The following is a 132,589-nucleotide window of genomic DNA, read 5'->3' as shown; positions in this document are numbered from 1 at the left end:
CATATGTAATGGTGACTGTACCCGTATTCTTTGGTGATTTTAGCATAAAAAAAATAATTATTACCTAGTTATATACAGTTTTTAACTATCACATCTGTTACATTATCAATAAGTACTTTTAAAGTAGTAAAAATATGTATGGCTGTGAAATTTGTTTGCTTAGTACGTATTTTTCGTTGATTAAATCTTGGTAGACAATTATACTAATATATCACTTATTAGCTGATTGTCATAACCTAAACTAATATTTAAATGAGTTACATTATTTCATATAATTACTTACATATTACCTGCAGTCAGCAAAAAAAGAGTAGAAATTCCCGTTTTCTCACGCGTATTATGTACTTTTTAATTACTACTCTTTTTTGACAGGCTCTAGGTAGCCTTTGATTAGTTTTAGCCATTTTAAATATTAAGTAATTATATTGCCATGATATTGTACATAATATATAGGTACCAGCAGAGGCTGGTCCATACAAGCCGATTCCCACCGGCTTGCCTAAAATTGATTACTAGTAAAGTACCTAATGTAAAGGTAGGTTTCTTTTTGCTCAGTGTTGCCTAGCAGAAATTTTCACCAGCCGCCACTGATAGGTACCTACATACATACATCTATTCATAAACATACATAAATACTGATTAATACGTCCGATATTTACGTCATAATACCTTAGAAATGGTTACAATCTGTAAATGTATAATATACGTAGGTACATTTATAAGAATACATTGTATAAAAATCATTTGCACAATAAATAATGTGTAAATAAAATAATAAGTACTGAACTGCACAAGTAGAAATTGTAATGTATGGAAACTTGTTTAGTAAAAAAAAAAATATTTCAACATCAATATAAAATGTAACTTTTGATGTTGACCTGTTTTGGTGAAATTTGTAATCAATTACAGAACAATAAATAAATGTTAACCGTATAAAACAAAGTTTTTTTATTCAAAATCAGGAAACACCAAAAATGATTGTACTTACACCAAGAATAAAATTCTAAAAAGAACCTACACCAACTTGAAAAGTTTGAAACTAGAGACTACCTTGAAGAATAAGTAGTACTTAACAAAACATAAAATAACTGTGACAATTATTTGAATCAGAATCGGTTGCCTAATCTACCGCAAACCATAGTTTACTTTTTAGTGTAAATACTTGTTTTATAGGATTTTCGATAACATTCCATCACTGTTCATATAGGCTACTTGCATCCTAGTCAAATCAGCTTCTTTTTAAGAACTGTCAAAACGAATTCCAACGTCTTGCTAATATGGAATTAATATGAAATCGTATTGAGTGACGTCACGGTCAACTCAGTTACTTTATATATTTCTACCTGACCTGACTTATAGGACAATATTTATTGACACACAAATAAAAATGGTTATAGAATCTCATGAAAATAAATACAGAAATTTTACTATACAAAAAAAAACTTAACTATGAACTTATAAATAAAACTGTAACTAAACTAAAACTGACTGACTTATTAAATAGAAATTGGATTTAAAAATAACTTTTATCCTTGTTGTTCTTATAATTATCTGATGCTTTATTTCGTGCATGGTATAAAATATTTTATTTTAAGTACAGTCAAGTTCTCTATTGTTCTATTATAGGTACTATAATTATGTCTACTGTATTAACATACTTGTAGTGGTTGTAAGTAAGTAATAAATAAAATGTATGTATTGAGATTTATTCGGCTTACAAATTAAATAAAAAAGGAGTGTTAGTAGGTAGAGATTGGATTAAAAAAAAAGTCAGTAACATTGTCTCTTTGTTGATACTAGATTAGATAAGTAACCTAATCCAATGGTCAACAAATCTAAAGCATTGATTGTATAGATATACACTATATATATACAGGAATCAAGTGGTTTGTCACAGTGACCCAATTCTATCTAATATCGTAAACTTGATGCTATTTGTATTTAGCTAATGCACGCACAGTCGCCTACAACGGATCGCACAAAACGGACATTCGGATGAACAATAAAAATGATATAAATAAATAAATAAATAAATATTATAGGACATTCTTACACAGATTGGCTGTGGACCACGGTAAGCTCAAGAAGGCTTGTGTTATGGGTAGAGATGGGTAGGGGTGAGTAAATACTGACCCCCTTATTCATAAACGTTCACTAAAGTTATCAAGCCGATAAAGTTCATTTGTCCCTTTCCGACGTATTGGTGTGATAGAAAGGGACAAACGAACTTTATCGGCTTGATAACTTTAGTGAACGTTTATGAATAAGGGGGTGAGTATTTACCCGTAATTTACTCAAAGCACCGAGTAAATATTCGTATTTACTCATTTGGGTGAGTAGAAATTGTTACCTAAAAATAATTTAAAAAATGAGATTTAAGTACTTAATCGTGTTTATTTTAACTGTGTGGACATTTTTATATGAGATTTATATTATTAGAAGCTTATGGGAGTCTTAGTTTGTCGAAAAAGAGGTAATCATTGTGAGAAAAAAATAGTGATAATGCTTAGTTAGCAGTTTTGTTTTAAAAAAGCATGTATTTACAGTAAAAGTATGAGACTTAAATTAAATTGATGTTCTAGATAACGGCATGACGTTCGGAAGTGATTGTTAATGTGGCACTTACGACCTTTTATTAAGGGTTTTCTAAAGAAAACTCAAAAATGGCTCAGCTGGTGACGTTTAAAGTACTAGTTTTGTGTTTTGTATTATATGGGCAATAATTTGACGCAGGGACCGGCCCGCTATCCCTTATACGGGGTTTTGTATGGGTATTTCGTTAGGCTTAACTTACCCTACCCTTTTGACGCGATACCCTTTCATTTTGCTTTTAAAGCCCTAACGAAAGCGCTTACCTAAAATAGCCCAATACCCTTTCAAAACCCTTATCATCGGCTCAGCCTAACGCCATAAGGGTAAGCCTTATATTGGGTTTTATTTGCTCTCCCTTATAGCATATCGTGCGAGTTTAAATCCTGTACCTCGCTCATAAAACACACATTACTCCGAACGAAATAACATACGATCGTTACCTACGGCGGCACTGTGTGTGATATTTGCGCGTTTCTGTTTGATGGAAACGGCTGTAGATAAAATAAGGTTCAATTTTCAATACCAAATACTTATAGTTATTATGATAGGCTCCTGCTTTGCTCAGGTGTAACACAGGCAAACGCTGCTTTTTAGGGTTCCGTACACAGAATATATAATAGTACAAGTACAGAAGGCTCACTCCTTTGATGTTCACAAAACGCCGCCATTCTAAATTCTTACCTACATTAACAAACGGACCGCACGCGTGCAGACGACATTGAATTCTATTGCGCCGCGCAAAGGTCATCGCCAGTGAATGGGCCGCGAACTTGCGGCCGTCGGCATCTACTTGTAGCGCGGTGAAAGGATCGCGGAGTGAGCCGCCCCTGGTTCCGTAGTCAACTAGGAACCCTTATAGTTTCGCCATGTCTGTCTGTCCGTCCGTCCGTCCGTCCGCGGATAATTTCAGTAACCGTTAGCACTAGAAAGCTGAAATTTGGTCCCAATATGTATATCACTCACGACAACAGAGTGCAAAAATGAAACATGGAAAAAATGTTTTATTAGGGTACCCCCCCTACATGTGAAGTGGGGGCTGATAATATTTTTCATTCCAACCCCAACGTGTGATATATTGTTGGATAGGTATTTAAGAATGAATTAGTTTACTAAGATTGCTTTTTGATAATATTAATATTTTCGGAAATAATCGCTCCTAAAGGAAAAAAAAGTGCGTCCCCCCCCCTCTAACTTTTGAACCACAAGTTTAAAAAATATGAAAAAATCACAAAAGTAGAACTTTGTAAAGACTTTCTAGGAAAATTGTTTTGAACTTGATAGGTTCAGTAGTTTTTGAGAAAAATATCGAAAACTTCGGAACCCTACACTGAGCGTGGCCCGACACGCTCTTGGCCGGTTTTTTTTATCGGACTTGTCTTGATGAGTACCCGAAGTCTAGCTGATGCTGAACCCTGGCTGCACCTAGGGGAACTCGGGTTTAGTGTAATACAGGCAAACGCTGTTTTCGTCATCGGACTTGTCTTGATGAGTACTTGAGTAAGCAGTACCCGAAGTCCAGCTGATGCTGAACCCTGGCTGTACCTAGGGGAACTCGGGTTTAGTGTAACACAGGCAAACGCTGTTTTCGTCATCGGACTTGTCTTGATGAGTACTCGAGTGAGCAGTACCCGAAGTCCAGCTGATGCTGAACCCTGGCTGTCCTAGGGGAACTCGGGTTTAGTGTAACACAGGCAAACGCTGTTTTCGTCATCGGACTTGCCTTGATGAGTACTCGAGTAAGCAGTAGATTAAGTAGATATACATTTTATTTTTAGTTGTGACATTTAGAGTCATTTGCACCTCTAAAGTAATTTTAGACTTTTTTTTTTTTTGTATTTGTACTTTTTATATTAAAATTTAGTGTAGTTCTTGGTTGTAATTCGACATTTAGAGACCTTCTACATCTCTAATTAATTGTATAGAGTTAACTTTAGTTAGAACTTAGAATTAGTATATAATAGTATCAATTGTAATTTCAACTCAATTTTAAATATTTTTTTTAAATACCTATGTACATGTGACGTGTAAAAGTGCCCCTGTGGCCTATTTGCTGAATAAATTATTTTGATTTTTTTTTTTTTTTTTTTGATTTTTTGAGTACCCGAAGTCCAGCTGATGCTGAACCCTGGCTGCATCTAGGGGAACTCCGGTTTAGTGTAACACAGGCAAACGCTGTTTTCGTCATCGGACTTGTCTTGATGAGTACTCGAGTGAGCAGTACCCGAAGTCCAGCTGATGCTGAACCCTGGCTGCACCTATTGGAACTCGGGTTTAGTGTAACACAGGCAAACGCTGTTTTCGTCATCGGACTTGTCTTGATGAGTACTCGAGTGAGCAATACCCAAAGTCCAGCTGATGCTGAACCCTGGCTGCACCTAGGGGAACTCGGGTTTAGTGTAACACAGGCAAACGCTGTTTTCGTCATCGGACTTGTCTTGATGAGTACTCGAGTGAGCAGTACCCAAAGTCCAGCTGATGCTGAACCCTGGCTGCACCTATGGGAACTCGGGTTTAGTGTAACACAGGCAAACGCTGTTTTCGTCATCGGACTTGTCTTGATGAGTACTCGAGTGAGCAGTACCCGAAGTCCAGTTGATGCTGAACCCTGGCTGCACCTAGGGAACTCGGGTTGAGTGTAACACAGGCAAACGCTGTTTTCGTCATCGGACTTGTCTTGATGAGAACTCGAGTGAGCAATACCCAAAGTCCAGCTGATGCTGAACCCTGGCTGCACCTAGGGGAACTCGGGTTTAGTGTAACACAGGCAAACGCTGTTTCCGTCATCGGACTTGTCTTGATGAGTACTCGAGCAAGCAGTACCCGAAGTGTAGCTGATGCTGAACTCTGTTTGCACCTAGGGGAACTCGGGTTTAGTGTAACACAGGCAAACGCTGTTTTCGTCATTGGACTTGTCTTAATGAGTATTTGGGTGACCTGTACCCGAGATAGAGCTGATGCCTGAACTGAAACCTGGCTGTACCTAGGGGAACTCGGGTTTGGTGTAACATAGGCAAACTCTGTTTGCGTCATCGGACTTGTCTTGACGAGGACTTGGGTGCGCAATAGCCAAGACAGCGCTGTAGCTGAGCCCTGGCGGTATCTAGGGCAACTCTGGTTTCGGTGCATTATAATATAGAAATATTTCATGTAATGTCAAGTTAGGCATAAAACATAATATTAACTGAACAAAAATCCTACCAGAAGTAGTTACAACAAATTTATTAATTTGCCATACATAAAACACTTTATTTATGTCTAAAAAATACGTATGTACACTATGTACTATGTATATCCATTTGAATATCAAAATTAAGTACAGTCGATTTCACTAATAGTAACTCAGGGAATAAAGAGAATACTGGAGTTCCAAGCGTCCATAGACTGCGGTAACTATTTACTATCAGACGGGCTGTATGCTTGATTGCCACCAGAAAAGTATTTCTGTTTCAAACGATCTTCATAGAATTCACAACAATCAACAGAAATAGTTTAACAGATTCTATGCTACTACTCAACTCAACCAAGTACCAGTCATAAAGACGAGTCTAAGATATTTTACACGAAATAATACTATGAACAGAAAACAGCGTTTATTTATATTGCACCGAACCTGAGTTCCCCCAGGTACCACAAGGTCTGAGCTACAGCACTGGCTTGGGTACTGCGCACCCAAGTCCTCATAAAGGCAGGGCCTATAACGAAAACCGGGTTTGTCTATGTTGCACCAAACCTAAGTTCCCCTAGGTACAGCCAGAGTTCAATATCAACTTTACCAGTACTCATCAAGACAAGTCCGATGACAAAAACAGCGTTTACCTATGTTGCACGAAACCCGAGTTCCCTTAGGAATAGCCAGGGTTCAGCATCAGCTCTACCTTGGTTACTGCTCACTCAAGTACTCATCAAGACAAGTCCGATGACGAAAACAGCGTTTGCCTATGTTGCACGAAACCCGAGTTCCCCTAGGAATAGCCAGGGTTCAGCATCAGCTCTACCTTGGTTACTGCTCACTCAAGTACTCATCAATACAAATCTGATGAAGAAAACAGCGTTTGCCTATGTTGCACGAAACCCGAGTTCCCTTAGGAATAGCCAGGGTTCAGCATCAGCTCTGGTTACTGCTCACTTAAGTACTCATCAAGACAAGTCCGATGACGAAAACAGCGTTTGCCTATGTTGCACGAAACCTGAGTTCCCTTAGGAATAGCCAGGGTTCAGCATCAGCTCTACCTTGGTTACTGCTCACTCAAGTACTCATCAATACAAGTCCGATGAAGAAAACAGCGCTTGCCTATGTTACTCCAAACCCGCGTTCCCCTGGGAAAAGCCAGGGTTCAGCATCAGCTCTACCTTGGTTACTGGTCACTCAAGTACTCACCAAGACAAGTCCGATGACGAAAACAGCGTTTGCCTATGTTGCACGAAACCCGAGTTCCCTTAGGAATAGCCAGGGTTCAGCATCAGCTCTACCTTGGTTACTGCTCACTCAAGTACTCATCAAGACAAGTCCGATGACGAAAACAGCGTTTGCCTATGTTGCACGAAACCCGAGTTCTCCTAGGAATAGCCAGGGTTCAGCATCAGCTCTACCTTGGTTACTGCTCACTAAAGTACTCATCAATACAAGTCTGATGAAGAAAACAGCGTTTGCCTATGTTGCACGAAACCCGAGTTCCCTTAGGAATAGCCAGGGTTCAGCATCAGCTCTACCTTGGTTACTGCTCACTCAAGTACTCATCAATACAAGTCCGATGAAGAAAACAGCGCTTGCCTATGTTACTCCAAACCCGCGTTCCCCTGGGAAAAGCCAGGGTTCATCATCAGCTCTACCTTGGTTACTGGTCAATCAAGTACTCATCAAGACAAGTCCGATGACGAAAACAGCGTTTGCCTATGTTGCACGAAACCGGAGTTCCCTTAGGAATAGCCAGGGTACAGCATCAGCTGTACCCTGGTTACTGCTCACTAAAGTACTCATCAAAACAAGTCCGATGACGAAAACCACGCTTGCCTATGTTACACCAAACCCGCGTTCCCCTGGGAAAAGCCAGGGTTCAGCATCAGCTCTACCTTGGTTACTGCTCACTCAAGTACTCATCAAGACAAGTCCGATGACGAAAACAGCGTTTGCCTATGTTGCACGAAACCCGAGTTCCCCTAGGAATAGCCAGAGTTCAGCATCAGCTCTACCTTGGTTACTGCTCACTCAAGTACTCATCAAGACAAGTCCGATGACGAAAACAGCGCTTGCCTATGTTACTCCAAACCCGCACTCCCCTAGCTGGGAAAAGCCAGGGTTCAGCATCAGCTCTACCTTGGTTACTGCTCACCCAATTAACTCATCAAGGTGAGTTGGATGACGAAAACGGCTTGTTTTTATGTTGGCAATTAACGTTTTCAATGTGTAATGTTAATGGTTAATTGTATTGATTTTCGGCCAACACTGTATATTTACATGCGTATATACATATTTACATAATTATATTCATACATACATAATTATATTCATACATACATACCTACATACATTCATACATACCTACATACATTCATACGTACGAACATACATACTGATCTATGGGCGACGATGATCATTTACCATCAGGCGATCCATCAGTCCCTTGTCTCCCAGTTCATTAAAAATAATTTCTAGCCGTGTTCTATACTTTTATCCAACGAAAACATGTTTCGTTGCAAAATTAAAAATGGGGCGCATAGTGCGGAATGGCAACAGCGCATTTTCCTTCCTGTTCTTACAATAGCTTAGATTCATAATCCTGTCTCTTTTACGCAAGGCTCGACTACGCTTTAACAAAAGGGAAAGCCTTATAAATAGCGCTTAAAATAAGGGTAACCCTTATTAAAGGATTGCAAGCCGTATCGGATAGCGCTAAGCCAATGCACAGGGCTAGCTTTATTGTTTTGCTTAGTTTTTTGTAAGGGCTAGTCAAATGAATGGGCTTGCAGTTCGAAAGGGAGAGTCTCTCGATTGGGTCGTCCTTACGTTAGGGATTCCCAATGAAAGGCTTGTAGCGCGGAAGGGGTTGTCCGGTCCCTGATTTGACGGTTTCTGGATATTTTGTTGTTCGTTATAGGTATGGTGGGCTATAACAAATTAGAAACTCGGAGGGATCTGTCACTCGCATGCTACGTGGTGAAGATCCTTCGCGGCAGTATTCACAACCCGGGGATCTTACAGCAGATGAATCTGTACGTGCCCAATGGCTACGTGGAGCGGAGGCGGCGGCCGCAGCTGCTGGTGGAACCGATCGGTAGAACCAACCTGCTTCGTAAGGCGCCTCTCAGTCGCACCGTCCGTACACTGAATTTAGTGGCTGATCAGACTGACTTGTTTAGTTGTCCAATGTCCGAATTTGTAAAAGTGTGTTTAAATGTTATATGTTATAATTTTATGTAATCGTTATATAAGGTTTTGTTGATATAATTATGTAAATAACTATGAATAGGCACTATTGTATTAGGGTTACCTGTAAGGATAGTTGCTAAGAATTCGAAAGTTATAAAGGTATAAACATTATTTCGGCCTTAATTATCGTTTTATTCCAAAACTGTTCATATTATTAAAAAACTTTTTTTAGAAACATTCAATTAATTTTTAAAGACCTATCAGATGATGTATAACACACTTGTAATTTCTGAATTTTATTTTTGTGAAAAATAGTTACATGTATGGAGAGCACGTCTTTAAAATAAAATTCATATAAATTTGATTACTTAACTTAGTAGCCGATAACAAAATACACCAATATTTCTAATTTGTATTTCCATTTCAGCACGCGAAATAGTTTATACCCACCAATTTGAGTAAAAACGAGTAAATACGGGTATTTTGAGTAAATACTGAGTATTTACTCGATATTTACTCTTGAGTATTTACTCACTACCCATCTCTAGTTATGGGTACTCAGACAAAATAATATCTGTAGTTTTCATGAGTTTTTAGTAGTAGTAGTAGTTGTAAAACACTTTATTGTACCAGAAAATAATACAACCCAAAAAAGAGCTTATCACTATTACAGAGGAGAACTTATCCCGTTAAGGGATCTCTTCCAGTTAACCTTTGAACAATTGAAGGAGAATGGGAGATGGTAGGCATACAGTACAAAGCGCGCAGAAAACGGATTCTAGGTAATAATAAATTATAACTTACACTAACATGCAATATATACGAATAACCTCAATCCCTTAACCTCTCCTCCAATACCTCAGTTTTCATCAGAGAACTAAAGCTTTTTTAGATCAGCCTTCATCGACGCGACCAACTGACACTGTCGAAGAGATAAAGGCAAGGAATTCCACAATTTGACTGCGTAGGTAATATTTAATAATGACAAGCGCCCGCAGTCGGTTACATACTCGTACAAGAACCAAAAATTACACATTAGGACTTACGCCGTGGCTTGCGTGGGCGACGGTCGCGCGATGGTCGCGCGACGGCGATGCGACGCATACGAAATCAAACCTTATCGATATGGAAGTATGAGACGCGACGGCGACGGTCGCGCGACCGTCGCCCACGCAAGACACGGCGTTAGGACTGGACCGAGTCATCAAACCCTATGCGACGCTGACAGAAAACTCTTCCAACTTGTCCTTTCTCTGTATAATATACTAGCTTTTGCCCGCGGCTTCGCTCGCATTAGAAATAGACCAAAAGTAGCCTATGTCACTCTCCATCTCTTCAACTATCTCCACTTCAAAAATCACGACAATTCGTCGCTCCGTTTTGCCGTGAAGGACGGACAAACAAACAGACATACACACTTTGCCATTTATAATATTAGTATGGATTATTAAATTACATATCCCCAAATTATGTAATTTGATAATCCATACTGTGTTATTAATATGCAAAATTGTCGCGCTTGCTTCGCTCGCGTTTTTTTCCCACTTGGCGAACCTCTTGGACTCTCCATTATCTGCGTGCTTGCACACACACTGTTCATAGCCAATAGTCGGTACTCAAAATATTCTTTACTAGCTTTTGCCCACAGCTTTGAACGCCTTAGAAAGAGACAAAAAGTGGCCTATGTCGCTCTCCATTCCTTCAACTATCTCCACTTAAATAATCACGTCAGTTCGTCGCTCCGTTTGGCCGTGAAAGACGGACAAACAAACGGACACACACACTTTCTGATTCAAATAGGCTGAAAGCGGAGCGCATCGCCAACAAACTGTTTTACAGTTTGGCGAAACTTTAATGATATGCTTGTGTACATTGCAAAGAATATAATACTCACTAGGAGGTACATTGTCTTTATTGTTAAAAAAAAAAAAAAACTTTTAAATCGTCAACAATAATATCAGCTAGAGTGTCAATACCTGCCCAATCCTATAATGTTTAGGTACAAAATGACTAAGTACCTACTTCTGTTTGTTGAGTCATGCAATCGTATGCAGCAAGTGCATGATTAAATAACAACAACGCATTATTGCTCAATTAGCTCGTCAGAGACATGTCAATTGGTATAAACAATAGTTCTTTTGGCTTTGGAATTGTTTTGGATTTATCCATATATCCATACTAATATTATAAATTGGAAAGTGTGTTTGCCCGTCTTTCACGGCAATACGGAGCGACGAATTGACGTGATTTTTTAAGCGGAAATAGTGGAAGGGATGGAGAGTGACATAAGCTACTGTTTGTCTCTTTCTAACGCGGGCGAAGCCGCGGGCAAAAGCTACTTCGTCTATAAACAGAAAGCGAGCTGTATACTTGCGCTAACTGTAGGCCTAGCATATGATTGCCTCGAGAGTATGTCGCCGCGAGATTCAAATCTTCAAGAGAAGAGCGTACACCCATCTTAAAGGCCGGCAACGCACCTCCAACACCTCTGGTGTTTCGGGTGTCCATGGGCGGCGGTTATCGCTTACCATCAGGCGACCTGTCTGCTCGTTTGCCTCCTATCCCATAAAAAAAAAGATAGATGACACGTCTTCTTCTATATTAAATTATACTAATGACATAAGGACGGGTAGTCTATCTCGGGGCGACATACTCTTGCTAAATCATGTGCTAACCCTGCTGAGCCTACACGGCTCGAAGACGCCATTTTGGCTGCAAAACTGAAATTGATTTCAGTTTTAGTAACGGATATTGCGTAGGCGCCGATGACGTCACGCGGCTATCGCCCCGTCATCAGCCAGTCGCGACGACGAATAAATGCGGCTTTACATATCAGCTAGGTGAACCTGTACCATGGGTTTTTAACCTCACCCCCTAACGTAATAATGACGGGGTGTTATAAATCGTGTCTGTCCGTTTGTGTGTGTCTGTCTGTGGCGTCGTAGGTTCCGAAGGGATGAATCGAATTAGTTTTTTTGTTTCAAAGCTGAGTTTACGCTATAGACGCCATAGATGGTCAACCAAATCTTGGCACAAAAAATGGCGGCAAATTTAAAAATATAGGCCTCACCGGCCATTTGTCTTCATAGAACGCGTGCCGTCCCAAACCTTGGCGTTGGCGAAATCATCGACGAGAAGTAACACTTAAAAGTTGATTGAAAATTTAGGGCAAGGGCTAATTTTCATGGAAAATTTGAATTTCGCGCCATTTTTGAGTCCCAAGATTCGATTGACCGTGTATATCTAAATAGTAACTTATTACAAAATGTCAGACACTCAGGGTAGTCGCTCGGAACTAGACGCGACTGGATAGATAGCAGTTGTTTGGAGAGATTAAGCTGCATTTGAAGTTATAAAATCTGAGATTTTTAGGGTTCTGTTTCATGTCGTGGAAACAACTGATGTCATCGGTCCGTCATAGACAATTTTTCCCAAATCTACTGAAATTTACATTAGTGTTACGTAACCCAAAATAAACACAAAATAATACACGTGTTTCATTTATATGTAAGTGTTTTCGGGGTTACAGACAGTCCCACTTTGTCGATATGTAGTTAAGAGATGCTTATATCACTTATATGCTCAATAGCTGTGCTACTTTCTGCTTTCTGGCGAAGATGAAAGCGTGAGAGGGTAGTCTGCCTTTATCAAATTAGATGGTGACAGTATAAAGGATGATGATGTGTTAGAACGGGACGGGTGGATGTGTCAAATTTTATAGAAAGTGTCCAGAGATGATTTCGCTAAAATCGCTGTCAATAGAAATTGTCAACAATGTAAACAAACCATTATATAAAATATCAATATTTTAGCACAATTTTATTATTTTAAAGGTTGAGGATCATAATGTGATATGAATTGATTAAATAACACGGATTTAGCCAGTATCTGATGAGTTAGAATGGAAATTAATAGTTATTTGTTTTACAAGGGGGCAAAGTTGTTGTTTAACCGCACGTGCCAATATTGATACCCGAGCAAGCGAAAGATTCCAATATTGAACCGCGAGCGTAGCGAGTGGTTCAAAAATGGAATCTTGAGCGTTGCGAGGGTTTCACGGCACGAAAGTTAAACAAACTTTGCCACCGAGTGAAACACAAATTTTTTCACCACACCAACACGAACAAAATACTAAGTATAAAACATCAAATAAAATCAAATCCATCAATTTATTCATTATTTATGATTCAAAATCATCATTTGTAGGTAAATTCTACCAGCCTGCTTAAGACATCAAGTTAAAATTTGTATGAAATTACTTTGCACTCTTGTGGATAAAATGCAATTTTGCTATCTGTTTTCGAATAGCAAAGTAAGCCTTTAACAGTTGGTGTGGTGAAAAAACATTTTAACTACAAGGTTTGTTTACATTGTTCACAAGTTCTATTGACGGCAACTTTACGATCAGATTTAAATCAGCAGTTCAACGCATAAAGGAGACTTGCAAATGTAACAAAGATGCATTTGCATGTACATAATTATGTTCTTATGCATATGTATTCCCTATTTTTTGTTAGAGTCTGTTCGGAAAGAGGTTGTGGAATGTATTGAGCCCCATACATTTCTCTTAGGTACTTAACATTCTTTCAGCTTTAAAAAAAAATATTTGTCCATAAACTAAAATATTGAAGTAATGCCGTTGATTTGTCAAAGGGCCAGCTCAAAATAAATTAGATGGAAAAGAAAGTTATGCTTCTTGTTGGAAATAAGAAATCCTTGGAAAATTTTTGAAAAAAATCTGACGGAACCCTCGTCGAAATGACGGTTAAATTTATCTTACCAGTAACCTCGGAGTTCGGAGTCAGATGTACAACCTCGAATCACCCTGCCAACTGTCAAAGTCACAAATAAACCGAAAGATTTTCAGCAGTTCCCCTGAAATTCTCGCAACGTTCAAACGCCTTTCACAACATATTAAAACATGTAAATTTCCATTGTAATAAAGTTTTACAGCTACAATTAGGTATTCAAGTGATATTGCCAAGTAAACAAGCTTTATCTGTGAGTGATAACAGCAACAGCATTCGTGGTCCCGTCTCCCAGAGGAGCGAACGTGTATATTATTTTTGGGTTTTATTTAGTTTTCTAGTGGAAATAGTGAAATTGTGTTGAAAATGCGGCGAGGCGGTGCGAGGCGCGCTCGCGGCGCTCGCGGGTCATGAACGACGTGAAACAGATGTGAACCGTTTGCCTTCCACGACGCACGTGTTTGTGATTTGTGTTTTGTGCGAACTGTACCGTACCATCAGTGACGCGATCCAGTTCTAAAGGTAACTTTACTTTTATAAATAGTTTATGAATGAAGCTCTTTGTTGCGACCGTAGTGAAGTTGGCAATGTGTCGATATGTTTATGTTTTGGCGGCGATAAGTGTAATCTATGTTCAATGAGTCCGTGATTTATACATCTACGAGTGTAATCGTGTTTACGCGGGTTATCCTTCGTTGCAAATGAGTTACAAATTATGAGTGCAATGTAAAATAACAAAGTGTGTTAGGATAATAACATACAAAGTCCTAACCTATAAAGATAAACACTATTTTCTTTGAAATAGCAAAGGTAGGTACAATGCAATAAAAACGGTTCAGACTTATCGTTAAACTGCGTCAGCTTCCAGACACCCAGTCATGTTCTAAATTTAAATTAAAACGTATGTATAAATTGTATAAATATAGGTAAAGTCGGTATTGCGGGATCCGAGCCACGTAAGTGCCATTACGAATGACACACATAATTTGTGGCTTTCCTAATCTAAAGGGGCTTTACGCTCAAGTGTAATAAGGTCCTTTACATACTTTTCTAACTGAAATTCTATAAAATGGGCAACTTGACTGTACTTAGAATAAAATAATGTATACTTACCATGCACGAAAAAAAGCATCAGATATAATTATAAGAAAAACAGGGACAGAAGTCATTTTTAACTCCAATTTATATTTCAATCAGATAGAAATATATTACGTAAATCAGTTGACCGTGACGTCACTCGATTCGTTCAAAATCGTTTTGATAGTTCTTAAAAAGAAGCTGATTTGACTAGGAGGAAAGTAGCCTAATATTGGCTATTATCTGTCGATGACAAGTCTTACCGTGGAGTGGGACTAAGTCAATCTCTGACTTCCGGTACGGGTACCATATTAGCGGTATCGTGTCGTGAATAATTTCTCCTTATTTTGCTCATTAATGTTGTTTAAAGTGCAATACCGATAGCTTATTATGCAGTAAACTAATGTTATAGTGAGAAGCTGATGAAGAATTAATCTCGAAACGCGTTTAGCCCCTTTTTTGTCATCGACGGCCGATAGTCCACGTGCCCTTGTAAAATCTAGCTAACAAGTGCCAACTACCGAACAACGTCGTACTTACCGTACCTAAATCTAAAACAATTAGCTTATATCACCTTGACACTGGCAAAATAGTCCCACCAATGGGACTGAGGCCATTTAAAAAAAAAAAGTCAATCTCTGTAAGAATATCCTATATTACAATATTTATTTATTGCACATGAAGGATATGTACTCTTTAGACATGGAACATCTCATGTAGGTAACTATTCTGTTCTTATCTCGTTGGTATTTACTAGGAAAATTGCACTTGCTATGAAGTTGTTTACTTTTAATTGGTTAACACTATACATATATTAATACTAGCTTTTGCCCGCGGCTTCGCTCGCGTTAAATTCGAAAATTTCAAACGCTCCATACAAACTAGGGAATGCAGAACCGGTACCAGTCCCAGAACCGGGACTGAGATTTCCGGTACTGGGAAAGAACCGGGAAATCCCGGTTCTTCGGTACTTTTCGGTACTGAGGGTTTACTAGTACATTTGTTGTAAAATTATGAATAAAACATAAAATGGAAGTCGTCGATAAGTTTTGCTACCTTAGGTCGACCGTATCCAACAATCTCTCGCTTGATGCAGAGATTGTTGGATACGTATTGGCCAAGCGGTAGGCTACGTTCAAGAGTATGGTGTAACAAACATCTCATTATGTTTTATTATTATTAAGAGCCTGCGATGTCCCACTGCTGGGCAAAGGCTGGCCCCTGCTTTTTCCATTCCTCCCGGTTTTGTGCAGTCCTCGGCCATTCTTTCATAAAGGAGTCCAACTTGTTCCGCCATCGCATACGTGGTCTGCCGGGTCCCCGTTTTGGCCTGGGATGCCACTCTGTGGTAATCGCATTCGGCATTCGGCAGACATGACCGGCCCAGTCCCACTTCAGCTTTGCCGCTTTTCGAACTACGTCGACTATTTTTGTTTTGGAGCGCAGCGTGGTGTCCCATGTCCATGAGTTTTCGCTTAAATGACAGTGGCAAATCGCTTTTCATGACATGTTTTATGGACCAATAGCTTCTCCAGGCGTTTTCAGTCCGTCTTTCGACTTCTTTCTCTTGTCTTGAACTTGGTCTTCGACATGTTCATCTGAAGTTCAACCTCGAGGCTTGCGTCGCTGAGGTCTTGAAGCATTGATCGTAGTTTGGAGGCAGTTGAGGAGAATAGAACAATGTCGTCGGCAAATCGAAGATTAGCCGTCTATTCCCGACGATAAGGCCCCGATCTTACCAACTTGGCATAAGCTTCTGGAAGACTTGTTCAAGTGTGCTGGTAAACAGTTTTGGCGATAACGGATCTCCTTGCTTGACTCCTTTTTGAATTGAAAATGAGGAACCTGAGGACTGTAGTTTTATGGCGGCTGTACTATTTTGATAAATGGTGGTTATGAGCTGAATGTAACTGGGATCTATATCTTGATTGCGTAAAGCTGTGAAAATGGAATTGTGATGAAGACTGTCGAAAGCTTTAGAGTAATCGACAAATGCGATGTTAATGTTGGAAGCTTTCTTCTAAATCAGGCACAGGCTGTGGGTATGTGGGAGATTCGGAGTAAAGGGTTTTGTAGAATTTTTTTGTCTATTGTTAGAATTTTATTCCGGTCGCCTATTAGGACCAAAATTATAGTATACCAGACTGCGTTCTAAGCATACTTTCGAAACCTGGACGACATGTGCAAGAAATCATTACAGACCTCAACTAATTCTAACATTAGCAAAGTTGGTTTGGTTTACCCTCTAAGTATAACCGACGCCGAGGTCCCGATCATAGCCGATGAATACCGAGCGGGACGAGTCTAACGCGTTTGAAACTATTTTCATTAAATTTGTACAGCATCCAACCATCCAACCATCCAACCAGCCATCCATTCAACTGAGGGGGGACTGAAATATTCTCGAGGCTGAGGCGTAGGGTTAGAGCCGGTGTAGCTTTATTTGACGTTCATATGCGCATTGTAATATGCCTACTTGAAAAATAAATATTTCATTTTCATTCAATGGATATTGCGTCGTTTACGTTCAAATTTTTGAAGTGATTAAATGCGTTTTAGTTTGTAATCTTTGTCCATTTTTCAGTACCGAAAAGTACCGAAGAACCGGGATTTTATAACATCAGTACCGGTACCCAAACAGTTCAAAAATCCCGGGATTTTCCGGTACTTTTGGTACCGGGAATTCCCGGGAGCATACCCTAATACAAACGTTCACCCCCACTTTTAGGAATTGGTGGGTTAGAAAGAGACAAAGCGTCCATAGGTGACTGCTTTCCATTAGGCGGGCCGTATAACTGTTTGCCACCGACGTGGTATTAAAAAAAAGACAAAAAGTAGCCTATAATGTCGCTCTCCATCCCTTCAACTATCTCCACTCCATTTGAAAAATCACGTCAATTCGTTGCTCCATTTTGCCGTGAAAGATGGACAAACAAACAGACACACATACTTTTCCATTTATAATGTTAGTATGGATTATATTAATTTGGTTAATAGGTACATGTTACCATCGCGGCTTTTCGTGTATCAGATATTATAGGTAGTAGAAATAATAGTTTAAAAAAAAAAACAAATCTCTCGATGTTTATCTGTCTGTTCGACAAAAGTCCGTATGTATGTATCTTTAAAGCTACGCAACGGATTTTAATGCGGTTTTTTTATTAGATAGTTATTCAATTCAAGTATTCAAGAGGAAGATTTGTATGTATAATAATAATACCCGTGCGGAGCCGGGAAGTTTAGATTGATAGTATAGGACTTTAGGTCATACCTGAGCATTTCTTTTTTTTTACCAATATTTTTTTTTTATTGTTTTAGGGAATTTAGGTCAATTTTACCTACTCAGAATCACGAGTACTTTCAATCTCACTGGGAAACAAAAAGTGTCCCAGAATTTCCATACATTTTTGTTACTTTCCTCTTTTGTTACCCCATACAACATGTAGGGAAAATGGTAATAAAATAAGAAAAAATCGTATGGGAGAATTTTTTTGAAAAAGCTAGTAATTCTGAGTAGAAATAGCATATTTTTTTTTCAAAAATATCACACTTTCTAAAAGTGGCAAAAAAACAAAGAAATGCTCACCTAATAGTTGTAGACCGCGGTATCTTCAAACGCTATAAATTATATTTCTATTTTTTTTTTTATGGGATAGGAGGCAAACGATCAGACAGGTCGCCTGATGGTAAGCGATCACCGCCGCCCATGGACACCCGAAACACCAGAGGTGTTGGAGGTGCGTTGCCGGCCTTTAAGATGGGTGTACGCTCTTAATACAATATTGAATATATATTATCTATGAATTTAATACAATATTGCTCTACACCAGTTCTAAAATAACTATTTGAAAATAAGGGTCTTTAATCATCTTGGCTCGTAGTATTCATTCATTAATAGTCACAAGATCGGCAAAATACAGTATATAATTTGCTTACAATATAGAGAACCTATTTGATAGTAAAGCATATATTATAAATCGAAAGCACCGTCACTCTACGAAATACTAAGTACTCTTAATGTAACTGCTTACATTATTTACCTACCAACAAAGAAATAGTGGCCAAGTATGAACACCATAGACGGGGCAGGCCGGGGCTCGGGCAGACCAAAAAGGAGACCCAAATCCTATGGGTTGTCATGGAAACACACTTGTAATACAAGGCTTGTACCTTTCGAGAAACGGGCCCCTGGACGCATTTTACCCAAATTGGTGGGAAAACGCTGACAGGGTCGAGTGGAAAAAACGAGGGGAGGCCTTTGCCAGTAGTGGAACACTTAAAAGGGTAAAAAAAAAAGAACTTACCTATGGAAGGTTACTAAACCTTTTTAATAAGTCATCGTTTTTCATGAGAAAGTATTTAGTACGTATTTTGCGATTAACCTGTATTCGGATTTGTATTTGAATTATTCGATCTGGATGGATGACTGTCTGTCGCAGCGACATCTGTGAAAAAATAAAACCTGTTTTTACATAAGAGCACTTTAACCAATGGGCTACTTCACCACAGTGACATTGACTCTTGACACTGACAATTCTGTGCCTATTTCTGGGTTGACAATAAGTAATATTGTTACTCAGCGTTAATATCCTTTTCCCCTCACTAGCTCGGAAACACGTGTTTTGTCCTTTAATACCAGTGGGTAAAAACGCATTTTATCCACTAGTGGATAAAGTAACTTTACCTTGAATATAGTCGTTTTGACTGCTTTAAAATTGATAAAAATGAGTGAATCTAGTGATGACGATGTTTTACTACCTGTGGAACTACTGAAAGCAGTGATAAACGCGTTTTTTTGCGTTTTACTTTCCTCGCTATAGTCAGGGGAAAAGTTTTGTGTTACACTCGGGTGCAAATGTATTTTACTTCTCGTGTGTTAAAAAACTCGCAAATTCAGGATTCTATTCTCGAACCACTCGCTTCGCTCGTGGTTCAACTATAGAATCCTTTCACTTGCTCGTTTTTTAATTCCACACTCGGCGTTAAAATACAACTTTGGTGGTGTTTTTTTACGCACTAGTGCGAGAAGTGGTTCATTATATGCACTGAATCATCTGTACTGAAAAACGTCGTACGATACACGTGCGAAAAGGAAATTCGTAACTCGTGTCGATTTAAAACACTCCCTTCGGTCGTGTTTTAATTTATCGCCACTCGTTTCGAACTTCCTTTTTTACGCACTTGTATCGTAATGTACTATTTTGAACAAGCAATGAATGGTTAAGTGTCACTGTCGGGCGACAATTGTCACTGTTGTCAAATAGCCCACAGGGACGTTAGTTGCAGTAATATGGAAGAATGATTGCAAGTCGATGTAAACGATACGTATCTTGGATTCTTGGCTTAAGCACCCAGGAATAGGGATGACGACTACATAAAGAAATGGCATTCTGTTTAGTCCGTCAGTTAGATCGTCCAAAAATACCGAACACATATTTTTCGCTTTTCTAATTAATGAAAAAATACAAAGATAGAGCATCAAAGTTCCGGAGTGGGGGCTTGTGACGTCACTTCTAAGTAAAAATTGTACCTAGGCGTAACGTCACGCAAAACTTCAACGTACCGTACCGTCGTCATTTTTCGTTTACGAGAAAAAAGAAAAAATACGTGTCTAAAATTCTTTGATACCTAATCTAACTGACGGACTAATTAGTTTTTTTTAAGTCTATTACAGAAATGATTAAAAGTAAATGCCTAGTATTTTTAATTGAATCCCTTTAGCTAGGATAATATTAATAGAATGTTGTACGAAGAGTAAACATTATGTCACGTTGTATGTAGTACGTTGTAGTGTACATAAAATGTGTCAAACGATTGATAATAAAGTCAACAATACACTAAAATGTGAACAAATATAAGCACGTGCCAGGGTCACTAACATACGTTATTTTTATCTGTATACTGTATACACCGTGTTTTTATTATTTTCCGTTAGATTCGACACGTAGTTAGGTTCATTATCAGGAACCACACTGTATATCACTTTTAGTTAAATTCGCAAAAAAAAAAACATTTTCCTACATAATAAATGAATTTATTAGTGTGAGAGACCCTTAAGAGTAACATTCAAGTTAGTGTCAAGTGATTGACGGCACATGTAAAAACACATAACATTAGGAATTGGTAAAGACTGTCACACACGTGTTAAGTAATTATCTTTATTTTTTTAATAACTCGATAACCGTAAGAGTTAAGATGCTAGTTTCTTAGAGAAATTAATTCTATTTGATTTGATCTAAAGAACCTTCCCTTAAAGTTAACGGAATCCAATAAAAACAGGGTGTATAATATACAGAAGCAATATGGATGGACTACATTAGTGGCCCATTTCTCAAAGCTACAGGTGGGCATTTTTGCGAGAAGAATCACCAAAAATGTTTTTTAAGTTTGTAAATTTTATGTTTTTCCTACTCAGTATCACGAGCCCTTTCGATCTAGGATAAAAAAAAAACCGGCCAAGTGCGAGTCAGACTCGCCCACCGAGGGTTCCGTACAAACTTTCTTTCAAACTACCTAGTAAAAATATTCTCATATTTTCATATAACTCTAATGATTTGACTAGAAGACAAAAGTATAGGCACTAATGAGTATTATAGTGTATAGCGCCATCTTCCGGTCAATTTGATAACTAATTTGCGCGACCTGGTTTTTCAGGGATAATTCTTTATAATATTAACCGATTTAAACAGTTTTTACTTTATTGGACAGAAGATGGTTTACGTAACATCTCGTATTAATTTGAAGTACGATATACATCCGCAAGGGTGGGTAAATTGGAAGTAAAGATCTGAAAAGTTTTTTGTGAATTAAAAAAAAGTATTCAAAATACAAACACGATTATATTTTTCCTGTAATATATAGCATAAAACCAATGTTTACTAAAATTTTCATAATTTTTCGTTGGTAAACTTCAGAGATAAGGGGGGGGGAACGGTATTTTTTTTTACATTTTCCTTCAAAATTCTTTTTTTTTCCACAACAAAAAAAATATAAAAAATAGCTTATTTACGTTCAATTTGAGCTCTTTCCAACGATACCCCACTTGACCTAGTAACTTGAAATTTACAGTTTGCCCCCCTTTCATTTTGGCCATTTTCTACAATTAAAATTAATATATTTAAAAAAAATATATTTTCTATTTGTAGAGGTTTACAATGTTCACAACTATTCCAAATTTCAAGTTGATAGCATTAGTAGTTCTCGAGATATTTAGGAATGTGACAGACGGACAGACAGACGGACAGAGTCGCACCATAAGGGTTCCTGTTGTACCTTTTTAGTACGGAACCCTAAAAACAAGAGACAAAATGGTTCCAAAATTTTCTATTATTTTGAATACTTTCCAACCGCTTTGTAACCGCTGTACAGTGTTTGGAAAATAGTGGAAACATTGAATTTGGGATGCTTTTTTCCGCCTAGTAGGATCGAAAGGCGAGCCCTGATTCTGAGTAGGAAAAACAATAAATATACCTGTATGACGCATTTCGCCATTTTCGAATCTAACTTGAGCTGCAGGCAAAACCTACATAAATTGTACAAAACAGAGCCAGCGACTAGTCGTGACGACGACTTAGTTATAGTTACCTACAAGTATATTTTTACCGGCACTGTAGTAGGCAATATTTTATTCATAAGATGTTTTATTTTTTATTAAAACGGTTAGCGAGACATTGAAAACAGACAAGATACAAAAAAAAGTAAGACTTATAAAAAAAGGTTTCTTTTATCCTTGAAATGAATGCGTGGAATATATTATCATATACTTAGATTTCTTCTTAAACAATTCCGTAAGACTTCATATCTAAAACGATAGAAGTAATGGAATAATCAAAAATCACTTACAGGTAAAACACGATTAAATATCATTATTTTACCTTTTTTCCGAGACCACGTGCCTGGCCGAAACATTGGAAAAAAGTGACTTTAATTAAATATGTGTACAAAACGCGATAACTTAAAAGTCACAGAACTTAATTTAGATAGAAGAAACAAATTCATATATTTGTATAGGGGCCGAGCGTGTCAAATTTTGTACTGAAGTTGATTCTTGCCTGTAATTTTAAATATGTCTCAGGCTCTTGATTGTTCATAATTTTTGTGTTGTTGCAATTGAATATCATGTAACGAGGCATTTTTTATGTTTTGGTTGACTTCAACTTACAAAAATTTACGCCCGAAAGCTGCAAGCTGCGAGTAAAGACGGACAACTCAGTAGATTTCACTGAGTTCATTTGACACGCTGAGTAGATACGTTTGCTTGATCTATGGTATATATGACATCTGTGTTAAAAGTGTTTAATAATCAGTTAATCACTTAGGTATTACAGTTATTATTAAATTATAAGAGGAATAGTGAACACTGTAAATATTATGTTACTCTAAGGCACGCCACAGACAGTCTTAAAAATTCATAATCTTATAAAAGACTTTGTGCAATCTGTCAGTTCAAACGACAGAATTTTCAGATTGAACTGACAGATTGCATACAAGCCTTTTTTTAAGATTATGAATTTTAAAAGACTATCTGTGGCGTGCCTAATCCATACTATCCATACTATCCATCCATACTAATATTATAAATGCGAAAGTAACTCTGTCTGTCTGTCTGTCTGTCTGTCTGTCTGTTACGCTTTCCCGCTTAAACCACGCAACCGATTTTGATGAAATTTGGAACAGACAATCTTTAGACCCTGAGACAGAACATAGGCTACTTTTTATTTCGAAAAAAAGGGATGAAGGGGTTGAAAAAGAGGTTGAAAGTTTGTATGGGATTTCTTAATTTTAAATGATAAAACCATGAAACTTTATATTTTAGCACTTGATAAGAAATAATTAAACATATATTTAAAGTCACATACAGGTCGAACGCGATTAATTAACATTATTTTTACCTTTAAAATAAACATGGTGGGAAATAAACATTAATTAAAAGCGGGTAGATTATATTTATTTGTCTACCCCGAACATTTATATAAATTAATATCGGGTAGTTTTGTGTTGTTTACATCTCCGGTGACATTTTGCTGGGACGTCAGTCTTCCGCGACCACGGCCAGTGCAACCTGGCCGAAACGTTGGGAAAAAGGTAAAAATAATGTTAATTAATCGCGTTCGACCTGTATGTGACTTTAAATATGTGTACAAAGCGCGAGAACTTAAAGTGTTATATCATTAAACATCTTGATAGGGGATAGGGATAGGGATAGGGATAGCGATAGGGATAGCGATAGGGAAAGCGATAGGAATAGCGATAGGGATAGCGATAGGGATAGCGATAGGGATAGCGATAGCAATAGCGATAGCGATAGCGATAGCGATAGCGATAGCGATAGCGATAGCGATAGCGATAGCGATACGGATACGGATACGGATACGGATACGGATACGGATACGGATAATATGGGTATCGTTAGCGGGATACGGATAATCGGTCGGCGGTCTCTTACAATCAATGTGCTCTAAGACGATCGTTGTTTGCTTGCTTGAAGATTACGTTTGCGATAAGTATAAGCAAAATGTAAAAAATTGTAAGGGATAATAGAAAAAAGTACTTTTTACCCACCGATCATAGTGTCGAAATACGGGCTATGTGGGATGTTTATAAAGGTTTCCCCAGCGTATATAGAATTACCTACGCTGTGGTCGATGTGTAATATTTCTACAATCATTGCAAGCAAAAGTATTATGTGCAATCGAAATAATCGCAGATACCTACAGAGAAACCTACGGTCCCTACGGATCCAAATGAAAATCTTAATGAATACTTTTATCACGCGGGCGAAGCCGCGGGTAAAAGCTAGTTTATTTTATAATTTAAATAAATTCTGGGATTTCAATGGCAGATATGACGACTTAGGCATGTCTGTCATTGTAATCCCAGATTTTATTTGAATTATAAAATAAATTAGGTATTTTTGTTATCTCATAACTTGAAAGAATGTGTGCTAATTGTTCAAAGTAATGCTGATGCTTTAATTTTCTCTCCTGATGACAAACACAAGTAAAACAGTATTATGTCGTAAAACAGTTTACTGATTACTCGTACATGCACTTATTATATCTAAAGCCAAAAGACAACAAGTACACATAGAATTAGCGTTTTAATACCTTTTGGATTTGAGAAATAGACAACAGAGACGCGGAGATCACTCTTTACTGCTGATAACGAATATTATATGTATGTGAGGATATAAGTATTACAAATATTATTATTATGTCGCGTTGCTAACTCGTTTTAATAGGGGCAATTTCTGTTTTAAAAGTCATAATATATTACATGTTTTGCTCCTTTATAGTCTCAATTAGTTGTCTGAATTGGTAAATACTGTAATATTATTTTATTATTATTTCTTTATAGCTACTTAAATTATCTACTAGATAAATACGAGTTTTACACGTACCTGTATATATAATAGTGCCAAATTATACCTACAGTTTGCATGTATATTTATCAAATCATAACCTGACCACACATTAAAATTAAAAAAAAAAAGCCCCGACATAGTGCACCCATTTTCATGAAACATGGCTAAGAACACTCCCGACTAACTCAGCTTTCAAACAAAAAAAAACTAAATCGAAATTGGTTCATCCGTTTGGGAGCTACGATGCCACAGACAGACAAACAGACAGACTGACAGACACGTCAAACTTATAACACTCCGTCGTTTTTGCGTCAGGGGTTAAAAATAAAAATACAGTTCCTCCAATTACCCTAAATTAGTGTTCCATACCATGATCTTGCGGAAACATGATCGAAGTAGACGCCTGTTGCCAAGTAAAATACAATATGGCTGAAGCGATCAGCTGTCAAGTATTCAAACAGCAGCTGTTATAAATTACCTGCCACGATTCTTTTAACTCGTGTACCTGTGTCACATAACAATGGCATTTATGAATGACATTCAAGTCATAAAAACTTAACCCTTTCAAATGCTGGTCAATCTAACAAAATTATACTTTATTACGAAGCTTTAAATACTACTCGTGGTGTAAAAAACGGTTGGGTAGCGCCATGAGGAAAAAAGATACGATGGACTAAAAACTAAACGTGCAATTTAAAACTTTACTTTACAGACATACAGCTGAAAATGTGTTTATTTTAATACTTGACTGTACTAAGTGCATTTAGTATCTTTTAGTTTTATGTGGCCGGGCATGGCTCGGTACTTTTCCATTGAGTGGAGAGGCGAAAGTGATTAAACTACCGGTTTATTTTTAAACGGGAGTTTAACAGGTCTGGTTATTTAGATAAAAACGTGGAAGGTTGCGGTTTTTACTTTTAGGACAGCTGTTTGGTGTAAAGGGTTTTTCTGGGAATGCCATTGTATGTTTACAATATTTATTGTATATTTTACTATTGTTAACATTACGTACGTTAACCAGTGCTACCAGAAAAATATGGCTATTTAGTTGGATGAGTGTAATTGGTAGATGATATCTAGAATCTAGCTTTTATGACTCATTATTTGTTTACACTTTACTTATTTTCAATCTCCAGTTTACAACACTTATGTACAAAACAACAAAAAAACATATAAACACATAAAACAACCTAACCTCATTATAGTTACAATCGGAATGGGCAGATATGCTTCTCGTGTCTTTTATAAAACTGCTGCTTTTGGTAGCTCTACTTATCAGCTGTCACCTTTATTTTACTTGATAATAGTCAATTAAAAATTTTGGAGCAATTGAGTGATATGTTATGTACTATATATTATTTAACACAAATCCATGTGATGTAGGGAATTTGTTTCTATAATAGTACATTACGATACAAGTGCGTAAAAAAGGAAGTTCGAAACGAGTGGCGATAAATTAAAACACGACCGAAGGGAGTGTTTTAAATCGACACGAGTTACGAATTTCCTTTTCGCACGTGTATCGTACGACGTTTTTCAGTACAGATGAGCCTCCGAAGTTTCGACCTGGCATATAATGAACCACTTCTCGCACTAGTGCGTAAAAAAAACACCATCTGTACTGAAAAATATGTTTTCAGACATAACAACAATAAATTGTTTCACAAAAAATTCTCAGGTATAAATGAATAATAAGTCTATATTAATAAAAGGATGTATTAGTAAGTTATGACCTAAGGAGGTAAATATATGGCAATAATTTATAAATTGATTTTGACCTGTTATTCCTAAGTAGGGGATTCCCGTAACACTTTTTATGCTAATTAAAACTGTGATTCTTTAATAAAGTATGCTTACTTAAGGAACTTGTAGCAGTTGTAGCGTTTTCCTTGTCAATATTTCCACCTAGGATATTAAAAAAGTATGTGTGTGTATCTATAGTAACTGAATACTGAAATATGTAGCTATATAAAAAAAATTAAAAAAAAATCAGCAAATAGGCCACAGGCACAGGGGCACTTTTACACGTCATATACAGGGTGGCCCATTTATTTATTTATTTATTCTTTATTGCAGATAAAAAAATAAGTACAAATGGTGGACATAATGCCTTAAGGCATTCTCTACCAGTCAACCACTGGGTTAAAAAGAAACATTTGGTACGTGCAGGCATCGTGACAGAAAACAATAATCAGATATCACTTTCTATTCTACTATTTACAAATTAAAACTATTATCATTAAATACTATAATGAGGGGATGAACTTACACATATACTCTATAAGATATACTTACATAAACAGCTACTTATATACATAATACCTACATGTACCTACAACGAAACGTTAATCACGAGCCAGTGAAGTGCTTACGAACCATGCGTTTGAAAATAAATTTACTTGGAGCTTTTCTAATATTTAGTGGAAGGCCGTTCCACAGGCGTATTGCCTGGACTGTAAAAGAGTTGGTCATGAAACCGGTGCGATGAGGCGGAATGGAAAGCTTGAGGCTGCGGGAGGTACGGAGAACACACCCGGGGCGAGCAGAAACAAACTTGAACTTGGACTTGAGATATTCCGGTGTATTCGGTTCAAAAAGGACAGAGTAAAGGGAAGTTAACAATCTCAATGACCTACGCTCTCGGATCTCCCCATTCAAATCGGTCAGTATGGGAAAGTCTGAAACTGTAAGACATACGAAGACTTGTTCTTAGAATGCATTTTATTCATTTTAGACATTATGTTTCTTAGAGATATTTACTGCTTAAGACCTACACAAACGATATCTGAATAGAAATAGTGTAAGTTTATTTTTTCAAAACAACCGGGTTCGATTCCCCAGCTGGGTACACTTTTTTTTTTAATTGTATGAATGCAGTTTTTATTTTTATCAAAATCGGTGACATGGTTCCTAAGAACAAATCTTCGTATGTCTTACAGTTTCAGACTTTCCCATACTGACCGATTTGAATGGGCCACCCTGTATATGTACATATTTAGAAAAGATTTAAAATTGAGTTGAAATTACAATTGATAATACCAATTCTAAGTTCTAACTTAAGTATTACTCTACTACAGTTAATTAGAGATGTATTTTTAGTTGTTATATATTTTTTAGTTTTGTGTTCATGTCTGTTTAAAAATATTATGATGAACTTCTCTATCTACATGAGTTACATTTTGAACAAAGACATTTTAAGTTAAATTCGAAAATTGCGGAATGCTCCATATAAACTTCTCCTCCCATTTTAGGGAAGTCGGGAGGGGGGGGAGAAAGAGACAAAAAGTAACCTATATCACTCTCCATCCTATCCCTTCAACTATTTCCATTAAAAAAGTGACGTCAATTCGTCGCTCCGTTTTGCCGTGAAAGATGGAGAAAGAAACAGACCACACAAACTTTCCCATTTATAATATTAAGTATTAGTGTGGATTTACTAGATAAGATAAAGATAAAGATAAAAATCATTTATTGTATAAACCATTCTACATATGGCGCCTTAACCTACGTTACAAGAACAACTTCTCTAAACATTTAAGGTACTAGATACTGATTACACCTAAAACCAGTTACACAAAGATAAACGCAAAAATAGATGGTGCATCAGTAGAACAAAAAAATAAATAAACAGGGATTGTGGAAGAAACATTGGCGCCTGTGTAGTGGCAACAAAAGGACGCCACTCAGCATATGCTATGATATGAGTACCACAGCGCTGGTCTTCCGTAGCGCCCCGGGTTGAGGGGTAGCTTTAGAACTATTACCTAGGTAATGGCAAATCTATAATATTGCAGAGCACAAGAACACAGATATTGAGGGGAACAGTTGTAGTTGGAAATATGCATACACAAAGATACTAGTTATCGAAACAGTTAAGGGCAGGTTTATATAAATTTTGAGATACTGACGTGACGGTTAGGGTTTAACTTTTATGTACCATTATTATTATGTATAAAAGACATATTAAAATAATATTTAATTATAATTGAAACTGTATATTTTGGTTTAATGAGGCAATAGAAAATACGTATAATATTATATTAATAAGAATCCACGGAACGCAGCGAGCACGGCATCTGCAGACTAAAAAGATATTTTTTAAATTTTAATTTAAAAGTGAATATAGACGTGGCATTACGAATAGGAGGAGGTATGTTGTTCCAGCATTTCGTAGCAGAGTAACGAAAACTGCCACGAAATGCTGCTGCACTGCCGTACTAGGTATATTGCTGGTCGTTTTGACGTATTGTAAGCTTTTTTTTCAGCCGATGATGATTAATATTGTCCATTGTATGTTAAAATGTCCCAAAAACGACCAGATAAAAGTGATTCTGGTTATAATGTCTAATTTAAATATACCTACTTATTTATGGGCGAGCCCAAACCAGTGTTTTGCAAATAAAATTATATAAAGTTCGTAAAGGTGTGTTTACATGAACGGACTTCGGATTTCAATAGGTATTGAAGAATTAGGCAATAGGGATCACTTTATCTCTAGTGGATTGGCAAAAAGCACTTCAAATCGGATGAACTTTCATTTCACTCACTATTCCAATTTTTACTATTTTCAATTTTATGTATGAAGCTTTCTAGTCTTTATAAAAAAAATACTTAAAAAAATACTTTATATACTGTGTGGTGACGGGTTAAGAATTTCACCACCCCCTTTCTTCCCGTGGGTGTCGTAGAAGGCGACTATGGGATATGGGTTAAATTGTGGCGTAGGCGAGAGGCTGGCAACCTGTCACTGCAATGTCACAGTTTCGTTTTCTTTCAACCCCTTATTTGCCAAGAGTGGCACTGAAGCTTTAGTAGTTTCATGTGCTCTGTCTACCCCTTTGAGGGATGCGGGCGTGATTGTATGTATAAAAAAAATAATGCGTGGAGTCCCTCCGCGCGGAAGAAGTTAAACTTCGTAGCATAACCGTAAAAACTTTCTGTCAAGAGACTGTCACGTTTTTGCGTTTAGTTACTTCCATATTTTGCATTGCCAATTAATTGCTTAAATTATTGAAAAATATACATAAACTCATGAAATACGGACAAGTTCAAGTTTCACTTCAGAAATTAGCATATTTTTGAACCCTGGCATCAGTCTAGTATTTTTTTTTAATTCATGTTTATCGCTGTTAGTTAGAAGTCGCATTAGAAGTTTCACTTCAAAAGGCTATGTATGGAAAAGGGCTCTGTAAACAGTGGGCCAGTGTGTAGCGAGCCTTACCCGGCGTTTCTCGCGAAGCTTGTCAAGCGGGTTCCTCGCCTTAGGTCGTCGAACGTTCAAAGTCGTTCGTCTACACATAGTCGGAGATCCCACGGTGAATTGTGACGTTTGTATACTCATAGTCAGAAAACCCAGTGTTTCCATCATCAGTGTTTAAATCAGTGTTTCATAGTCAGAGATCCCACGATGAAATTGTTTTCACGACCGGTCTGGCCCGGAGGATAGTGATAGTGACCCTGCCTGTTAACGGTCCCGGGTTCGAATCCCGGTAAGGGCATACATTACTTTTGTGTGAAAAGCACAGATATCCTGAGTCATGGATGTTTTTTTACAAGCTTTTATTCAACTTGCCTTGTTAGTATGTTAGTTTGGGTCAAAACGTAGATGATAAATTTGACCCACTTTCCGGTTTCCGATTGAGTTGAAATTTTGCACACATATGTAAATCATGTGACAATGCAATATTATGGTATCATGGAGCTGATCTAATGATGGAGCAGAAAGCTGGTCATAGGACTCTGTTATGAAACGTCGTACGTATCCCCATCGCGTAAGGGGTTTTTCGAAACGTATGGTTTCAATCAGAAGGTATGGAGTGAAAAAGTCGTCTTATCTGCCCAAATCACAATAGTCGGCTCTCTGACTATGATTCACACGAATACTAGCACTAGCACACAACACAATATACCGAACTCAATTCGAAAAACACTTATAAGAAAGCACAGCGATACATCACAGTCCTCATGTTACCATCTGGATATAAATAAAATAAAAATTGTTTATTTCGGACCATTTAAAATCCATAGAAATTGTTAGTATAGACTTAATATTTAGGTTGTAGGTGTTTTTATTTGTTTTATTTTTCATTTATTTACTTTGACAGTATGAATTCTCTATATACTCGATCTTCTTTGGTATGTATGTGTGGAATGTAACATTCTTTGACACTGACAATAGGGATGACGACTACATAAAAAAATGGCATTCTGTTTAGTCAGTCCAAAAATACTGAACACGTATTTTTCGTTTTTTCTAATTAATAAAAAAATGCAAAGATATAGAGCATCAAATTTCCGGAGTGGGGGCTTGTGACGTCACTTCTAAGTAAAAATTGTATCTAGGCGTGACATCACGCGAAACTTCAACGCACTGTACCGGCGTCATTTTTCGTTTACGAGAAAAAAGAAAAAATACGTGTCTAAAATTCTAACTTTGATTATCTAACTGGCGAACTAATTAGTTTTTTTTTGAAATAAAAACTATGGAAACGGATTAAATCGCGTATAATGAATTTAAAATACATCCCGACGTTTCGAACTCTTTACAGCGTTCGTGGTCAACGGGTGACTGAGGAAAAATTAAAATGTGCAAAAGCTACCCACTTACAAGAAATATTAACGAACCATGACCACAAATAATATAGATTTCTAAGGCAGGTTCACACACTATTAATAAAGCTAGTTATACAATATTCAAAAAACCCGTTGACCACGAACGCTGTAAAGAGTTCGAAACGTCGGGATGTATTTTAAATTCATTATACGCGATTTAATCCGTTTCCATAGTTTTATTTCATGAGTAACTATCGCGGTAACCGAAGACAATATTAGTTTTTTTTTATCGTCTCCCCTATTGGTATCGTTGTTACATCTTATAAGCATTCTCCGAACACTGGCGACACAGGTGTCATGTTCAGTATGCATGTTTGGTTTCCACCGTGATGTTTTGAGGGCGAGTTAGTAAACATCGTGCACGGCCAGAATTTGTATGTGCAATGTCTAAAAGCGAGTCGTTGTAATGTTTTGTTGCAACAGTGTTGGATTGTTTTCACTAATTAATACAACCCTCGATATAAGTACATACCTACTAATAATCATATGATTTCCGCCAAGCGAAATATCGAGAGAAATGTTTTTCTTCAGGGTCAGAAGACCGATTTTTAGGGTTCCGTAGTCAACTAGGAACCCTTATAGTTTCGCCATGTCTGTCTGTCCGTCCGTCCGTCCGTCCGTCCGTCCGTCCGTCCGTCCGTCCGTCCGTCCGTCCGTCCGTCCGTCCGTCCGTCCGTCCGCGGATAATCTCAGTAACCGTAAGCACTAGAAAGCTGAAATTTGGTACCAATATGTATATCAATCACGCCAACAAAGTGCAAAAATAAAAAATGGAAAAAAATGTTTTATTAGGGTACCCCCCCTACATGTAAAGTGGGAGCTGATATTTTTTTTCATTCCAACCCCAACGTGTGATATATTGTTGGATAGGTATTTAAAAATGAATACGGGTTTACTAAGATCGTTTTTTGATAATATTAATATTTTCGGAAATAATCGCTCCTAAAGGAAAAAAAGTGCGTCCCCCCTCTAACTTTTGAACCATATGTTTAAAAAATATGAAAAAAATCACAAAAGTAGAACTTTATAAAGACTTTCTAGGAAAATTGTTTTGAACTTGATAGGTTCAGTAGTTTTTGAGAAAAACACGAAAAACTACGGAACCCTACACTGAGCGTGGCCTGACACGCTCTTGGCCGGTTTTGAATGACCATTCGATTTAGGGAATTTCGTTGTATACATCTCCTAGCGGAAAGAGCGTGCTATAATTACGATCCGGAGGTCGCGGGTTCGAACCCCGGCTCGTACCAATGAGTTTTTCAAAACTTATGTGCGAAAGGTCATTTGATATTTACCAGTCGCTTTTCGGTGAAGGAAAACATCGTAAGGAAACCGGATTAATTCAAATAAGGCCTAGTTACCCTTTGGGTTGGAAGGTCAGATGGCAGTCGCTTTCGTAAAACTAGTGCCTACGTCAAATCTTGGGATTAGTTGTCAAAGCGGACCCCAGGCTCCCATGCTCCCAGGCTCTAATGCCGGGATAACGCAAAGAGGATGACTATCTTCAATATTAGCGATTCAAATTCCACTGGGAGAATCGTAAATGGGTGCATGGTCGTCATCACCACTAGAGTTAAAATTACTAGCCGTACTTTTACAAAAGATCCACTTGTTTTTGATACTGTAAGTAGAATCGCTAGTATTGGAGATATTATTGAACGAAATTTACGAAATCGAATGGTCGAAATTTAAAAATCGGCGCGCTGTTTTTAACACCCTACGCAAAAACGACGGGGTGTTAATGTCTGTCTGTTTGTCATTTGTTCAATGTCAAGTTTGGCAGCGTAGCTCCCGAACGGATGAACCGATTTAGATTTAGTTTTTTTTTGAAAGCTGAGTTAGTCGGGAGTGTTCTTAGCCATGTTACATGAAAATCGGTCTACTATGTCGCAGTCGCGGATTTTTTCAAAATTTTATTATTTCGTTTTGTTTCTCCTTTAAGGAGAAAAGAGCTTTAAGCTCTTCTCGTTTTCGAAGAGGTTGAATGCACCCATATTTACCTTTTACTGCACAACTGTTTCATTCTCTTGTATCTTATAAGGTTCATTGTCTGGTATGCGAGGAATTCAAGCTATCCTGTTTTATTTCAGAAAATAAAATAGCAAAAGGTAAGCTGCGAGGATGCGGGTCCTAGACATCGTGTGAATGAACTTGTATTACTTGTCTGCGACTGTAGCGCCACCCTGGCGCCTTTTCATACATTTGTGACAGTATACCACTTGACTAATTTTAAACAAAACACCTAAGATTTTCTTTTTATATTCGGCAACATTATCCTTTCGATACCCATACGTCAAAAATGACAACACTCAATTTTGAATTATCAAATTTATATATCAAAATTAATTAAGGTGTCATATATTTTTAGTTGGCTCCCTGGGGAGCCGGCGGGTCTTGAAAGGTTAATATAAAATGTCCGCCATCTTGGATTCAAGTGGATGAAAATTATGTTTCGTCAAATGAAATCATTTGTTATGGATCCCTATAGTAGAGTCTGTTCGGAAATCGGAAAGTCAAGAGTCGTGGAATGTATTATTGGACGCCATACGACTCTTGACTTTCCGAACAGACTCTATCACTGTGCAAAGCGGCTTGCTTTCTGCATAAAATGCAGTTCTTTTCCGTAAGCTCTATAAGTAATAATAATAATAGAGAAAACTGTGTCGAGAATATTGCTACAAACTTACCACGACTTCACTTATTTTTCTTTTACCTTGCTGAATGAGGTTTGTTGAACTTGGGACGACACGAACTGAGTGTTGCATTCTTGTCTTTCAGACGCTGACCCAAAGCTCTAACGGATTCCTTTCAGCGGCTTTCGATTTTAGACTCCTATTTATTCTCGTTTTCTGGTTCAAAATAAAAACGTTGTAAAATCATGTATCTCAATAATATCGCGGTGTGTTAGTAAATACAAACCGTTATTTGCTCAGGCTGCGTCTTTTGTCTAAGCAAACCTTGAAGGTAAGTGGGCTGTCGAACGATAGCTCAGTGTCAAGAACGCACAGGTGGGTCGCTAGTCGCTAGACGCACAGCAGACATCTTGTCTTTGATAAATTGATAATGGAATTACAGGGAAATGAAAATTGGGGCAACAAAAAGTTGCATTTACTATGCATATTTGTAGCCATACATACTACATACAATCACGTCTGTATCCCATAAAGGAGTAGGCAGAGCACATGAAACTGCTAAAGTTACAGTGCCACTCTTGGCAAATAAGGGGTTGAAAGAAAACGAACCTGTGACATCATTGCAGTGACAGGTTGCCAGCCTCTCGCCTACGCCACAGTTTACCCCATATCCCACAGTCGCCTTCTACGACACCCACGGGAAGAAAGTAGTCATGATGTTACTAATTTGAACCCTTTATCAGCTCAACTGCTTATGGTTCTTTTGTCTAAGCAAACGTTGAAGGTAAGTGGGACGTTGAACGACAGCTGAGTGTCAAGAACGCACAGAATGGGTTTCTAGACGCACAGCAGACATTTTGTCTTGATAACAGAGTTGAAGAAAAGCTCGAAAATCGGGGCAAGGAAAATAGCATTTTCACCACACCAACTGGTAAAGGCACTTTGCTATTCGAAAACGGGTAGCAAAATTGCATTTTATCCACAAGAGTGCAAAGTAATTTGAAACATACGAATTTTAACTTGATGTCCAAACCAGTAGGCCTAGCACATGATGGCCGCGGGAGTATGTCGCCGCGAGATAGATGACACGTCCTTGTCTAATTGTATTAATGACATAAGGACAGGTAGTCTATCTCGCGGCGACATACTCCCGCGGCCATCATGTGCTAGGCCTGCTGGTAGGAATTAACGTATAAATGATGATTTTGAATCATAAATGTTAAATATATTGATAGATTTGATTTTTTTACAGTTAATATTTTCATAGTGTTGGTGTGGTGAAAAATTTTGTATTCCACTCGATGGCAAATTTTGTTTAACCTACGTGGCTTGAAATCCTCGCAACGCTCAAGATTCCACTTTCTGAACCACTCGCTACGCTCGCGGTTAAATATTGGAATCTTTCGCTTGCATGGGTATCAAATTTGGCACGTGCGGTTAAACAACAACTTTGCCCTCTTGTATGTAAAACAAATAAAAGTTTTTTCCCCTCACTACCTCGGAAACACGTGTTTTGTCCTTTAATACCAGCGAGTAAAAACGCATTTTATCCACTAGTGGGTAAAGTAATTTGACCTTGAATAAAGTCAAATTAACTGCTTTAAAATTGATAAAACTAGGTGAATCTAGTAATAAAGATGATTTACCACCTGTGGAACTACTGGAAGCAGTGATAAACGCATTTTTTGCGTTGTAGTTTCCTCGCTATAGTGAGGGGAAAAATTTTGTGTTACACTCGGGTGCAAATGTATTTTACTTCTCGTGTGTTAAAAAACTCGCAAGTTCAGGATTCTATTCTCGAACCACTCGCTTCGCTCGTGGTTCAACTATATAATCCTTTCACTTGCTCGTTTTTCATTTCCGCACTCGGCGTTAAAATACAACTTTGCCCCCTTGTATAACAAATAACTATAGATATAGGAAGGACATGTCGAGCGATCTGTATTGAATACGATTGTTGCAAGTTCTTGAACCCACACATTTGTAGATGGACGCTCTTATTGCGATTGTACCTACATTTAGTCACAGTATAATGAAGAGTACCTACTATCGTACAGTATGGCCACTCCCGCTCCCCGCTGAAAGTGCCGCCCACCCCCTCTCGGTTACCTCACAGTTACCGCCTGTCAAACACGCGAACAGCCGACCCTGTCATATTTCACCCATACAAGCATAGTACGCGTTCACCTACACGCGCTTAGACTGTGTGCTAGAAACGCGCCTCTTTCATATATTTGATCGCAAGTGTCCGAGGTGTCATGTAGTAGAGAGGCTTTTACATTAACTACCCAGTTCGTGAGCCATTGTCGAGTTACTCTAAAGATAACGAGTGAAGGGTTGGGTCGGCACTCCTCGCCTCCTCGCCTCTAAATGGCGTTTGGTCGAGGCTGGTCGTTACATGTGCCAGACACGCGTGGGTGTTTTAAATTTATCACGCATACTGTGATTTATTCAAAATATGCGACATTTTCAACCAAAATTGTACTGTATAAATATTGTACTTAATAGCAGTGGCGGCTGGTGAAAATTTCTGCTAGGCAACACTGAGCAAAACGAAACCTACCTTAACATTAGTACTAGGGAATCGGCTTGTATGGACCAGCCGCTGCTGCTTAATAGAGATCCCGGATTGAGTCCAAGATATCTAATTTTGATATAATAAATATATGTTAACATAACATATTTTCACTTTTTTATACTACGTCGGTGGCAAACAAGCATACGGTCTGCCTGATGGAAAGCGGTCACTGTATCCTATGGACGCCTGCAGCTCAAGAAGTGTCACATGCGCGTTGCCAACCCATTAGAAACTTAACTGTGTAACACAGCAAAAGGAAGTGTATCTAGATCTACACAAGTTCCAAGGAGGGTTCGGGTTGCCGACGACTCAAAGGACAATAGACGGAACAAATTTAGTTCCGTAGGTCCTTCCTTCACCAGCACACCACACCCTCGTTGAATTCTGGCAGCCTTACTTACCGGTAGGAACACAACACTATGAGTAGAGTCTAGTGCTATTTGGCTGCGGTCTTCTGTAAGGCGGAGGTACTTCCCCAGTTGGGCTCTGCTCTAGATTCGAGCGAGATGATATCCGCTGTGCTGTGCCCTACCACACAAGACGGAATATCATTCGCTATGCCCTACCTCCTACAAGTTCATTTACATTTCGTTTCATTATATAATTTACAATCTTAAGCGACACCTTGAAAACAAAGGTGAGCGATTTGTTTAAACAACTGTTTTTCTTAAGAGTCTATATATGTACTTTGTTACATAACATAACACTGAACTATTGCTAACTATCGCTACTATTGATGCTGGCTTTCCTTTACGGAAAGGTCCTTTCATGTGCAAGTACCAATATCTACATAGTTACTCTTGAATGCCTACTCACGTGATTTGTATTTTCGTGAAAGGTGCTCTAAATTGCTTCGATATAAAATTCATCATTTTAATAAGTCATGTAGAAATATATAAAGTAACTGAGTTGACCGTGACGTCATTCAATTCGATTTCATATTAATTCCATATTAGCAAGACGTTGAAAATAAGACTTGAAATTCGTTTTGATAGTTCTTAAAAAGAAGCTGATTTGACTAGGAGGCAAGTAGCCTATTCAGAGGTGTGGAAGCTCGTAGCCCGAGCTACTGGGAGCATGTGAGTGGTTAATATGTAACCTCAAGTGGTTTTAATTGTAGTTCGGAACAGCTGACCGACCCGTCTCGAACCATCGGACCAATTGACTCGCACCGCACAAATATATTGTGCCAATTACAAGCAATTGTACGAGAATAAACTAATGGATATAGCCGCATGGAAATAGCTGGGCGCCATATTGATCGTTTTATAAGTGGAAAGGTTTCCTGGTGGAGAAATGTGATAACTGTTGATCGACTTTTTTGATATAGGTAAAATATAGTGCTATAGGTAGCTTGTTTGAATGATTAGTAACTAAATTGCCAATAATGACATTGCCTACAATACAAGGGCGGAAAAGAGGAACTCCTGAGGATTTAAAACTCCCACGGTCGTGTTTTAATTTATCGTTACTCTTGTATCGTAATGTATTATTACGGTCGCCATCAGAAATATCGGAGTTGCCAAGCTGCTTGAAAATGACTGAACAAGAATTCTGGGGAATTCTCCTTTAAGTATTTTTTCGTGTGTCACTCCAAAGCATCTGATGGCGACTGGTAGTTGAATCGGGCAAATAATGTATAAATCTATGTTAAATAAAACTAGCTGAAACTACCATGATATTGCTACCTTACTAAAAACGTGCTAAAGATTTTACCATATTTGCTAAAATGAACTCATAAAACGATTTTATAGCCATAGGACACGCATTATTTTCTAAATCAGGCGTTATCGCAGGCGTTAACTTTGAAGACGATCAAACACACAGCACTTTTCTAAAATTAACAGGAGATACGCAACACGCAACCAATGTGACATATGAAGTATAATTTCAAACTATACAATGTACTCGTATAGTATACAGTATTTAAGTACAAATGGGAGGTATCCGATGTGGTTTTGGCGCCCAGTTTTTGGTGGAACATGTATATTTAGCAGATTTCCGTCATTGCACTTAATTTTCCTGATGCATTTTGAGTCGTATATTATAATTATAATTGACAGCCATTAACACACGTCGTCTTTGGCCATGGTGTCTCGTGTGGCAATAATTCAATAAGAGACGTAAATAGCCAAGTCTGGAGGCGGGCTGGACAAATTCTTGAAATATGATATCTATGGGCATTTTCAGAATTTGGGTCCCTCCAATTAGCGTAAGCTGTTAACAAAAATTAACTCGTTGTCAGTTTTGTGACGACAACTAAACATAAAATCTGTCTAAAAATTTACTTTTTTCACATTCTGTGGATATCTCTTAAAGTTTCTGTAATTACCACAAAAACAATATTTTATAGAAATATATATTATCATGCTTAATTATCGTCCCAAAACTGACAGTAAGTTAATTTTTGTTAACAACTTACGGTAATGGGGGGGGGGGGGGGTGTCCCAAATTCTGAAAATGCCCCTATAATTATGTATTTCAAGATTACGCACATCTCACGTGAAGGGTTTTCTGTGGTCATGAAGTTAAAATAAAGCCGTTTCATAAAATGTACAATGATAATTTTTAGGCGATATACTTACATAATTCAAAGTGAAAATGAACGTGATGAAACCTTGATTTTCGATGTCTTTGATTAAGGTCGTGAGTTCAAACCTCCGTGGTACTCACTGTACTGACTGTATTGTACTGGTATACAGTATTTTGGAATAATGGGGGGGTCGCTCTGCTTAGAAGCTGAAAGGTTTTTGTCAATGCCGATAAATAATTATTATTGAAGCTCAAGAGTCCTAGTTTAAGCTTTTGAAGTTCGTGTTTAACCCAATTTGTTCAATAGATAGTCCAAATATTACATTTTGTAACGAGAACGCTTAATGCACACGAGAGTAAGTTTTAACTTTTACTCGTCCCTACTACTTTTTTTTTCGAAACCGCTCATACTCGACATTGTATACATCACGGAAGAAATATAACAAACGCAGCGAAAACGCACTCAGTACGAACGGGGCCGTATATTTAGAAAACTCTTTTGTTCTGCCAGACGAGTTGTCATAACAAATCAGTCGGTTCAATCGTAAACACGATTCGCTGATAAACCTCGCGATCTGGATCTTACGGTTGCCATCTTACGTCATATTTTGACGACCGGTCTGGCGCAGTCGGTAGTGACCCTGCCTGCTAAATAGTTCGGGGTTCCAATCCCGGTAAGGGCATTTATTTGTGCGATGAACACAGATATTTGTTCCTGAGTCATGGATGTTTTCTTGTAGGTATTATCTACAGGGTGAAATAATAAAAGGTCCGTTCAAACTTTGCATAATGACTTTTGGAGTCATAATGAACAACTTTTATTATGGGACCAATGCTGAAAACGAGAAAAAAAACCGGCCAAGAGCGTGTCGGGCCACGCTCAGTGTAGGGTTCCGTAGTTTTCCGTATTTTTCTCAAAAACTACTGAACCTATCAAGTTCAAAACAATTTTCCTAGAAATTCCTTATAAAGTTCTACTTTTGTGATTTTTTTCATATTTTTTAAGCATATGGTTCAAAAGTTAGAGGGGGGGGCGCACTTTTTTTTCCTTTAGGAGCGATTATTTCCAAAAATATTAATATTATCAAAAAACGATCTTAGTAAACCCTTATTCATTTTGAAATACCTGTCCAACAATATATCACACGTTGGGGTTGGAATGAAAAAATATATCAGCCCCCACTTTACATGTAGGGGGGGTACCCTAATAAAACATTTTTTTCCATTTTTTATTTTTGCACTTTGTTGGCGTGATTAATATACATATTGGTACCAAATTTCAGCTTTCTAGTGCTAACGGTTACTGAGATTATCCGCGGACGGACGGACGGACGGACGGACGGACGGACGGACAGACAGACATGGCGAAACTATAAGGGTTCCTAGTTGACTACGGAACCCTAAAAATTGGCTGTTTCATAGAATCATGACAGTCGAAATGTATGAAATAACCAAATATCGTCGTCTAGCACCCATTAGTACAAGCTTTGCTTCGTTTGGGGCTAGGTTGATTTGTGTAAGCTGTCCCCCAATATTTATTTATTTTACTGTAAAATTTTGCAGTGGCCTCGCATACAATAGTTATTTGTTATACAAGGAGGCAAAGTTGTATTTTAACGCCGAGTGTGGAATTGAAAAACGAGCAAGTGAAAGGATTCTGTAGTTGAACCACGAGCGAAGCGAGTTGTTCGAGAATAGAATCCTGAACTTGCGAGCTTTTTAACACACGAGAAGTAAAATACATTTGCACCCGAGTGTAACACAAAACTTTTCCCCTCACTATAGCGAGGAAACTACAACGCAAAAAATGCGTTTATCACTGCTTCCAGTAGTTCCACAGGTGGTAAATCATCTTTATTACTAGAATCACCTACTTTTATCAATTTTAAAGAAGTTAATTTTATTTTATTCAAGGTCAAATTACTTTACCCACTAGTGGATAAAATGCGTTTTTACCCGCTGGTATTAAAGGACAAAACACGTGTTTCCGAGCTAGTGAGGGGAAAATTGGTTTACTGTAGGTACCCATTGACTGTCATTAGGCCTTCTTAGTGTGTTGTTTTGTAAGTTAAGATTTGCAACGTATAGGAAATAATAAGTAGGAGAAGCGGTTTATTGATATAGTTATTTGTTATACAAGGGGGCAAAGTTGTATTTTAACGCCGAGTGTGGAATTGAATAACGAGCAAGAGAAAGGATTCTATAGTTGAACCACGAGCGAAGCGAGTGGTTCGAGAATAGAATCCTGAACTTGCGAGTTTTTTAACACACGAGAAGTAAAATACATTTGCACCCGAGTGTAACACAAAACTTTTCCCCTCACTATAGCGAGGAAACTACAACGCAAAAAAATGCGTTTATCACTGCTTCCAGTAGTTCCACAGGTGGTAAATCATCTTAATTACTAGATTCACCTACTTTTATCAATTTTAAAGCAGTTAATTTGACTTTATTCAAGGTCAAATTACTTTACCCACTAGTGGATAAAATGCGTTTTTACCCGCTGGTATTAAAGGACAAAACACGTGTTTCCGAGCTAGTGAGGGGAAAATTGGTTTACTGTAGGTACCCATTGACTGTCATTAGGCCTTCTTAGTGTGTTGTTTTGTAAGTTAAGATTTGCAACGTATAGGAAATAATAAGTAGGAGAAGCGGTTTATTGATAATTAAATTACTAGTAGGCAGTAATTAGATAAGCGGCTAGGAAGTTTACCGAGCGGAATCACCCTGAAGAAACTATTAATTTTTCTATACCAGACTAGGTCAGTTGGGTAATAAAATTTTATATTTTCCGTTCAAGTGTGATTTATATATAAGAAGTGATTTAGTAATATTTTACAGTCTTATTTACAACAGGAGTTATTAAATTAACTGCACATATTCGTATTTTCCTGTTTAGGTTTACTTAAAGAAATATATACTTAAGTACTAAATACCGACCGACGACCGGTCTGGCGCAGTCGGTAGTGACCCTGCCTGCTGCGCCGCGGTCCCGGGTTCGAATCCCGGTAAGGGCATTTATTTGTGTGACGAGCACAGATATTTGTTCCTGAGTCATGGATATTTGCTATGTATATAAGTAGTTATATATTATATATATATCGTTGTCTGAGTACCCACAACACAAGCCTTCTTGAGCTTACCGTGGGCCTCAGTCAATCTGTGTAAGAATGTCCTATAACATTATTTATTTATTTATTATTTATTATTTACCTAGTGATTATTTAATTATCATTCCAAAGTTATGAGTTATGAGTGTTAAAGGTAAATGCAGTAGTTATTTGTCATTTAAGTTTCTATTGAGGATTTTGTTTTTTAATTTTACAAAACTATGAAAATACTTAGGCATAGGTACTTACAAGTAGAAACTTCTGGCAACTCAAATTTTTAATGTACCTCCAATATCATATACTTCGGAAATGTCATATAGAAATTTCGACCCTTGCTTTCGTGGACCGATAGCCGAGTGGTTCTGGCATTCGCCCGGTAAGCGGAGTACGCTGGTTCGATTCCAGCTCGGAGCACTGGAGGCTTTGGTCACTTTTTCTTTGTATATGACATTTATTTAATGTTTAGAACATAATAATAGTGTTACTACTTAAAATAACAAGTTAAAATATTTTCTATGAAAGTAATTTAATTTGTTCTTAGAGTACCTTCAATATGTTAAAAAAAAACAATATGTTACTTTTCGAAGGCCGCAAAATAGATATATGGGTCACTCTTACTTCTCATCAAATAAATTCATGACATGACATACATTTTTGCTGTCTTTGAAGAGTAACATAATATTTCAGATGACTGTACCTATGGCAAATGACGACATAAGTAAGTAAGTAAACTCTTTATTGTACAGTCAACCAATTGGAACCCTAGGCCACTGTAGAACTATAGTCCCGATGATCCCATGACGCCCTCGCTCACGGCACAGAGGGCGAAACGCCGGAGTGGGGTTTAGTGGGTAAACCTCTTTCCCTCCCTCTCGACCAGAGAGGGGGTCGAAGGAGGGAGTCCCCCCCCCCCCTTCAAGGCCTTCCCGCGACTGGGGGGACGGTGCGTAACGCATTCCCCACTCCGAAAAAAAAAAAGGCCACTGTAGAACTATGTCATAGTGACGTTATAAAATCAAGTTGTAGAGTGGCCTAGGGTTCCAATTGTTTACTGGTGTATACAGTGGTATACCACCAGCACCAACATAAAAATATACAAGACATAAAAAACGTCAAGGGTCGCCAATTTATTAATAAGAGTTAGTTTAATCCACTTCCACAAGGGCAAGCTTGGCTCGAACGCCTATAATCATCTCAATGAGAACTTGTCTGCGTTATGGAAACAGTTTTTTATATGTCTAGACGTAATACAGTCGCGCACAGCGGGTTTATCCATACTTGTTATGAATCGCAGCGTTTATACAGCCCTTTTTGACATTTGGAGTGTCTGTGGTCGATTAAAAATGTTTTGTTTTGATCCGTGTGGTAATCTTGTGTCCAGTAAAATAATACAAATACATAAATGTTAAAGAAGCTCTGAAGCCTTTTATTGAATCGAATGGTGAAATACATATGCAACAATACTAATATTATAAATGGGAAAGTGTGTGTCTGTTTGTTTGTCCGTCTTTCACAGCAAAACGGAGCGACGAATCGACGTGATTTTTTAAGTGGAGATAGTTGAAGGGATGGAGTGACATAGGCTACTTTTTAACCCCCGACGCAATAACAAAGGGGTGTTATAAGTTTGACGTGTCTGTCTGTATGTCTGTCTGTCTGTCTGTCTGTTTGTCTGTCTGTCTGTCTGTCTGTCTGTCTGTGTGTGTGTGTCTGTCTGTGGCATCGTAGCTCTCGAACGGATGAACTGATTTTGAATTAGTTTTTTTTGTCTAAAAGCTGAGTTAGTCGGGAGTGTTCTTAGCCAAAGCCATGTTTCATGAAAATCGGTCCACTAGGTCGCGGTCGGGGGTTTTTTCAAAATTTTAATTTTGTTATCCCTTTCTAACGCGAGGAAAGCCGTTGGCAAAAGCTAGTGAAATAATAAAATATTTGAAATCTGTCGGCCTAGCCGAAATGACAATCGTTGACGCTAATCGAAACGCACTCTGGCTCTGTCGCGCCAATACGAAAGAGCGATAGAGATAGCTAGCCACGATAACGATATTATCGTAGGCGTCTGTGCATTTGGCTACGTACCCTGAGTGATGAAGGCACGGAAAATAAAATTAATGACATGTTTTACGACTTTTACGAAACAGGCGAAATGCTTAACCAGCTGGTTAACGGTTTTCAGCATTTTCAGTGACGTTAGGTCGTTACTGAAAATACTTAAAACCGTTCGGTTGATATCACAGCAATTCCCGTCAACTTTGTACAATGCCACGACAGCAAATTTTAATTGATCCTATTTTGTTACCAACATTTAGTAATATAATTCGACTTTCGTAAGATATATACAGGATAATTGTTATAATTAAGAAAATATAGATACTACAGAACCTTAATGACGAAATAAAACTTAATAAAATCTCAATTAATCAACAAAATCTTGGTAACAAAATAGGAATTAATAAAAACAAATTTAACTTTTCCCTTAATTTTTGTACAAAGTTGACGGGAATTGCTGATCAAATGGTTTTTTGCTAAATACAAATGCCTTAACTTATGAATCTAAACATAAATTTTCAATACAGGTGGTGTTTTTTTTACGCACTAGTGCGATATGTGGTTTATATTTATTTTAGTCAGGTCGAAACTTCGAAGGGCCATCTGTACTGAAAAACGTCGTACGATACACGTGCGAAAAGGAAATTCGTAACTCATGTCGATTTAAAACACTCGTTTCGAACATCATTTTTTTCGCACTTGTATCGTAATGTATTATTGATAAGGAGTTTCTCTGTGGTAAACATGCACTGAGGTGGTCACATACGTTCCAGTTACTTGGAGTTTGTCTGATGCGCGGTAGAGGTTTATGCTTAAAGGAAATGAAATGAAATGAAACAGAACAAACACTGTTGTTAGTGACTGTAAGGTACACGATAAGTATGCGTGAACCGTGTTAAGTCTGAGTGGCCATGGATAATCTTAAGAAAAAAGACATGCTGTCGCGCTATACCTATGGATTGGTTACAGGGTTCACTTATAAAACTCTGCTTTTGTTATTTTATTTTGAAATATCTGGACATATATTTGTAATTGCGTACAATAGATATAAGGTACACAGCTGGGGCCCGTTTCTCGAAAGGTATAAGCCTTGTATTACAAGTGTGTTTCCATGACAACCCATATGATTTGACAGTTCGCGCACTTGTAATACAAGGCTTGAACCTTTCGAGAAACGGGCCCCTGGTCGATTACGATTGGGGGGCCATTTTCAACAGATCGAATTTTTTCCATGTTTTTTTTTTAAATTATAAATGGGTTACTCTTGGCCACAGACTAGCCAAAGGCAAAGACGTGGCCTACAATGGAGTGAGCTCGCCCAGAAGATGCCTGCCAGTTTTACGCTAGGTATTAACTTGAGCTCCATAATGTATGCACTGAACACGCGTGCGCAATATTATATGAACAGTGGACACTCTATTTAATAATGTAAAAATTGTAAAACATGGAATAAAATCGAGTAAAAATATAATTTCCAGTGGATAATGAACTCACGACCTTTCCGGTCCGCGCAAGTGCAGTTTAATGAATAAAAAATATTAGTATCGCTTGCAAACTTATCTGCTTGATAAAAAATGGTAGGTATTGAATTGATTGCAGTCAAACGTACTTTCCATTATGATTCATAAGTAATTTATTTAGCGTGTATGTAGAACATGATACCTATATACACTCTTTTCATTTTTATTGAATTCATTATGAAAATTCATTACATCAAATACAATTAATTTCTCTAAGAAAGTAGCGTCTTGACTCTTGCGGTTCTCGCGTTATTAAAAAATTAAGATAATTGCTGAACACGTGTGTCACAGCCTTTACCAATTCCTAATGTTATTTGTTTTGACATGTGCCGTCAATCACTTGACACTAACTTGAATGTTATTCTTAAGGGTTGAAAATGATGAATTTTTTTTTGCGACTTCAACTAAAAGTGATGTACAGGGTGGTTCCTGATAATGAATCTAACGACGTGTCGAATTTAATGGAAAACAAAAAAAAAACACGGTGTATAGGAAGGGGGGGGGGGGGGGGAAAGGGTTTGTGAGGAAAGATAGTAGAGGAGTGGAATGAGAATTTGTATGGGGGGGTCATAATAATTCCCACAGAACCGAAGTTTGGTTTTTTTAGTTCTTTGTGTGTGTCTTTTTGACATACTAAAAATATAGTAAAATATATTTATGCAAAATGCGTTTTTCCGACCGCCAAAAGTTGTATGAAAAATTACTATGGAAAAAAAATCCTAAAATTTAAAAATCGTCTCTGGTATCAACTTATGCGGAATTAGGCGGCAATTTTTTTTATAACGTTGATGTTTAGCAAAAATATAAATATTTTTCACTATTTTGGTAAAATAAAAAATGATAAAAATCATAAATTTGATGAAAGGAAGTAATTAAAACATAAATTTCAGCAATGTAATTTTTTTCATATGTCCCACACCATGGTAAATACGGGTACGATCCGCCTGGTGATTAACAGTTACGGTAGTCTATGACGCCTGCCAATCTAGAGCCTCCACATGCGCGTTGCTGGCCCTTTAGGGTACCTTTCCACTAGAGATGCGCAACGTGATAGTGTTTGATATCCACCATCATGTTCACTGTTCACAAAGCGTAGCGCTAGTAGGAACGGGTTCGACTAAGCTGATTGTGGATATCAGAAGTATCCATAACACATCTCTGGTGGAAAGGCACCCTTAACAGTCCTCAGCTAGCTCGCAGGATAACGCGCGTCCGCGGGAGAAAAATCCTCCTAAGCCTACATCGAAAACAGATGCCTTAATCTCGCTGTCCAAGGCTCTAAGTCACGCGGCCCCGGTAGCCCAAAGAAGCGCTGGCTGTACGTCGTGGGAGCAGACATACAAGAGAACAATCTCACGTCTAAGTATGCTGAAGACCGGGCAAAGTGGAGAAGACTGAGTAGGAAAGCGGACCCTGGCGCTAGGCCGGGAAAACGCTAGGTTGAAGAAGAAGAAGCCGCAGTGTGCGACCATATACGGGTCCAGGGTGTGTGGATGCGCAGATTTATGACTAGAAAAACCGATGATTATTAGGTTTTGGTTTTCTCTCGTGTTCGATATAATGCTTTATCGACAGTTTTTTTATGGGATGCGACAATTTATATACTTATATTGAACCCCACCAAAATACAAGTTCATGGTAAATACGGTTACCCAATAGGAGGATTTTTCTCCCGCGGACGCGCGTTATCCTGCGAGCTAGCTGAGGACTGTTAAGGGTGCCTTTCCACCAGAGATGTGTTATGGATGCTTCTGATATCCACAATCAGCTTAGTCGAACCCGTTCCTACTAGCGCTACGCTTTGTGAACAGTGAACATGATTGGTGGATATCAAACACTATCACGTTGCGCATCTCTAGTGGAAAGGTACCCTAAAGGGCCAGCAACGCGCATGTGGAGGCTCTAGATTGGCAGGCGTCATAGGCTACCGTAACTGCTAATCACCAGGCGGATCGTACCCGTATTTACCATGGTGTGGGACATATGAAAAAAATTACATTGCTGAAATTTATGTTTTAATTACTTCCTTTCATCAAATTTATGATTTTTATAATTTTTTATTTTACCAAAATAGTGAAAAATATTTATATTTTTGCTAAACATCAACGCTATAAAAAAATTTGCCGCCTAATTCCCCATAAGTTGATACCAGAGACGAGTTTTAAATTTTAGGATTTTTTTTCCATAGTAATTTTTCATACAACTTTTGGCGGTCGGAAAAACGCATTTTGCATAAATATATTTTACTATATTTTTAGTATGTCAAAAAGACACACACAAAGAACTAAAAAAACCAAACTTCGGTTCTGTGGTAATTATTATGACCCCCAAGGCTATATCTCCTCTACTAAGAAGAGTCGTCGACTATAAAGGAAACAATAGAGTAGGTAATACGCTCCAAAACGGCAGGAAAGAGTCGTGGAATATATCCTCCTATACATTTTGTATTCTTCTATTTCGCAGTATGCTAGGAGTAAAACGGATTGACAGAATCCGTAACTCTATGCTGCGCTCCAAAACAGGCATTACTGATGTTGGAGTTAAGACTGCCACAAGCTAAAATGGGACTGGGCCGGCCATGTCTGTCGCATGCACCCACAGAGGTGGGCAAAAATTGCCACGGTCTGGGTGCCGCAAGACGGGCGAGGATCTGGCAGACCTAGGCGGAGATGGCGGGATGACCTGGACGCACATCTTAGCGACTGGCCAGAGATTGCTCAAGACCGTGACGGATGGAGATCCATGGGGGAGGCCTTTGCCCAGCAGTGGGACACCATGTAGGCTATTAATAATAAAAAATCTATTTCTGCACTGACTCTAACTACTATTATTATAGGTACTATTACTAACCCTATTTTCTGACTTCCAATAGTAACCTATGACTTTGAACGGCGAAGTTTGATATTCAAATGACGAATGAGTACCATCAGTACCATCACACACTGCCAATAAAAATAAAAATACTTACTTTTTATCATCTCGATCAACTGTTATTTCAGCAGGCCCACTTCGTATCATAAAAAGTAAATGAAATGGCCAATTACTGAGAAGCGCCAAAACAAAATGTTTTTACATGACACTATACACGTGCGGTCTAGGACTCTTGGCAACGGGTGAAGGTCGATTGAAGGTCAAACGAATTTACCTCAGATGACATATTTGTACGATCATGTGGCGAGGGTTATAATTATAATTTGTTGAAGGATCGGATAATATTCACAATTAAATTAAGACAATGATGGTATAGGCTACTTGCCTCCTAGTCAAATCAGCTTCTTTTTAAGAACTGTCAAAACGAATTTGAACGACTTGCTAATAAGGAATTAATATGAAATCGAATTGAGTGACGTCACGGTCAATTCAGTTACTTTATATTATTCTACCTGACTTATTAAATAGAAATTGGATTAAAAACAACTTCTGTGTATGTTTTTCTTATAATTATCTGATGCTTCGTGCATGGTATAAAATATTTTATTTTAAGAACAGGTTAGAATAAGTAATTACTTAATTAGGTAAAAATATCTGACTTGGGGTACTAATATGTATTCTGTGCAGGTAGTCAAAACTTTTATTCTTCAACTCATATTATAGTGGTAGCGGAAAATTGTGTATCGATTAGTATATATTATACATGTATGTACTAGCTTTTGCGCGCGGCTTCGCTCTCGTTAGAAAGAGACAAAAAGTAGCCTATGTCGCTCTCCATCCCTTCAACTATCTCTACCTGAAAAATCACGTCAATTCGTGGCTCCGTTTTGCCATGAAAGACGGAGACGGACAAACAAACAGGCACACACACTTTCCCATTTATAATATCATATTGTATCATACAAAGTTGCAAAACTTATGGAAAGGGACTGTTTGAGACTTTTATAGAATTAATGATTAAACCTAAAAAAACAATGTTATTTGAAAGCTGTACTTCTTTATGCAACTCGCTTTACAATTTGTTTAGATATATGTATATGTAATATAAATTACTAGTGCGACGAAACTGCGCCCTGTAACACCAGCTCAGGACACAGTGTCGTGATTTCCTGAATTTTGTTAATTTATATAATAAACTTTTTTCATTTTGTTTTCATTTTCATTTCTTCATTACAATACCTACTAGTTACGCTGTACCTTGTTTTATCCATCGCTGATTTCACTGAAGTAGGTAGCTTTTTAGGTAGCAAAGTAGTTTTTTTTTTTCAGTCTTTATTGTTTTGAATCAGCCGACGAGAACCGCTGTAAATACTGTTTCATTCATGTCATGATATGTATCTATATGTATATGACTGTAATTATATAAATATGCTATCTGCGTCCTGTTTAGTGCATATTCAGCTTTGTTTGAACCTGGTCACATTGTTTTGTACACAAAAGAATGACATCTGTGTCGCGTGATAAACGGGATCCGGCCAGTGGGATTTGAGGAACCTCGACGACTTTGGTGTCGGTTGAATCGGATTAGGACAGGCGTCGGTAACTGCGCAGCGCTGTGGTGTAAATAGGGGTGGCGCGAGTCATCGGAATGCCAATGTAGCGACCCGGATCAGACAGTACACCACATTGTCTTTGAGTGCCCCATCACCAAATTTAGCGGAGAATTGGCAGATCTTAAGTCCTTGTCGACGACTGCAATCGAGTATCTGCAGTCTGACTTTTTAAACATTTAAAAGTAGAGAAACAGTATATGCCATACGATAAATAAAATAAACGACATAACGCGAGGCCGTCCTTTACGCACTGTTTGTAAGTGCAACAGGGACGCACCGGTGCGATAAAGTTTATCCCACTAGTGTGCTACGCCCGCAGTTCACTGGACCAAACAGAGACGATGAAACGTAAGATGTCGATTTAACCCAAATATGCCGTCTGACAGATTCAGAAATAGACGCCTATGACGTATATAAACGGTGTGCAAACGCGCACAGTCTGTACACAAGCGGGTTGATTCCATGGAACTAATTCACTCGACAACATCAATTACGGCGGATGATCTCATCTTGATTACTTTTTGCAATTGATTTTATAAACGGTTTGCAAGTTCATTGTTATATGCCAATGCCACTATGCAAAAATATTTTATGTCTGAATAAAAACTTTTTACAGAAAAAGATAACCGACTTCAAAAAGGAAGAAATAAAATATTCGAAGTCGGTGCCAAACCAAATAGTAGAAATTCAGTTTTTTGTGATTAATTAAATTTATTTATTGAGATATGATGAAGTTGGAGGGTTGAATGGAGGTTAAGTAAAACTGGTCATTATGGATGATGTGTGTTGTATTGTCAATAATCAATACAGAAGAGAGGAGCAAGTAAAACTATACATACTTTATATAGTAAATTATTGCTTACATGCTATTTTATTCACATACGTGTGTCACATATATGTTGCAGACAGTAACGTTAAGTTACTGTTAAAGTGTTAATTAGGGATATACTACATCTCCCCGTAAAGTTACTCTTCACCCCCACAAAGGAAGAAAAAAAAAATGTGACATACGTGTATGAATTTACATTTTTTTTTTAACTTATTTATTTTAAAATATTATAAACTTATTTTTATTTCAAATACATCTTAGTGTTATTCTTATGAGTTATATATATCTGATCATTTTTTGAAATCTTAACATTAGGTGACATATCTTCTATAACCTCATAAGGTCCATTATAAATAGAATCTAATTTATTGCCTACTTGATTTTTCAAAAGTACCAAGTCTCCTGGTTTATATTGAACAGAATTCATTTTCTTATCATACATTAATTTTCTACTAAATTTACTAGACATTAAATTATTTCTAGCTTCTGATTGAGCTCTTTGTAACCTATACTTAAATTCTTTAGGATAACTATCATAATTATAGAGAGGGTCGACAGAAGAAATTAAATTATTGGGCAAACGGCAGTGTTTGCCGAAAACTAATTCGAATGGCGTATATTGTGTCTCGGTATGCACGGTGGTGTTATATGAGAAACACCAATAACTTAACCAAGTGCTCCAATCGGTGCGGTTGTTACTACATTGAATCCTGAGATATGCACCTAGATTTTTGTGTGTGTTTTCAAGCGCTCCTATGGTTTCATGGTGATAAGCAGTCGAGTGTAGCTTATTAACACCTAATAATTTACAAATATCGCTAAATACACTAGACATAAATTCGGTACCTTGATCCGTTATAATGTCGCTTGGAATGCCATATCTTAAAACGAAATTATTTACAAAAGCTTTACTTACAGATTCAGTGTCTTTTCTTTCTAACGGGTATGCTTCTACGAACTTAGTTCACACTGAATTGTTAATACGTACTTATAGTTATAATTATCTATTTCTAAAGGTCCAAGTATATCTAAAGAAATTCTTTCAAAAGATGAGCTTGGTGTCGAAGTGATCACCATTGGTTCCTTAATGTACTTATTAGTGTGCTTGTTGTATTGACAATGTGCACATTTCTTAACGTACTCGTATACATCGTGGCTCATTCTCGGCCAGAAGTAGTGTTGCTTTATATTATTAAGCATTCTATTAACCCCCGCGTGTCCACTGGTGGGTAATAGATGGAAATCGTTTAAAATAACTCGTATTTCGTCTTTATCGTATACTTTTGTAACACCTCTTGTTACTAAGATCCTAGGAATATTACATTTATAGCTAGCTAAAAATTCATTTACTTTATGTGCATTTCGATAATTCTTTATAATTATAACTTCACTTATGTTTTGCTCCTTGCAAAATTGTTCTAATTCCCTCGCTAACACGCCTACGGTAGATAACGATCGGGATGTTAGATACATGCACGATTTGCTTGGTACGTACCAAAAATTTCCTTTACTACTCATTATTCCATTTCGACATGTCTTGTAGTTAGAGTTTAGTATTAATTCAATATAATTTTTTGGTGCTTTGATGATTTCCACCACTCTAGGTTGATCAAGCCTATCGTGTGCGGGATCATCTGTCACTAAGCTACCTTGATCACACGTTTGTTGTTGTTCTTGCTGCGCGCGTAACTTCCGTGATTGAGCTCTCGTTAGGGATCATCCATAAATTACGTCACACTAAAAATCATGATTTTTGACCCCTCCCCCCCTCCTTGTCACAGCTGGTCACATTTGTTAGACTCCCCCCTCCCTAGTGTGACGTCACATGTTTACATGTAGCAACTATTGAATAAAAACAGCGGTTAGAAATCAATCTTTTTTCCTTTTATGTGCTTGAATTATTCTTTACCACACCAACAGGTAAAAGCTCTCTTGATACTTCAAAAAACGAATGACAAAGTTTAATTTTATCTACAAGAGTGCAAAAGTATTTTCATAGTCATTTTAACTTGATGTCCACGGGTATGGCTAGTAGAATAAAATTATTTTGACTCTTAAATATTAAAAAATGAATCAAGCTAAATTGTTTGATGTTTTGCAGTTAATATTATCCACCTGTTGGTGTGTGTGTGTGACAAATGTATATAACCTACGTGCTTTGAAACCCCTGCAAAACAATTGGTATCTTTTATAACAGGATGCGAAGCCGAAAATAGGTGATAGTCCATTTAGATCATTTTTAGGGTTCCGTAGTCAACTAGGAACCCTTATAGTTTCGCCATGTCTGTCTGTCCGTCCGTCCGTCCGTCCGTCCGTCCGTCCGTCCGTCCGTCCGTCCGTCCGTCCGTCCGTCCGCGGATAATCTCAGTAACCGTAAACACTAGAAAGCTAAAATTTGGTACCAATATGTATATCAATCACGCCAACAAAGTGCAAAAATAAAAAATGGAAAAAAATGTTTTATTAGGGCACCCCCCCTACATGTAAAGTGAGGGCTGATATTTTTTTTCATTCCAACCCCAACGTGTGATATATTGTTGGATAGGTATTTAAAAATAAATAAGGGTTTACTAAGATTGTTTTTTGATAATATTAATATTTTCTGAAATAATCGCTCCTAAAGGAAAAAAAAGTGCGTCCCCCCCCCTCTAACTTTTGAACCATAAGTTTAAAAAATATAAAAAAAATCACAAAAGTAGAACTTTATAAAGACTTTCTAGGAAAATTGTTTTGAACTTGATAGGTTCAGTAGTTTTTGAGAAAAATACGGAAAACTACGGAACCCTACACTGAGCGTGGCCCGACACGCTCTTGGCCGGTTTTTTAGCTATATGGTAGCCTAGACAAATTTTAGTTTATTTATCGACCCGAGTAATCACTCCAATCATTTTTTTATGTTATTCAATTTTTAAATCACTGTAGTTTGTTTTTCTTTAGAGACATATATGTCAAATTTATTTTATGGTATATGATAGACATTTTACAATACGAAATAAAACCAAAACAACTTAATACAGTAACAAGAGCACGCTTATCGATTTAGTCTGAAATTTTGGAGTTTTCACCGAAAAGTTTATAAAAAAACGACGAATCAAATTTTGTTCAAGACATTTATAGCTAAAGAATGTTTTAAATGGCCTACTTTCGGCTTTTCATCCGGTTAACGAACTTCCTGTATTTGTAATTTTGTATATGTCACGAACTTTAGGACCCCTCCCACCCCCATGTCACACATTGTCACACTTCGCCGACCCCCTCCCTCCCCCTTAACGTGTGACGTAATTTATGGATGATCCCTTATGACTGATACAACGTTTGACCTAATATTTTTTAAATCATCACTATTCATCGGTAAACGACTCAATGCGTCTGCAGCTGCATTGTTTCGTCCCGGAATGTATTCAATGTCAAAATTAAATTCCTCCAAATATAATCTATATTTGGTTAATCTGCTCGAAGGATCAGTCATTCCGAAAAGATAAATTAAAGGTTTATGGTCTGTGACAATTTTAAACTTTTTCCCATAGAGATATGGTCTAAAATGTCTTGTCGCCCAAACTATAGCTAGCAATTCCAAATCTATTATTGGGTATCGAGTTTCAGCTGGCTTAAGGTTTCGACTTGCATACGCGACTACTTTGCCATTAGAATTAGACAAAACTGCTCCTAAGCCTATCTTTGAAGCATCTGTATGTAAGGTAAACACATTCTTTTCAGAAAAATCAGGGTAATCTAGAACTTGTGGACCTGTAAGTATTTCTTTCAATTTTATAAAGGCTGTTTCACACTCTGGGGTCCAATTGAAAACTGCATTTTTCTTAGAAAGTTGATTTAATGGATAAGCGATATTCGCGAAATTTTGAATAAACCGTCTGTAATAATTGGCAAATGCTACGAATCTTTTTACCTCATCTGTATTCGTTGGTCTTGGATATTTATTTAATGCTTCTACTTTTGCTGGATCGGGTTCTACTCCATTTGAAGTGATTTTATGGCCTAAATACATTATGTCTTTTCGCAAAAATTCACACTTTAATGGATTTAGCTTAAGATTTGTACTTCTCAATCGTTCTAACACTCGAATAAGGTTATGGTTGTGTGACGTCATGGAGTTTCCTATGACAATGCAATCGTCTAAATATATGAAACATTGTTTATAATTTAATCCGGACATGGCAATAGTCATAAGTCTAGAGAAAACACTAGGGCTTGTTCGCAGTCCCATGGGACATCGTTTCATTTGATACATCTTATCGGTCGTAAACGCTGTATACTTTCTGGATTCTTTGTCTAAAGCTAGTTGGTAATAACCTTGAGAAAGATCAAGTTTTGAAAAATATATACTACCTGCAAGGGAATCTAAAATTTCTGTTATATTGGGTAGTGGGAACTTATCATCCTGTATCTTATTGTTAAGCTGCCTATAATCAACAACTAACCTCCACTTCTTTTCTCCTAACTTATCACATTTTTTGGGAACTAGCAAAACTGGGCTGGACCATTCTGAAGTGGTCTCCTCTATTATATCGTTATCTAGCATATTTTTAATCTGAGTTTGAAGTTCATTACGTAAGGCATGTGGTATTCTGTATGGCTTTACGTATACCGGACTTGAATTTTCTTTTAACTTAATTTTGTGCTGTAGCAAGTTAGTTGTAGTTAGCTTGTCGCCGGGCAGATGAAAAACATCTGCGTATTTTGCGCAAATTTGTTCTATGCTTAATTGTTCCTCTTTATTTAAATAAGTTTCTAAATTTAAAAGATCTAATAGTGTTTTTACTCTGTCAACACTAATTTTCCTTGAATCAAAATTGCAAATATCAAAATGACATAATCTGTGTACATTCAAACTTGATAAATCTAAACTGACTGGCTTATCTGTCGTATTTAATATTCGTACTGGTATTTTACCTTTCTCTGGTCTTGAAATGACACCTGCTACAAAAACGCCTTCTTGCATTTCTTCCGATAGTACTACACAATCATCGGTCAGCTGTGACGCGATGTGAGTCATAATTTCGCAGCGAGGTGGTATGTTTTGAATAAAACTACTTTTAGAATACACGTTCATAGGTATTGAGACAGTTTGACCTTTGTCCTCTAAAAATAATGCATTATGTTTATAACTTATGTCTGCATTGTAACGTAAGAAAAATTTTTCACCTAAAATAGCTTCAGCTGAGCATTGCAAATTCTTAAAAACATGAAACTTTCCTTTGCAAATAAAACCGTTAAAGTCTAAATCTAAATAAATGTATCCATCTGAAATTAAATCTCCACAAACTCCAGTAATAGTAATGCTATCTCCTTGTAATCGTTTAAGGAGATCGGGTTTGTCTTGCAAATATTCATACCTAATAGCACATAGGCCTGCTCCACTGTCGGCCAAAAGTTTTAATTTATGTCCATTACCTACAATACAATTTACCGTACTATAATTATTTTTGTTATAGTTAAATATCGCACTATTCATGTTAGTCACGAAAAAACTGCTTATTTGGTTTTTCGTCCTCATTTGTCGATCGTATGTGTTGAGCACGTGAGTGCGCGGGCGCGGGCCGCGGCGGGGTCGCGCGCGCAGGTCGGCGAACGCTGGATGCGCGGTCAGCAAAAGGCTGTGGCCGCGTAGCTCTATTTGTCGGGAAGTGTTGCGAAATACTTGCATTACGGCTATTATTAGAATAATACCGTGTTCTAAATGTATTTCTGTCTGTATTATAACTTTTACTCCTATCGTAACGATTAGAATAATTATTCCGGTTCCCGTTGTTATGATAATTATTACGAGAACGTCCGTGTCCGTAATGTAGGATCCGATCGTCGCGTGGTGACGAGCTATACTCATCAATGGCTGTCCTAATAGCTTCGGGCAAAGATGTAAATTGCCTAGAAGATATTATTGTGCTTAATTTTGGGTCTGAAAGACCATCTGCAAAGCGCTTGATAGCTGACTTTTCGTTCAGTGGACGCAGTACGTCATAACTACTGTCATTACCGTCGGCCTGAGTAATAGTCAAATTGACAAAAAGATCCTCAATTTCAGCTCCGAAAGCTTCTATTGTTCTCCTACCTTGTCTAGCTCTGTACAGCTGAGCCTGAATCGATTCGGACGATTTTTTAGGAAGCAAAAATGTACGCATATCCGAAACGAGAGATTCTACGCTATTGTATGACGTCTTTAACCTGAGCTTAGCGCTAGACGAAAGTCTTGTTTTTAAAACGAATTCTATCAATGTCTGCTGAGATTCGGTATTAATAATCGTACTGTACATAAGAATACCATCTATTAACTGTTTAATTGTATCCTCTTGCCCTGTCATGACGGGCAACAAGGCGATGGCCGTTTTAACATCAAAACTAGGTTTAGCCATTTTTCCGTCTGTTTGGGAATCCGTATCAAAGAATTGTAACGATAACTTAATCTTCTCGTAAGTTTCTTTGACTTCGCCTATAAGTCTATTACCTAATTCTATTTCTGAAGAACTAAATTCATCCTGCTTTTTCTTTAACTGAGACACAATATCCGCAAAATGGTTATATAATTCATTTGATTCCTCTAATTTCCTTCTACCTATTTCTTTCCGTCGCCTCTCTGGACCTAACTTCGAAATATCTTCTTTTAACTTATTTAGTTTATCGCGTAAAGACTGTAATTCTAATAACATAATAAATTTGTCGCCTCAATTAATCAACATATTACAAAAAAAACTGCTGCAAAAAGGATCCCTATAAATTGCTAAATAACATGACAAAATAATATAACTAACTTACATAGATAGCGGGAATGTACTTCGCTTAGTAGGTCATGTTGAATTGTTGACGCTGCATTCCGCGCTGGCACGGGCGGGCGGTCGGGCTGTCGCGTGACGCTGGCTGGCAACGTGAGTCTTCCATGTGCACGTGACCGATGCTCTGCTACCGAAGATGATGCGGGCCGGGATAACCCTGGACTCCCTCGAGCTGGGCCGGGATAACCCTGGACACCTCTTGCTGGTGGGCCGGGATAACCCTGGACACCTCTTGATTTGCGAGCCGGGAAACCCTGGACAACGCTCTTCTTTCTTCGTAGACTTATATATAGGACATATTTTCTTTCTTCTTTTCCTTCTTTAGTGCGGTTTTCAAAATTGGACGTGTTCTTTCTTCTTATAAATTTTCTTCGACGTCGATCTTCATGAGAGTAATCTTGGATGTGCAGTGCCGGTCTTCATAGTGGTAATCTTGATTCTTCAAACAAATAAATCTTCAGTCTTGAATAGTTTTCTGTCTTCATTTTCAAATGTTGCGCTCCGTGGTGAAATCCGTTTCCTTGGTTCTACTGGTATGGGTCGCCATGAGATATGATGAAGTTGGAGGGTTGAATGGAGGTTAAGTAAAACTGGTCATTATGGATGATGTGTGTTGTATTGTCAATAATCAATACAGAAGAGAGGAGCAAGTAAAACTATACATACTTTATATAGTAAATTATTGCTTACATGCTATTTTATTCACATACGTGTGTCACATATATGTTGCAGACAGTAACGTTAAGTTACTGTTAAAGTGTTAATTAGGGATATACTACATTATTATACATACCTATAAGAAAAATAATTCGCTGAACATTTATTACTAAGTTAAATACTTATACACCGTGTTTCACTTAACACTAAAAACCTGAAAACAGTTTGTTCAGAATCGAGAGTAGAATCGATTGAGCTATATCTTGATGGAGGTAATATTTTTATTTAAATTAGTATTATTAGTTATTTTTTACGTGCCCATTCTATTGTACTCGTAATACAACATTGTGTATATCGCATTGCTAGAGGTTGTTTACCTTTTTCAGTATTTACGGGTATTAATACTGGCTGGTTACTTGGACGATTATTTTTTCCGCTACTAGTTTGACGTTGTTTGTCAGTTTAATCTTAATGTTTATCATAAGTCATAACAAATTGAACTCGTACCTAATTACAACCTTGTCATTTTGAATATTGGGTTTAAATTTGCTTACTGCGATTACCTGTCCAATTTGAAGTTTACTGTGACAAAGCTTTAAAGTGTTTTACAGTGACATCTTAGCTGTCTATTGGTAAACCTTATGTCGTTGCAGTAACGTACGCAAATAAATAGTCTTATGGTTTATGATGGTAGTTAGCAATTATTTTATTGAGTGTAGAGCTAAAAGTCAAGTAGAGGTGTACAGAAAATAAAAAATTCAATTAAAAAAAAGTAACGATCAGATTAAAAGATGAGTTTAAAAAAAATAAAAATCAGTTGGGGTGTCTGAGGTTTTGAGTGATACCGGAAACACGTTGTATAATTACATAGAAACATTCATAACTCAGGATCAGGAAGAAAATATCTGCCCTTACTGGGATTCGAATCCACGACAGCGGCTTAGCAGGCAGGGTCACTATGTGCCAGGCCAGACCGGTCGTCAAAATCTTAAGGAGTCCAGACTCCTTAGATTACCAGATAAAATCAGCCTGTCCTATTCTTCTGCTTTAACAGACCGATATTGTCCGACGGTCTATGGGCCCCTTTTTGCGTTTCATTTCACCAATCGGTTGGTTAAGAATGAATAGCAAAGATATATGACAATAAACTTATTTACTATGATTACTCTGTACTCTGCGTACTTGCGAACTGTCTCACGCTGCTCTTTCCACACGAAATCCATCCTTATACACATTAATCTTTGATTCAAGTCAGATTGTCTCATTGATTGGTGTGCGTCGCACCAGCGGGTCAGTATCAGTAGAAACTGGACTTGATTCAAAGCGGATCTCTATTGGCATTTCCTTCAATTGATTCGGTGAAGGAAACAGTAATTAGGCCATCTATTGACAGGCATTTGATGCACTTGCTTGATGGTAATTGGTCGAATTGATGTTGACCAATGTGCGTCAAGGCGGTTTGTCTTGATGTCATTTTATTAGTTTGACGAGTTGTCGCTCGACTTAGCTGGGGTCATGTACGTAGTTAAATTTTTTGGCATTATGGACTGACAGTGGTGAGGCTAGTTTCCTACTAGTCAAATCAGCTTCTTTTTATGAACTGTCAAAACTAATTGTTAGTATGGATTTATGGAATTACTATGAAATACTGAGGAGTGACGCCAGGGTCAATTCATTTACTTTATATCTTTCTCTTTGACTTATTAAATAGAAATTATGTTTAAAAATAACTACTGTCCATATTTTTCTTCTAATTATGTGGTGCTTTATTTCGTGCACTGTATAAAATATTTTACTTTAAGTATACGAAACTAGCCTATTGATAGCGAATTAGCTTTCGCCAAGTAGCCTTAGGCCGTTTTCACATTATCCGATCCGATATCGCATGTCGGAAATATTTCAATGGAAAAAAATCCAAGATGGCGCCTGTAATGTATGGGATATCGGTTCTACATCCAATATCGGATCAAAAAAGATCATATGCCGCGTCTGTTAATGTGTAATTTCTAGAGAGCGAGAAAGTTAACTGTGAAAAAATTAGTAAAATATTTTTTCCCACTGAAGGAGGTTGAGATTATTCGGCAATATACATAGACTGTCCGCCATTTTCTGTTTGAAATATAGTGGAACAAATAGTCTATCTCGCGAATGAAATACCGTCGCGTCCATCATGTGATTGCCCTAATACTGACGTTGAACAGTTTTTCTAAGAGAAAATTCATCGACACGTCAATCATCGCCTGTGTGCACCTACCTTTACATACAATATGACGAAACGTCGATGTCAAAGGTTGCTGACCACTGACGCGCTTCCTTTGAAGCCGATTGCTAAACGGCTGTATCCTCAGAAGCCATATTATGTCGTCGTACTTGTATTGTATAGTCAACAAAACAGGTGTGAATACAAAGTGCCAAAAATATGAATACACACCTTAATGTACAGGCAGTAAAGTTCTGTATACATACTTTTGGCACTTTATCCACGGCTGTGTTGTTGACTGTAGTACGTGGAAATGTCTCGTAATATGCTTACGTGAACTTCAAAACAAAACAGTTATCGTTTTTAGGGTTCCGTAGTCAACTATTTTAATTTTTTAATTTTCCTTTAGGAGCGATTATTTCCGAAAATATTAATATTGTCAAAAAACGATTTTAGTAAACCCCTATTCATTTTTAAATACCTATCCAACAATATATCACACGTTGGGGTTGAAATGAAAAAAGGGGGGGGGTACCCCAATCAATTTTTTTTTCCACTTTTTATTTTTGCACTTTGTCGGCGTGATTGATATACATATTAGTATCAAAGCTCACCTTTCTAGTGCTAATGGTCGGACAGCACATGGCGAAACTATAAGGGTTCCTAGTTGACTACGGAACCCTAAAAAAAGTGTGTCCCCGACCCTCTAACTTTTGAACCATAAGTTTAAAAAATATGAAAAAATCACAAAAGTAGAACTTTACAAAGACTTTCTAGGAAAATTGTTTTGAACTTACTTGTTTTGAAAAATACGGGAAACTACGGAACCTTATTATATACTGAGCGTGGCCCGACACGCTCTTGGCCGGTTTTTTAACCCCCGACGCAAAAACGAAGGGGTGTTATAAGTTTGACGTGTCTGTCTGTGTGTATGTCTGTCTGTCTGTCTATCTGTCTGTTTGTCTGTCTGTCTGTGTGTGTGTCTGTCTGTGGCATCGTAGCTCTCAAACGGATAAACCGATTTTGATTTAGTTTTTTTGTCTGAAAGCTGAGTTAGTCGGGAGTGTTCTTAGCCATGTTTCATGAAAATCGGTCTACTAGGTCGCGGTCGGGGGTTTTTTCAAAATTTTAATTTTGTGGTTAGGTTATAATTAGGATAAATTTTATACAGGGTGATTTCGTAAGTACTTGCCAAACTTTGCATGGTGGCTTTTGAGGTTATAATGAACCATTTTTTGTATGGGAACAATGCTGAAGTTGGGGAAAAAATTTTGAAAGAGACAAAAAAAATTTCACGGAACTTTTCAGCATTGGGCCCATACTAAAAGTTGTTGATTATAACCACAAAAGTCTACAAAGTTACATCTATATTTTGTTTATTTATTTACTAGGGTTTATTATAAATGTAAGTACAAAGTTTGTTTCACCACATGAACTGCTAAGCTATCTTGATACTTCAAAAACTGATGAAATAGTTTTGCGCAGTAAATGGTGTTTTCCCCTCACTAGCTCGGAAACACGTGTTTTATCCTTTAATGCCGGCGGGTAAAAACGCATTTTATCCACTAGTGGATAAAGTAATTTGACCTCGAATATAGTCCAATTTTCCGCATCGAAATTGATAAAGGTGTGTGAATCTAGTGATGAAGATATATTGAAGATGATTCACCACCTATGGAACTGGAAGCAGTAATAAACGCCTTTTTTGCGTTGTACTTTCCTCGCTATAGTGAGGGGAAAAGTTTTGTGTTACACACGGGTGCAAATCGTCAGTACTTTAAAAAAACTTGTATCTTCGTCTGTCAATGAAAAGAAAATTGTAGTAAGTATGTATGGAATGCATATAGACTTACTGCGTTTTAACTTTGAGAAGCAGCGAGATTTTTTCAAAGTAGAGACGAAATGTATTTTACTTCTCGTGTTTTGAAAAACTCGCCAAGCTCATGATTCTATGCTTAAACCACTCGCTTCGCTCGTGGTTCGACTATAGAATCCTTTCACTTGCTCGTTTTTCAATTCCACGCTCGGCGTTAAAATACAACTTTGCACCCTTGTATAACAAATAACTATTAATAATACGTGGATGGATTTGATAATATGTTATTTTATAGCTAGTATTTCTCTCGTGTTTGTATAGTAAAAGAATGTTTCACTCGGTGGCAAAGTTTATACGATTATTTAGGTACCTACGATGATTTCATTGCATTGACTACTTTCCTTATAAGTATCTGTAACATCATTAGTATATTCATTATCCTTAACATACATTATAGCACTAACGTTTATCTGCCCGAATTGAACCTTTAAGTGAACAGAAAAAGGCCCATTGTCACATAAGTATGTATTATAATCTCATTACAATACGTTTCGCATTGCGGTCAGTAATGTGCACTTTGCGAGCACAATAGACCGCCATTGAATGCAAGTGACGATTGTCTGAAGGGCAAAAGATACGGGAGGGATCAATTCTCCATACAAACGCTCTCGACTATTTCCTCCCTGGTTTTTGAAGATAGAGCAATGATTTTTTCAACACAGATTGTTATTATTTTTATCTGTGTCAGACCGTTTTGATTTTTTTGATATTCTGCTTTTTAAAGACTCTAGAGCCAATCAAAAATTTTCAAAAACGGCTTTTTTCATTGTGGCGCAAAAAAAGGTGTGATACTCAAGATTTGAAAATGAAAATGAAAATGAAATATTTATTTTTCAAGTAGGCATATTACAATGCGCATATGAACGTCAAATAAAGCTACGCCGGCTCTAACCCTACGCCTCAGCCTCGAGAAGATTTCAGATTGGTAACAATTAACCAAAAAAGCTAAACGGTCCGACATAGATTATTTCATTTTTATTCAGATTCTCAAATTTCGTTCCGATTGATTAAGTTTTGAAGGAGGAAAGAGTCGAGAGCGGAACTTCGATTTTAAAGTTTTTTTTTTTAAATATCTTTTCACTGAGTTGTTCTTCATGGACAATTTTTTTCGATAAATCTTTTTCATTTCATATTTATTTATTCCAATCAATCGGCACTGACAGATTAACCTTACGTGCTAATTGGCATTATATATTACTGTGTCTAACATGCATTAATGACTATTAATAAGTTAGGCTACCTAATGATTCTCCGACAATTTTTTAGCCGATTATTGATTCGCCGACAACGATTCGCCGAATGTCATTTAGCCGAATAATCAAACTGTCGCTGTCACTTTTGGTCGAATAACGTTACGTAGAATCTTGGTTCGCATACAGTTCAGTTCGCTTCTGTGCAAATTATCCGAATTATTATTGGACATTTTTCATTTAGCAAAATAATATTTTCGTTTAGGCCACGTTTTGTCGAATAACGTTTCACATTTTATACATTGTTAAAATATTTTCGAATGAATGAATTATCGCTGTTGTAAAAAAAAATACGCACTTAATAGACTTTTTTCTTAAGCAATGTATAATGTGAAATTCTTTTCGTTGCGGTAATAATTTACATACACTGGCAACATTATGTTCTTGAACAGAAAAGTGCTAATTTTCGAATGGGAGAAATAAAAATTTTAAAAGTAAAAATTTGGTGAGTTGAAAACAACAATACATAATTTACTAAAATGAATCCTTAGAATCAGAACATACTTATAATGAAAAATTATACTTATACTTATACTTATACTTATACTCTGACCGTTTACTCCAAATCAACCCACATATGGCCTACACAATAATAAAATTCTGTTTGTTTGTTCCCAAACTCACTTACGTTCTGCGTTGCAGTCATTTTTGGAAATTTCCCAGCCTTTTAGAAAAACTAGATTTAGAAATAAAATTAACAGTGACTTCCATTTTTAATATCGCTTTCGATACCCCACAGTGGTCCCAAGCCTCCCTGCCTATCAGGCTCGGTGGTATTGGCATAAGACAAATCTCCGCGGTTGCTCTTCCGGCATTTATTTCTTCTGGTCATAAAATTGAAAATCTGTTCAAGAAAATTCTTAGAGCTGACTCGGTCGTCCCTTTCTTGCAGGAAGCGATGACGAGCTGGAAAACAGCCTGCCCAAATGCAGACCTCCCCATCATTCGCCATTCGCAGCACCAATGGGACGAGCCGCTCTGTCGGCTGGTACGGGATAATCTCATTGAAACGTCTACCAGCACCACAGAGCGCGCTCGTCTCCTTGCTGCTGCGAGTTGGGAATCCGGCTCCTGGCTGCAAGCCCTACCGTCTAAGAACCTAGGCACCTTGCTGTCAACGAACACCCTTAGATTTTCTTTATGTTTGCGTTTGGGTGTTGCTTGCGTGGCCCCTCACCAATGCCAGTGTGGCACAAGCGTCTCGCGGTTTGGTCTCCATGGCCTATCCTGTTCCAGGAGCGTCGGCCGTCTTTCACGTCACGCGAGCCTGAACGACATTCGGTCCTAGAACCGCCTGGATTGGCTCGCGACGACGGAAAAAGACCGGACGGCATGACCCTCGTGCCTTGGAAGATGGGACGCCCTTTAGTTTGGGATGCCACATGTGTGGATACCCTTGCGGCGTCCCATCTCCCAGGGACTTCAAACAGAGCTGGTGCTGCCGCCAACTCCGCGGAACACCTCAAACGGCGCAAATATGCAGCAATTGATTCCAGTTTCATGTTTGAGCCGTTTGGGGTGGAAACGCTTGGGCCGTGGGGTTCAGGTGCTCACAGCATCTTTAAGGAGCTTGCCAAGCGCCTCGTCGACGCGACAGGAGACAAGAAGGCTGGCACTTACCTAGCGCAACGCATAGGCATTGCCGTTCAACGTGGCAATGCCGCCAGCCTTCTTGGCACCTTGCCACAGGGAACCGATTTAGAGCCGATTTTTTATTTATAAAGTATTTATTATATTATTTTTATAGTTACTTAGGTTAGTATAGTTTTTAAGTTAGTTTTATGTCATCATGGTATTTTTAGCTTTTATTGAAATTGATAATTTATATTTTTACTTATAATGATTAATATAAATAAGTAGTTGAGATAAATGTGAGTTACTCTATAAACGATCTAACAACTACATTTTTGAATCCGTAGAACAGTTTGTACGCAAGTTCCAGCCAACTCACCAAAAAAAAAGACCAAATGATCACTCGACCTATTGTATTTCGACCAATTTTTTGTCGGCCAATTTTTACAATCACTAAATGGTTATTCGACGAAAAGTAAATCGGCGTATCAAATTTCTGCATACCGACTCCGTTTACGAACGAATATTATGCGACATGAGAATCTTCCAATCGTTATTCGGCCAAAAAAGACGTCGGCGAATCGTTGTCGGCGAACCGAAAATCGGCGTATTTTATTTCGGAATATCAATCGGGCACCTACTATTATACATATAGTAGTAACAGGACAGGATGTCACAGTCCGTGGTAATTTGTATTATTTTTTATACTGAATTTGTGTGCTTCCCTACTGATGTGATTATTTGTTTGTTGCAGGTAAAAACTTACTATTTGGCACAAGGAACGAAATCAGACAGACAAACAAAGTTACGATTAGGATTGCATAATATAAGCCGATTTGGTACGTACAACTGCTATCTTATCGGGTTAATCTATCCCAATGTTTGTAATAGAGCCGCGCGTTGTCATGGCATTGACGAGAAACAGTCTCGTCAGTGATTCAATATTAAGGCCCGGTTGCAACATACCCTCTGTCACCGTTAAAGCGTTCGTTAAATTGTATTAGAGGTATATGGGAAGTTCTATAGGCGTCTGCTGCGTGACGATGATGTGTCTGTCAAATGTGGTTGATGCAACTGGCCCTAAGTACACACAATATACTACATCTAGCTCTGCGATTGGGCGTCTTACGCCGTGGCTTGCGTGGGCGACGGTCGCGCGATGGTCGTGCGACGGCGATGCGACGCATACGAATTAGGGCTCTGGATACACGTGATTCACGCCGAACCGTAGCTACGTGATCTTAACACCGGCGGTACTAAGATCACGAATTTCACGAACACGGCAAGGTACGTACCTCGTACGCACGTACGTACGTACTTGCCTTAGCGCCCGGATTCACGTGACACGCCGCGGGCCGTGACACGCCGCCGTCCGAACTACGTTCGTGTGCAGAGCTTCGGGTGGCGGTTCCGTTGGGTACTTATCGTACGTTTTGTAGATTCAACGCGCCCGGGAGAAAACCAAATCATGACTATTATTGAATTATCACTTAATACTGGACGAAAGTTTTTTTTAACATATGAATTAAACTTATATTTATGTTTTGCTTCAATTTTTATACAATACATATAACTAGCGGCCCTCTCCGGCTACGCACGGGGATTATGATAAAAATTGTTATAATAAGTTATCCGTAAAAGATAGACATACGCCATCGCGGACTTTTTAGTAGACCTATTAGAGATACACAATTTTTCAGTACATTATTTTAATACAGCTCAAACGGTTTCGGCAGCGTTTTCGATTAAAGCTCTCAGCCAGCGGGATTTTGTCCAACTCGATTAGAAAATATCGTCATATTTCAACCAATTCAAACAAAACTTTAACAAATTATATACCTAAACTTTCCTCAAGAATTACTCTATTCATAAGTGAAAACCATATGAAAACCCGTTCAGTAGTTTTTGAGTTTATCACGAACACACAGACAGACGCGGCTGGGAAGTTTATTTTATAAGAGAAGATTAAGTGATTTATGGCGTTATTCTGTTTCCGATTTTATTGAAATTAAAACTAGCAAACTGTCCGATGCCTTACACTATATACCTGTATGGTAAATGTCAACCTGTGTTACGTTACGTCCTAATATTGTTTATTTTTTGACATGTGCCGTCAGAATCCTCAAATACTCGACACTAACTTAAAACTGTATGTGGTGACAGTTTAGTATAGTATGGAGTAAATATTGTCCCGGAGGTGTAAGAAGTGTAAGAACCTCTTTTTCACACATGACCGCGTCCACAAAACCTAAAATCCTGTAATAATGGTTAAAAAAATCAAGTACTTAAAATAGTATTTTATACAATCGCGATATAATACAAAGCTTTTCAGTCGAGTACCATGTTTAGGCCACGAAGCTTTGCTGTGGCCTAATAGTACGGTACGAGAGTGAAAAGTTTAATTATATCACTATTGTATACAATACTTTTTCTACGAGTCATCATCTTCATCATCAATGGACGGAAATATCATCATTCTTGCAAGTTTAAATTAATGTTAATAGCGTCGTTCACCGTTGTATCAACATCGAATTACCTAGCAACCAATTGTTTGTAACAACCGTCTCTGATTGGCCGATAACGCGACAAATAAAAAAATGTATTTCAGATGCAGAAAAATTTGCCAGGTATCGCAAATTAGTATATAAATTGTATGATCTTTTATTTTTGAAATTATTACAGTTAACTTAAAGTCAACTATAATGAGATTACATATATTATTATAATTGAGTCGGAACTGCCATAGAGTATCCAACACTGAAAAGTTAGCACTTATAAGTTTAGTCTGTGGTGTCCTAATTGATAGATTACAGTCGACGAGTAGAAAAATAATATTTCGCTTACTTTAAACCAAAAAGCATTGAATCACTACGTTTTACTTTAAACATAATCTAAAACATGTTACATTTTTGCGGATCTTCGTTAGTAATTATTTTACGATATTAATTTATAACGCAAGATGAAAAACAAGAGTTAGTAAACAAGACAAACAGCAGTGTAGGTGAACAAAAGAGCAAGTTTACGATGACTATTATACTCCAGGCAAAAAAATATGCACACACATGTGCGCGGGGCCACGGCTAAGACAAAAAAAAACGACAGCTGCAGTTCTTATCAGTTTCGGTACATTCAATAATACTTTTAGATAGTATATTCCTTTAAAGCACTGTATTGTTTGACGAACGAGCTCAGCTATCTTACTGTGGTGGTATTTTGTAAATAATAAGTGCAGTTCCACCACGTGGTAATAAAGACAGTAAAATTTACGAGCAGCCTTTTGTACGTGAAGCTGAGTGAAGTGAGCGATGTGTTATTTTTACATTTTAGGATTTTTTTTATTTTAATCTGGATGGGGCAGTTTAGCATTTTAGTTTATTTCAATTAGTCACTTGTAAGATCCCAGTTGATCAACACTTGAAGGCCTTGACATTTTACTTTAGCGGTGAATTTCAAAGTTATTGTCGTTGTTGTTTTGTTAAGTTTTTGTATTGTTACTGTTAATGTTTGAAACTCTTAACAACGAAGAAAAGTTTGGTGTGGAGATGGAGATATGCCACCAGAGTCGGAGATTCAACTTTATGTAGTCTCTGCAAGGATCGGACAAACAATGAGTTTCCGTGTCGTCATGGTACTACAGGATCTATCGCGAGGCATTTGACGTCAGTTCATTTGAAATCTGCTGTTACTGTTACGACATCAAACGAGTAAGTTAAATAAAAATATTTTTTAAATAGGTGTAATCCATAATAAGTAAATGAAAGCAGCAAAGGTCTAAGTTTAAATACCATGAAAAAATAATTTTAAAGTTATTGCATGTAAATAGTATAACGAAGCTCACTTTATTAAGCAATGCCTATTAAGCAATCAGTAATAAATGGCTTAGTTATTATATTAATTATTATTTTTGAAACAATATATCAGTCATAAAACAGTGTTTACATTTTAATAAAATGATAATCCTGCGCCTTGAACACTCTTAAAGTAGACTTTTTTTTTACTACCATCAATCTTATTACTATATAACGTAATTACCTAATTAAATAGTGGCTATAACAGTTAAGTAAGTTGGCGTAAAATGTATAACATAATTATTAACTAGGTATGTGTTAAAATTACGTTTCCGTGGATGTCATCCTATCGTCACATTCTTAATTTTTATACTAAATTGACAAATTTCTTACTCCGTGCATCAATAATTGAATGGTACCGTGGATACTTATCTACCTATTAAATCTTATTAATCAGAGGGTAACTAGAGAGTTTTTGTCAACGAATATTGCAGACACATAATAAGCAGATTCAAGGGTATCACGGTGCACGGTTAAGCCCATCCCATATTACCACGTTAACGCATGGTATTTTTCAGCCACAACCACTCAACAGATAAGCTTAACAAAGGATAAGGTATAGTCATGGTATAGTGCCATTTTACTAAACATAAAATAAAAGTAATATTTTAGTGAAAGTATAAGCATTTTTTGAATTTGTACTCGAAGCGTCGGTTGTAGCGTAGAGACAATGCTAATAGTGGTTATTCAATAATAAGTCAAATTTAGAATTACAACTGTTGAAAACCTTTGGATAGAGTAAAAAACTCAAATGACTGGAAGGAAACTTTATCTGAAACGGTTACCAAATCTAGCAGTTACCCTTACAAAAGGTTACCTACCCATATCGTTGGTATTTTAATAACCACTTCTAAATTAAGCCTATCGGAAACCCCGGATCGTTTATTTGGTTAAATTTATTTATTACTTACATATTAATATTTGAAAAACCAGTAGTGAATATAAATTTTAATTCAAAAGTAATTAATATATAACCTCACGATACCTACATTTTTATTCATAACTCATAGAGACTGCATCCGATCTTATCTTCTCTCATGAAACGCCGCTGGCGATGGCGGACCGAACGGGCGTATCACGTGAATTCGTACGTACGTACGTACGGATCTACGAACGTACGTACTCTAATTTCACGTGATTTATTTTCACGTGACGAACGAACCAGAAATCCGTTGCCGTGTATCACGGCAACGTGCGTACGGCTACGTGTTCACGATACACGGTCACGACCGGGAGCCCTAATACGAATCAAACCTTATCGATATGGAAATATGAGACGCGACGGCGACGGTCGCGCAACCGTCGCCCACGCAAGACACGGCCAAAAATTGCTCGTTAGTAAAGAAGCCTGTGTCCGTAACATGTTGATACAGGTTTGGGGAAACCTTTAAGAAGATACGAGGGGTTAATTCTCCATAAAAACGCACTGATTTTTTGAAATTTGAATGAAGTTTTGTTTTTTTTTATATATTCTTATTTTTAAAGACGCTAGAGCCCATCAAAAATTTCCAAAAACGGCCTTATTGATTATGGCGCAAAAAAGGTGTGTTATTCAAAATTGGAAACAATTGGCCAAAAAAACTAAACGGTCCGACACAGATAATTTCATTGTTATTCAGATTCTCAAATTTCGTTACGATTGATTAAGTTTTGAAGGAGGAAACAGTCGAGAGCGGAACCTCGATTTTAAAGATTTTTTCGCAATATCTTTTAACTGAGTTGTTCTGAATGGACATTTTTTTGCGATAAATCTAGCTAATAACACCAGTATATTAAACTACAATTCCCAAATTGAAAGGAGGCTCATTTTCGTAGTCCTGTAGCGTCTTAATCGTACCTGCATAGAGCGCACCGTGTACCGTGCGTTCCCGCTGCATATTCGCTACATCTGGACGCACCCTTATTGGTTGCGTTTTTATCGGATACTTTGCTCCTTAAATGCGTCTTTTGAGCGGTGTCGCTGATACTAAAGTCCAATCTGCGTCCTGTGGCCCACTTGACGTCCTGTCAGGGTAAATGAGACCAATAATATGCCTATTGTGCAGAGCAAAGGTAGCTTAGCTTCGGAGATATCGAACGAAGAATTTTAGATGATAGTTGTAGATGACCTTATGCTTAGAATGACCGCCCAACGAAATTTTTGCCATGCATACAGTCTGACCAACCACAAAATTAACATTTTGAAAAAATCCCCGACCGCTACATAGTAGACCGATTTTCATGAAACGTGACTAAGAACACTTCCGACTAACTCAGCTTTCAGACAAACAAAACTAAATCTAAATCGATTCATCTGTTCGGGAGCTACGATGCCACAGACACAGACAGACACACACACAGACAGACAGACAAACAGACAGACAGGCAGACACGTCAAACCTATAACACCCCGTTGTTTTTGCGTCAGGGGTTAAAAAAGAGTAGAAATTAAAAAGTGGCAACATTGTAGTGTCCCTTTCAAATCAATATGTGTGAGAAAATGGGACACTACGATGTTGCCACCTTTTAATTTCTACTCATTACGGTCAGACTGTACCCCCCAGAACGGTAAGAGAATTGTAGGGAACCCGGAACTAGCATCACAATAGTACATTACATTACAAGTGCGTATAAAAGGAAGTTCGAAACGAGTGGCGATAAATTAAAACACGACCGAAGGGAGTGTTTTAAATCGACACGAGTTACGAATTTTCTTTTTGCACGTGTATCGTACGACGTTTTTCAGTACAGATGGCTCTCCGAAGTTTCGACCTGGCATAATTATTAATAATGAACCACTTCTCGAACTAGTGCGTAAAAAAAACACCATCTGTACTGAAAAATATATAATAGTTGCTACCATATTAATCGACTTGAATCGTAACATTCGTAACTATGCTACCTAAGCTAAAACTCGCATGGAACAACGCTTAATCACTTAATCTTATTTGTTACGGTGCTTAGTCATTGTTACTACTGCCTTGCTGTTTTTCACCTAAGTTACAAAACGAAGCCGTTGTCGTATTTTATTGCTATGTAAAAAGAGGGTCTATATTAATTCGCATAACTGAATACTCCTAATATGAATTGGCATACCGTTTATTACGCATAACGTTTAATACGCATATCATTATTTCGCATAACAGATTTCGTATAATGCTAATGCGCATAATTTAAATTGTTATAACGATGAATTGGTATAAGTATAATAAGCATAACTTTGTTTCGTAGAATGTTTAAATGGCATACAAGAAAATTATATTTTCATTACACTAACGGGTAACGGCTTACTTTTCTGTTCGAAAACCGATAGCAAAATTGCATTTTATCCACAAGAGTGAAAAGTAATTTCATACAAATTTTAACTTGATGTCTTAAGCTAGCTGATAGAATTTTACCTATAAATGATGATTTTGAATCATAAATATTGATGAAATCGATGGTTTTGATTTAGTTTGATGTTTTACAGCCAGTATTTTGTTCGTGTTGGGGTGGTGAAAAATGTTGTGTTTCAAACTCGGTGGCAATGTTTAACGTGCCGTACGAAGGTTAATGTGCCTTGACACCCTCGCAACGCTCAAGATTATACTTTTTGAACCACTCGTTACGCTCGCGGTTCAATATTGGAATCTTCCGCTTGCTCGGGTATGTATTGGCACGTGCGATCTGCGAAAATCTGAACGATAAAATAATATTATTTAAATACTATCCATTTTCAATTTCTTTAGTAAGAATATAGACTAAAAAGCAATTGTAACTAATCTATTTTTTCCATTATTTATTACACTATTTCCATTATTCCATTATTACATGTATCCACTGAACACGCCTATTACATAACTGGTAGACACTTTATTTTCTGAAAAACACTTATGAAAAACGAAAAAACTTAATAAGTAATGTATAAATAAAATAAAGACTCCTTAACTCAAATAATCTTTTTAATTTAAGATTAGCAGTTAAGTTCATAAATGCATGTATGTTTCTTAAAAATAAATAGTTTTTTTTAATAATGCAAACATTATAAAACATGGAAGAAATTGACCAGTTACATTTGCCCCCTACTCGAGGTTGCCCCGCCGTACCTTAATTACCCCTATTTTTTTCATGCTTAATAAGTGAGACAGTATAAAATTAAACACTCAAAATCGAGCGCTCGAAATTGGAAAATCAGCCCCTGATTGATCCAATCGCTTGCTCCATACAGTTAGTAAGTATGGCAATTCATTTTAGGATAATTAAAGTTATACGAAATAATAGTATGCAAATTTCAATTATGCAGATTCATTGTTATGCGAAATAAGAATTATGCATTTTTAATATTATGCTTATTCAATGTTATGAACAATTATGTTATGCCAAATCTGTTATGCGAATTCAAATTATGCGAATTAATGATAGGCGAAATAGAGGGCACCCGTAAAAAGAAATACAAGACTGTGGATCAAAATGTTTACCGGCTCTTTGGCCACATACTCTACTTACAGATGGTAGAAGAAGTGAAGCCATTATTTGTTACCGCATCAGGCGAATAAAATTGATAATAGTAATGAATATACCTAGATATTTATCTGGCATGAACGAAGTGACACTAGTGACTTCCTTCAGATATTTAGTTCATCGACAACTTACATTTTATAATATGTCATTAATTATTTGACGACCGGTCTGGCGCATTCGGTAGTGACCCTGCCTGCTACGCCGCGGTCCCGGGTTCGAAGCCCGGTAAGGGCATTTATTTGTGTGACGAGCACAGATATCTGTTCCTAAGTCATGGATATTTTCTATGTATATAAGTATTTATATATTATATATATCGTTGTCTGAGTACCCACAACACAAGCCCTCTTGAGTTTACCGTGGGTCTCAGTCAATCTGTGTAAGAATGTCCTTATAATATTTATTTATTTATTTGTAATTATGTCATTAATTATTGCCGTGGCACTGAATCTTGAGTAGTTTCATGTGTTTTTCCTACCCCGTTTAGGGAGTATAGGCTTGAATTTATGTGTAGGTATGTAACATTTATTTATTATAAAAATGTGTGGAGAATAATAATAAAACGAAGCATATTTTTTTATAGTTTACATAATTTCTTACATGATTATTCATGACTTTGGAGATTATTATTAGGGGTAGGTACCTTATGAAAGGCTATTTATCGATAAAAACAGTAGTGTCACTAAACTACCAATTGCTTTTGTATACCTAGGTAAATACCAGTAGGCCTAACACATGATTGCCGCGAGAGTATGTCGCCGCGAGATAGATGACACGCACAAACTACTAAGAAGATACTACATGACACGTCTTCTTCTAACTGTATTAATGACAGAAGGACGGACAGTCTATCTCGCGGCGACATACTCTCGCGGCAATCATGTGTTAACCCTGCAGATGATATCTACAGATCTTCAGTAGGTTGTCCGCGTAAATGTATACTTCTCATTGCAGTTTTCCGTAGAGTGACGAGTAATGATAGTCTGTAGCAACATTACTTCTCGCCATTGTCTTCACCGGTGGTGGCCTGAATGTTTACAGTAACGTAATTCTGCTATCCGTACGTGCACGTATAATGTTATAGCATAGATTAAATATAAAAAGATCATACCATCCCATACATTAAAACGGGACCGCCTAAGAACGCGCATACACTACACGAGACATAAAAAATGTCTAAAATGTCCTAAAAATGTCTTGTAGCTTTCGATTACACTTGTAGATGGCGTTGTGTCACTTTTGACATAGATTTATACCAATCTACTAATAATCGATGGGAACAAGGCATTTTTTTGTGGCGCCATCTATGTGTGGTGTAGTGTATGCGCGTTGCGCTTCGCATTTTAATGTATGGGATGGTATGATCTTATACATTTAATCTATGGTTATAACTACATACATAAATTGAAATAGATATCATATAAGTACACGAAAGAAAAAAACGACAAGGCCCACTGGTGGCCGAGCCGGGAATCGAACCCGGGTCTTCAGCTTACGCGGCTAACGTCTTTACCACTAGACAACCCGCCCGTCATAGCAGTGTGACTACTTGAAAAAAGAACAAATCAAAAAATATTAAATAAAATTATTTATTCCCTAGTTGTAGGTACATACAGCTACAGATGCAAATATGGCAGATCATCATCTAATTAGATCATAATTTAATATAATTATATATCTACAGCTGACAAATAAAGGTAGATAAACACGTACATTTACAGTAAGACACGTCACATATGAGATGGGAAAAATACACCCTAAGATAGCTCTACAAACACAGATACTACGAATACTACGATAGACACGTCCGTCCTAACTTTGTTCTGGCCTTTTACCACGGAGGTTTGGCAAATAATTGCGGAATTCTGATTACGATCCGCGAAACAGTAGGGAACGTAGGTCTTCCATATTGGGATATTTCCTGTTTCCTTGTTTGCTCATGGCGATTGGTAAAAGTCAAATGAAGTATCGTACATGTTTAATTAAGTTCCGAAAAGTCAAGGAGAAAATTGCATCGTGAACTTCGGATTGAAAGTCCGCTCCGTTAAGCTTGTCGTTGTAACCAACCCTTCAAAAATAAACATTACTTACAATATAGGTATAAACCATAATACCAACATATTAGGTATAGGTAGGGCATTTATTTGTGTGATGAGCAGATATTAAATTTGTTCCTGAGTCATGAATGTTTTCTATGTATATAAGTATGTATTTATCTATTTAAGTACATATGTATATCATCGCACCCATAGCACAAGCTTTGCTTATAGTTTGGGGCTAAGTTGATCTGTGTAAGGTGTCCCCAATAAAAAAAAGAATTCACATAAATCTTACTGTCCACGCAAGACTTGGTCTTGGTCCGTCTAAGGAGCAAACAAATATTTGCGTCACTGATGCTCACACACAGTCGCCTTGTATGCCATTTTCTAGAGATTGGATACGGTACTCGCTAATTACTAAAGTAACATTGTTGAATGGTTGCTAATATTTTAGCTAAGCTTCATTTATGATTTCAATAAATTAAACCAAACGGTCGCTCTGTTTGTAAAATTACCTATAAGAAGGTAAAATTACCTATAAGACGATAAAAAATGTGTCTCTAATTTTCCATACAAAATTTGAGTTTCCAATACGTCACGCACGTTCATAATAAAATCGTGACGTAAAAGGAAAAAAAATGGAACACATTTTTTTATCATCAGGATCGAATCAGCTCGTGATTCTGAGAAGAATGAGCCCAGACGCGTCCAGATCTGGAGAAATTTGATTTTCGAGATTTATTTTGGAAAATGCCCAGGGTGGCTAGCCGAATGGCACAATCGCTCACGAAACGCTCACGAAACGAAGCGCTAGTAGATATCTATCTCTATCGCGCTTGCGTATTGGCGCGACAGAGCCAGCGGCGTATCGCTTTCGTTTGGCGTCGGAGAAATGCCATTCGGCTACGGGGCCTGGCACCCAGGTATATTCTTAAAAAAATAATTCTTCTTCATTTCGGCTACCTACCTCTTTCGAGATCTTACTAGTGCAACATATATTTATGATACACAATGAAGGCTTAAACACAATGTTAGTTAAAGAGATTACCTCAGGGCAGAGTCACATATTTTTGCGATCTTCGAAGAGGTGACAACAACTATTTAATCAAAATATGGTATACAATGAAATATTAAAATGAAATCATTTATACATGAAACCACACATTGCAAAGATACAAAGAGAGTGCCGCTCTTAAAATACTTTAGGCATCTACAAAAAAACCGGCCAAGAGCGTGTCGGGCCACGCTCAGTGTAGGGTTCCGTAGTTTTCCGTAATTTTCTCAAAAACTACTGAACCTATCAAGTTCAAAACAATTTTCCTAGAAAGCTTTATAAAGTTATACTTTTGTGATTTTTTTCATATTTTTTAAACATATGGTTCCAAAGTTAGAGGGGGGGGGACGCACTTTTTTTTTTCCTTTAGGAGCGATTATTTCTGAAAATATTAATATTATCAAAAAACGATCTTAGTAAACCCTTATTAATTTTTAAATACCTATCCAACAATGTATCATATGTTGGAGTTGGAATGAAAAAAATATCAGCCCCCACTTTACATGCAGGGGGGGTACCCTAATAAAACATTTTTTTCCATTTTTTATTTTTGCAATTTGTTGGCCTGATTGATCTACATATCGGTACTAAATTTCAGCTTTCTAGTGCTAACGGTTACTGAGATTATCCGCGGACGGACGGACGGACGGACGGATGGACGGACGGACGGACGGACAGACGGACAGACAGACATGGCGAAACTATAAGGGTTCCTAGTTGACTACGGAACCCTAAAAACCAGACGGTAAACACACTAAACACAAAGACGGACTATGACGTCGGACCGTAATAAAATGCTCTTAGCACGTTGGAATTACCATTTTTCTGGCGCGTTGATAAATGACCTTGCGTCAGGGAACTAAATAAACTGCTAAATTAAGCAGCATCAAAATCGTCTACACTTGGGTAGGTAATGTAACTATCTATCTATTTACAATACAATCTTAAATATATAAAAGAAGAAACTGACTGACTGACTGGCATATCAACGCACAGCTGAAACCGCTGGTTCTAGAGATCCTAAATTTGGCACGTAGGATCCTTAAGAATAAGAATAAGAAATTTATTTGCTAGAATACTTATAACTTATACTTGTAACTTATAAGGTGTAGAGAAGCACTAAGAAAAGTTTTTTTCAAACTCACCTCCTAAGGGGGTGAAATGGGGGTCCAAAGTTTGTATGGGAAAACAAGAATACGTAACAGCGGGAAACAGCGGGAAAAAGCTAGTTATGACATACTCGTCATAAGAAAAAACACTTTCTTCTAGACCATCGTAGCTTAGGCCACGTCTTTGCCTTTGGCTAGTCTGTGGCCGAGAGTAAGCTCATTTATAATTTTTAAAAAAATCAGAAAAAATATTGATCTTTACTTGAAACATTTTGAATGAGAAAGACATTTTATAGAGGAATGCTGCATTTCTCATTGAAATACTTATTAGGGATTTAGAAACATGTGAGAGAGAATATTAATATTTGGTGCATTTTATCCGTTACTATTAATACTGTTTATTCATCGCAAACATATTATATGAAAACCAATATCTGTCAATAGATCCAATAGAAAAGGTAATAAATAAAACGATACATTTTGAAGGATTGATCATGATCCTCGCTTAAAAACGCCCTTTTATAAGCAGCAATATATTCATACTTCGAATGGTCCTGCAGAGCCTTAACCTCGTTGCGTCAGTAATCCGCAGAGCCTTTGGCTTCTCCGACACCTAATGCTATTTATAACTCTTGCCATCTTGCTCCATCTCTTAGCTTTAATGTTCTCTTTCCTTTTCTTGAATATGTTAGGAATCCGCTATGTTATTTGTGAAAACATCGGTTGTGTAACATTTGTTGTGATGTTGCCAAAGCTAATCTAATCTATCTATGAAATCAGAATCACTTCAAAAACCCTCGTTCAGGAATGTAGTTGCATAAGCTTGATAAACATTTTTTTCTTCTTTACCGTTATCCAGGCATTTACCACAGTACTTAGGACTCCCCTGGGGTCGCTGTTCACATTTTCCATTCATTTTCCGCGACTTTCTCTTTTTGATTATTATTAGAAATTTACTCTTGGCCACAGACTAGCCAAAGGCAAAGACGTTGCCTACGATGGAGTGAGCTCGCCCAGAAGATGCCTGTTCACCCTTGATTTGAAGGTTGCCGGGTTATATGAGTCGTCTCGATAGACTAATGCATTTAAAACTTATGGTAACTACAATCACTGTCTGGCAGTGTGAACAACAGTTAGTAGTAAACTGTGAGTAGATTGCAACAGATACGTCGCAAATAGTTTGTTTATATTGATTCATAGAACCATCACTCATCTAGGTTATATTCGTGTCGTTTTGGTCTACTAAACGCGCGACGCGCTACCCATTTACAATTTCGTGTCTCATTTATGATGAAAATCTGGAAATGTATATTATATCTGGACGAACGCCAGCACAACACTAAATGTTTATATGACATTAAACTCTAATACAATGAAATAAAGCCTGTATGATTATTTGTAAAGCTTTCTGGACGTCATATAACGTCTCGTTTTACAGAAACTCAGACTGTGCTTACGTAAATTCAAGGTTTTTTTCTAATAATAGAGGAGACAGTTTTTTTAACGCGGCGAAGGTCGGCGGTACTAAAGTTTTTGGGCAGTTTGTCATCGCACTGATTTTAAACGCACGTTTTTAGCGTAGATACAAATACTTACGAGAAAGTTTATGTACCTAACATAAGTAGGCATTTGACGTACGTACGAGTCATATCTTGCCAGTCTTTGACTCACTTTCCGACAATACTTGATTGGAAGCATACTTTTGTAACAATGTAAATCGGATGACAAACAGAAGCTGATCTGATAATGGTTAGGCACAGAAGCTAGCTTAGCGACTCTGTCAAAAAAACAACGTAAAATTTTCTTCATTATTGTTCAGCAGTTCTCAAAAAGTTTGTACATAATAGCCACGTCAGCAAATTTTAATTCATCCTATTTTGTTACCAACATTTAGTGATATAAGTCGACTTTCGTAAGATATGTACAGGATAATTGTTATAATTATGAAAATATAGATACTAGAGAACCTTAATGACCAAATAAAACTTACTAAAATCTCAATTCAAAAATAAATCTTGGTAACAAAAAAGGAATTAAAAAAAACATATTTAAATTTTTCCTTGATTTTTGTACACACTTTTCGAGAACTGCTGAGTTGCATATGGAAAGAAAAGCTTGCACTAAAAATGAAATTATTGTCAATAACTTTTTTTCTACCTGATAGGCAGCCTTTTCTGTCCGACGAACTAATACATTTAGTGGGTCTACCTCTTTACAAATCATTAATGCAATCATCACATTATCTTTTAAAAATATTCGTATATGTAGCAAAAACGAGACATCTTTATTATAACCTAAATGAGAAATGGCATAATAATTGCATTGGCTGTGATTAGAGAAAATAAAATAAATTCTAGTATCGCTTGATGTCGGCCATTATTGTCTGATAATTAGCTGTTTTAATTAAGTATTATGGGTCAGTGCGATAGCCGGGGGGTCGCGGGTTCAATTCCGACGTGTTACTTTTATTTACTTACTTCTGTCTCAATTCGAGCAATAGGTACTTAAAAGATGTGACAACGGTACTATACTGCCGTATTATCGCGTTGATATCTTAAAAGCATTGCTCAAATTGTGCCACTATACGTTGTTCATAATGTAACTGAGCGATTATGAACCCTCTTGCATCCATATCCAAGGTCTTAAGAGGCCTTATTCCGTTAATACCTTTCTTGAATTGAGTACTTTTTCAGTGTGATTTAACATAAATCATAATCTCCCTGTTACTTGATTTAAAAGGGCTATTGTGATTTTAATAACATACAATTTAAGTAGAACATAGATACAATTTAAGTACCTTAGTGATTATTTTATAGAGAAATTTCAACTCAACATTCACTCGAAATTGACCAAATTTTAGCAAAAAAACCCATTTTTTTTTACGTATAATATTACTAATTTACTACACCCAATAAATTCAAGTTTTGGCTATTTTACTTGCTCAAATTAAGATCAAAGTATTAAGTATATATAATTAACAGTTAGTTAAAATTACCTACATTACCTGCCTGCTAAGCTGCGGTCCTGGGTTCGAATCCCGGTAAGGGCATTTATTTGTGTGATGCGCACAGATATTTGTTTCTGAGTCATGGATGTTTTCTATTTATATAAGTATGTATTTATCTATTTAAGTACGTATATCGTCGTTTAGCACCCATAGTACAAGCTTTGCTTAGTTTGGGGCCAAGTTGATCTGTGTAAGGTGTCCCCAATATTTATTTTTTTTTATTTATTTTTTATTACCTGCATTACTTACACATAATTTGAGTTGAAGTATTTTTCCAAGGCGTAAGGCCTCTTAGAACGCGCGTTAAACGCGCATTTTCTACTGACAAGTTGGGAGCGTTAGTTTTTATACGAATCATAGAAGAATAAGTAAGGGTAGAGTTGTAACTCCATACATCAGTAAATGCGGGTTATTTGTATAGGCATAGTTAAGTGACATCTAGCGACAATCATGCGTCAATCACGCGTCAAATAGCGTGAATTATCAGTAACACCACTCGATACTAGGTGGCAACTGTGTCTCGGTTGCCAAAAATTTAATATTAGAACAGTTTACAACTTATATTCGAAGCAGAAGGAATTGAAAACAGAATACTGATTACCTAATAATATTGTAATATTAGCTAAAAATTGGTGAGCATTAGACTTTTCGTTCATCGTGACATCTATTGACAAGTAGCAGTACTGATAATTTACGCTAGTTGACGCGTGATTGTCGCTAGATGTCACTTAACTATGCCCATACAAATAACCCGCATTTACTGATGTATGGTGTTACAACTCTTCCCATACTTATTCCTCTATGATAAGAATTAAATAATATTAAACGACAATCTTGAACTTCTCAGTGTATTTTCCAGCTTATCTTGGGTAATTACACAAATCAGATAATGCAATGATATGATACTGCTTCATCTAAAACAAATGCATGTGTTATATCTAATCTTTTATTTGTTTTATACGACTATAAGTAATTACATGGTTAATCTAGCGGTAAGGTTTAACTTTCAAACTAAAAATTTGAAAACAAATTGAAAATGAAGCGTTGTTTAGACCTTAGGTACATATTAAATATAAACATATTAGGGTCAAAAAGATTTAGTAAAAACGTCACTTCTGTGGATTGTCCACACTATAAGTAATTACATGGTTAATCTAGCGGTAAGGTTTAACTTTCAAACCAAAAATTAGAAAACAAATTGAAAATGAAGCGTTGTTTAGCCCTTAGGTACATATTAAATATAAACATATTAGGGTCAAAAAGATTTAGTAAAAACGTCACTTCTGTGGACAATATTATAAAAGTTAACGACTCTGGTACATTCGTATCCCGTTTTTCGTATTTGAGTGTCAAGAACTAAAAAAATGTTTCCCATCATTAGAATCTCTTATAGATCTCTGTTTGGCCCAAAGGTTAGCTGGTCGAGAATGCCTTCTGGCATTAAGTTCGCCTTTTGTACATTTTTTTTTACTGTGCAATAAAGTTTAAATAAAATAAATAAAATAATGTCGTCTAAAAATTAGCACTAGATTTTCTTAACTTTTGTAATGTCCACAGGATAGATATAACCAATTACCCATACATTAAAATCTGTTTGACCCATTATAATTACCACAAAATTTAAATTTTGAAAAATCCCCCGACATTGTGGACCGATTTCCATCAAACATGTCTAAGAAACACTCCCGACTAATACCACAGACAGACAGACACGTCAAACCTATAACACCCCGTCGTTTTTGCGTAGGGGGCATCTGCGTCAAGTTGCCAATTACCTACAAGCCAGAATTAATGGAGCCAGGGAAAAAAATGAAAATGAAAAGAAAATGAAATATTTATTTTTCAAGTAGGTAGGCATATTACAATGCGCATATGAACGTCAAATAAAGCTACGCCGGCTCTAACCCTACGCCTCAGCCTCGAGAAGATTTCAGTCCCCCCTCAGTTGGGAGGGGGGTATCCACTATGGGACCGGCAAGAAACTCGGCGGGCCACTTCTTTTGAAAACATTACATCTTATATTTAACATGCATTAAATAACAGGATACAATTTAAAATGCAAAAGTATCATCAAAAAAATGTTAGTGGAGATCGAGGTCTTGAAACAATTATTCTCAAAACAACCAGCGCCCGACAGTGACGTGACACTTCACCTTTCATTGCCTGTTCAACAACGAAATATTGACGCCGAACGCCGAGTACCAATGTTATTTATCCACCCAGAAATAGGCATAGAATAGGGATGACGACTACATAAAAAAAATGGTAAAATACATACTGTAGGGGGTAGGGCATAGCGAATGATATTCCGGTAGGGCACAGCACAGCGGATATCATCTCGCTCGAATCTAGAGCAGAGCCTAGTCAGAGTAGAGACCCTACTCATAGTGTTGTGTTCCTGCCGGTGAGTAAGGCTGCCAGAGCTCAACGAGGGTGCGGTGTGCTGATGACGGGAGGACTTACGGAACTGACTTATTCCGTCTATTGTCCTTTGAGTCGTCGGCAACCCGAACCCTCCTTGGAACTTGTACACTCCTTTTTACTGTGTATTTAACACAGCAAAAGGGAATGTACAAGTTTCTAATGGGGTGGCAACGCGCATGTGACACTCTTTGAGTTGCAGGCGTCCATAGATTACGGTGACCGCTTTCCATCAGGCGGGCCGTACGCTTGTTAGATCGTCCAAAAATACTGAACACATATTTTTCGCATTTTCTAATTAATGAAAAAAATACAAAGATATAGAGCATCAAAGTTCCGGGGGCTTGTGACGACACTTCTAAGTAAAAATTGTACCTAGGCGTGACGTCGCGCGAAACTTCAACGCGCTGTACCGTCGGCATTTTTCGTTTACGAGAAAAAAGAAAAAATACGCGTCTAAAATTCTTTGATAATCTAACTGACGGACTAATTAGTTTTTTTTAGTCGTCTCGCCTATGGTCAGTATCAAATGTCAATGTCACTGGTGAAATAGACCACAGGAAGTTTTTCGTACAGCTGAGGCGATTATCCACTCAAAACTTGATGATGTCTCATTGTCAAAGGTACCTACCTACTTAAGTACCTACTGTCTTCCTGAAAACATTACTTACTCACTGTGCACGAAGGTAACGGCATCAAGTCAGTTCTGACTGGTTTCTGATTAGATTATAGGAAGGTCGGTGTTCATTATTACCCTGTTCTTGTTTACCTGGCTTCAATGGATCCTTTTTAAGATTCTGAAATCGCGTGACTGTTACAAATTCTACTGAATCGCTTGTAATATGCACGGACGTCGGGCGCCGCATACCAAGGTCTGCCGGCCTAGTCGAAATGACAATCGTTACTAGACGCCGCGCCGATCGGAACGCGCAGTCTGTCTCTGTCGCGTCAATACGAAAGAGCGATAGAGCTAGCTAGCTATATTTTCACACGTACTTAACAATATTTTCACTGTTGAATGGACATTGTGAATGAAACGGCCTTGACTCAGTAGGGGGCGGACTAAAGTAGCTACTCCAAATTAAGCCAGGCTATAACCATAACGCAGTAGGGGGTTGACGTCTGACGTTAGGGTGCGCGCCCACGGGCGACAAAGTTGCTCGGCGACTTACGTATTTGTATGAAAAGTTGCGTCGCTTCGTGAGCCCACTTTCATACTAGCCCATGGCACAGTATAATAAAGAGTACTATCGTACAGTATGGCCACTCCCGCTCCCCGCTGAAAGTGCCACCCACCCCCTCTCGGTTACCTCACAGTTACCGCCTGTCAAAAACGCGAACAGTCGACCTGTCACTCATATTTACAAGCATGGTACGCGTTCACGTAGGTACACGAGCTTAGAATGTGTGCTAGGACCGCGCGTCTTTCATATATTTTATCGCCAGTGCCCGAGATGTGCCCATGGTCGCGACAAAAAAGTCGCTTCGAAAAGTCGCCCGTGGGCGCACCCTCTTAGGTCTGATGCTCATAGGAGCATCACTTGTGTTGTGACGATAGCGTCACTTGGGCTTGTCACGCATTTGTAACACGGACTAAATTTAATTATATAGTCGGTCAACCAAATCTTGGCACTGAAAAAAGGCGGTAATTTTGAAAAATGTAGGACTCACCGGCCAAATGTCTTCACAAAACGCGTGCTCTCCTTGACGTTGGCGGAATCATACACTTAAAAATTGATAGAAAATGTAGGGCAGCAGTTCCCAAAAAGTTTATACAAAAATTAAGGAAAAAGTTAAATAATTTACTTTTATTCCTATTTTGTTACCAAGATTTATTTGATAAATAGATTTTTTTGTAAGTTTTATTTCGTCATTAATATATTTTCTTAATTATAACAATTATCCTGTATATATCTTATGAAAGTCGACCTATATTAATGTTGGTAACAAAATAAGATCAATTAAAATTTGCTGACGTGGCTATGTAATTTTTGGGAGCTGCTCAGGGGCAAAGGTTTAATTCCCACAGAATATTTGAATTTCGCGCCATTTTTCGTGCCAAGATATGGTTGACCGTCTATTTACCTACACATTTTATAGCTTCGCTTGGTAAACTAAGTCACTGCTGATTTATTTTGTGATATTCATTGTAAATATTAGGTATGTTTATCAATGACAACATTACGTTAGTACGTCAATGATATATACACCATAACTATACTGTATTTCTATGTCTTAACTTGTCTTATGTACAATAAAGTGTTTACATACATACATACATACATATATCTAGGACTAAGTAGGTATTTAAAATACGTATTGATCGGAAAATCTTATCACTAGGTTATCATATTGATAATGATAACACTCATATAAAAGGCAAATAAAATAAACATGAAGTTAGTAGAGTTTTTTATGCTTCACTTCACTCTGGCAATTTTTTTTAACCCTTAAATGCATGAATTATTCTTTTAACGAGATATTAATATATGTGATAGACAATGGTTTTCTGACTCTGGGAAAAATAATAAAAAAAATATTTAAGATCGATTTTTATACTAAATCAGTGTTAGAAGTTAAATAGGCCAAATATTATTTATATAAATATATCGTAATTGATAAGTTTTATTTAAAATAAATGACTACTATTAAAAAGGTACACTATTTGTGGAACCCCTATGATAAAATATTTAAACATAAAATAATTACTAACTCTGAAAAAATCTGCCCAAATCATTTACTACAAATCGCCATCATCCAGTTTTTTCACACTTTTCCGCCATTTTATCTTAATCCTTAATTAAATGCATGATTTTTTATTTTTGGTTGGAAATAATGTTTTTATTTAGTTATTTACTTAGATGCAGGATCTAGGAAAAATATATAAAAACGTCCAGCTTATATTTTGGCTAGTTTATTTAAAAATATATGCATTGTAGCCAAATGGCAACAATATGCATTAAAGGGTTAATTAAAATCAATTCCTTCAAATTAGCGCACAAATTGCTACTTATCGAAACTTACACTAAACTGACTATAGTACGATTAGTTAACTACACTCCCTGGGAAGTACAACATTATTTGATTGAAAACTATTTTAATACCTTACCGATATTAAAAAGGGTAACAACAGCTATCAAAGAGGTATGTTTGTTGATATTTATTTTTCTTGGAAAACAGTCTTTCTGTCAGAACACCATGCAGTTTTATCAAGTAGAATAGTTAGTGATTTGACAAGATTTTTTTTTCTTTGATTTGAACGAGACCATTTGTATTTTTTTTGTATTGTGCAATAAAGTTTAAATAAATAAATAAATGACACGGTGTTACCAACAACAACATAGCTCAATCGATAATGATAACGCTTGCCTGTTATCTTTCACGGGGACCATTAATTTTTGTGATTTATTTTAACAATTAACGTCCACAAGACTAATGGTTCCGAAAACGAAGGGCCTTGGTTTCGTGACCTATTTTAATAAAGTTGCGTCCCGTCCACCTTTAAGGGGACGGCTGACTATCAATTCGCCGGACGACAACGGTCTCTGTCAGTTATCTGTCAGTTCGCGAATAACAGTATATTGTGCAACAAGGGATGTAAGGGGGATTTTGTCAACGAGTGTAATAACTCGCGACAGCCGCAGGCTGGAGAGAGTTATAGACACGAGTTTACAAAATCCTTACCTCCTGAGTTACACAGAATATTTTTCATCACATTTGAGAGGAAAACACAGAAAAAAAATCATTAGGCAAAACCTTCAATGAATGGCCGTGTTGTACTGCCCGTTGCTATGGCAACGCGGTCAAGCGCAAATCGAGAAGGCCGTCACAATTTCCTGCCAGATTGCAAATTATAACGATTTATATCTACGTGAAATTTACAAAATAAATGTAAAACGCACTGAAATAATTGTAAAACATAAATAAAATGCATTTTTCATACAGTATAATATTTTTGTATAGCTTAATAGTCAAATTTTAGTTGTGCAAAAAAAAATCCTTGGCTGATTGAAACATCCTTTGCCTGAAGTATTGTACGGATTGTATTTATTTTTAAAACTAAATCCATTCCCAAGGGAATAAAATAGTACATTATTCTTCAGTACACGTGGACGCAATGAGACCTTTAAACAGCAAATGTGATGAGATTCAAATGAATAATAATAAATATTAAATAATATTTTATAAATATTATAGGACATTCTTACACAGATTGACTGAGCCCCACGGTAAGCTCAAGAAGGCTTGTGCTGTGGGTACTCAGACAACGATATATATAATATACAAATACTTATATACATAGAAAACATCCATGACTCAGGAACAAATATCTGTGCTCATCACACAAATAAATGCCCTTACCGGGATTCGAACCCGGGACCGCGGCGCAGCAGGCAGGGTCACTACCGACTGCGCCAGACCGGTCGTCAATGAATTCTTCTCCTTTTTCACTAGTTCAGCTCAAATTCATTTATGTAGTTCTTTACTTTAGCAGTTCAGTTTAACTATCAATTCTTTAGGATAGTTGGTAATGTGTAAATCATAAAACAGTTTTATTTGCATCACATTCCTTGGTCAAAAATTAAGAAAATTATGAGATGGGTATTTAGTTATTTACTATGTTATTTCTGGATGCCTCTACAAAATAGTTGGCATAGATTGTAGGCATATTTATTACCTGTCTACCGTCCAACAATTTGTACAGTTTTGTAACATAATTATGACATAATGATTAATTTACATTTATGCAACTGTTTTGTCGACATTAAACGCTCTTCAAAAATGTGTGGCACATAAAATAAATAATTTATTATTACCTACTATAATGTCTCTGAAACAATCTAGTATGTTACCTTTAGTCACTGGTCCCACCGCGAGCTAGTAAGGTATGAGCTATCGGCTATAAAAACGAACAAAAGATAAGCAATTAAGCACTCCCGTGCAAATAAAAGAGACACGGCGATTTTGATAGCTCACCGCTGGGCGAGTAACTATAAACATCGCCGTGTCTCTTTTATTTGCACGGGAGCGACTATATTTTGTTCGTTTTTATAGCCGATAGCTCATAGCTTACTAGCTCGTGGTGGGACCAGTGCCATATGTTCCTTGTTTATACTTACGAGGTTATTATATTAGGTACCTATTATTAATTGGGTGTTAGGTTATGTTATTATACCTATTTCTGATAAAAGTTCAAACTGATTACCGAATTGGCGCCGGCGATATTGTGTCAGTGTCATCGAACGATAGTTTTTTTTATTTTGTTTTTATTGGCCAGTCCAGACGAGATCAATTTTCGCCAATCGAAGTAAATTGTCTGATCAAATTGAGCGTTGTGGACGTAACCAGACTCGGCTAGCCGATTTTCCTTTAATTTTATGACTGATATTACCCGTAACGTAACGCAGAAATTTGAATTAAATATTACTAAATTATTGTCATTGCGAATTAGCGTAGGTAACAAGGCATTTAATGTAAATGTAAAATTAGCAATGGGGATAGACACCAATTTATTTTCTGCTCTAATTGGTCGATTTGACTATCGCGTTCGGACTGGCCTTATTAGAAAAATGCTTTTGTGTTGCCACAACAAAGATATTGAAATCCCCAAAAAGTTACTGTATACAGTGTACCTATAGTGTATATCTATGTTACTTAGGTTTTTACAATAATCTATACGACATCAGCCTAATTTCAAATGTTGTATCAGCCCGTATATTTACAGATGCTTTCTCTTGTTTCAGATTTCAACCCTGCTCATCGCCAAGTTGAAATGTTGCACTTATCGAAACTTTAAAGCTTCATGTCATTAAAGTTTCGAAGGTTCAGGAGTAGAACGCGCGAAGATAAAGAAAGTGACTATTTCGAAAGTGTGAAATCGAGGACTAGCCGGTCCTTGATGAACCCGACAACTTACAATCCTTGCGCTCTTACACTTTGTATCTCCAAACGGCCTTGTCGCTATTCAGCTAGAGACCCAAGATTAAGACAATCGTCGAGAGAAATCAGGATCTCCTCGACGTAGACAGTCTATCTGGGTGTCATACCCAAATTCGGTAGAAATCAACGTTCCTTAGAGGCGTGAATTAGAGCACTCAAGTACGTACTTAGACCCGTACTTAAAACAACGCTCGCGTTAAAAACTAATGGACTCGCAAAGAGCCCAGGCAAATGGAATTCCAGGGAAAGAGAAAGCATTCAAGTATGAACAAAAGGTACCGTCTGAAGAGGAGAAGACTACGTCTCCATTACTTTACAAAGCCGACAATATTAAGTATATAGATGCGGCGGATGACGAGAAGTTGAACAATGAGGACAAGCGTGATAGAGATTTAAATACTGTCAATTCTATGAAAACGAACCATGTTACGGACAGTTTGGCTGTGTCCTATACTAAGAATGAAAAAGATGAGGATGCGGTTTCTACAAATGAAGGAGTTAAGTTCTTGGGGCTGGGCGATACGGACAGTATTTGCTCGAGCAAGCCGCCCGAAGAGCAAGGCCCACAGATACCTGACGGTGGTTGGGGATGGGTAGTTGTACTCGCGTCATTCTTGATCGCGACCGTCGCTGACGGTTTAGCCTTCTCGTATGGACTAATAAACGAAAAGTGGGTGAAGCACTTTAATACGACCGAAGCCAAGGTGTCTTTGATCGGAAGCTTATTCATATCCGTCCCACTGATAGCTGGACCTATCATGAGCGCCCTTGTAGATCGGTATGGATGCAGGAAAATGACTATCTTAGGAGGTGTCGCCTCTACTATTGGATTTGTAGCTGCAGCAGTGAGTAACTCTGTGGGAGTTCTGTATGTGACTTATGGTCTCATGGCGGGTCTAGGAATGGGGCTCTTGTACGTCACCGCTGTTGTGTCCATAGCATATTGGTTTGAGAAGCGAAGAAATCTGGCTGTAGGACTTGGCTCTTGTGGCGTTGGGTTCGGAACATTTATATATTCACCACTCACAACGTTTTTATTGGACTACTACGGATGGAGAGGAACACTCCTAATATTGGCAGGCACGGTACTTAATGTGTGCGTATGTGGTGCTATCATGAGAGACCCTGAATGGTTGATTGAGGAGCAGAAGAAGAGTAGGAAATTAAGTAAAGCGAAAAGAGCGTCGAGTTCAATATCGATTTCAGCAAAATCTGCAAAATCAGGCGGTGGCGAGTCTGTCTATCCTGGTGCAGAAGAGTTGAAATCATTGATGAAAAGTGGAGAAACACCGGAATATATACTAACGGCTCTAGTAGCATCTATAGCAGAAGCAGAACAAGTGGAAGCGACGACCAAAATGAATGCAGACCTATCAGCAGCCAACAAAGTTAGCTCTGTCATTAACCTGCCAACATTTTTGCGACAGAGTGAAAAGGTATTACAATTTTTAATAATATTATGTTATGTACCCAAAATACTTTAAGCATATTCAATTATCCCATGAGTTTTCATGAGTTCATCGATAGGAAGTATTATACAATTTTGTGTTTGTTACAGGTTCCAGTAGAAGTGCTAGATCTATTATCAACCAATAAACGTCTATACAATATCATACTACAAAACTACCCATCACTTCTCGCTTTAAGAAGCAACTCTGAACAAAAGCTCCCAATCGAGCCAGCTCCAGAAGTGCCTAAAAATAAGCCTATTAAAATGTCAATGAAACTGAAATTAAATAAAAAAGAAAAAAAGAAGGACTTTGAAACAAAACTGGATATCGTTAGGGAGAAGCTATTACAACCGATTCCAGAAAATAAGCCAGCCATTATAGCTCCTAGAAATGACCGTCAGGATTGGTGGAACTTGAAGACAGACAATCACTACTTAAGAGGTATCAGAGTGCATCGCAATTCCATTATGCACAGAGGTGCCATGATGAACATTGCGAAATACAAGCTACGCGCGTCTTCGTGTCCTGACATTTACAGGAATTCCATGTGGTCAATAGAAGAGCAAGAGGTAATTATGACATTTCACTTGACTAGTGAGCGTCTTATTTTTCTTACTTAATCGAATTTTTAGCAGGATTTTGTAGCATTCGAGCAGTGTTGGTGTCGATTATTTTATACGTGTTTCTCTAATCATTTTTATAATCTCTAATGTTAGTTATTCAAGTTTTGTCTTTTTAGACTAAATTATTCACAGAATCGGAATTATTGAAATCAATGAATAAGTCTACTACGAGTATACCATACATTAAAGATTTAGGCTAAATTAGTGTTTTAAGAATAAAATAAAAGAATCCCAATGGTATTTTCAGACTGGTGGCTCCTGGGGAAAGCGAGTGATCGACGCACTGAACAAGACCTTCGACTTCAACATGTTCACCGAATTCCACTTCCTGATGATGAACCTCTCGACCCTGGTGCTGTTCATCTGGTTCATCGTGCCGCTGTTCTACCTGCCTGGCTTCATGGAGGAGACTGGGTATTCCACGTACCAGGGTCCGGTGATGCTCTCGGTCTTCGGTGTAGCTAATATTATTGGTATTGTAAGTATCATTTAACCTTATTTTGTATAATACTGTTCCATAATCTACCATCTCAAAGATAGGGACTTGTCGAAGCAAAGGACTTTGGATAAAAAATAATGACTTATTCAATTGATCAGCGCGAAATTAATTCCTTATTTAAACTCGGTTTCGTTTTATTGCATTGTTCTTTCAGATAGTACCTACCCGAATTATTTTTTTCAAATTAATGAAAATTTTCATTAAAAAATCTGAAACCGAGGGGCCGATTTCTGAGTCTCACGCGTTCGAATTCAGAAAATTGTCACTGAAAATAATAAGCAAGTCACCGTTTTCAACCGGTATTTTAGTGACAAAATCCCGTATGTGAGATTCAAAAATCGCCCCCCGAATGGGGAATTTTGACTTAAAGGTGGGTATATTTTTATTCATATTTTTATTTTGTTCTCGATTTCACTTTTTTACACTTTTTTTACTCAGAATCATGAGCTCTTTAGATTCTAATAGGAGACAAAAAATGTCTCAATGATACATTTTTTTGCTGTCCTCTTGAGTTACGATCAAACAAGTTCTGTGAGAAATTGTAACTAAGTGGACATTTAAATCTATGACATTTTTTTCTCTTGCAGAATCGAAAGAGCTCATGATTCTGAGTAGCAGAAGTACAAAAATTCCCACATTTGAAAGTAAAAGTAAAACAGACAACAAAATAAAAATCGTCCCAGATAGGTACTTATTTATTTAAACTTTATTGCGCGACACAGAATTGTACACGCGGACTTAATGCCTTAAGGCATAACCAGTCAACCGTTGGATCAAAAAGAAACTTTAAATAGTACAGGATTGTAAATCTAGAGATGTGACATGAAACACAAATCAAATTACCTAATATTAGATATTGATTGATTTTGTGATCCGTGTCCTGATAAAGAAACCCTTAATTTCCAGGCAGGTCTCGGCTGGATGGGCGACTTACCCTGGGTAAACATCACGAAGACCTACGCGCTCTGCCTCATCTTCTGCGGAGTCTCCATCATCATGTTCCCCGTCCTCATCCGCATCATGGACCCGTTGGCGCCCCACAGCTTCTACATCATCGCTGTGAATGTAGTTATCTTCGGGCTGACGTTCTCCAGTTCCTACTCGTATACTCCGAGCATCTTGGTGGAGCTTATTGCGCTGGAGAGGTTCACTATGGCGTATGGGTTGGTGCTGCTCAGCCAGGGGTTGGGGCATCTTGTTGGACCACCTATGGCTGGTGAGTAATGAAGAACTGAAATGTTTATACTTTTTTGACTTTATTTTTAACTAGCTTTTGCCCGCGGTTTCACTCGCGTTAGAAAGAGACAAAAAGTAGCCTATGTCACTCTCCATCCCTTCAACTATCTCCACTTGAAAAAATCACGTCAATTCATCTCTCCGTTTTACCGTGAAAGACGGCCAAACAAACAGACACACACACTTTCCCATTTATAATATTAGTATGGATTGTCACTACTTGGATACCTATATCAGTTGTTTTGATAGTAGTATGTGTAAATATTTTAATGTTACCGTACTCGTAAACCATGATAGACTATTCGAATTCTAAATCACAGAACTGGGGACCGATTTTTGAATTTCGAACCCACGAATTTTCCGTTAGAAAGTCTGTGGAACGGAATATAGATTGCTAGTAGTGGAGACTATATTGTTGAACGAAATTCACAAAATCGAAGGGTCAACATTTAAAAACTGTCCTGCTGTGGCCGGAAAGTAACCTAGACATTTTGAGGATTAGGTGATTTAATCACTATTTAAATTAAACGATTTGAAGAAGAAACGGATACAAATATCTTATGTATTCATTAAATGAAAATGAATACAGCACTTTAAGATTTTTATAATCCCAACGATACATTTTCTTACATTACAGGTGGCCTGAAAGACAAGACAGGTTACTGGGACGCGGCATTCTACGTGGCTGGCATCTGGGTGATCATCTCCGGTATCCTTGTCGGCGTGATTCCGTACACCAAGAACTTCCGGATCTGCGGTAACGCCCCGCTGGCGAAGGACGTCGCTTCGGAACCGGACCCGGGTGTTAGGATCATTGTACATTAGACTTTAGAAGAAATGAGAAGGACGGGTTACTTGGGGCTGTAAGGCCTGAGTGCATGCACGTTCATATTGGACGTGCAGCGTGGCGGGGCGTGCGACGTGCATGTCAAACAATTGAAGGTCATACTAGTGTCCTGAATCCACGCTCCGTAGCGTGCACGCCGAGCCGAGTCCACTCAGGCTTCTCGGGGATCATGGCGTTACCAACACATGAAGTTGAAAGCACTACTGCGATCACACAGGAATTCAAACCCGTTAGGGGTGCCACTGGTGCCAGTACGCAGCAGAACAGAGTAGTTCACTTACGCTCCGTAGAGAGTTGACGGGTCTACCACTCTGTACTTTGAGGCATTTAAAAACTTAGACAAATAATTTGGACATGTTCGTGTAGTTTTTATCGGTTGACCAACCAAATACAAAAACCAAGCGAATCTGTTGCTGACGACCTTTTTTATACCACGTCGGTGGCAAACAGGTATACGGCCCGCCTGATGGAAAGCGGTCACCGTAACCTATGGACGCCTGCATCTCAAGGGGTGTCACATGCGCGTTGCCGACCCATTAGAAACTTGTACACTCCTTTTTTGAAGAACCCCATACTGGAGTTCACCGGGAATACTTGTCTTTAACTTGCTTATTTGGTCGGGTATTCATCAAGTGGCTTAAGGAGCCTTTTGAGGGTACATTTTGTTTACATATATTTAAATACCGAATGATACAGACTAAATTTATCCTCTAGCGATCCACCATACAAAAATTTGCCAATCAAATTTGAATCAATGGTACTATAAAACAGGGCTGAATTTTTTTTTAAATCGAACGAATCAAAACAAAAGCAACTCAATTCTATTAAACGTAGATTCAAATTACATCGTAGGTATTTTGTCCTAGTATTAGGACATTGAACCCCAGGAGGATAGGATTCAAGCTAAAACTTGAACATGACACCTGCTGCAGATTTACACTTTGTGAAGGCCTGTGCTACCCCATACAATATAATAGCCCCTTGTGATGATTTTAAACTGTGAAATGGAAATTAGAAAGTTGTGCCTACGCAGTTATTAAAATTTGAGTGACTAGTGTGCCTTAGATTTGTATGACATCGCAGTTATTTATGATGATCTGCATAGTTTTGTATATTATAATAGCTATGATCATTGCTTTATTAAAATTTGGACAATCCGTGATTTTAGTTAGTACAGTACCTAGATAGCGTTTGGTATTGTGCCTGTTATTTTAGAGACACGCAGATAATAGTCATAGGGCTTACGGAAAAAAACTGCATTTTATGCAGAAAGCAAGCCACTTTGCACAGTGATACTAGGGACCAATACAAATGATTTCATCCGAGGAAACACGATTTTCATTCACTAGAATTCAAGATGGCGGACATTTTCCAAAATGGCGGCCGCATATTTTTAAAAATTTGTAGAATCGTAACGGCTGCACCGATTTTAATGGTTGGGATGTCTATCGCATCGTATTGAAGAGTTCATTAATATAAAAAAATAAAATCATAAAAAAAATTAAGATGGCGGCCGAATAATAAGAAAAATATGAAAATTTCAAACTACTTTTTTCATTCTCGTGCAATTTACCAATAATTTTTTTATGATATGGCCACATTTTTATGTATTTAAATTAAACCTGATAATATTATCTACATAATAAAATAAAAATCATGAAAATCCGTTGAGTAGTTTTTGAACTATACTGATTTGAAATGGAGCGCGCGGATTTGAAAGACGTTTTCGCACGTGATGTAAACAATTTTGGAATCATAACGGCTGCACCGATTTTAATGGGTGGGGTAACTATCAGTTTGTATTAAAACATTTATTTATATAAATATTAAAATCATTTAAAAAATAAAGATGGCGGCCGAATAATAAAAAAAAATGAAATTTTCATTTTTTTTTATTCTCACTAAATTTACAAATAGTTTTTCTACCATATAGTCACATTTTTATTTTTTTTAATAAAATCTGATATTAACATCTGCAAAATAAAACAAAAAACATTAAAATCCGTTCAGTAGTTTTTGAACTATGTATACGCATTGAAAATGAAGCGCGCGGGTTTGAAAGACGTCTTTGCACTTGATATGTGATGCATCGTATCGTTTGGTACCGCTATAGACGCAAGACTGATTAATGATTATTTATTTTAGTCACAACTTACTATATTACTATTCAGAATCAATGTTTTTAGTATTCATATACATTATTAGTTTTTTATTCCGAGTTTAGGTATATTTAGATAACCCCTGTAAACTTGACCATCACATAATTTGTATTTTAATACGTAAAAGAACTTAAATGCACATAACATAACATTTGTATTAATAGCAATTGTCCTTTCCGAGGACTCCAGAGATAATTTTCGACAACTTCTGTAGGGGGCTTCAGAAATATCTATGTATAAAATAACTTGTTTTCTGTGACAAGGAGCGTATGTTTTTGTAGTGCTGGCGATGTTGGTGGGATGCTGGTTATTAATTTTGGTTGGAAACAGTTCCTTGCGCACTAAGTTAACCTATAAATGTTGAGTCTGCGGATCAAGTTTTCAAGCTTGGCCATTATTCCTCCAGGAATACACTGTTCAGCATGACAACCAACAAGACTTTTTCGAGAAACTATAGCCTGTTGATGTTATAAATGTGGTGATTTTTTTTTCTAAACAATTTACTTCCTCAGAGAACATTTGCTCTGCTATTTCAGGGTAAACCATAGGAACGTAACCGGAAGAAGCTGATTCTCATTGTACCTCGCGCAAAAGATATGGTGGAACAGGGACTCACGCGTATCCTCACATCTTCCGATACAGATGTCTTGGTATTTAAATAAAAACCACTGGAGTCTTCGGGTGAAGGATAGACGTAAAGTCAGGCCAGATTCGGGTTTGGACCTAGCTTAGAGCCTCGAAAGGTCTTTGCCTCATGTGAGACCTCGAGTGAGTTCAGGGTGGTAACGGATGCTAGAGTGTCCAATGCCCTTCGTTGAGTTTATCTCGCAGTTTGTAGCCGTGGAGGCTTTCAGGGCGTTACGTGCGAGATCGGACGTGATGTAAATGGAGGCAGGAATGACGGCAAAATGACACTTTACGAGTGCCTCAGCCGCCAAACCATACCGGTAAACAGGCCTGAGTCCATGCTTGCTCACTAAAATATGTGTTAAGAACGGTCCCAATTTGGCATTTAAGAATGTGATCTGTGGAGCTAATTATATTGGGAAATTTCCAATTCTTATCTAGTATATTTTCTTAAGACTTCAAATGAGAATAACCTACCGGAGTATAAGGTACTACTGCTATTCGTGGTTTTTACGCTTTTACGTCTGATACCACTTCTTTTTTCAATACAAAAGGAAAAAATCATGTTCTAAAACATTGTTTGCACACACACTGAAGTTATACCAGCTTTGATAGAAACATCGCAGTAACTACAAAGTCTTCCGGGAGGAATAATCGCCATGCTTGAAAAGTTCACTCCAGTTCAACTTGGTGAGCATGAAACTGTTTACCACCGAAAATAAATTAGTACCTAACCAACATCGGCAGCACTCCGTGTCGTATAACAACGCCCCATATTCTGGATATTACTTCCATCATCCTGGGGTTGGAAGACGTACAACGATAGTTGGGTACTTACTGCAGTGGTCTGAAAACAGGGAGATATGGTATGAATATGTATACTTGGACAATTGCGGTTGTGAAAAAGGCTGCGAAACAATACGCTGTACGTGTTGTGGGTCTACCCTGCGCGGCGCAATGCAAATAATGCAATGTATTAATAATGTTTTATTTGCAAAGGGATCTGCCAAAATAAAAAGTATTTTGCAAAAATGATATTATAAAAAAAATGAAAAAATGAAAATGAAATATTTATTTTTCAAGTAGGCATATTACAATGCGCATATGAATGTCAAATAAAGCTACGCCGGCTCTAACCCTACGCCTCAGCCTCGAGAAGATTTCAGGCCCCCTCAGTTGGGAGGGGGTATCCACTATGCTATTACTATAAATTATTATGTTATCATTATTTCCTTGTTTGATATTATTTTGTATCTCTTTTATCTTTCAGTATAACCTAGACGAGAAGTAAAAAATATGTTTTGTATTAATATATGTTTCCGTAGCCCCCTACAGAAGTTGTCGAAAATTATCTCTGGAGTCCTCGGAAAGGACAATTGCTATTAATACAAATGTTATGTTATGTGCATTTAAGTTCTTTTACGTATTAAAATAAAAATTATGTGATGGTCAAGTTTACGGGGTTGTCTAAATATACCTAAACTCGGAATAAGAAACTAATAATATATATAAATACTAAAACCATTGATTCTGAATAGTAATATAGTAAGTTGAGACCAAAATAAATAATCAGTCTTGCGTGTATAGCGGTACCAAACGATACGATGCATCACATATCAAGTGCAAAGACTTTCAAACCCGCGCGCTTTATTTTCAATGCGTATAGTTCAAAAACTACTGAACGGATTTTAATGTTTCTTGTTTCATTTTGTAGACGTTAATATCGGATTTTATTTAAATAAATAAAAATGTGACCATATGGTGGAAAAACTATTTGTAAATTTCGTGAGAATAAAAGAAAAATTTAAAATTTCATATTTTTTTTATTATTCGGCCGCCATCTTTATTTTTTTAAATGATTTTAATTTTTATATAAATAAATGTTTTAATACAAACTGATAGCTACCCCAACCATTAAAATCGGTGCAGCCGTTATGATTCCAAAATTGTTTACATCACGTGCGAAAACGTCTTTCAAATCCGCGCGCTCCATTTCAAATGAGTATAGTTCAAAAACTACTCAACAGATTTTCATGATTTTTATTTTATTATATAGATAATATTATCAGGTTTAATTTAAATATATAAAAATGTGACCATATCATAGAAAATTTATTGGTAAATTGCACGAGAATGAAAAAAAAAGTTTGAAATTTTCATATTTTTCTTATTATTCGGCCGCCATCTTACCTTTTTTATGACTTTATTTTTTTATATTAATGAACTCTTCAATACGATGCGATAGACATCCCAACCATCAAAATCGGTGCAGCCGTTACGATTCTATAAATTTTTAAAAATATGCGGCCGCCATTTTGGAAAATGTCCGCCATCTTGAATTCTAGTGGATGAAAATCGTGTTTCCTCGGATGAAAACGTTTGTATTGGTCCCTAGTATCACTGTGCAAAGTGGCTTGCTTTCTGCATAAAGTGCAGCTTTTGACCATAATTTCGCCGTAAGCCCTATGACTATAAATATGTATGTGTTTTAAATTTGGCAAGTATCTACATAGACTTTTGTATTCGATACATATAAATCCTTTACATATAGAACTTTCTAGGACAAAGGATGAGTATTTTATAGCAAGTTTACGTATTATGTGTGGTGGTTTGTTTTTTTTTTTTTACTTTTGTAGCATTCATTTTAGATTAGGTCCCATAGGTTCCTTTGAGATTTTTGTATGAATGACTACGATTCCGAATTGATTTTAGCTGTTAGTTTTAGTTTACTTTGTCAGTTTTTTCTTAGTGCCGAGTGATTTAGGTACATATATTAGGTATTTATTTCTTTAAATATACCTAGAAAATCTTCAAATCTAAAAAAATACAAAATGAACTTGCCATTTGAAACACCGACTTTGTAAACAATGAATTTACTTTTTTATGAAAAATATTTTTGAAGTATTTTAGATAATAAGTTTGTTGACTCTACTTACATAATATTTACATTAGTTGTAATTTGATTAACAATTGATTACAGAATTAAAGTTTGTCTTTGCAAAAAATGCGTTTTTCCTTTTCCTTAATTCTCTATGATCCCGTTAAATTGAGGGGGCAATTTTTTAGGGTTCCGTAGTCAACTAGGAACCCTTATAGTTTCGCCATGTTTGTCTGTCTGTCCGTCCGTCCGTCCGTCCGTCCGTCCGTCCGCGGATAATCTCAGTGACCGTTAGCACTAGAAAGCCGAAATTTGATACCAATATGTATATCAATCACGCCAATAAAGTGGTAAAATAAAAAGTGAAAAAAAAAAAAAATGTTTTTTTAGGGTACCCCCCCTACACTGATTGTGGGGACTGATTTTTTTTTCATTCCAACCCCCACGTGTGATATATTGTTGGATCGGTATTTAAAAATTAATAAGGGTTTACTTAAATCGTTTTTTAATAATATTAATATTTTCGGAAATAATCGCTCCTAAAGGAAAAAAAAGTGCGTCCCATCCCCCTCTAACTTTTGAAACAAAAGTTTAAAAAATATGAAAAAAATCACAAAAGTAGAACTTTATAAAGACTTTCTAGGAAAATTGTTTTGAACTTGATACGTTCAGTAGTTTTTGAGAAAAATACGGAAAACTACGGAACCCTACACTGAGCGTGGCCCGACACGCTCTTGGCCGGTTTTTTTTGCTGTCATCCCAATTCCCACATCAGAGAGATATACTCTGTCAACCAAGTCTGTCAGTAAATAAGAACAAAGAAAACTATATGCATCCTTTTCTTTAGGATGCTAGAGAAAAGGATAGGTACCTATAGTTTTCTTAGTTCTTATTTACTGACAGACTTGTTTGACAGAATATATTTTCGTACCGTTAGTCTGAAAATTCTGTCAGTTTGAACTGACAGGTTGCATACAAATGTTTTTTAAGATTATGAATTTTTAAGACTGTCTGTGGCTGCCTTATTCGGACATTGACTCTACAATGCATTGAAATCTAAAGTATCTGATTTGAAGGTGCTCGCCCGCACGGTATCAAGGTCCTCCACACAATTATTATCCTGTAAGTGGGAGCGAAAAAAGAATTATTTTCTTCTCGCTCTTACTTAAAAAATTCAAAGGTCGCGGTACGTTGCGTTAGTTTGTTAACTACTTATTAAGATTACTTAACAACTGCACCGTGACCTTAAAACTTTTGTGAGATGCAGAAAAGAAATAACTCTTTCTCTCTCTCACTTACAGGCTAGTAGGTACGTAGATGAACTTGGCACGGCGGGATCGTGTGTTAGCACTTTTTGCCTGTGGAGCTAATTTAAAGCTGCTAATACACTACACCACCGCTCCGAGGTCATCGTCATAATATACTGAGAGAGCGAGAAAGAGTTTTTTTAGCTCTCACCCCCCGGATAATGCGCGAGTGTGGGACCGTGGGGAGCTCTGCAAATTTGTAAAGCCCCTTTTATTTAAAACAATTGAAAAACGCTTCTGCCTCGCTATCTGTCAATGTCAACTGTCAAATTCATTTTCTTAGTGAGAACAGTCAAACCAAATTGTAATTTTAAAACAAAAACATACAAATTACGCGTTAATTTATTAAATTAGGTACCTATAGTAAATAAGTTAGTAACTAGTGAATAGAGGATCTCATAATATCTCGGCTATAAAATGCACAGGTTTGTCGTTCCACAAAACATAAGCAATTGCAGATCGAATGTTTTAGCAAGTAGTTTAGTAAACCTTCTTTTGTTTTAGAATAGTACATTTGGATTTAAAAGGTGCACCGTTTCAAGTGCATTATTTGGAGAAGGTATGTTCTGTATCTGTACCTTATCGTTGTTACCTATTTATTATATTATTAGTAAAAAATACTATGGTTCAGTCAAAGTTCTTTTGGGTGTTTTGAACTACTGATTACATCGACATATTTCTAAAATTGAAGTATTACAACATGAATATTTCCAGAAACTTATTTGTGTAGTTTTGAACAATTTTCCTAGAATATTTTCAACTTTTTGGAAGCTTGCACATATATGTAGTTTTAGCCTATTGATTCCTATAGACGCGATATTGTATCTAAAATAAAAATAAATCTTTAATTTAACGTCAAGTTTTTAAGGGTTACTATTGGTCTTAAAATAGACCACCCAGACCACTAGACAACCCTGTAAGATTATCTTTTTGTATTATCTTCTTAAACAAAATGTTTAGGTTTACAGGAAAGCATTAAGCATTTGAATTCACGATTTCTTTGGGTCTTGCCTATTATAACATGAAACAAAAATACGGGATACCCCCATTTGCCAGAATTTCATTTGCCATAATTTTATTTGCCACCCTATTCAATAAAAATAATATTGTTTCTTATAACATCTTATGCCATAATCATTGTTTACTATATTAATCAAGTGCCAGAAACTTTGTTTCCCATGAAGTGAGTTTCCATAATGTCATTTGTCAGAATCATCGAAATCAGTAATTACCACATTCCATACCATCATTTGTCATCCAAATTAGCGACCAGAAAAGTCAATTTCCATAATGTGATTTGGCAGAAGGCAGAATCATTGAAATGGGTAATTATCACAGAGACGACACTACTAGAAGTACTAAATAATGAACCTGCTATCAGAAAGTAGGTTAGGTTAGAACTGTGACACCCTGGAAAATAAAACTGCTATCAGAAAGTAGGTTAGGTTAGGTTAGAACTGTGACTCCCTGGAAAAAGAAACTGCTATCAGAAAGTAGGTTAGGTTAGAACTGTGACCCCCTGGAAAATGAAACTGCTTGAAAAGTAGGTTAGGTTAGGTTAGAACTGTAACCCCCTGGAAATTGAAAATGCTATCAGAAAGTAGGTTAGGTTAGAACTGCGACCCCCTGGAAAATGAAACTGTTATCAGAAAGTAGGTTAGGTTAGGTTAGAACTGTGGCCCCTTGGAAAATGAAACTGCTTGAAAAGTAGGTTAGGTTAGGTTAGAACTGTGACCCCCTGGAAAATTTAACTGCTATCAGAAAGTAGGTAAAATATGGGCAACAATTAATATGGCAATAATTGCTTATGGCGTTTGAATATTATATTAAACCATATTATTGCACTTAATAATATGGCTAACAAATAGTATGGCATTGTATGATTATGGAAGGTAATGTTCGGATAAACAACCAGTATATCATACAATTATTATGGTAAACAAATCACTCGGGCAAATGAAATTCACGCAAGTTAGATTCGGGCATATGAATATTATGTTAAATGACTGTCGGGCAAACAATAGACAACCCAAAAATACATTTATTCAGTGTAATCTTCATTGAATACCATTATTATTCTTCCAGGTGATATTATCAGTAAAGTCATGGGGAGCCACAGGTATACTTCTAGAGTGGGAGGACACTTTTCCCTACTCTGCAGCGTTGGCAGACATCGGCAGCGTGCGTGGCAGCGGGGGCGATGGCATGTACAGCATGGAGGAGGTTCGGCATCTGCTGAGATTCATTCAAGAACATGGATTGGAGCCTGTAAGAGTCTATTTATAGATTTTACTTATTAAATTTATGAAAATATTCTTTTGGTAGTGCTGTTTGTCAAGAACTTAATGTAAGAGACATGATCAGACTTAGCTTTGCATATTTATCTGGCGACCAAGCTTCGCTCGGTTCTATTTTATTATATCATGTCTTTAAATAAAAAAACTCTTATAAATACAAAAAAAAATTGCGATCTGTCTGAGAACATTAGACCGACCTCGTACGACTGAGCTATGCGGAGCCGACGCGCGGTCGGCGAAATTAACAACCATATTTTACGTTTACTAACGCGAAAGAAAAACGCATGAAAACTCGAAAATTCACGTTTTCTGGGATCTAATTTCGATCGATCGATTTTTCAAAGTTGTTAACCTGCTTTTGGGTTACTTATAACATGAAATTTTAAGTTTGTTAAAAAGAAAAGGCATGGAATATACCTAAAATAATACTAATCAAAAAGTATGATCACTAACCGACTTCAAAAAAAGGAGGTTCTCAATTCAACTGAATGTTTTTTTCAGATCCAACTGATCCAGACCATTGGGCATATGGAGTTTGTCCTGAAGCACCCAGCGTACCACAGCCTCCGTGAATTACCTCGCTCACCAGCCGTGCTGTGCCCGTCCCGGCCTGAGTCTCTACAACTGGTGAAGATGATGCTGGAACAGACGCTTGATGCCCAGCCGACAGCGGAGTACTTGCATATTGGGGCTGATGAGGTAAAGCTGCCTCTAATTATTATACTTTGGCGAAAAATAATATTTAAAAACTATACTTTTTTAAATGTATTGCATTATCAGTGCTTATTAAATAGATTTTATCAAATACGAGAGAAAAATGACAGTACTTTTTAAACAATGTATGTAACGGAACATGCACCCCTAGTATTTTCCGTTGTCATTCATTGTGGTTTTTAAAAATAATATTTTTCTCTAAACAAATTTAGTTCATAGATCTTGATAATGATAAATATATGAAAAAAAAGTACAGTTTTTATATATTTTTTTATTTATTTTCTCAAAAATATAATTATATCCCGAGAATATTTAGCAAACATAGTATGCGTAGTTCAGAATTTTTGGAAGTGTCACCAAACTCACCTAAGGTGAAAATAGTATAATCCGAATAATATGATCCGAATTGGCAAAATTGAAACTAAAAAGTTCAAATCCTGTGTCGAGAGATGAGACAAGTAATTCTCTACACTCGATCCTGTTTGTTGATGACTAACAATTTTACAACTAAGAACCCGTCTGGTGGGTACTCGAGAACTTTGCTCAAAAACCCGCTGGTCGTGTTGTCGCCATACTAGCCAATTACGACCGGTTTCTAACGTATGTATAGTGCGCCATTTTTTGTTTGGCAGTGAATGTGTTAACTATCGATGATTTCCCTTGTTCCTCGTAGATAACCAAGTTTGATAACTGGTTTTGTATGAGGAAAAATAATTCTTCTTAGCTAACTGGGTTATGAAATAGGATTTTTTTTTCTTCGTAGAAAACCATTATTGTACGCAGTTTTCTACGAAGATTTTTTTCTTCTTAGCTTACCCGAATATGAAAACTGCAAAAAATAATGGTTATCTATGAGGAAAAAAAATCCCATTTCATAACCGGGTAAGCAAAGAAGAAAAAATATTCTTCGTAGAAAACTGCAAAAAATAATGGTTTTCTACGAAGAAAAAAAAATCTTATTTCATAACCCAGTTAGCTAAGAAAAATTATTTTTCCTCATACAAAACCAGTTATCTACGAGGAACAAGGGGACCCTGGAATTGTGTGGAACACTCGGTGGGCGAACCCAACTCGCACTTGGCCCTTTTTTAAACGCATCTCTTTTTCAGGTGTGGCATACAGGAATATGTGCAGACTGTCAGAACCGAGCTGCGAACAACATTCACAGCACAGCCAGCCTGTACTTGGAGCACATACGAGAACTGGCGTTGTTCCTTAAGCAGCGGAGGCCGAATTTGACTGTGCTCATGTGGGACGATATGCTCCGGTCTGTCAAGGTTGACACTTTGATTGGTAAGCGCTTATAGAGAGGCATAAATACTATTAGCTAGGCTGCTAGGCTGGGCGGCATTCAACAAACTAGCGGACATCCTTAAGTCAAATAATGTTCCACAATGCCTGAAGACTCGTCTCTTCAACCAGTGTGTCCTGCCCGCCATGACATATGGTGCCGAGACATGGACGCTCACTAAAAAGGCTATGCATAAGATACGGGTAGCACAGAGAGCGATGGAGCGCACCATGCTCGGCATTAAACTCCAAGATCGAGTGAGGAATGTCGAGATCCGACGCCGCACCAAGGTGCGGGACGTGGGTGACGTCATTTCAAAACTCAAATGGAATTGGGCGTGGCGTGTTGCCAGGCAGAGTGATGGCAGGTGGACCAAAATGTTGACCGAATGGTGGCCGCTATCGGATGTAAGAAGCGCCTGGCATCCGTTGGCTCGTTGGGTGGACGACATCCGAAAAACTGCGGGGCACCCCTGAATGAGATTAGCCAAGGACCGGGATGAGTGGCGTACACGAAGGGAGGCCTATGCTCAGCAGTGGGCGATTAATGGCTGAAATGATGATGATGATGATGATACATACTATTGATAATAATAATAATAAAGCCTTTATTAGTCCTTTATCAGCTTGGGCCCTGCCCCGCTGCTGGCGGCACCCTAGGTTAGGTTTTTTGTAATGTGTTTATATATTTTGTATTGTTTTGTATGTGGTTTTGTATTTTACTTTTATAATCATATTATAAAACCTAGCCTAAGAATTAAAATGAATAAAGAGAATAAAGCCTTTATTATTCCTTTAAACTTATCCTAGTTACATAAATACTTATTTTAAAATGAAATAAAATTATAGGGACCCCTTTTGTAGAGTATAGGCCTCCTCCAGCACCTTCCACCTCGTTTTATCCTTGGCCATTGTTAGCCAGTTTTTGCCGGTAAGCTTAGTGATGTCATCCGCCCATCTTTGTCGTGGATGTCCAGTTTTTTTGGACATACTACTGATACAAAGTCATAAGTCATAACTATTATGTATATAAGTCATAACTATTAGGTACTAGCTTTTGCCCGCGGCTTCGCTCGCGTTAGAAAGAGACAAAAAGTAGTCTATGTCACTCTCCATCCCTTGTATCTCCACCTAAAAAATTCGTCGCTCCATCCACATCCACAATCATCAAGAGAAAATACGGTCGCTTAGATGACGACCTTTGGTCGATTCTCGCCTAAGATGTTAAGAATATGGGCTAAATTGTCAAAACTGAGGTTCAAAAGAGTCAAAACTGAGGGTCTCATAGTAAATGCATAAAGCGTATTAATGAGATTCGACTCGGCGAGCCTAGTGTACGGCCAGCCTTAACTCGTCGTCTGTGTCTGTCACAAAATTGTCATAAAATAATTAACTTTGACATACATTTTTAAAGTCCAACGCCTTATGTATGGACCCTTATCAAACACAGACGAAAGGTTAAGATTGTTTTTTTTTCCAGCATATCAGCTAGGAGAGCTGGTGCAGCCAGTGGTCTGGCAATACAACGCTCTGGAGCACTTCCACCTAGACCCGGCACTGTGGGAGCGCTACCGGCAAGTGTTCCCGCGGCTGTGGGCCGGCTCCGCGTTTAAAGGAGCCAACGGAAGCTGCCAGGTGGTCTATAAATAAGATTTACTTAAGGCTTTTGCCTGCGGATCCGCTCGAGTTAAATTCTGAAATTGCGGATTGGTCTATACAAACTTCCATGCATCTATCCCCGCATTTCAGGAGTTAGAAAGAGACAAATAGTAGCCAATGTCACTCTCCATCCCTTCAACTATCTCCACTTAAAAAATCACGTCAATTTGTTGCTCCATTTTGCTGTGAAAGATGGACAAACAAACAGATACACACACTTTCCCATTTATAATATTAAGTAATTATATTTATTTATTTAATCAAAAAGTAACACAGCATTACAGTTTACACCAAGGCACTGTGAAACTACAAAATACAAAACAAGACTTACAAAAAAAATACAAAAGACATACAAAAAATAAACAAATTAAACATTAGATTTGGGCGACGACGTAACAGCGTGGCTCCGTTGCGTATGAGTATAGTTAGTGCAGCCAGTGGTCTGGCAATACAACGCCCTTGAGCACTTCCACCTAGACCCGGCACTGTGGGAGAGCTACCAGCATTTGTGCTAATTAATCACATTTTTTAACACACCAGCGCGTTCACTTTGCAAAGTAATTAATATACAAATTGTAAAAAATCCAACAGGATAAAAAATCCTTATGGTCACCATCAAATATATTATCATGACATTCTAAATCATAATTTAAAATGAAATTCTACCACTCGACAGGAAAATTTCTGATTTAATTTGGACAATTTTAACGACCGGTCTGGCTCAGTCGGTACTGACCCTGCCTGTTAAGCCGCGGTCCTGGGTTCGAATTCCGGTAAGAGCATTAATTTGTGTGATTAGCATAGATATTTGTACCTGAGTCGTGGATGTTTTCTACGTATATAGTATGTATTTATCTATTTAAGTATGTATATCGTCGCTTAGCACCCATCAAGCTTTGCTTAGTTTGAGGCTAAGTTGATCTGTGTAAGGTGTCCCCCAATAATAAAAAAAAAAATGTTACAGATACTGTCCCCAGTTAGAAGGTACGTCAGCAATCAAGAAGCGTGGAGGCTAGAGGTCAAGAAATATGGGCACAGCATCAGTTTCGCGGGAGTTATTCTCACTGGCTGGTCGAGGTGAGTCTTATTATGTTGTTCCATTCTCACTGGCTGGTCGAGGTGAGTCTTATCATGTTGTTTCATTCTCACTGGCTGGTCGAGGTGAGTCTTATCATGTTGTTTCATTCTCACTGGCTGGTCGAGGTGTCTTATCATGTTGTTTCATTCTCACTGGCTGGTCGAGGTGAGTCTTATCATGTTGTTTCATTCTCACTGGCTGGTCGAGGTGTCTTATCATGTTGTTTCATTCTCACTGGCTGGTCGAGGTGAGTCTTATTATGTTGTTCCATTTTTAACCCCCGACGCAAAACGACGGGGTGTTGTAAGTTTGACGTGTCTCTGGCATCGTAGATGGATCGATTTAGATTTCTTTTTTTTTGTTTGAAAGCAGAATTAGAGCCGGTTGCATCAAACCGTCTGTTACCGTTAAAGCGTTCGTTAAATTTTATTGAATGGGAAGTTCCATAGACGTCTGCTGTGTGACGATGATGTGTCTGTCAAATGTGGTTGATGCAACTGGCCCTTAGTCTAGAATATTTTGAGCCATGTTAGATGACAATTGGTCCGCTATGTCGGGGGATTCTCAAAATTAGAATTTTGTATCGTGGTTATTATCCCATTCATAAACTCGACCATGTGTTTATGCTATCGAGAAACGTATTCTAAAATATCAGTGTTTTGCGGCAAAACTTATTGTTTTTCTAAAGTCCTACGCAGCTACTGCTAACCTACTTGTAACTATTTATTGTTTGTCTTGGTTAGGACAAAAATCTTAGTATTACTGCCAATATCCGCTTTGGCAACCTAAGTTCATATCCTACCGACTGCGCCATATTTAGCTTATGTACCTACGTATTCACGTTATCCGATCCGATATCGGATGTCAGACCGATATCCCATACATTAAAGGCGCCATTATTATTATTTGCTAATGCACAGGCAGCTTAAAGCTGATACGTGCACGTCAATGTCCTGATGCACTTGTGTTTTGTCCATTCAATAAATATTTGTCTAGTCTGTTTTTAAAAGAGTTCACTGTAGGTGCACTGATTACGGTTTCGGGCAAACTGCCATCTTGGATTTTTCCATTGAAATCCTTCCGACATCCGATATCGGATCGGATAAAGTGAAAACGGACCAAGTCTCCTCTCCTTGCGCTTGGCAAACAACTGCAAATATCACCAAATAAACACGGGCGTAGGTGTTAGACCAATTGGCAGATTCACCAAGTGTGTGTTCAGTGTTTTTTAGTGTTTGTAGCAAACATCACGTGTTTGTACCAAACACCAAGCGTTTGTAGCAAACACCAAGTGTTTGTAGCAAACACCAAGTGTTTGTAGCAAACACCAAGTGTTTGGAGCCACCAATGCCATCATTATCTGTCAGTCAAACACCAACCACCATTTACTGTTTATTCAAATCCAGGAATATCCACCATCGGTTCCAGGTTCGACCACTACGCGACGTTGTGTGAGCTCTTACCAGTGGCGCTGCCAAGTCTCGCCAGCTGTCTGAAAGTCTGGACTGTTGACGACCTGTCTATAGGTGAGTTATTTAGGCCATTTTTACACGACTGCCCAAAGAAAAAAAGAGTATATTGTTATTTTGACGACCAGTCTGGCTCAGTCGGTAGCTCGTCGTCGTACGTGTCAGGGTCACTACCCTGCCTGCTAAGCCGCGGTCCTGGGTTCGAATCCCGGTAAGGGCATTTATTTGTGTGATGAGCACAGATATTTGTTCCTGGGTCATGGATGTTTTCTATGTATATAAGTATGTATTTATCTATTTAAGTATGTATATCGTCGCTTAGCACCCATAGTACAAGCCATGCTTAGTTTGGGGCTATGTTGATCTGTGTAAGTTGTCCCCAATATTTATTATTATTATTTACTATTTATTTTCAAAGTTGTCCACCCTACTCTTTTGTAACATAGGTTTTTTACGCGATTCCTACTCAGAATCGCGAGGTATTTCAGTCCTGATAGGAGAAACAAAATGTCCCAAGGTTTCCATACATTTTTCAAACATTCCATTTCGTTACCGCCATAAAAAAAATGTATGAAAAATGGTAACGGAATGGGGAAAAAAAACCTCGGGACTCTTTTTTCTCCTATTAGAATTGAAAGAGCTCGCGATTCTGAGTGGAAACCACACAAACATTTCCAAATCCAAAAAAAGTTGGTAAGGGGGGGGGGGAAGGCAACTTTGAAAAAAAGTGGCCGATTTACTCCGTTGCATACAATACTTTTACTACGACCATACACTTCGTTTTTAATAGTTTTCTAGAATAACTTTCGTGAATTCACGCTGTTTCCTGTATTTTGACGCGGCGGTTTGCACTGCCAGCGCTCGAGCCAGCTGCCCAATGCCATCCCCGCCGGCTTCCTGCGCACGCGCGCAATAACGTTATAACAATGCGTTGCCATGGTTACATAGCCAAACAATGCGTTTTCAATTTTTTCGTTACTGCGCGCGTGCGCGGGAAGCCGACGGGGACTGGTTTTGGGGTTTATGCCGACTTTTATGTAAGATTTTAAAGATCTATGCACGAGTAGAATAACTAGTATTACCAAAGACATATGTAACTCAGTATAGACAGTTACAGTCTAAGAAAAAAACGTACCTCAGAACCATATAGGAAAAGGTACGGTGGCCTAGATGGCGTTACATCTTTGGGAGACGCTCGGCTAGATGGCGCTAATATTAATATTTGACATTTTAACACATATCAAGCTAAGAATATGGGCCAAATTGTCAAATCTGAGGTTTAAAAGTTTTAAGCTTGTGTCGAGAGATGGCAGTCTATGCCCTGTGATTACATATTTTACTTGAGAGTAACTCTCTATAATAGTTGATCCTCTTTGGTATTACCTCACAGATACAGTAGTAAGCGAGGTCCTACCACCAGAGCAATGGCCAGGTTCGGAGCTGGCGCAGTGCGTGCACTCTTTCGTCGTGCTTCGCGACCGTGCCAACAGTTTATTACATGGTGACTTGTGAGTATTAATACCATAAACGGAAGGTTTTTTTACAAGCTTTTATTTCACTTGCTTGTCGACCGGTCTGGCATAGCGCGTAGTGATCCTGCCTGCTAAGCCGCGATCCCGGGTGTACACATACAATCACGCCTGTGTCCCATGAAGGGGTAGGCAGAGCACATGAAACTACTCAGGTTTCAGTGCCACTCTTGGCAAATAAGGGGTTGAAAGAAAACGAAACTGTGACATTGCAGTGACAGGTTGCCAGCCTCTCGCCTACGCCACAATTTAACCCATATCCCACAGTCGCCTTCTACGACACCCACGAGAAGAAAGGGATCCCGGGTGTCAATCCCGATAAGGGCATTTGTGTGATGAGCACAAATATTTGTTCCTGAGTCATGGATGTTTTCTATGTATATAAGTATGTATTTATCTATGTATATAAGTAAGTATATCGTCGCCTAGCACCCATAGTACAAGCTTTGCTTAGTTTGGGGTGTAAGGTGTCCTCCAATATTTATTATTATTATTTATTTAACTTGCAATGTAAGTATGTATGAAATATGTGTGAAATCTTGCGACTCAATTTGGAAGCAGATATCTTTAACCGATTGAGCAGAAATTGTGCACACATGTAAATCACGTGACAATGCAATATTATGGTATCATGGAGCTGATCTGATGATGGAGCAGAAAGGTGGTCATAGAAACTCTGTAATGAAATGTCGTATCCCCATCGAGTAAGGGGTTTTCAGAAACGTCTCGGAGAGAAGTAGATGACTGTTGAAAATATTTAGTTTGTCCAATAAATGTTATTATGTGTGTATTCCTTCAAATCTTCAAGAAAAGAGCGTACACCTATCTTAAAGGCTGGCTACGCACCTCCAACACCTCTGGTGTTTCGGGTGTCCATGGGCGGCGGTGATCGCTTACCATCAGGCGATCTGTCTGCTCGTTTGCCTCCTATCCGATAAAAAAAACATTGACTTTTAGAAGATGCAAACTCAGTGCATTTGTATATTTTCGTTTCAGAGTAAAAACTTGGCTGAATCCGTGGCAAGTAGAAAATGGCTACATAAACCCCGTCCAAGTAGAAGGCCTAGCTATGACCGTCCAGCAGTAAGTTTTTTATTATTTACTAGCTTTTTCACGCGGTTTTGCCCGTGTGCCTACTAAAAACGAATCTTGTTTTCCCATACAAACTTTGGACCCCCATTTCATCACCTTAGGAGGTGAATTTTTAAAAATCCTTTCTTAGTGCCTGTCTACACTTTATAAGGAACCTACGTGCCAAATTTGGAATCTCTGGGTCCAGCGGTTTCGGCTGAGCGTTGATATGTCAGTAGTCAGTTTCTTCTTTTCATTTATATGATGATGACTAGTACCTACTAATCGCTACACCTTACATAACCTAATCTAGTAGCTTTGTACTTTATACAACGTGTTACACCATGCACTGAAAACCAGAAAACAGTTTGTTCAGAATCAAGAGTAGAATCGATTACGCTATATTTTAATGCAGGTTATTTTTTGTATTTAGTTTTCATTTTTTGCGTGCCAGGTCTAAAAGTTACAAAAGCAAAAGTTACTACTGTATCTCTGATAGAGGATTGCATACTTGGTAATGTTTTAATACTGGCTGTTCTTTTTATTAAAGATTGAATTTTTAAAATTTCGCTCTTCTGGCTCAGTGATAAGGTTCAATTTATCATGGCGAAAATACGACAGGTCAGTCCCTGTTACTACAAAGCGAATGTCAGTTGCCGATGTCACTACCGTATTTCAGGCAATAAGGGCTGTTTTTCTTACAATTTGTAACAAACTATCGCCTTATCGACTTTTGTTCTAAACCCAGTTTGTATGACTGACAATTGATAAGATACCTAAAGCCTTATGCCTTTGCAATAAGGATTACAAATTGCCAGTAATCTGTTTGGACCACGATGATACACTAACACGGCACGCATACGTAATCAACGAACGTAGAGTTACTAATCAACTAGACTTACGAAAATAAAAGAAACAGCAATATCTTTGGAAATAATAGGCCGATTTAAGAATAAATTCTCTAGACTAACTCTAAATAATAAAAATCTGTTGGGGTGTCTGAGGTTTTCAGTGGTTGGTGTAACACGTTGTATAATTTCTTGAAATTAATTTCCATAGATTTTTTTTTATGAATATTTTTGCTTATTAAATTGTACCTTGTTTTTAATGCATGTTAATTATAAGATGTAATGTTTTGAAAAGAAGTGGCCCGCCGAGTTTCTTGCCGGTCCCATAGTGGATACCCCCCTCCAACTGAGGGGGGACTGAAATCTTCTCGAGGCTGAGGCGTAGGGTTAGAGCCGGCGTAGTTTTATTTGACGTTCATAAGCGCATTGTAATATGCCTACTTGGAAAATAAAATATTTCATTTTATTTCAACCACAAAATTAAAATTTTGAAATAACTCCCGACTGCGGCATAGTGGAACGATTTTCATAAAACATGGCTAAGAACACTCCCGACTAATTCAGCTTTCAAACAAAAAAAAAAGATTGAAATCGGTTCATCCGTTCGGGAGCTACGATGCCACAGACAGACATACACACAGACAGACAGACAGACACGTCAAACGCATAACACCCCGTCGTTTTTGCGTCGGGGGTTAAAAATAAAGTTCCTCGTCGCGTCTTTTTGTGTGTGCGCTAGGATCCCGTGTACCTATTACCTAGAGTTCAACCGTCCCTAGCCCAATACGTCATTAGTTGGGTCTACAGTGCGAGACAATGCTTCGCGCTCGAAACGTTAGTGCTCATGCGCACGTTTGCCTCGCCCGGGCAAGATGGCGACCCTCGGTCACCTATTCTAGGCTTGTGCCGTTTCGTTCGTTGATCGGAGCGCTCCGATCTCGTTCAATCGCTCCCACGAACTAGTTCGCTCTTTTAGGTCCTTTGCTCATTTAGTTCAGACAGACCTGTGACCACTGTGGTCGGAAAGATCAGAACGAATGGGACCAAATAGTGTCAAAATGATACGAATGGTCCACAGATAGTAACATTCCGAGCCGAAAGGTTGTAAGTAACCGAAGTATAATATGAAAACTTGACTTTTTTCTGTTGCTCTGCTCTGCTAGTGTTCTCGGTCGGCGCAGTCACACACTCATTCTCGATCCAAACCGCTCGCGTTCGCCGATCCTATACTGAACTAAATGAGCAAAGACCGATTCTCAGAACACGGAATGATTCAGTTCATTTCGGTCATTGATGGGATTTTATTCCTAACAGTTCACAGTTCGTGAACGACACAAGCCTAACCTATTCAAAATAATTCTGCATATATAGGTAACTAGCTTTTACCCGCGGCTTCGCCCGCGTAATAAAAGTATTCATTAAGATTTTCATTTGGATCCGTAGGGACCGTAGGTTTCTCTGTAGGTATATTTATCTGCGATTATTTCGATTGCACGTAATACTTTTGCTTGCAATGATTGTAGAAATATTACACATCGACCACAGCGTAGGTAATTCTATATACGCTGGGGAAACCTTTATAAACATCCCACATAGCCCGTATTTCGGCACTATGATCGGTGGGTAAAAAGTACTTTTTTCTATTATCCCTTACAATTTTTTACATTTTGCTTATACTTATCGCAAACGTAATCTTCAAGCAAGCAAACAACGATCGTCTTAGAGCACATTGATTGTAAGAGACCGCCGACCAATTATCCGTATCCCTCTAACCCATATCCGTATCCGTATCCCTATCGCTATCGCTGTCGCTATCGCTATCCCTATAGCTACCCCTATCGCTATCCCTATAGCTTTCCCTATCGCTATCCCTATCGCTATCCCTATCCCTATTCCTATCCCTATCCCTATCCCTTATCAAGATGTTTAATGATATAACACTTTAAGTTCTCGCGCTTTGTACACATATTTAAAGTCACATACAGGTCGAACGCGATTAATTAACATTATTTTTACCTTTTTTCCCAACGTTTCGATTTAAAGTCACATACAGGTCGAACGCGATTAATTAACATTATTTTTACCTTTTTTCCCAACGTTTCGGCCAGGTTGGACTGGCCGTGGTCGCGGAAGACTGACGTCCCAGCAAAATGTCACCGGAGATGTAAACAACACAAAACTACCCGATATTAATTTATATAAATGTTCGGGGTAGACAAATAAATATAATCTACCCGCTTTTAGTTAATGTTTATTTCCCACCATGTTTATTTTAAAGGTAAAAATAATGTTAATTAATCGCGTTCGACCTGTATGTGACTTTAAATATATGTTTAATGATTTTTTATCAAGTGCTAAAATATAAAGTTTCATGGTTTTATCTTTTAAAATTAAGAAATACCATACAAACCTCTTTTTCAACCCCTTCATCCCTTTTTTTTCGAAATAAAAAGTAGCCTATGTTCTGTCTCAGGGTCTAAAGATTGTCTGTTCCAAATTTCATCAAAATCGGTTGCGTGGTTTAAGCGGGAAAGCGTAACAGACAGACAGACAGAGTTACTTTCGCATTTATAATATTAGTATGGATAGTATGGATAGTATGGATAGTATGGATAGTATGGATGGATAGTATGGATGGATTTGTGTCCCGTGGCGCGTAATTTGTGGGTTTCGCATTTTGAAATAGGATTATAAAGAAAAGTAAATCATGCAAGATTTACGATAATAAATATGTCCTCTCGAACAGCTGACTGAGGCCAGCCATCTCGATGAGCAAATTTGCTCGGGCGAGGCAGACTTGCGCGCAAGAGCACGGACGTTTTGCGCGCGAAGCAGTGGCTCGCGAGGCGTGCGTTCAGCGTGGACCCGGCTATTTAAGATTTGACTATCCATTCCAGGTTAGTTCTCGAGCTAACGTCTCTCCAAACGTCCTTAACCCGCTCGCTGCTGGCGTTGACGGGGTCGCGCAGCGGGCGCGAGTGGCTGGGCTCGTTCCCCGCGCCGCTGCTGCGCCAGCTGGCGGAGCTGCGCGCGCGCGCCGCCGCCGCCGCCGCCGGCGTCGCCGCCGTCGCGCCCCGGGGGACCGCCGGCACGGCTGCCAGAGGTACCGTGCCAATCGAATACTGACATTACTGACTGATTAAAATTAATGAAATTAGTGAAATTAATGAAATTAATGAAAATAATGAAATTAATGGAATTAATGGAATTAATGAGATTAATGCGATTAATGAAATTAATGAAATTAACGAAATTAATGAAATTAATGAAATTAACGAAATTAATGAAATTAATGGAATTAATGAGATTAAAGCGATTAATGAAATTAATGAATTAACGAAATTAATGAAATTAACGAAATTAATGAAATTAATGACATTAATGAAGTTAATGAAGTTAATGAAATTAATGAGATTAATGAGATTAATTAAATTAATGAAATAAACGCGCGAATTAAGATAACGGCAGAGATTACTTCAAAAAAAAATTTAACAAAGTAACGGCTTAACTTACCACCAAGATTATTCTAACTTAAAATAAATTAATAACAGCTATTTATAATTAAATAAATATTGCAATTCAGCATTGACATTTGCTCTCAATAATTAAATGCTGAATTGCCATCAGACTTAGCTGATGAAGGTAGTGTCAAGGTAGACGTGTGCGCCGATCAAAAAATGATCGGCGGCGGCGTTTGTCAAAAAATCGGCGGCGGCGGCGTATTTTCGGCGTGAATTCGGCGTGACCTTGATTTCATGTTTCTTATATAAAAATCATTTATTTGTTTTTATTCTTGAAAATTTGATCAATACAGGTGTACTACGTACACTTTTATATAAAATATTCAGAGTTAAATAACACATATATAAGTGAACACGGGATAGGAAAAAACACTTTCGAGTATACCCAAATAGTTACCCTTTGCTGGCACAAAACCTTTTTTGATCAATGTTGGCTCCATCAAAGGATTCCTTCTCTAAGTGATCATGAATCTACAACCATCTCTTTCTTTATGATGAGCTTAGTGATAAAATTAAAGAAGAACTTTGTGCCAAACGCGATCGTCGGCTATAGCTGTATCAAACTCATTTGGAAATGCCTTTTGCTTATTTAGCCACCCTTTGACTTGCCCGCCGGTGTTCAAAGATGTGCCATATAAACTAATAAACTAGAAATCGTTTTGTCGGTTACTTTATTTTCAATTCGTAGTCTTTTTGGTACAGTACAGAAGGAGTAGTATAAAACGGACTTGAATTGATGAATGCCAACCTTTCGAGCAGGCCAAGGTGCAAGACGAGGGTTTCGTCATAAAACCAAACTAAAATCGAGTTGGGAGTGGGGCCCATGTTGCTAGGCAAAGCGATGGCAGGTGGATTAATATTTTAACAGAATGGTGTCGGCTTACAAATGTAAGAAGCGCTTAACATCCGTTGGCTCGCTGGGTGGGGTGGACGACATCCGGAAAATTATGGGTCATAACTGGATAAGAGTAGTTCAGGATCGGGACAAGTAGCGTACTAGAAAAGAGGCCTATGCTCAGCAGTGGGTGAAAAAAAAGGCTGATATGATGATGATGATGATAACGGACTTGTTTGTAGATCGGGTCACGCCAAAGCTGATTTTTATGAGGTTGGGTCTACGCCATAAGGGTAAGAAGCTGAATTTACATCGGTGACCTCTCAAAAGCATACAACTTCAGCAAAATTCTAATGATACCGTCGTTATCTGTGTCGAGGAAAAAAAGAGCTTTACACGCTGAACTATGCTGGAAACGAAAGTCCAGCATATAGGTCTCGGCATTTTGAATTGAACGCAGTTCATTAGAAAATCGCAGTTTTTGCGTCTTGGAACCACTGACTAATTTTCCATGCTATACGATACGTGCAGGATATGTTTGCACCTGATCGGTGGGCTAAAGTAGCAACTGAATGGTTACCGCAGCTTCGCCGGGGAAAGGCAGACCAAAAATAGAGATATCACTCGGACGGCGGGAGCAGGCATCAAACCGTGATAAGTGGACGAAGAAAGAGGAGGCATTTACCCAGCAGTGGGACACATATTTTTTTTAGATAGCCCGTTTATGTGTCCCACTGCTGGGCAAAGGCCTCTCCCCGTGATTTCCACAGCTCCCGTTGGTGTGCTATTTCTGGCCAATCATGAAGGTGTCAAAGTCGTCCCGCCATTTCCGTCTGGGCCTTCTACGTCCGCGCTTAATTTGAGACATCCACTTGGTGGCTATGCTGGCCCACCTATCCGGGTGCATGCGACAAACGTGGCCTGCCCAGTCCCACTTTAGTCTGGCGGTCTTCTCCCCCACATCAGCTATTCGTGTTTTGGAGCGCAGTGTAGTGTTTCGGATGCGATCCATCCTAGTAACACCTAAAATACTGCGCTCCATTGCTCGTTGGCAAACCTTCAATTTGGACTTCTGACCCTCGGTGAATGACCACGTTTGGGCACCGTAGGTGAGGACAGGCAGAATACACATGTCAACGAGTTTGCGCTTCAGTGACATTGGAAGGTCGCCCTTCATTAGCTCTTTCATGGAACAGTAGCTCTTCCATGCATTTTGAACTCGGCGCTAAACTTCCTTGTCTTGCCGATCGTTGAAAGAGACTAACTAGCCCAAGTAGATATACTCGTTGACGTATTGTATAGTCTGCACACATATTAGGCTACTTAAAAAAAAACACGATTCTATCAAATGAGATTTGACACTTGCCAGTGATTGGAACCACAGAGAATGGAATGAAAAGCTTCATTTCCTGCAGAACCAGATCAGCAACGAAATTAGGATCATGCAAATTGAAGCAAACCTGGGTTACCTGGGGGCGTAAGGCGCAAAAAACAATCGCCTCCTATTCAATCTGCTGATTTACAGTCTTACACACAGCGGCTATAAGCAATTTGCCGACGCGGTGGGCACGTGGGTATTTTGGAACGGACAATATTTCGAGGAGCCATGAAATCTTGAATGGATTCAATGGTGATCAGAAGATAACAGAAGATCCAACAGAGAAAGTTCTTGGCTCTCCAGATGTGGTAATCTCGTAGTGCTGTAAAAAATTGTGTCAAGTCGTATGCCAGATCAAAGTCGTCACGATCATAGATCTTCCCCCATATCCGGTTTTTCGCATCATTCTTAGTGCTTAATACAGAATATTTAAATAAAAGTAAATTATATGTATTGGAAATTGCATAAAAAGTCCAAAAATGTAATCAAATACTAAGTTTGAGCAATTTATTAACCACCAAGGTCACGCCGATTTCACGCCGATTAATAATCGGCGGCGGCGGCGTGCCCAAAATTGCCCACGCTGCCACTCGGGGCTCCAGTGTTGCGCCGAGGCAAGGCTTAACTACATTAGGTGAGGAATGATTAGGCATGAATAATGCCTAATCATTTCATTTCATCATAATAATGCCTAATCATATATACGTCTTTCTTTGGTCTACAGATTGAAACGGAAGAGGTGCGCAGAGGTAAAACGAACACGAAATTCATATGAAATCAAGATGGACCATCATAACATGATATAGTATGTTTAAGGACTCGGAGTATGTAAAAGCAAATTGGATCGTTTAAGCAAGGATAATAAAATTTATATAGGATTTACAGTCTCCATACTAAGAATCGTACCTCATGTTTTTAGCGCCACCTATTAAGTACTATCATAACTACACTGATGATGCCTATACATTTATTTTTTTCAAATTGTGTATTGACGTGATATCATGATATTATAACCACAAAATTAAAATTTTGAAAAAACCCCCGACCGCGACCTAGTGGACCGATTTTCATGAAATATGGCTAAGAACACTCCCGACTAACACAGCTTTCAAATAAAAAAAACTAAATCGAAATCGGTTCATCCGTTCGGGAGCTACGATGCCACAGACAGACACACACACAGACAAACAGACAGACAGACAGACAGACAGACAGACAGACACGTCAAACTTATAACACTCCTTCGTTTTTACGTCGGGGGTTAAAAATAAAGAAGCATGTCATTTGTTCTTGTCAAATATTAGGGGAAAATATGTTTTTGGCCACTTCCAGGCTGCGAAACAGCGCCGTAAGTGCGTTTTCACATTATCCGATCCGATATCGGATGTAGGACCGATATCCCATATATTACAGGCGCCATCTTGGATTTTTTCCATTGAAATCCTTCCGACATCAGATATATAGATAATTTTGATATCTGAAAACATTGTAATAGGTACTTTTCGTATGTTGATTGAATCTTCTATTACTTATATTTAAGTCTACTGTAATTGAAATCAACTTAGGTACAGTCAACCAATTGGAACCCTAGGCCACTCTACAACCATGTCAAAATGACAAGCAGTAAGAGATTTCTTACAATCTGATTTATAACGTCACTGTGACATAGTTCTACAGTGACCTAGGGTGCCAATGAGGAGGCACACTCAAAGGTTATGACAGATGGCGCCACCCTATTAGTCCATACGTGAGAGCGAGAAGATGTATTTCTCTCTCTCTCACATATGAATGACAGTGACATGCCTAGACACTTGCACAGGCGCCGCCTGGAGGGATAAAATGACAGTATGCCTCCTCATTGGTTGACTGCACCGCACCTATTAGATATAAATTAATATTATTAATGGAAATATATGACCTTCAAAGCTTTAATTGAACCTGTATAAAAGACTATTAGAGTATATTCAAACTTTGTCAAAGTCGGTGCTAAGTCAACTTAAAACTTGTTATAATTTTGTCGAATTTATCTATGTAGTAAAATATTATAGGAAAATATTACTTAGTCAATAGTGTATTTAGCCTATTTGTATTAATATGAAATATCTATACATACATCGTTATAACATCTACATTGTATAGTGTTCTCACTGTTAGCTGAGTTTAGACGTGCAAGTTATTGCTGCAAGTTTTGAAACATAAGTATATGCAAGAAAGAGATGCAGATATTTGCGACTTACTCTTACCTATAGATGCGTCTCATAAGTCATAACTTGCAGCAATAACTCAGGTTTAGGCTGCATTTCCACCAGAGGTGTAGGATATGTAATTGTCATAAACAAAAACACGCAGGTCAAGAACAGGGCTCGGATACCGGTTAATTTTCAAACCGTTATCATGTACTTGCGGCAAAACCTTTAAATTTCGTTTTCGCTCGAAAAACCGCTATTTTTAAACCGGTTTTTAGGGGAACGCTTTCATAAAGGTTTCGTTCGATTAACCGGTATAGAACGAAATAAACCGGTTTATTCCGCAGCATGATATACCGCAGCATGATATACGCAGTGTAATATACTGTTCTAACCAAGCAAAAAAGTCGCTGCGTGGACGTACGTACCTATATATACGGCGCCGGTCGTCGAATAAACCGGTTTATTTCGGTTAAAATAAAGTTCTCATAACGTTAGCGTTCTTTACAAAGTTCGGAGTAAAATCGAAAGAAACCGGTTTTAACCGGTAAAAATTAAACCGCTTCCGAGCCTTGGTCAAGAAAGTTATTCTATTGGTTCTTAAAAAACATCCCCGAAGATCTCTAGTGGCTAAGGTTGTAAACCTTGAAATGTAGATGTCGTTGGTGATGCATGACTACGTCACGGTGATTCGCGCATCACAGTCGCAATGGTTAAATTCGCAGTCATGGGCGGATGGTCGGCTGGCGCAATTGGTAACGCATTGGACCGGCAATCCAAGGATGTGGGTTCGAGTCCCACGTTGGCCAGACTCGATCACTGTTGATTTTTTCATTGCGATTGATGTCTGCATTTATAATTTGCGATCTCTAGTGGAACCGCAGCCTTAATAACTTACGTCTCCATATAAGCTGTTATTCTTATTGGGAATGGATCCTTCGCACTTACAAGGGGGCAAAGTTGTTGTTTAACCGCACGTGCCAATATCGAGCGTAGCGATTGGTTCAAAAAGTGGAATCTTGATTCTTGAGCGTCGCGAGGGTTTCAGGCACGAAGGTTAAACAAACTTTGCCACCGAGTGAAACACCAAATTTTTCACCACACCAACACGAACAAAATACTGACTATATAACATCAAATTAAATCAAATCCAGCAATCATATTTATGCAAAAATATTTATGATTCAAAATGATTATTTATAGGTAAATTCTACCAGCCAGCTCAAGGCATCAAGTTAAAATTTGTATGAAGACACTTTGCACTCTTGTGGATAAAATGCAATTTTGCTATCAGTTTTCGAATAACAAAATTGATCTTTACCAGTTGGTGTGGTGAAAAAACTCGCTACGCTCGCGGTTCAATATTGGAATCTTTCGCTTACTCGGGTATCAATATTGGCACGTGTGGTTAAACAACAACTTTGCCCCCTTGTAAAACAAATAACTATTACTTTGCCGAGGCGTGTGTGCTCCGAAGATTCTTGGTATCTTGGGGATCATCCACATATTACGTCACACCAAATTTCAGGTTTTTGGACCCCTCCCCCCCCCCCCTATGTCACGCTTTTTTGTATCCCTTTAACATGGATTGTCACATTTAGTATGACCCCCCCCCCCTTACACTGTGACGTAATATATGGATGACGCCTTGCTGGAGATTTAATTTCATGATTGAATCTAATACTTTGAGGTAGTCAAAGTATTGTAAAGTTATGTAATCACAATTTTCTGTTAAGAAACTAAATACATTTTTATCTCTATCTTTATCTTTAAATGTACAAAAATAAATTACAAACATTTATCCCCCTACATGTATGGCTTCAGTAAAGCTCTTGTAGTCTGAATCCAGACGACACCTATAAGGTAGGGTGAACTCGCCTCATTCGGTGACACGCCTAATTCGGTGATACAAGCTTTGAAGCACTATTCCGAAAAACGATTTTTTGCTTTTACCGAATTAGGCGTGTCACCGAATGAGGCGAGTTTACCCTAATATCAGGCATTAACTATATTGAATTATCAAAATTCAAAACAGAAATACCTCCTTAAGGTACTGCAAAAGCGAGTAATTAGCACAAACACCGTTCTCTACAACTATGCCAAAATGTGCTTTTACACGTTTTTTCCCCCGAGGTAGGCTTTGTTGAGTAGGTTAAAGCATAGATTAAACATAAGAAACATCCCATACATTAAAATTAGGGATGTACCGACTAGTCGCCGACTAGTCGGGAAAGCCGACTATCCGGCCACATTTGTAGTCGGCGACTAGTCGGCAAAAAGGGCCGATTAGTCGGCACTTCATTAGTGATACAAAAACAGTACAAAATTAAATTATCAGCTGAAAATTATGGTTGTATTATGTAGCTATTAGTAATTCCTTTTTTTCTCAAAACAACAAATATCTGTTATCACCACAGAAATAAATTTCCTACCTAGGATTATCGACTTCATAGGCAGGATCACTACCCACTAAGCCAAACCAGTTGTTAAAAATGGAAAATGTATATAAATATTGTCATGAACCTTTGCACATCTGTAAAAAATCATGAAAAGCGCGAACGAAGGACCAAAAATGACATTCAAAATGTGAATTTATCGAAAATTATGTTCTGGCCGACTAGCCGGCCACCCAAGTGCCGACTAGTCGGTAGTCGGCCTAGTCGGCCAAATCAATAGTCGGTACATCCCTAATTAAAATGCGACCGCCTAAGAACGCGCATACATTACACCACACATATGGCGCCACAAAAAAAATGCCTTATTGCCATCGATTATTTGTGGATTGGCGTTAAGTGTCACTTTCGAGCCATAAATATATGTCAAAAGTGACACTTAACCCCATCAACGAGTCGTAGCGTAATGAAAATTGGCAGCTGTATGTAGTTCCGATGACAATACAATAATATGGTACTGTTGAGCTGATCTGATGATGGAGTCGGAAGATATGAACTGGAACTACATGATGGAACATCGTATCATAGCCGTTTTTGGGTTTCTTAGAAAAGTCTTGTAATGAACTTTGACTACAATTAGGTTTCAAGGTCTGATGATGAAGCCGAAAGATATGAACTGGAACTATATGATGGAACATCGTATCATAGCTGTTTTTGGGTTTCTTAGAAAAGTCTTGTAATGAACTTTGACTACGATTAGGTTTCAAGGTCTGATGATGGAGCCGGAAGATATAAACTGGAACTACATGATGGAACATCGTATCATAGCTGTTTTTGGGCTTCTTAGGAAAGTCTTGTAATGAACTTTGACTACAATTAGGTTTCAAGGTCTGATGATGGAGCCGGAAGATATGAGCTGGAACTACATGATGGAACATCGTATCATAGCTGTTTTTGGGCTTCTTAGAAAAGTCTTGTAATGAACTTTGACTACGATTAGGTTTCAAGGTCTGATGATGGAGCCGGAAGATATGAACTTGAACTACATAATGAAACATCGTATCATAGCTGTTTTTGGGCTTCTTAGAAAAGTCTTGTAATGAACTTTGACTACGAATAGGTTTCAAGGTCTGATGATGGAGCCGGAAGATATGAACTGGAACTACGACGAAGCCCCCCGCATGAAAGAAAGATCAACGTAGTATTTAGAATAAGTTTGGTTAGCGTTTTCTTGTGACCTTTAAGAGCAAACAAAGGGGGGTTCGGGGGGCGAAGCCCCCCGCATGAAAGAAAGATCAACGTAGTATTTAAGATTAGTTGGGTTAGCGTTTTCTTGTGACCTTTAAGAGCAAACAAAGGGGGGCTCGGGGGGCGAAGCCCCCGCATGAAAGAAAGATCAACGTAGTATTTAAGATAAGTTGGGTTAGCGTTTTCTTGTGACCTTTAAGAGCAAACAAAGGCGGGCTCGGGGGGCGAAGCCCTCCGCATGAAAGAAAGATCAACGTAGTATTTAAAATAAGTTGGGTTAAGGTTTTCTTGTGATCCTTAAGAGTAAAGAAAAGGGGGCTCGGGGGGCGAAGCCCCCGCATGAAAGAAAGATCAACGTAGTATTTAGAATAAGTTGGGTTAGCGTTTTCTTGTGACCTTTAAGAGCAAACAAAGGCGGGCTCGGGGGGCGAAGCCCTCCGCATGAAAGAAAGATCAACGTAGTATTTAAAATAAGTTGGGTTAAGGTTTTCTTGTGATCCTTAAGAGTAAAGAAAAGGGGGCTCGGGGGGCGAAGCCCCCCGCATGTAAGAAAGATCAACGTAGTATTTAGAATAAGTTGGGTTAGCGTTTTCTTGTGACCTTTAAGAGCAAACAAAGGGGGGCTCGGGGGGCGAAGCCCCCGCATGAAAGAAAGATCAACGTAGTATTTAAGATAAGTTGGGTTAGCGTTTTCTTGTGACCTTTAAGAGCAAACAAAGGGGAGCTCGGGGGGCGAAGCCCCCCGCATAAAAGAAAGATAAACGTTGTATTTAAAATAAGTTGGGTTAAGGTTTTCTCGTGATCCTTAAGAGTAAAGAAAAGGGGGGCTCGGGGGGCGAAGCCCCCCGCACGAAAGAAAGATCAACGTAGTATTTAAAATAAGTTGGGTTAGCGTTTTCTTGTGACCTTTAAGAGCAAACAAAGGGGGGCTCAGGGGGCGAAGCCCCCCGCATAAAAGAAAGATCAACGTTGTATTTAAAATAAGTTGGGTTAGCGTTTTCTTGTGACCTTTAAGAGCAAACAAAGGGGGGCTCGGCAAAAAAGAAATACTTAAATTTTGTTTGAATTAGTTGAAATGTGAAATATCGGGAGCTCGACAAAAATCAAAAAGGTAATCACGGTCTATATCCCGGTCAATATAAGTCTAATAATTTTCTAATCGAAACAAACAAAATACCACTAGCTGAGAGCTTCAAAACAATGTATGGCGAAAGTATGTCTCTCTAATGTCTTCAAAATGTCCGCGATGGCACATGTCTATATTGTCTATCTTTTACGGATAACTTACTAGGTATAAACATTTTTATGATAATACCGTAATAAGAAGGTAGCCGCTAGTTATTATTAAGTAGCAATTAGCAATAAGTACACGTTAAGCCACAAATGGCATGTAAAATCCGCCTACTTGAAATAAATTTATGTATAAATGTTAAAAGTATTTCATTATTAATGACTAAAAAGTATAAAATAAATTAATAGTTTAAAAAACACTATAAAACACGCTTTTATAAATGCACGTAAAAGCCAAAAATAAATTATGGATCGTTCAAGTTGTCTCTATATATCTAGGATATACGAATTATAAATTTACCCGTTTTAATATTTAAAATTGACCAAATTTTACAAATAAGATCGACTGATTCAGCTCTATACGTGCGTTTTTCTAAACGTGCATTAGAGAAAAATTCATAATTAATTTAGTGAGTTAGTTTTCAAAAATCCAGTCTTATAAAAATCAAGATAATAAGATGCTCTAACTGGAACTTGAATTAAATAAATCTATTGGATAACGGAAAGTGTAGTATTTCACCGACTAAAACTATCAATTTTACATTCTTTTGACGTTTTTTTTGTGAGCTGAAGTTTAAAAACTATGTGCTTTTAATTATAATATTTGATTGTAAAAGCGTGGGGCGCTGGAACAGGAAAGACTTTCTTGTAAACAAATACTAATCCGAACTACCTGGCGAATGAAGTTGCATAAGAACATAACGTTTACATATGCCGCCTAAGGGTTACCAAAGAGAACCAAAGATATCTCGTCCACGAACAAGAACTCTGCATCCTGTCACTGTAGACACTTTCCCCTTTTGTACTTTGATTACCGGAAAAAAGCGGCGTTCTAAGTGTCGGTGACTGTCGACTCTCCTCGCTACTAGCGCATATTTTGTCTGAGTTCGACAAACTGGTACCTACTTTGAACACTGACTTTTAATTGATTTGACTGTTTAATGTAGAACCTACTAGTCATGCTGCAACTCCAGTTAGCGCGTCAATCTGTGTAACCTCCTTCCCGTAACATAGCATAATTTGATTTATCAGCAAGTTATACAAAAAGTCTTTCCTGTTCCAGCGCCCCACGCTTTTACAATCAAATATTATAATTAAAAGCACATAGTTTTTAAACTTCAGCTCACAAATAGAGACAACTTGAACGATCCATAATTTATTTTTGGCTTTTACGTGCATTTATAAAAGCGTGTTTTATAGTGTTTTTTAAACTATTAATTTATTTTATTTAATCTATGGTTAAAGAGACTGCAAGCGATTTATCGCTCGGCAATGAAATATAACTCTCTAGCGCTGTTATCGCGTCTCTTTTTTAGGGTTCCGTAGTCAACTAGGAACCCTTATAGTTTCACCATGTCTGTCTGTCCGTCCGTCCGCGGATAATCTCAGTGACCGTTAGCACTAGAAAGCTGAAATTTGGTACCAATATATATATCAATCACGCAGATAAGGGGCCGTCCATAAATTACGTCATTCTAAATTAGGGGGGGGGGTTTGGTCTGCGGATGACGGTAAATGATAGATTGGGGGGGGGTGTTTCGAAATTGACGTCATTCTTATTTATTTATTTATAGTTTATTTTTCACGTACAAAAAGATTATTTCTAAAAAGAAATTTCTTCCAGCACACCTAGTAAGTGAGACTGCAAATGTGAGAGGCGGCTAAGGCGCATACAATACTAAAATAACTCATAATAAACATACATAAGTAATGCAACATAGATGTACACAAATACAGTAATAACTACAGATAAAATACTCTAACAATAATATTACATATAATACTAGCTGCCCGCCCCGGCTTCGCCCGTGGTACTTAAATGTATTATACATATAAACCTTCTTTAAGAATCAGTCTATTTAAAAAAACCGCATCAAAATCCGTTGCGTAGTTTTAAAGACCTAAGCATACATAGGGACAGACAGCGAAAGCGACTTTGTTTTATACTATGTATTTATATTATATTATAAGTAGTTATATTATATCAATGATTATTGCCAAAGTAAAAATAATAAAAGATGATTCTATAACCAAGTGTTTTAATCATATAATACCCTATTTTTCTCAAATCTGCAATGTTTTATTTTGTCAAACTGGTAATGACGTCAATTTTGGGAGAAGGGGGGGGGGTCATTAAGATATGACGATAGGATGATTATAGGGGGGGGGGTCTAAAATCTGAAAAAATCGATGACGTAATTTATGGACAGCCCCTAAAGTGGTAAAATAAAAAGTGGAAAAAATGATTTGTTAGGGACATGCAAAGTGCTAAGTACATGTAAAGTGGGGACAGATTTTTTTTTCATTCCAACCCCAACGTGTGATATATTGTTGGATAGGTATTTAAAAATAAATAAGGGTTTACTTATATCGTTTTTTGATAATATTAATATTTTCGGAAATAATCGTTCAATCGGAAGGAAAAATAGTGTATTCCCCCCTTCTAACTTTTGAACCAAATGTTGCAAAAATATGAAAAAAAAAATCACTAATGTAGAAGTTTATAAATATAAAGACTTTCTAGGAAAATTGTTTTGAACTTGATAGGTTCAGTAGTTTTTTGAAAAAAATACGGAAAACTACGGAACCCTACACTGAGCGTGGCCCGACACCCCTTTTGTTCCTTTCTATCGCTGATTGCTCATAGATTACTCGCCTTTTGGTGGGACCAGTGTCGTGGCCGGACCGTAAGTCCCTTTTTACATTATCCGATCCGATATCGGATGTCGGAAGGATTTCAATGGAAAAAATCCAAGATGGCGCCTGTAATAAAATATATTAAAGTACATATTATGGGATATCGGTCCTACATCCGATATCGGATCGGATAATGTGAAAACGAACTTACACACAATGTTTTTCATCACATTTGAGAGAAAAATACAGAGGAAACAGTCATAAGGCAAAACCTTCAACCGGCGGCGTTGCGACCAGTAGTGTATCTTGATCTACATCAGATTATTATTATTAAATCCATTGTTTTTGATAACAAACACTTTTTGAATGAAAACAAACACGAAAATACTGCATATAAATTAAATGCAACGTTAAAAAAAGCATATAAATCATATAATTGAACTAAAATTTAAGTATTGTACGGATTGTATTAATTTTTGAAACTAAATTCATTATTCCCTTGGGAATAAAATAGAACATTATGCTTCAGTTCATGTTGACGCAATGATACCTTTAAACAGCAAATGTGATGAAAACTAAATTACATTTCAAATAATACAAAAATCAGTATTAGGCACTGGTCTAGGGCTGCCATCCGTCCGGGTTTCCCCGGATTTGTCCTAGTTTGGAGGCCGCCCGGGGGCCGTCCGGGCGGGGTGTCAAGAAGTGTCCGGGGAAAACCCGGACACTTTTCATGTAAGGAAGCACCTCATTGAATTTAGGTATAAATAGATATTTAAATAAAATCAGCGAATTTAAGTTGACTGATCAACTAATATCTGTTTACATAATAAAAAACCGGCCAAGTGTGAATCAGACTCGCCACCGAAGGTTCCGTACAAACTTTCAATGGTTAAAATAATTGCATCTCATATAACTCTAATGACTTTGACTAGATGTATAGGACTATAGGTACTAATGAGCATTATTGTGTGTAGCGACATCTCTCGGTGAGTTCGCTAACAAATTTGCGCGACCTGTATATAGTATGATGGTTTTTCAGGGATAATTTCTTTATAAAGAACCAGCGGATCCAGCTTCGTCGTTGGGGGTCACGTGGTCTATTTGTATGGCCAACCTAGGCTCCAGGGGAGCATGGCACGGGGGTCATGACCCCCCCCTGGATCCGCGCATGTAAGGAGCTATTGAACTAATAAAGAACTTACACTGGTCAAAAAGATAAATAAAAAAACAAAGTGTGATGTAAAGCTGCATTTTTGGTATGTTATTTGGGGTCCTTGGGGGAATGTAGGACTATATTTTGCAAGCAAAAAAATGGTGTGCTAACTTCGTAATTTAAAAAAAAAAGTAAAAAAATCAGACTTTTTTTGGTATTTGCCGTTTTATTAAAAAACTATGCATTTTTGGTCAAAAGTTGCTTTGTAATGTTGAAAGCGCATTAAATTACAAACAGTTGGACATATTTTGTATCAATGTCCGTCAAATATTTTTTGAGATATGAAGCGTCAAAAAAAGAACATTTTTCCCCTTTCTATGAAAATATTCATTTTGCTAATATTTTGAGACAGATATCAGCAAAACAACTCAGGCTATTACATAAATTGTTAAATAAAAATGTAGAAAATTTCACTAGCTTTCATTTAAGCCCAAAAGTGTGCCAGTTATTTAAAAAAATAGGATTATATCGTAAGTCTAGTATAACTGGATCAGAAATAATCGGTGGATGGTAATGGCCAAATGGGATAGTTTACATATATTTACAGGTGTAGCGGAGAATGAATTATGATTATTTGGGGGCTGTTCAAGTATTACTCAGACACATATTTGCGTATATCAAATCAACATTTATTTAGTTAGTTAAGTTTACGGTCAAAAAGACCTCAGGATCGACGCTTGGCGGAAAAAAATATTTACGAGTAGAAAACCCTCATTAATTGAATCAGATTGTTCCGAAATTGTTCTTGTACGGACTGGTTTTTAAAGCATATCACTGAGGGTCAATAACATCGATGCAATCTCACGAGCGTTGTCGTTTGTCGTGGACGTGCCCGAATCATAGTATTCTCCGTTTAACGAAATATCAGTACATAGACTACATAGTATGTGTTGTATTGCACGCGCAGGTCTCTCACCGCCGCGCAGGTGTAGTCGGACCATAACTCGACAGTATACACTGAGGAACAGCTGTCTTTTTGCGCTGTCACTAGTTTTGCGTTGTCACTACATTTGGCGAATCTTCTAGCCAACAGGTTTGCCCTTACTGCGGTGGCTCGCCTCTGCCTTTCTATGTCCTCCTGGTCTTTTAAACTGGACAAGATGTGACCAAGATATCTGACTTCGTGTACTCTCCGCAATTGAACTCCATCAAGCAAAAGAGGTGGTACATGTGTGGGCATATGTGCTGCCTCCATGAGCATAAATTCAGACTTGTCCGGATTGTATCTCCATGTTATTCTGGCTGGCGTATCTCTCGCATTCTGCAAGTATCTTACGCATAGCTCCCACAGATGGTGCTAGTAGGACCATATAATATCGTCTGCATATGCGATGTGATTTATCATTTGCCCATTGATGGAGCAGCCAACCTCGGTACTGGTCAAAGCCTGCGACAGCCCATCCATGTACACGCTGAAGAGAGCCGGAGACATACTGCCTCCTTGTCTCACGCCACAGTTTAGCCCGCTGGCTGTGGACAGAGTTGACTTCCATCTTACTACGTTCTTCTGCTGGGAATACCACTTCTCCAGTATCTTAATAATTGGCGTGGGCGCTTTCCGTTCCCGTAGTTTATTCCACAGCAATCGGTGGTCAAATACAACTCAAGTGGACTTTCTATCACTACAGGAGTTGTGCCATCAAGATGCAGAACCAGGACCCTCAAAAAGGAAAAAGTAAAATGTAACTAATTCTGTTTTATTTTTCTAATTTAGGCCACTAGGTGAGTGTTTTATTGTTGTATTATTGTGTCGACTTTTTGTATATGTTATACTAACAGGTAGTTTTTAAAATATCCAATAATGTATAAGTACTAACCATTATGGGCCCTTTGTTGTCTGATATAATAAATAAATTAAATTAAATTAAATTAATTTACTAAACTTCAAAATTTTACTGTATTTTATTTCTTCATTAGTAATAGTCAAATCGATGCAAAGTTAGCTTAGACAATTTTATCAGATAAACGGATATCAAAGAAAGTAAGATCGAATAGATAACACTTTCAACCTAAAACTTTTAGCGTAAACTAATACCTTAACCAATCTACCAGACTCTTGGCTTCTCTATTTATAGATTTTTTTTTTGTTTACCAAAGTAACTATTCTTCTTACTGACTTTTACTTGCACTAAAACTAAAGCAAAATAAATTTATACAATGTTGTATTGCAATATATATCATATCATGAAGTATTTTGCAGATATTTGTCCAAAAATGTTGGCAAAACGCTACATTTTATAAATGCGTCAAAAATTAACCTTTTTTGACGCTTCATATCTCGAAAACTATTTGACGGACATTGATAAAAAAGATGTCAAACTGTTTGAAATTTAATGCGCTTTCAACATTACACAGCAACTTTTGACCAAAAACGCATAGTTTTTTAATAAAAAAATAAAAACCAAAAAAAGTCCGATTTTTTTACTTTTTTTTTTAAATTACGAAGTTAGCACACTTTTTTTTTGCTTGCAAAACATAGTCTTACATTCCCCCAAGGACTCCAAATAACATACCAAAAATCCAGCTTTACATCACACTTTGTTTTTTTAGCCGATTTTCATGTAAGATTTGA

The 132,589-nt window shown here is 37.7% G+C and overlaps 2 protein-coding genes and 1 non-coding gene across 4 annotated transcripts; all 3 read left to right on the top strand.

The window, feature by feature from the left end:
* Positions 1-13,841: 13,841 nt before the first annotated feature.
* On the top strand, positions 13,842-95,610 carry LOC125233069. The gene is made up of 6 exons (XM_048138923.1): positions 13,842-14,229; positions 89,536-91,167; positions 91,290-91,751; positions 92,053-92,283; positions 93,211-93,520; positions 94,178-95,610. The coding sequence occupies exons 2-6, from the start codon at positions 89,938-89,940 to the stop codon at positions 94,363-94,365; spliced, it is 2,421 nt and encodes an 806-aa protein (XP_047994880.1). The 5' UTR covers positions 13,842-14,229; positions 89,536-89,937; the 3' UTR covers positions 94,366-95,610.
* Positions 95,611-101,433: 5,823 nt separating this feature from the next.
* Positions 101,434-120,009, top strand: LOC125233070 (hexosaminidase D). Of its 2 annotated transcripts, XM_048138924.1 has the most exons (12): positions 101,434-101,783; positions 101,863-101,917; positions 103,444-103,626; positions 104,157-104,354; positions 105,479-105,662; positions 107,140-107,294; positions 108,283-108,395; positions 109,825-109,922; positions 111,256-111,373; positions 112,391-112,477; positions 116,211-116,416; positions 119,772-120,009. In XM_048138924.1, exons 1-12 carry the CDS (start codon positions 101,776-101,778, stop codon positions 119,774-119,776), a joined length of 1,410 nt encoding a protein of 469 aa, XP_047994881.1. In that variant the 5' UTR covers positions 101,434-101,775; the 3' UTR covers positions 119,777-120,009. The 2 variants fall into 2 exon arrangements, with proteins under 2 accessions (XP_047994881.1, XP_047994882.1); XM_048138925.1 differs by lacking the exon at positions 116,211-116,416.
* Positions 120,010-121,970: 1,961 nt separating this feature from the next.
* Positions 121,971-122,042, top strand: Trnaa-ggc. Its single transcript has one exon. It is a non-coding gene; the product is annotated as a tRNA-Ala (tRNA).
* The last annotated feature ends 10,547 nt before the right edge of the window (positions 122,043-132,589 follow it).

The sequence above is a fragment of the Leguminivora glycinivorella genome, chromosome 14, assembly GCF_023078275.1.
Source record: "Leguminivora glycinivorella isolate SPB_JAAS2020 chromosome 14, LegGlyc_1.1, whole genome shotgun sequence".
Lineage (NCBI taxonomy): Eukaryota > Metazoa > Arthropoda > Insecta > Lepidoptera > Tortricidae > Leguminivora > Leguminivora glycinivorella.
Note: the sequence above shows the minus strand (reverse complement) of the source record. Positions and strands in the feature narration are given on the sequence as shown.

Bases quoted from the DNA above. Each gene is read 5' to 3' on its own strand.
- LOC125233069 (XM_048138923.1), top strand. From the start codon at position 89,938: ATGGACTCGCAAAGAGCCCAGGCAAATGGAATTCCAGGGAAAGAGAAA. The intron at 91,168-91,289 runs GTATTACAATTT...TGTTTGTTACAG, and splicing joins TTTTGCGACAGAGTGAAAAG to GTTCCAGTAGAAGTGCTAGA. The intron at 93,521-94,177 runs GTGAGTAATGAA...CTTACATTACAG, and splicing joins TGTTGGACCACCTATGGCTG to GTGGCCTGAAAGACAAGACA.
- LOC125233070 (XM_048138924.1), top strand. The intron at 105,663-107,139 runs GTAAGCGCTTAT...TTTTTTTTCCAG, and splicing joins CAAGGTTGACACTTTGATTG to CATATCAGCTAGGAGAGCTG. The intron at 108,396-109,824 runs GTGAGTCTTATT...CATCGGTTCCAG, and splicing joins ATTCTCACTGGCTGGTCGAG to GTTCGACCACTACGCGACGT.